Raw genomic sequence first — 144,179 nt, 5'->3', positions numbered from 1 at the left:
ATTAATATATAGAGAACGTCAGTCTCCAAGACTAGTGAATCAACACCTTTAACAGGTTAAGTTCACTTACAAACGATGTACAGAATCATTTATTTGATAGTTCAATAGCCTGTTGGTGTGTTTACCACCTAAAAGTAGATGTAGCTCAAAATTTGCCATGGAAAACAGTGTCCAAGAAGAGCAAGCAAGCTGGCCCTGGGAATTAAAATAACTACATCTTATAAAACTTCACAACCTGGGTCCAATAAGAGAGTTTTGAAATTTCTATCTTATATCAAATTGCTCTAATAAAAATTCAAAGTTGTGCATAGAAATGCCTATGGCCCATATGTCGGAAAAGTTTAGAACTCTAATGGGAGCCATGACAGAGCAGCATGTTAGTAACTCGAGAACAAAGAGAAAAGTAGCAATATGTTAATTATCTCTCCTGTGTTTTCTTGATTGTCACCCTGGATGTGGCTCCAGTAAAACATGCGTGTGCATGCTACGGATGTTCCATGATGAGTAAAAGGCAGGAAGACCGGCAATGTGTGAGAGAGAAACAAATATGGTTTATCTATAAAAATTCAGTATGTGTCCATCCAGAGATAGACAGTACCTTTTTATGTTCTAAGTGACTGATTCAGATTCATCATTTAAAGAGAGAGACAAGGGGCAGGAAAAAGAGAGCTGTCTGAAGCTGAACTGGTCTGTAGGGGAAGGCTCTTCTAGTAACAATAGTGGAATTGTTTCCAAAGTTAGCAAAAGCAGCTCAGGTAATATGCCAGGGCAAAGTCGATGTCCACAGATTTTTCCCTGGTCTTCATTTGGAAATCTTGCCCATGCTCTGAAATCTGTGACATCAGTGCTGAGGAATACAAGAAGGGCTTAAGGGTCTAGGCCCTTATTTGAAGACAATGGGCATGGTATTCTTTCCTGTGATCTGTGACTTATTGCCCAGTGAAAGGAGTAACAGTGCCAAAATAAATCTGGGCAATATTCCAGTGCCATGTATTTTGCAGATTGTCCAGAACAGTCTTTGTCTCCCAGAGGAGATTTTATTCTGTTCCTGTTTTTCCCAAAGTCATTCACTTTTGCACTCATTTTGGGCCTAGGAGGGTTCCTTTCCTTCTGTCTTTATTGCTTAGATATTTATTAGAAAGTGTAAACACACAACGGTAAATTTTCAATCCTTTTCCATCTTCCACCATCTTGGGGTGATTGTGTTACTGAAAGGTGTTAACTTTGAAACCAATTCCTTTTCAGACACTTAGGATATGTCTGCAGAGCAGCTGGGAGGGATAATTCCCAGATTTGGTAGACATACACACGCTAGCTCTGCTCAAGCTTGTGCCTAAAAATAGCATTGTGGCTGAAGCAGCACAAATGGTGGCTCAGGCTAGCTACCTGAGTGTAAATCCATCCAAGATCCTAGGTACATACTAAAACAGTTACCCTCCGCCACTGCCTGAGCTGCTGTGGCCACACTGATATTTTTAGCACACTAGCTCAAGCAGAGCTAGCGCATGTATATCTGCCAGAGCTGGGAATTACACATCTCAGCTGCTGTCTAGACTTACCTGTAAATAATGGATTTAAGGTTATCAGTTCATTTCTTCCAAGGTTAAACTTGATTCAGGATTGAAATGTTACTCTATCCTTTATGGTATTCATCACCATAGAAACAGAATACATCTAAGGTACTCCTGTTATCTCTTCACATCATACCTAGTTTAGAATCTTTCCGAGTGGATAGGAAACCTAGAGGAGAGGCCAAAACCATCTAATTTGCACTTTTATTTTTGTGGGATAATGCCTTTAGTGATTAGAGATAGCATAAATGTAAATTTGAGATATAAACCTGGTCAGTTTAACAGAGTAATTTAAACAAAGTGCTAAAAAGAGGATCACTCAACTTTTCTGATTTCCCTTCTCACCCTAAAGGGATATTAACTTCCATGACATTCTCATATTCCTTTGATAAATATTTCTTAAAATAGGCAGAACCACCAGGACTCTTTCTTTAAGGATTAGGGAAAGGCCTTTTGCAAATTCCCATTAATTGTATACCACCACGGCTAGAGGATAACCAAATGGCAAAATCTCTCTGTCAACACAGTTCTCTTACAATGACACTCAGAAAGTGTTGATCTTTACTAGAGAATAAAATGTAATATGAGGAAAAAATATCTAAATGGTGATCCATTTCCTAGATAATTCTCCCATATGTTTCTTTGCAATGGCATATGCATTTTGGGAGGCAGCCAATGTTAGAAATAGTATAACCTTTCTAAAGCAAAGTTCAGTTAGGCTTTGCTAGAATACAGTTGTGACAGCCATCTTTCACCCACTCAGATCTATGTCATTAGGAGAGTAGGGCTCAGTCTACATTACCAACTTAGGTTGGTATAAGTATATCACTCAGGGGTGTGGAAAAGCCACACCCTGAGCAACACAGTTATACCTACCTAACCCTTGATGTAGACAGCACTTTGTCAACAGGAGGACTTCTCCTATTGACATAGCTACCATCTCTCAGGGAGGCAGAGTATCTATGCTGACAGGTCTCCCATCAGTGTAGGCAGTAACTTCACTAAGTGCTATGGCAGCGCAGCTGCACCAGTACAACTGTGCTAGTGCAGAACTGTAAGTACAGAAAAGCCCTAACACAAATTTTGCCCTAGGTCATACTCTCCTGGCTTCACCCCAGCCATGGAAGCATGTTGGGGGCAGGAGGGGTTGTGACCACAGCCTGATATGCTCTGATGATCGCTTGGGCTGCCCTAAATTACAACAGGGGGCAAACTAGCCCCCAGCATCCCTGGAGATTAGGGGGAGTGTAAAGGGGCTGGAAAATCACTAGTATCCCCCAGCTTGGTACACTAGATACTGCCTCATTGCACCTGAGGATCTGGTCCCAGTTTTGTAGATTGTCACCTGTTTTTTAACCCCTTTATAATTTCAAAAGTCTCTGCTTGGTCACCTCAAGTACTCTTCTTTGCCACTGAGAACAAGTCTAACTCCATTAACCTTTCCTTATCGTGTATTCTTGGGACCAGGCATGCTCTGGATTGCTATATGCTGCATTGTTACAAAAGGACAATTATATCTCTTTCCTGTTATATGGTGACCAATATTATATAAACAAGTATTTCCAATAGGTACAAGCACTTTATGTGAATAACAGCAGGCCAGACCATCACTGTATACAAATAAAAAAATCCACCTAACGCTCTAACGACATGTTCCTTAGTTTGCTCCCTTCCACACTGCAACATGAGGCAGAACAACCCAAAAATATGCAGAAAGGGGAAGCAGTGCCTCTTTACTTTCACTCAGTCCACAGAAACTGCTTTACATGCTCTATTCTAGAAAGGTTTCAGAGTAGCAGCCGTGTTAGTCTGTATTCGCAAAAAGAAAAGGAGTACTTGTGGCACCTTAGAGACTAACAAATTTATTAGAGCATAAGCTTTCGTGAGCTACAGCTCAAAGGTTCCTATCATGTCACCACTGTAGTATCTGAGCATTTTCCAGTAGTTCATTAAGTGATGTGGCCACATCTTCCACATGTGGTTTGCTCTCTCATCCTCTTTGTCAGGGAAGAATTGTGTGTGCAGTGGAGTGTTTTGTTTGGTAGGTTTTTTATTTTTGTTGGGGGGGGGTTTATGTACATACTGCTGTGTGTTCATGTTGGAGAAGGTAAGGTCAAAGAAGTGCATCTTGCCCTTGGAGCAGAAGGTGGTGAGGTTTGTGATGTTTCCTTAGTGCCAGTGGGAGTTTGTTTCACAGTCTGGGACCTGCCCCCAAGAAAGCTTTGTCACCCACACAGAGGAGCTTTGTTCCTCTGCCATAATAAGGATAGAATTGTCGACCTATGGTCTTCATCCTAGAGCTTTTTGTGTTCTTTTAGATATCCTGGGCCCAGGTCATTGAGGGCATTGAAGACCAAGATACTGAATTTGACTCAATATTGTATGGGAAGCCAGTGGAGGACAGTCGGAAGGAATGGAGGAAAGGTGCTCACGGCAGCCTATGTTGGTGATGAGACACGCTGTAGCATTCTGTACTAGTTAGAATTTCCTAAGGGCTGATAGCTTCAGCCAAGGTATATTGTATTGCTATAGTCCAGATGGAAGGTGATAAAGACATAAATACTGGGGCCAGCTCATCCCATCCTATTGGATGATGGAGTCTCCTAGTCAACTGGAGATGGTAAAAAAACATTACTCACAGATGCTATCATGTTAGAGATTAGTGTTAGTGAGGAATTAAGGAACATTTTGGACTAAATTGTGTACCTTCAACCAAGAAAGACATCTCTGTGACTGTAAACTTTTCAAAATATTTTCTTCTGTCCATCAGCATCACCTCTTCCTTGCTCAGGTTTTGCTTCAACCAGCTCTTCCTCATCCATGAGATGATCTTGTCCAAGCTGTGGGTCATCTTGATAGCTGTATGCTCATATGTGGTGACCCTAATAGTCCATGCAATTAGAGCTCTGTGTGGGCTGGTGTAGACATAAAGACCAACTTTCTGCATTGCATTCCTTTCTGTACCACACACATTTCTACTAGAAAACCATGTTAAAGTGCTGATTGCACCAGACAATAACTGTTTTTGATTCTGCAACCCATCTCAGGCAGGGGAGTCTGTGCAGGCACAAGGGGAGAGGCAGTGTCATCTTACTGTTAGAAGGAGGGGTCCAGTGATTATTTTGGAAGGGATAGCCCTTATCCAGGAAGTTATAGGATCCAGGTCAGTTTGGACAAATTTCTTTACAGACCCCCTAGAATCTTCTGAGCTCCACCATCCCATGGCCCTTCCTCTTTCTACACAGCCATAATTTCCTGCATGTCTTCACCCTAAGATATGCTTTAAACTCCATGGAGTTTGAGGCACACATTTTATCCTATAGAAGGGATGCATATGATCCTAAGATAGGCAGAAAAGTGTCTGGTTGAGAGAAAACTAGGCAACATCATGCCCTCAGTTAGGCACCCCATTACTTGTAGGCATGGCAAACTTAAAGTGCCTAATTCCCTATAAAGTGCCGAGTGTGTAGCAGAGCCTAGACAGATAAACACTAGGATAAGTGGAGGGATCAACAAGGGCCACGTCAGTGGACCACATTCCCCAGCAGAGCAGTAGGGCAATCCATTTTCATCTGCAATCATACAGATCCAGTGAATTACTTGGCCACAGTTCACCTTGATATCCTGGGAATCAGAGCTTGGGCCAAAGTGCCAGAATCTGCATTTCACATCCTCCTCTGGCTCCCCATTCTCCATTGCATCAAATTTAAACTTTTGAGGTAACATTTTCAAAAGTGACTTGGGCACTGTTTCATTGAAAGTCAGTGAGGTTTAGGCACTTTTGAAAATATATTCGGAGTCAAAATGTTATTTAGTAAGACCTTATGTATAACTTACACACAAGCTTTAACAACAGATATTTCCTATTCCCCTGGTTTCCACTCTTCCAGTTAATGAGGAGTTAACATTTCCAGTTCATGGCCCTGTGTGAATTAGGAGTAGCTGACTTACTAAAGTTTCCTTCTATCCCAAATTAATTTATGAGTTTTCAACCATAATGACTTAGGTGATGACATTTGACTTAGTGAAAAGGAAACCCAGCAAAGGGGGGTGGGGTTAAGAAACTTCTAGAACGCTTCAAAATGTTCCAGAGGTTTGGTGACTTTTTAGAGCATCTTTTAGAAAAACTGCTTCTCTTCCACTAACCCCCTCAAAAAGAAAAAGAAATATCTGTCACAGAAGGATCGAAAGGATAAGAAACATTATCTGTGGTTAAGGCACTGGCCTGGAGAACTGCTTCCACTCTCATCTCTTTCACAGATCACTTGTGTGACTTAAGTCATTTCTCAGGGTCCCAGTTCCCCCCTCAGTAAAATTGGAATAATGATACTTTCTATCTCCCACCCTTTGTCTGCCTTCTCTATTTAAAATGCTACCTCTTCAGAGCTTGGTTGTCTCTTACTATGTGTCTGTACAGGACTGGGCACAACAAGGTCCTGTTCTCAGTTGGCACCTTTAGGTACTATTGGAATTCAAACAAATAATTTTTTAAAAAATGTTTACAAGCCTTTGAATTCTTAAACTCATTAAGTTCTAAAAGCATTTTAATTTACTGTACTTGTTCCATGTACTTCCATCACTAATCAAAATGACTTAACTGAGAATGCGTAGCAAGAAAACCTGTCTTTAAAATAACAAGAGGAGTAAATTAATGGATGACATCATGACAGGCACCTGAATTGTACTGGCTTTAGTGAGCTATGATCCTGACCACTGTACTTCAGAAGCTTAACTAAAGACCACAAACCAGATCCACAGATGATGTGAAATGAAATAGTTCAGTTAACTACAGTTGAGCTACAACAATTTACATTGAGGATCTGGCCCAACATTTCTACTCAGGATGATGTGGCTCTCTATTGTTTACACTTGCAAGTGGTTTGTAAGAAGCAGAAAAGTACATGCTTTGTATAATGACTAATCATCTTATTTACATTCATATCATACTGCCACTTGGTGAACTGGTCATCTAGCTGCCAAGGAGTCCTCGGGCAGAGTACTTTTAGAAGTAAAAATAGGAAATGAGTGAAAAAGACATTAATAAACCTTTTAAATGACTTACAATGTTTTACCCTGGAAACAGGAACTATAATGATATGAAAGGAGATTGCAGAACATGTGAAAAGGATGAGTTTGCAGAAAATGGCACCTTCCTCTTGGTTTCTGGCATTTATTGTCTACGTACACCACCAAACACAAAACATAGAATCTTGCGCTTTCACATAGTATTTAACCTGCTTTGTCAGTTCTGCCATCCTTTCCTTCATCTAGTGAATTTCCTTTGAAAAGGAATTCAAAAATATATTTGCCAACCTGATATCTCATCAGTTTACTTGAATTAATGCACAAATTCATACACACTCACTCTTCCCACTGGCTCAGCCTCTGTCCCTCATTCGCTTGTCACTTAACCTTTGTTTAAAATGTTTTGCAATTTCTGCTTGTGCTGTAGGTTTTGCTTATTAATTAACCCCAGCAGGTCTGGCATGCATGCTATATGTACTAATGCATTTGGTACTGGTATATTTCAGTGTCATATGGCAAAGGTAAAATCATATTAAGGAGAACTGCAAAGATTATATTTTAAAAGGGAAAGGACCAAAGAAAGCTATTTAGGAGCTCAGAGTTGTATCAAAATACAAGTATGAAGACTGTATCTACAAGTGTTTGGACTACTTGAAATTCAATGGGACTTATGCTTCAAAGTCACCTAGGTGTATTTGGAAATGTTACCCTAGATGTAGCACTACAGTTGTAACATGGGAAGTGTGAGATGTAAGACTCACTTTAGTGGAATGAGAGGAGCAAGGACAGGGACAAGTCAGGATTCTGAATTGCCTTCCTACAGATATTTTTTGAGAGGCTGTGATAACACCTACTGTAAATAGAGAGAATTTCAAGATTTTTCTGCCCAAGAGAGCACACCATCTCATTTACGCTGCAGTTTTCTAGTTCCCTTTTTATTATTTTTACATCCAGGCATATATATCAAATATGCCATAAATTAGAATAAAAATCTGCATCAAGTAACTCAATATGGTTTAAAATCACAATGAGTAAGGATATAATGGAAGTTAATTTACATTCTGTTACTAAAAGAATTATATGCCATTTTCAAAGGGAAATGTATTTTTTACTGAAAAAAGGATACTGTCTCTTGGATTTGGTAGTATTTATGCTTCTGAGATGATGAGACTCTGCCAATATATAATTGCATAGTATGACCATTTTTTTTCCTCATAATGCCACAACATGCTCTGCTCCTCTTCTGGAAAAATTGACTGCCTCTATATTTCATGATATTCTGGGGAATACCAAGTGAACTCTTTTATGGAGTTAGACAGAGGAGCATTGGAACACTATGTACAGGAAGTCACTGCATGACCACTGGGGATACTTAGAAATGCAAAAAACTTGCTTTTCCACATCTACTGTCGTCCTATCTAAGAAGTAATTTCCCAATAATAGAAGAAGATATATGGATAGTCTGACCTTTTCTTTTTTTTGTAGAGACCCACTGCAGCTGAGTATTTCCTGTACTGACCTGGATCCAATAACATAGAACCTAATAAATCAGTTAATAAATAATTCAGTTAACTAACATATTAAAAGATGCTTTAAAGAGTTTAAGTTTTTCCACATATCATACTCCAGCTTTTCTAAAAACAGTCATTTGAAACATTTAAAAAGTCTCCTCCTTTATTAATTTTTTATTCTTTTTCTTCCTTGAAAACTACCTATCTTGGGGCAGTCATGATCTTAAAAAGTGTTTTTCTCTTTATATGAGTAGTCTGAGACAATGAATGTGGCACACACAAGCAATCTGTAATCCCCTAGTCCTTCCCCTCGCTCTCTGAGAACAGAAGCTGAATCTTTTGTTGTGGCAGGTGTACTGCTCAAAGAACTATCCCTAGAACAAAGATTTGATCTATTTAATGAATTTAATGCTATTTAGTTATTTGGGGTTCTGTTCAGTTAAGATCTCCCCTCCCCTAGCCCCCAAACATAGAATATTGTTCTGTGAGTTGACATGAGGCTCCAAATCTTCATTCGTGGTCCATAAATTCCACTGCAGTGGCTCCATGGAACTTGGAATCTAGACTATCACTCCACTCCTTTATGTATGGAGGCTCCATCCACATATCCCAGTAATTGTTGCATTTGGAATATGCCCAACTCTTCTGACACTGCCAGATTCTCTCTCCATGATGTCGTCGCACAGAGGAAACCTACAGGCTGCTTTGAAGCTGCCTAGTCCAGGAGAATCTTTCCATTAAAAATGTGAAAAAATCAAAGAAATTCTTTGAGGGTACAATGTCATTTTCCTAATACAAAAGGAGCTCAGATAAGTAAAATCGAGATTTTTATTCTAACCCAGTGGTTCTCAAACTTTTTTTTTTCATGGACCACTTGAAAATTGCTGAAGGTCTCAGTGGACCACTTAATGATCTTTCCAAATGTTGTTTGTATGGTTAGCTAACTGTTGTAAAGCACTTTGGATAAAAGCGCTATATAAAAATAAACCCTTAAGAATAATAATCATTTTTTGTTCTACAAATAAAAGCACACAACTCATATTTTAATATCAGTAGTCTTACCTTTCTAATGCGATGGATGTGCCCTCTCTCCCCCGCTGCGGCAGTGCCCAAGCTGGGACTGGAAAGGAGGAAGGTCTCTCCGCCACCACAGCAGCCACAGAGCTGAGGCTGGGGAGGAGGGCCGTCTCTCCCTGGCAGCCACAGCCCTGGAGCTGGGGAAAGTCACCTCTTTCTCTGGTCGCCACAGCCCTGCATGTCCCAAATCCCCTCCACCCCCTCTTCTCAACCCACTGCCCCCTCCTACCTACCTCGCAAGGCCACCACCTCACCTTACGTGTGCGTCTTCTTCAGGGTCCAGGCACCTAATTAGTGGAGCCATGCCTGCGTGGACCACAGTTTGAGAACCCCTGTTCTAACCATAGTCTATCGATCTTTGCAAGCCATGAAATAGCTGGATGTTCCATGGGCGCAAGGACAGTTAATTCAGCTGGACATCAAGAAAATATTCTAGGAGCAGGAGAGACTCAACCTGAGTAATTTTCCACTAGTCTAATTCATTTTATACACAACCAAAATGATGACACATTTTATGAAAAAGTCATAACTTCATTCTTGGCCATTTTGCAACTGGCACATTTTAGGTTTTGTGTGAATCTTTTGTAAAACAGCCAATTTCACATACAAAAATCCATAAATTGAGAATTTTGAATGTCAATCTTTGTCTAAACAAACCTCTGAGTTAAAAAAAAGAAGAAGGAGAGGTCTTTGCTCCAATACAGGACTAGTTTTGAGTGAAATGGACCCATTTCTGTTACAAACAGTCCAGCTTTCAAGTACAAAACTAAGATTTCAGAATCATTTCACAAATGGAAATTCCAAACAAAATGTGAAAAACTTCAAATTTCCAGAGTTTTGACTTTTTCTGAACATTTTACACAGCCCCCTGCACTTCTCAAGCTATGCCTTCTGTCTGAGTTCGGTAATTCAGTACCTACCCACTAGCGCTAAGCACACAAGCTATAGCTAACCATAGTTTATTTGATGAGTTTAGCCATTTTTTCTAATCAAAGGTCTTCTATAAATAGATAATGATTTAAAAAATGTGCTCATTCTCATTAATTCAATGAATGCTTTGGGATGACTACATTTTGTTCCATGGATTGATCACAGACTGTTCTTTGTAAGTATTCATTGTTGACAATCTGATATTTGAGCTGAGTGACTGGTCACCAGTGATGTAGCAGTACACCAATCCCCAGTCCAGCAAAGCACTTAAACACATGCATAACTTTAAATTGTAAAGTAGTGCTATTGGCTTTCCCACGGTTACTCAGGTGCTTAAACTTAAGTATGTTCTTAGGTTCTTTGCTGGATCAGAGCTTTGCCACAAGGAGCAGATATAAAAACAGCTTCTCAGTTTTTATTCTAGAATCATCTCAACAAAAAGGTAGAGCTGTTTCAGACACCAGGCTGGAGATGGAGATGCCTTTCAACCAGATCCCGTGACCTCGAAAAGGTAGGAATTCAGTCCAGTCCCAAAGAGCACCTTTCGTTACGATGGCCTGTTCTCTACTAAAACTCCCCAGTGCAGAATCTCTGCCTGTTAGGAACTTTGTGCGGCATGCTTTAAATTCGGCAAAGCTAAGTAGCTGCAATCCTAAATTAGTCATTTTGCAATTGGCATGATCCTGCAAACTGCTACGCACATAAGTTTTCCTTATATGCAGCCAATTAAATCTTGCAAACATGTATGCATCTGAGTAGTCCTTGAATTCAGTGGGGATATGTTTGTGATTAAAGGTTTTCAGGTTCAAGCCCATGGACTCAATCCTCCTAATATATATGGAAATTTTGCCATTCAGCTCAACTAGTGGAGGTTCGGGACACAATTGGAGAAAAAATACCTTGAAAATCTGTATGTAGTTAACCTACCATTGTTCATCTGCCCTCTAAGTAGCTTTTCACATGTAACATCTAAAATTTTTGCTTTCTCAATGATAGATCTACAATCGATGTAGATTTCACTTGCCTTAAAATTATTCAAAACACACACACTAAATTTTAATTACCAAGCAACATAAGTAAGGATGGCTCAGTATTACATTTTGTTAAATCATCTAGAATGAAATTGTTCTTCCTTATTTCACTCTGAAGCCTACAGAGTATATAGATCTATAACATTATTAAGTCCCCACTTTAAAAATACTTCTCAAAGTAAATATATATTTGTTTTAAACTAGGTTTGTCCATAGAGGACTACTGAGGATCGATTGAGATAAAACTGAAATTATGCACACTAAAGGTGTCACATACAGAAAGACTTTGAATGTCTTTTTCTTTTAAGTCCGCACAAAACACATCCTCTTGCTTAATCCTGTGTGTCCAGGGAACAAAAAGCCACTTCACACAGTCTGGCTCATTTGGATAACGCAATACCAGAGGAATTATGTCTGGGGAAATGCTCTGATTTGCCGTTGTTTGAAGGTAGAACAAGTTAATAGTGTCACTGGGAAAGATAATCCGAGGAATTTTAGATGTAAACAGTGTCTTCCATGCCCCTGGCTTAATGGACATCTGATGTTACACCTTGTTATTTTTTTGTTGTTTAAAAAAAATAAAAGTCTGCACTTTATAAAGACTCTTTCAGTCATGGGCATCTTTAGGAATGGATACTGTGAGCAAAAGACTCCTCACTTCCATCAGGAAACTGAGTTTTACCAAAGAGTCGTATATTCTATGAAGTGCAGCTACTTTTTAGTAGATATTGTTAACTTACAGTATCAGCCTAATTTGACAAACTAGCCTTATTTCAATGTGTATGATGGTTTACATAGCAATGATAGCTACAGATCAGACAAGGTCCCCGCTCCAAATAGATTACAATCTAGGGCCCCAGTCCTGAATCATGTGCTTAACTTTACACACTGTAAGTAGTCTCATTGACTTCAAAACCCCACTGAAATGAATGAGCCTCTGCATGAATATAGAGTGGAGCAGAAACAGGGTCTAGATGGACCACATATACACAAGGGGTGGGAAGCAACGAAAAACATTGTTTTACCTCATTAGTTCCATGAGCTTTGTTTTGTTTGGGATTTTTTTGAAATATATTTTCCTCTGACATGTAAATGCTTCTTGGATGGAAGGACTGGGGTGTATAGGCCTTTTAGGAAAGGGTATTTTAAGGCGAGACTTGAAGATGGAGAATACAGAGGTGTGGAAGACCCATTTCCTCTAGGCATAAGGGACTACATAGGAGATTTTGACGTGAGCTTTTTAAAAAGCAGAAAAATATATTCATTGACTATGTTTTTCAGTTAATTTCTTCTGGCTGAACAATGATTCAATAGTGAGGATATGCACTTAGTCAGCTGCAGTTAGGGCCTAATTTATGCTTGTATACATCTTGACTGTTATAGTTATATCCTTGAATTGCTAATTATATGGCCTGGTAGTTTTTATTTTATTTTATTTTTGATTAGCACCAGGATAAACAGAAATTGTATTGGATTGTCTCAATATGGTAAAATGCCTCAAACAATGAGACTATGCAGAGTGAGAGTTTTAAAAACAAAGTTAGTTTACAAACAAGAAACTCTGTATACCTTACCTCCTAACCTCTGCTGGCTTTGTACATTAGCAAACAAGCAAATGTGAAGCCTTATCCAGAAAAATTATACCACAGTTGAGTTCAACATGCATGTTAACTTGATCTATTGAGACTACTGTGTATCGGTAATACAGCTTTCTAAAATAAATCATCCGGATAATCAAGGTGTAAATATGTCATCCTAGATTTCAGGTATATGCATCTATATCACACAGGGTCGATATGACCTTCTATTTGCAAATATACACCATGTAGTTAGTTTGAAAAATACTCAGGAAAGCTGTGGCCGATTAAAAGAAAAATGCAGTGAAGCCAAGAGGAGTTGTTTCAGGACTCTGAAGTATTTTCTCTCTCTCTTTGATCCCATATCTCCTCTCAGTAACAGGCTTTTCTGTACTCATGTTGATCACAGCTTCAAATTGTGCTACTCTGCTGCTGGCTTCCTCCTCCCACCTCCCATCCATACACACATACTGTGCATACCCACACCCCATGGTGTCTAGCAATGCCAGCAAATATTCAGTGGCTTGGCTTGGGCTGCCCACCCAAAAGGAGAAAAGCAATTGAAATATTCCCTGTAGACTTTTCCTTGAGCACTGAGCTCAGGAAGCTTTCTGCTCACAAAAGGCATTGCTGGCACCAGGAATCAAGCAACAGTCTTAAGAGCAGGGGCTCTACACTGTAGCCCAAACACAACTTATTATAATCCCTTGCTGCCTTCTGTGCTTATATAATACAGACCTTCTTGAGTTACAAGACACTTTGAAGATCTCACCTTCTCCCATTACTTGTCTTTTACATAAAATGTCCACAGATGTGAGTCTGCTAGTGTGTCTGAGAACTGTGGTTAATAATTTATAAACCAATACTTCCTATTGGGTATATTGTTTAAAATACTTATGTATGCCAGAGGGAGCAGGCTGTCTTGCTGCAGGAGCACCCCCTGCTGATTATTCTAAAGAGCAACCTTAATAGCAGCTTTAAAGGAAAAGATTGAGTCCAGAGATAAGGTGTCAATTAGCAGCTTCTGGAGACAAAGACTATAAGGAAGCTTCTCCTGAATGGCAGCAGCTCTCAGGAAGTGGAATGAGCCCATGTGGGTCACTCTAAGTAAGCCTGGCTGTGAAGAAATACCATCATGAGGGAAAGTACAGAACAACTAATTTATTAGAGCGTAAGCTTTCGTGAGCTACAGCTCACTTCATCGGATGCATTTGGTGGAAAAAACAGAGGAGAGATTTATATACACACACACAGAGAACATGAAACAATGGGTTTATCATACACACTGTAAGGAGAGTGATCACTTAAGATAAGCCATCACCAGCAGCAGGGGGGGAAAGGAGGAAAACCTTTCATGGTGACAAGCAAGGTAGGCTAATTCCAGCAGTTAACAAGAATATCAGAGGAACAGTGGGGGGTGGGGTGGGAGGGAGAAATACCATGGGGAAATAGGTTTCAGAGTAGCAGCCGTGTTAGTCTGTATTCGCAAAAAGAAAAGGAGTACTTGTGGCACCTTAGAGACTAACAAATTTATTAGAGCATAAGCTTTCGTGAGCTACAGCTCACGAAAGCTTATGCTCTAATAAATTTGTTAGTCTCTAAGGTGCCACAAGTACTCCTTTTCTTCATGGGGAAATAGTTTTACTTTGTGTAATGACTCATCCATTCCCAGTCTCTATTCAAGCCTAAGTTAATTGTATCCAGTTTGCAAATTAATTCCAATTCAGCAGTCTCTCGTTGGAGTCTGTTTTTGAAGCTTTTTTGTTGAAGTATAGCCACTCTAAGATCTGTGATCGAGTGACCAGAGAGATTGAAGTGTTCTCCAACTGGTTTTTGAATGTTATAATTCTTGACGTCTGATTTGTGTCCATTCATTCTTTTACGTAGAGACTGTCCAGTTTGGCCAATGTACATGGCAGAGGGGCATTGCTGGCACATGATGGCATATATCACATTGGTAGATGCGCAGGTGAACGAGCCTCTGATCTGGATGAAAGCTAGAGGCATGTAGGTAGGAATAGCGGTCAGTAGGTTTCCGATATAGGGTGGTGTTTATGTGACCATCGCTTATTAGCACCGTAGTGTCCAGGAAGTGGATCTCTTGTGTGGACTGGTCCAGGCTGAGGTTGATGGTGGGATGGAAATTGTTGAAATCATGGTGGAATTCCTCAAGAGCTTCTTTTCCATGGGTCCAGATGATGAAGATGTCATCAATGTAGCGCAAGTAGAGTAGGGGCATTAGGGGACGAGAGCTGAGGAAGCGTTGTTCTAAGTCAGCCATAAAAATGTTGGCATACTGTGGGGCCATGCGGGTACCCATCGCAGTGCCGCTGATTTGAAGGTATACATTGTCACCAAATGTGAAATAGTTATGGGTCAGGACAAAGTCACAAAGTTCAGCCACCAGGTTAGCCGTGACAGTATCGGGGATACTGTTCCTGACGGCTCGTAGTCCATCTTTGTGTGGAATGTTGGTGTAGAGGGCTTCTACATTCATAGTGGCTAGGATGGTGTTTTTAGGAAGATCACCAATGGACTGTAGTTTCCTCAGGAAATCGGTGATGTCTCGAAGATAGCTGGGAGTCCTGGTAACGAAGGGCCTGAGGAGGGAGTCTACATAGCCAGACAATCCTGCTGTCAGGGTGCCAATGCCTGAGATGATGGGGCATCCAGGATTTCCAGGTTTATGGATCTTGGGTAGCAGATAGAATACCCCAGGTCGGGGCTCCAGGGGTGTGTCTGTGTGGATTTGTTCTTGTGCTTTTTCAGGGAGTTTCTTGAGCAAATGCTGTAGTTTCTTTTGGTAACTCTCAGTGGGATCAGAGGGTAATGGCTTGTAGAAAGTGGTGTTGGAGAGCTGCCTAGTAGCAGATTGACAGAGCCAGAAGAGTACCCAGAAGTCACCTACTACAGGACAGGCCCAACAAAGAAAACAACAGAACGCCACTAGCCATCACCTTCAGCCCCCAACTAAAACCTCTCCAACGCATCATCAAGGATCTACAACCTATCCTGAAGGACGAGCCATCACTCTCACAGATCTTGGGAGACAGACCAGTCCTTGCTTACAGACAGCCCCCCAATCTGAAGCAAATACTCACCAGCAACCACACACCACACAACAGAACCACTAACCCAGGAACCTATCCTTGCAACAAAGCCCGTTGCCAACTCTGTCCACATATCTATTCAGGGGATACCATCATAGGGCCTAATCACATCAGCCACACTATCAGAGGCTCATTCACCTGCGCATCTACCAATGTGATATATGCCATCATGTGCCAGCCATGCCCCTCTGCCATTTACATTGGCCAAACTGGACAGTCTCTACGTAAAAGAATGAATGGACACAAATCAGACGTCAAGAATTATAACATTCAAAAACCAGTTGGAGAACACTTCAATCTCTCTGGTCACTCGATCACAGATCTTAGAGTGGCTATACTTCAACAAAAAAGCTTCAAAAACAGACTCCAACGAGAGACTGCTGAATTGGAATTAATTTGCAAACTGGATACAATTAACTTAGGCTTGAATAGAGACTGGGAATGGATGAGTCATTACACAAAGTAAAACTATTTCCCCATGGTATTTCTCCCTCCCACCCCACCCCCCACTGTTCCTCTGATATTCTTGTTAACTGCTGGAATTAGCCTACCTTGCTTGTCACCATGAAAGGTTTTCCTCCTTTCCCCCCCTGCTGCTGGTGATGGCTTATCTTAAGTGATCACTCTCCTTACAGTGTGTATGATAAACCCATTGTTTCATGTTCTCTGTGTGTGTGTATATAAATCTCTCCTCTGTTTTTTCCACCAAATGCATCCGATGAAGTGAGCTGTAGCTCACGAAAGCTTATGCTCTAATAAATTTGTTAGTCTCTAAGGTGCCACCAGTACTCCTTTTCTTTTTGCGAATACAGACTAACACGGCTGCTACTCTGAAACCTACAGAACAACTGGCTTTCATGGGGCAGAAGGATCATTTAAAACATCTGCTCTTTCTCTAACTAATGACTTAAAAATACAGTTCTAGACCAGGGGTGGGCAAACTTTTTGGCCCGAGGGCCACATCTGGGTATAGAAATTGTATGGCGGGCCATGAACGCTCACAAAATTGGGGTTGGGGTGTGGGAGGATGTACGTGGTCTGGGCTGGGGGTGCAGGTTCCGGGGTGGGGCCAGAAATGAGGAGTTCAGGGTATGAGAGGGGACTCCAGGCTGGGGCAGGAGGGATGGGGTATGGGGGAGTGGGTGAGGGCTCTGGCTGGGGGTGCAGGCTCTTGGGTGGGGCTAGGGATGAGGTGGTTGGGGTTTAGCAGGGTGCTCCAGGCTGGGACGAGGGGATTGGAGGGTGCGAGGAGGATCAGGGCTGGGGTAGGGGATTGGGGCATAGGGGGGTGAGGACTCCAGCTGGGGGTGCAGGCTCTGGAGTGGGGATGAGGATGAGGGGTTTGGGGTGCAGGAGGGTGCTCCAGACTGGGTCTGAGGGGTTCAGAGGGCAGGAGGTGGGTCAGGGCTGGGGTAGGGGTTGGGGATTGGGGGGGTATCTCAGGGGTGCAGGTTCTGGGTGGTGGTCAAGCAGCTCCCGGAAGCAGCGGCATGTTCCCGCTCCAACTTCTACATGGAGGTGCGGCCAGGCAGCTCTGCTATGCGCTCTCCCGTCCACGGGCACTGCCCCTGCAGCTCCCATTGGCCACGGTTCCCGGCCAATGAGAGTTGTGGGGGCAGTGTGTGGAGTGAAGCCCTCTGGGTGCCCCTATGGGTAGGAGCCAAAGGAGGGACATGCCGCTGCTTCTGGGAGCCGCATGGTGCAGCCCCCGACCCTGCTCCCCAGCTGGAGTGCCGGAGTGGGACAAGCCCCAGTGGGAGCTCAAGGGCCGGATTAAAATGGCTGGTGGGCCAGATGCGGCCTGCGGGCCATAGTTTGCCCACCCCATTCTAGACTATCAAAACTAAATAATTTTTTCCACAGCAAAGCAAAGACCTAATAGAAACATACTAATTTATAATCACGTAAAACACCGCTTAGTAAGCCACTGATAGAGCCTCGTAAGGCATCCCTACCTTTGGTTTGTGTTCCAGCAATTACTCTAAAAAGACTCATGAGCCATAGGCTAAAGGAAGTGGTCTAGACAGCTACACTCTAAGAATGTGCCATTGCATGTGATTGAGTTTGCCCTTTATTCCTAATTCACAAAGAAAAAGGAAGGTTTCAGTGGGCCACAAGGTAGGATGTGGGCAATTATATTTATGCTAGGGATGGTGACACTGTACATCTAGGAATGACATTAAGTATCAGCTAGTCAGCAGTTCAGGTAACAGGGAGCCAGTCCTGTGCTGACAGGAATATTCACTAGATAGGTCTTCTCTGTCTCTGACTGCCATCTGTAATTCTATCTTGTGGAGCTTGAACTTCTGCTAATGGTGGTGAGAAACATGGTACTGTCACTTCATGTAGGAAGGTATCAACCATATCATCAGACCAATAATTAATTTGGCATCATCAGCAATGTCTGCTCAGGAGAGACACAGGAATGGAAACAGCAGTGTTGTAGCTCAAAAATATCATGGGGGAAAGTTTTCACAATTCTTCAGTTTTACCTATGCATCAATTCTTCACTTTTATGACCATTAAAATAAACCAATTTCACTCTAAACCCATTAAAAATAATACCCATATATCTACAGGGTGACAGTTGCCTATTTTTTGAGAGAGCCCCTGAAATTAATTAATTATATACATTTCATGATTAATTCAAGAACCTAGTACACTTTTGAACCAGGCCCAAAATTCATGAGGTGCTAGAAATGCTTCAAGAATACTTTCCAAGAAACCATGCATCAGCTCCCTACTGAATCTGGTTTCTGATTCTTTCTCAGAAATGAGATTGTAAGAAAAAAATCCCAGACAACAGGTTGAATGCCTTTACTAACCAAAATTTTGTAAAGGTTATTTGCCACAGGTACTTTGACATTTAGGTTAGAGGGGCAGGTTTGAAAACTGCCCCTAGGGATGTCCACATCAGCTAAAAACCAGAGGTGAAACTGCTGAGGACAATTTAAATGACTGGTAGACAGTAGACTGGTAGATCAGTCAGAAACTTTAGATGGTCATTTCATAGTCCCTGTGTTTCATATTCTTTATAGAGGGTTGCAGGCTGACTTAGTATTGTTCTTCTTATCCTACCCAGGCACTGGCTGTCCTTTTCCCCAGCACTCCAGATCTCAGGGCAGTCATTCCTCCCTTTTTTATTGTCAGCTGGGAAAGTGCTGATACTTAATGCCAGGCTATTGTTTCCTGCTTTCCTCATCAATGTGGAGGTTACTGGTTAATGAATAATAGGGTACTGTACAATCTGGACAGTTGGTTGGATATTTTGAAGCTGCTGTGTTTGTCATACATGGAGAGGACCAGTGTAGATTCATTGACACACATATCCCAAGTTCTCACATAAGGTATTGGCTGACTATCTTCTGTTCTTTGTAATTCCAAGACTACTCTGAGGATTGCTATAATCTTTTTTAGATTATTGTCTGACAGAGTATTTATGTTGCTAACCTGCAATCTATGTAGTTGGGACAAATTCAGAGCTGATATGTACAGTGGTATAAGATAGACTCCCTTATGCTCATTTAGAATCTACTTTGGGGTGATATGATACTTACACTGAATGTAGGCCTGAATTGATTAAAGTATGTTCTATTAAACGAAGAGCTGCAGTCTATGAGAACATTGTATTTGCCATACTAAAGCAGATCAATAATCCCTTATGCGACTTTGCCAATGCTTGATGTTTCAAAAGTACCATAATGCACCTGGTAAATCATGCAGTACAATACCAAAAGGGAACACTTTTCTTCCCAAAACCAACAGGATGACCTAATCATGGTGAGTCCCTCCCCCTGAAGCTAATGGGAGATTTGGATTTTACTCCTAATTCTTATCATGGCCGGTGTAACAGCAATTGGCACTGCATGCTCCTCTTTCACAGCTAACTAAGGAAATTTTCCTTTTTCCTCTTCTCAATTACCTTTATCTTTTTCTTTTCAAATTTCTAATGTTTTCTCCTTTTAAATATGGACCTGGGGTTTACTTCTGAGGCACAGTCCTTCCTTTTGTTCTTCCTGGATTGTTCATCTATCAGTATCCCATACTCAGCTCAGTAACTAAGTGCTGCAATTTGGCCCATATACAATATGAACATAGTTGGGGTGAAGTGTGTTAAAAATGTATCACATTTCTGTTTTCTCCGGTGACTTAGAACATAACTCCAGTGACTAAGAAATAACTCTAGTAGTCATCTGGGCTTGGGTTTGTTCTCCTACTTGCACACATGCTCTGGATGCATGATGACTTACACCATGATCTTTTATGTTTTATGTTCTACAGCAGGTCAGACAAGATGATCACAATGGTCTCTTCTGGCCTTGGAATCTATGATTTTGTGTGGCTGCTTTTTTAAATCTATGGGCTGATTCTACTTATCCTACCACCTATCGGGGTGTTGCCATTGACTTTAAAAGAAACGGGGGCTCCTTCCTGAGAGGAGCTGAGCATTTGCATCTCCCATTTTTTCAGTTTGAGCTGTAGGTGCCCAGAACCTTCTGGATCAAGCGCTGTATTTGCTTCATTTCTTGGATCAGAAATTCTTACTGAACAAAAGTGATGGTTTCATTCTAGAGGTATTTGCTTTATATCCATATTATATATGGGTAATGGGTCATTGGTGCATTTTTATATGGCATGTTGAAACTGTAGTGCTTGTTACAATGAAGTGTCTACATTGTTTGAACTTCCTGACTCATTCAGTTTGTTTCTATGGAGAGGTTTATGATATGAGAAATGGTAGTCCCCTTACCTAGGAACAACAGCCAGGAAGAGGATACATTTTAAAGTTCTTTTATTTAAGAAGAGGATTAAAACACTGAGTGCCAAGATTTTTCTTTTATATCTAAATCCACTCATTTTCAATTTTTGTAGGTCAGGCTCCCCTGAGGTATGTGGTAAGGAAACTTCATTGTGAACTTGTCTTGCATTGAAAAACGAAGCAGATCTTCAAAATCCCATGAGTAAAGGGTGCACATTGTTTCTCAAGAATAAGCCCTTTGTGACTTTATTATTTTTACAATGAGATTTAATGACCCGAAACATGTGTGCACTTTTTTGAATCATTGCATTCAAAAACTAAAATTTGACTGTGAAATATATTAAGACTTGGATAGAGGAACTTATGCCATGTGTGGTATTTTTTTTCCTAGGACAATCTCCGTTTTCAAAGCTGTGTTTGGGCCATATTAAAAGGCCAAGTTCCAAAAAGACAAAAGGGGTAATATTTTTTTTAAAATAAATCCTAGCCCTAGACATCAGTGCTACAAAAGTCATCCTTACCAGATGGCTAACATAGACAAGGGAAAATAGCCAACTTGATTTCAAAGCTAAGAGTGATTTGTAAAATGAATGATAGAAACTACTTCAGATTCATTATTTTAAGCAGGAGAACTCATGTTTAGCTTATGGGTCTGGTTTGAATAAAAGTTTGTCTTTCTTGAATAAAAGTCATATGTGATTCCAGGCAGTGGCCTGGACCATTTGCTAATACTAATTGTTGTTGGTTGAAAGTAAGGTAGAATATTGTTAAAGTCTTCCCTGGCAGTAACTTGATCTGTGGAAATGTACTTTACAGGAACTGTGATGAGGTTTACAGCTGGAAGAAGCTTATGATAATATGGTCACATGACTACATCTCCCCTTTAATAATGGAATAAAAGTTTGCATGATACAATTTTTCTAGTTCGTGATGGCAAGAAATGCATATGCTCACATTTAATTTATTTTCCACATCAATCTGACAATAACGAAATCAAAACAGATACACACTTCCATGAACATTTTACAGTTCAAAAAATAATAGTTGATGATGTGGCTAGTTTGAAATAATATTAGTAAAATATACGTCAGCGATAAGGTTGGCAAGTTAGAAAATGACCAAGTGAGGCCAGATGTACTGCCTAAGATCTAATATGAAGTACCAGCATACACAAATCACAACAGCTTACCTCAGCATATTTCTACCAGAAACCTAATACTTTGTTTGTCATTAAGAAAGAAATGTAAATTCACATATACTGTATTTACTTTGATTATACAGTATAATATATTATATATATTAGCTTCTGTATTCTGGCCAAATTCAAACTGAATTATTACCTTCTGCCTACCTATATTCACTATATATCATGATTACATTCTTCTTTAACCTCTCCATAAACTACAAAGCAGTTTTTCTGTGCACTGTTAAACACTTGCCACATTCACCCCAGAGTTAACAGTATTTCAGTGATGGTAAAATGGTTGTCTGCAGACTGCAGTGTAAACTTTGTAAACCACTTTGAGATCAGGGACTATATAAATGTAAAGATTTATTACAGTGCTGCTGTTGTAGGTTTCATTACCTTTCCTATTAAAGGGTCCAGGAAGACCAAACTAGAATTGACGGTCTAATATCTCTCTTCTTATTTTGATGCTGTTCTTTCTTCTCCATCTTGCAAAATGTTCCAGAGTTTTATAAGGAAAGCTCAATCCCAGTGCCATTTGGTTGGTGTCAATACACTTAATACGTTGCTAGCTAGCTATCACCCAGCAGGAAGAAGTTCAGCCTTGAATTTCCATTTGGTAAATCACACATTTATTTTCATTGCATATCCAATCAGCATCAGAGTGTTTTGCTATAGATTTGTCATGCTAAATTAGATGGAAAGTATTCTTTAGAATATTATTTGTATTGTTTCACATCTGTTTTGTAATATTTCCTATGCTATTGTCAATGTAATTGCCCAGTCACTTCCTTACAAGATGTGTTTGGTGCCCGTCCCTGTCGTGGAAAATAGTCTGTTTATAAGTTCAAGAAGATGACATTGGGTAAATTCTATCCTTGGGAAACCATGAAAATTCCTTCTGTAGGTTTAAACACTATTCACAGAGGTACTCATTACCCAATGTAAATATTTTTTAAATAGCTTTCCACCAGCTCAAACTAAACATAGCAAAAACTGAGATTCTTTGGGAAGGAATGGAGGAAAAGAGAGATTGATTAAGCTCTTTACTTCCTTAATATCTCAGTACCCAAGTATGGTGTTGCTAGATCCAGTATTGCCTGCTGGGAGTTGTAGTGTTTGAGTTTAGAAAAAACTAGCAGGAAGCACAGTGCACGTGGTTGAATGAAACAGCTGGGTCAGGGGCTGTTGCTGCTGCAGCAGCTTCTGGAGCTCCATGATTATTGTCTAAACGAAAAAACTTGTTGGATTTGACTCTTTTGGTCTTGGCCTCCACTACTCCATAAATTGGTGATGAGGATGTCTCTCCGACCCCTGAATCTGCCTGCATCCTTTCTTCAAAGCCCAGGTGAGCCTCCAATTGCTTTGAATGTTTGGATTGGAGTGCAATTAATGACAAAGAACTTTCCTAACCATGAAAACATGCTCTCCTTATTCACTACCCTGGAGCAGAAGGGCAGTGTATATTCTACACTCTTCCCATTCTGGATGATAAATATTGTACTGCACTTGCTGAATTAAAGAATTTTTTGTGCCTAATGTAAATGAACACTGTAAATTCCACCATCGTGAATGGAAAATAGGGGAGTCAACAGATCAGTATATTGCTGCTTTAAGGGAATTGATTGTCACATGGCAGACTAAATGATTGAAGATGAGCTTGTGGAGCAAATGGTTGTGCCCCATTGTGATGGGTTACCCCAGGGGTGCCACTTGGAACTGTGGTACCACTGAGCCTGCCTGACCCACTAGCCTGGGCTCCCTTTCACACTGTGGTGCTGTGACAAGCTGCCAAGCTCTCCAAGCTTGCTCTTTCACAAGCATACACACAGATAAGGACACACCCAGCTGCAGCTTCACACACAGATGCTGAGATCAGCTCTGCATGGGAAGACTCAGCTAAGGCATCACCCAGTTGCTAAGGCATGCATCCCCCTCTGAGGTGTAAACCCAAAATTATACCATCTTATGCTGCACCCCTCTCTCAATATGGAGGGAGATATGCAACAGCTTTCTGCCCCAAGTTATAACTTTCACACGCTGGTTTTATACAAAACAAAAATAAGTTTATTAACTACAAAAGATAGATTTTAAGTGAATATAAGTGATAGTAAACAGATCAAAGCAGATTATTTTAGTAAATAAACAAAACCACAATCTGAGTTTAACACACTAGATATTAATTAGCAAATTCTCACCCTAAGTGATAAATAGGGGGAAAGTGGAAGATCCTTAAGGCACAAGTTACCTTGGCTTTCCCAGATTTCATACACAGGTTAAAAATTCCTCTATCCTAGGACCATCATTTTTCCCCTGTTCAGTCTTTGTTCCTCAGGTGTTTCCAGGTGTATTTTTGTAGGGACTGTGAGGTCCCATCATGATGTCATTGTCCTCTTTTTATATCTTCTTCCCACTTGCTGGAAAGCTCTTTTGCTGTGACCTGGGTCAAATAGTTTCCATTGTGTGGTACTATCTCTGAGAGGTTTCTATTGTACACAGTTCCTGTGGTAATCCTTGTGTGCATTTCCTCAATAACCCATTAACATTGTTTGGCCTTTTTACAGTTGTACCTGTTTTCAACCTCGCAATATGTTTCAGTAACACACACATAGCCAAACTTCATAACTTCACAAACGACTATAGCACATACAATTCAATGAGATATTACTGTCTAGCAGATCAAGACTTTTAGAATGATACCTCACAAGGCATACATTGTACAAAATATATCCTAATTACTTGACAGTGGTGAACATTGGGCTGCCGGGGTGTCACACCCGCATTAGAAAATGCCTACTACTTGAATTGGATCTGACATTACAGAAAGCCATAACCACTGTTAATCTCATTATGAGCTCTGTACACAAGTTATAATCATTTTCTGCAGTAATTCTCTTTTAGGAAGTAGTGAGAACTTTTTAGATTCCATTGCAAAATATGACAACTTCATATCTAATGCTTTCTTCATCTGTGGCCTTATGACTCCATGCCTTTGCAAGGTACCCATTACCATGGAATGTGGTCCTCATTTGTGATGTGTTCTTCTCTTGGGAAAGGCTGAGTTCCAAAGTAAGAGAGGATTCAGCATAAAAGACTCACATAGGTCCTTTGTGTCTTCACTGGTTCCCGCCTGAGACTCCTCTTATCTTTTTTCATCATGAAAACTATAGGCAATACCTCTGCCTGTTTCATGGGGATTTCCCAGGAAGAGAGATGGAATTAACATCCCAGAGTTGGACAGCTGTATATATTAATGCTGCCAGGGTAAGCATTAACTTCCTCAAGAAACCCCACAGGGTTGATGAAGGGACGCCGCCGCAGAGAACAGCCACAGCCCCTCCTGAACTGTGGAGCTTGCAAAGCACATCCAGAAGTGTTTCCACCCAGTCAGGAGAAGTTGCCACAGATATAGCATGACCTCAAGCCTTTCCTCTCACATCTGACTCCTTTTCATCCCCCTTTGAGAGAAAAGGTGGGTGAGGTAATATCTTTTATTGGACCAGCTTCGGTTGGGGAGAGAGATAAGCTTTCAAACTTACACAGACCTGAAGAAGAGCTCTGTGTGAGCTTGAAAGCTTGTCTCCCTCACCAACAGAAGTTCACCCAATAAAAGATATTACCTCACCAACCACCACAGCTACAAAAACACTTTCACCCCCATTGTTACTTAAGCAAAGTAAGGTCACATGGAGTAAGAGGGAAGGTCATCTCGTGGATCAATAACTGGTTAAAAGATAGGAAACAAAGGATAGGAATAAATGGTCAGCCTTCAGAATGGAGATTGGTAAATAGTGGTGTCACCCAGGGGTCTGTACTGGGACCAGTCTTATTCAACATATTCATAAATGATCTGGAAAAAGAGGTAAACAGTGAGGTGGAAAAATTTGCAAATGATACAAAACTATTCAAGATAGTTAAGTCCAAAACAGACTGCGAAGCGTTACAAAGGGATCTCACAAAACTGGGTGATTGGGCAATAAAAAGGCAGATGAAATTCAATGTTGATAAATGCAAAGTAAAGCACATTGGAAAACATAATCCCAACTATACATACAACATGACTGGATCTAAATTAGCTGTTACCATTCAAGCAAGAGGTCTTGGAGTCATTGTAGATAGTTCTCTGAAAACATCCACTCAATGTGCAGCAGCAGTCAAAAAATTGAACAGAATGCTGGGAATCATTAAGAAAGAGATAGATAATAGGACAGAAAATATCATATTGCTTCTATATAAATCCATCGTATGCCCACATCTTGAATACTGCATGCAGATATGGTCACCCCATCTCAAAAAAAGATATATTGGAATTGGAAAAGGTTCAGAAAAGGGCAACAAAAATGAGTAGGAGTATGGAATGGATTCCATATGAGGAGAGATTAATAAAACTGGGACTTTTCAGCCTGGAAAAGAAACGGCTAAGGGGGGAAAATGATATAAGTCTAAAAAATTGTGATTGGTGTGAAGAAAGTAAATAAGGAAGTGTTATTTACTCCTGCTCATAACACAAGAACTAAGGGTCACCAAATAAAATTAATAGTCGCAGGTTTAAAACAAACAAAAGGAAGTATTTCTTCACACAATGCACAATCAACCCGTGGAACTCTTTGCCAAAGGGTTTTGTGAAGGCCAAGATTATAATAAGGTTCAAAAAAGAACTAGATAAGTTCATGGAGGATAGGTCCATCAATGACTATTAGCTATGATGGGCAAGGATGGTGTCCCATGCCTCTGTTTGCTAGAAGCTGGGAATGGGTGACAGGGGATGAATCACTTGATGATTACCTGTTCTGTTCATTCCTTCTGAAGCATCTGGCATTGATCACTGTCAGAAGACAGGATACTGGGCTAGATGGACCTTTGGTCTGAACCAGTGTGGCTGTTTTATGTTCTCATTGCTCATATAGACAGCGGGCAAATGCTGCCTTTGGAATTCACATTATCAAAAGTTAAAATGTGCATCTCAGCCCTGCATTGGCCCCTGGGCCAACTTCTACTTTTTCATGTTTGTTAATACCTATCTCTCTTGTGATGAGAATAACCATCAGGTGAATACATACTTAACAGCAAACACTTTTAATCTCCTTTCAATGATGACTCATTAAAATAAGAGGAGTGGGGAAGAATATAAAAAACAGAGAGACATCACTTTTTCTTTCTTGTTTGAGCACTGCATTCTTGTGTAATGTAAATCTCTCCATGGATAATCATGAAATTATACACACTGAGTGGATCTCAAAGGGAGCAGAGATGGGGGGCCTCAGGGAGCTGGCTATGGCTCCCTGATTCAAAGTCACCTAGCTTTGGTGCATGGTAGAGCTGTTCCTGTGTAGTGCTAACTTTTACCACTGGCATAATGTTCTTCAAAGACTGTACAATAATGGGGAATGGGAAAAGCAGAGTTCCATTCTGCCCTATCCCTAGCACATCCCCACTTTTCCCTTACACCAAGGGATGTAGAAAGGGTGGGTGGCAGGTGGTGAAGGAGGCAACTTCACCACCTTTATGCTGGTAGAGAGTTTCTCTGCATGATGGAATTTTCTGCTGGCCACCTCCAGCCACTGTAAGGCCACTTTGCAAGCTTAGGAGGTGCAAAGTGGCCTCAGCGGAGTGGAGAAACAGACCCAATGAATCCAGTTGTCCACATCTGATGAACAGAATTTTGGGGCACAGTGAGCTAAAATTCAGAAGTGCATTGAAAATATATAGGGTGAGAGTCCCACACTCCCCATCCCTCTCTGATCCTGTATGCCAGGTAAAGGGGCCAACGCAGTATAAAGTGGCTGTAAATCGAGCTCTGGTTTAGGGGGGCTGTGACAGGATGGACTAGGTCCTGAGACCCCCTGCTGCAGGACTTGTGGCCTTGCCACATGCTGCTCCAGGAAAGGGCAGAAGAGAGGTCCTCCAAGCTGCCTAGAGCAGCTCCGTGGGAAGCCGCCAATCGGCCCCCCAGGCTAGTATATGAAGAGCTGCAGGACCCAGCTGAGAGTATTTACTTACTAGAGCTGGAGGGGAGTGGATGGTGCTCTAGGCTGGCTGCTAGGATTCCATAAGGACAAGGTCGTGAGGTAAGGGTGAAGAATGTGTGGGAGCCATGGGGAAGTGGCCCAGGGAATATAGCAACAATGTGGTTTATTTAAAGGGACGTTGTGGATGGCTGCTATCTATAGGGCCCCTGGGCTGGGACCTGGAGTAGAGGGTGGGCCCCAGCCACTGGGAAAATGGCTTGGATTTTGAGGTGCCCCGGAAAGGGGACTGAACTGTAGTGGCCCAGCTGAAGCGTTGGGGCCAGCCAGGCCCTGAAAGGGCAAAGACATTCCCCCTGGGGCACTGCTCTAGTCCGGAGCAGGGACAAGCAGAGAGGCATTATAGAGGGCACTGAGTGAGGCCCCTGTTGGACTTGTACCCTGAACGGGGTTTGTGTTGCTTTTATCTCACAGACAAGACGCTATGACTTGGCTGGAGTGCTGAGTCAGTGAAGAGGCACCGCAAACATGCAGAGACAGAGAGAGTGTGCAAGCACACGTACTCCGCCAGGGGGCGCTTGTGAGAGGTGAGTGCAACCCCTTTACAGGGGCATACTGAGAGTGTGGCTGCAGGTGTTAGAGGCAAGGCTGCAGAATGCAGCACTGTGGAGATTCTGGGCAGCACTGCTGCTCAAAGGCAACTGTGAGCCGCCTGCTGTAACTTCAGACCACTCTAGCCCCCAAAGCAGTCCAGAATCAGGAGAGCACCAACGTGGATTAAAGCCTCCTTAATTGCTTATCTCATCAATAGCAACAATATTACTCTTCAAACAGTAATTCACTGTGAATCCTGCTCAAACTTGGGCCTTTGCCAAGAATATATTTGTCTTAAATATCTAGGCAAACTTTTAAAATGATTTCACAAAATACATACAAATAGGAGGTAATGGAATTCCTCATCAGTTCTTCAGTTATAATTGGTGTGTATTTTAAGTAGAACTAAAATGTGGCCCAAAATAAGTCCGTAGATAGCTGTTATTTCTATTAAATAAAAACCCTTATAAAGTGTATGATTCAGAGTTATGTTCTCTTCCTGTACTGTAACTTGCATACAAACATCATTAAGTTGGCTCTCATCAAATTCCAACTCTCTGTTGAAGTTTTCAATTGTTGATATTCATAACTAAATCAATGAGACTAAGTCCTTGAGCTTATCCACTAAATGTGTTGGATCTGAGAGCTTTTTACAGAATTAGGTCAGCCTACCACTTATCTTAGTGCCTCCTGCAAATACCCCTGTTCGCAACACATTGAGCACACCACTGGAATTTCAGAGGCCATCATAGTATATATTAAAACCATTCTAATCTGGTGCTTTCACACTTTGCTACTCAGTAACAGCTCATACTGATTCCAGTCACCAAGTCTCCATAGCACATTAGCTTAAAAAAATCCATTTCTATTCTATCTTATCCACAACATGTGCAAATGTTACCTCATCCATCCTTGCACTGGCTCCAGAGATTAACCCAAAAACCGACACAATAAATATGTAATATAAAAAATAGTCCGTTTCCTCAAAGTTGATTTTTGTCAGTTTTGTTTGAAACTTCAGCAGAGGGTCTGACGTTGCTACCAGAAACTGTCATATTTTTAAATTCCATTTCATTTCCAAGGGCTAGAGCCAAATATGATATCATTTGTTGTAATAGCTCAACACTTATCTAAAGCGTGAGACTCTTTTTTTTTTTTAAACAGTGTTTTCATTTGTTACAACAACTCCCAGGGTAAGTAGGAAAATATATTTTCCTGGAAACCACCATGACACAGAATTTAACCTTTGGATTATGTAAACTATTATCCAGTCTCTCTAATTGAAGAGATGACACTTGAAGGAGCATATTGGGCATGAACAGGCTTCTTTTAGTGCAGGGACCTAATGTTTAAGGACAGAACTTTTATCTAGAATATTTTATCTCAAATAAAAAGCAAACTCGGGAGTAACATTTTCCTCACTCCCATGTTAATGTTGTGCATGATAGGCACATTCCTGTACTGGGAGAGAGACCCCAAAAAAAGGACAGCAACTCAGAGAGGCACAATGCTTCCCGCCAGCTCCCTGTTGTGCAGAGGGCATGCACCCTCCCTTTGGGGTGGCTAGCACAGTGGAAGGCACTCGAAGTCCAGTTGCTCTTACCTTGCATGAAGTGAGGGAAGAGGTGCAGAGGAGGAATGGGTCATGCACACATCCTTCCAGTTAGCAGCTGGCTACATTCTGGCCTATTATGGGAACATGCCATGTCCTTTTGTGGTAAAACAAAGAGTCCAGGAATGCTCTTCTCAGGAAAGAAGTGAGGGTTATAGAGGAGGCATGAGATTTGATCCAATGCCCTTTGAAGTCAATGGAATGACTTTTATTGAACTCACTGGAGTTACTCAGTTTGTAGAAATGTAATTTTGAGCATAATTTGACTCCAGTTAGTGGGACTCCTAGGGATGAAGGACACTGTCTAATGAAAAATAGCATGAATCCTTTGCTTAATTTTATAGGAAAAACTCCATTGTGTGCAATATTAATCAGAAACAACATATTTTCAGTGAAACAGTTTGTTCTTACTAATCCAGTATTATTGTTACATGTTCAATCATAGAACACACATGCTTGTAAAGGTGATTTATTGACTAACTAAGAATGAAAATCATCCTTCCCCCAGTACCACCCACCATCTGCAAGGACTAAAGTCCCTAAAAAGAAGTCCCTTGTGTAATTAAATGTCAGACTCATTGGTATAGGGTCAAAAACAGTACTGCCAGCTGGTCAAAAGGAGCAAAAGGCAAACAGGTTTTAGTTTATATGCTACAGTACTCTGTTTGTTTTCATTAAACACTCTTACTGGTTTTAAACATCTGCATTTGTTAACTTCTTTAGTTCTTTCATACTTAAAGAGTACAAACAATACCATATGTGCTCACTGCTGGTATTTCTGCTCTTCATGCTGACATTTACCTAAATGGCTAGGTTTACATTTGCCAACTCAATGGATCGGAATCACTATGAAATTTGAAATATTCAAGGTATTACACTGACCAATAAGAGAGGAAAAGTGCATGGGATGCATGAATGGCTGAGGAGAATCTTTATTAAATCTTGTGTAACACCATGTAACAACAACCAGATGTGATGTTAGTCAGCTGAAGCTAATTTTCTACATTTACATATGTCACTAGATGAGAAGCAGAATCCCACTGCTCTGTCTCTTATACTTAGATTTTTTTGTTTTGTTTTGTTACTGGAGTTAGGACAAGCAGGTGCAACAGTATGTATGTCCTATTATTTAGCACCTTAGCACTGCATGTACAATAATATGATAGCAGTATGTACAAGTACAAAGTAGTTATTGTACACCTGCTTGTCCTAACTCAAGTAACCAAAAAGAATAGAAGTAGCAAGTTCTTAGTTTGTATCTACAAAGCAAATGGCGGGGGGCGGAATCTAATTTAGATGAAATTACTACAAGGCAGGTGCACAACTGGTTGAAAGACCATACTGAAGAAGTAGCTGTCAGTAGTTCCCTGTCAGGCCAGGGGACATATTTAGAGGGTTACTGCAGGGGGTTGTCCTGGATCTCATATTAGTCAATATTTGCATAATGACTCTGATGATTGAGTGAAGAGCATGCTTATAAAATTTGCAGTTGATACCAAGCTGGGAGGGTTACAAGCGCTTTGGAGGACAGGATTAGAAGTCAAAATCACCTGGATAAACTGGAGAATTGGTCTTCAGTCAACAGGCTGAAATTCAATAAAGACAAGTGCAAAGTACTAAACTTATGAAGGAAAAAAATCAAATGCAGACCTATAAAATGGGGCATAACTGACTAGGTGGCAGTACTGCTGAAAAGGATCTTGGGGTTATAGTAGATAGCTGCAATTGTGAAAGGCTAATATCATTCTGCGGTGTATTAACAGGAGTATCCAATGTAAGACATGGGAGGTAATTGGTCCCACTCCACTCGGTGAGGCCTTATTTGGAGTACTGTGTCCAATATCGGGTGTCCTATTTTAAGACGTGCATAAATTGGAGGAAGTTCAGAGGAGAGCAATAAAAAAAGTAAAAGGTATAGAAAACCTCACCTACAAGGACTTGTGTTTGTGTTTAAAAGGCTGTTTAGTGTTGAGAAAATAAAGCTGAGGGGGACTTGATAACAGTCGTCAAATATGTTAATGACTGTTATAAAAAGGATCAATTGTTCTCCATGTCCACTGAACGTAGGACAAGAAGTAATGGTCTTGAATCTGAAGCAGGCAGGTTTAGGTTAGATAATAAGAAATATTTTCCTACTATACGGATAGTTAAGTACTCGAATAGGCTTTCAAAGGAAGTTATAGAAACCCCATCATGTTAGACAATCTCCCTTGTTCTTATTAAACACCTGTCAGGGATGGTCTTCATGTGCATTGTATTTTTAGCAGCACTTTTTCCTAATTTCACGGCTCATTATTCTTGCAAATGAAGTACCATAATGTGTTGGGGCTGAGTCACAAAACAGCTGTATTAGCATTTGTCCTGCAACTTGTGCAGTTATTTACACTAGTGTTGAATAAGTGTACAATACTACAAAATCAGAATACCCTCTGTGCTGGTGTAAATTACTCTAGAAGGTAAAAAGCAATGCTGAATTGGGCCCACAGTTGCTTTCCTGAGAAAATTAGAGACAGATTCAGGCAGTGTGTCGGGGGGGAGAAGTACTGGACACAGACACAATCCTGTGTCACTGGACACCGGGTTTAGGGAATGTTATTGATGTCAATTGTCCTAGACATCCCAAAGGAGATGGGCTGAGACAGAGGGTGAAGCATAGTCTTGGCCCTTTTGGCACCTGCTAGAGGCTGGAATCCCATGCTGAGAGGAACACACATTATACCTTTTCAAATGGTGTAGGAGATAACACCTCAAATCCACTCCTGGAAGCGTTCTACCTACCTCTGTCCCTCCAGAAACTCTGCAACATGAACAGCCTCCCTCAGAACATTATCCTTGCCACCATGGATGTCTCCTCCCTATATATCAACATCCCTCACCATGACAGCATCACTGTCTCTCAACTATCTACAAGACAATGGACAACACTCAAATATCCACCCAAAACACATTGCTAAACTCATCCTTTTCGTCCTCACCTGTAACAATTCAACATTCAACAACAAACTTTGTCCAAACTGTGAAAATAGCCTTGGGTATCAGGCGGCTCCTCAATATGCCAACCTCTTCATGACCCATCTCGAGGAAGAATTTCTGGACAAAACTATGATATTCCTAAGATACATTAATATCTTCATCCTCTGGATGGATGACTTAAACTCCCTCATAGATTTCCACCACAACTTCAGCCACTGCCACCACCACCCATCCATCAAATTCTCTCTAGAACTCTCCCATACCAACATCAGCTTCCTGGACACAATGATCAGCTTTGAGAATGGAATCTTACAGACAACTATATACAGGAAACCTGTATACAGATCCAGTAACAACACCAAGAAATCTGATTTCTACAGCAAGGCCTTCAGATACCACAAAATATGCTCTTAGGAGAAAGTTCAAGATAAACACTGTAACACACTTAAAATTGCCTTCACCAAACAAGAACTCTGTCAGAGAAAAGGTCTCATCATGGAACAGGCCACTCAAATATCCCAAGAGAACCTGTTTCAATACAGGAAAAAATCCTCCAACTGTGCACACCTAGTTGTCACCTACTACCCCACTCTGGAACCTGTACAGGGTAGCATTAAGCAATTACAACCCATACTCAATGGGGACCACATACGGAAAGATTTCTTTCCAGAACCCTCTCTTCTGGCCTTCAAACAACCCCCCAACTTTACCAAACTCGTCATTAGAAGCAAGCTCCCCACAGACCAGAACATGACAACTCAAAGTGGCACCAGATGTTGCCATAACAGATGCAAAACCTGTAGCTGCTCCACTGCTACAATGATCAGTACCCCCCATAACACACCTTGCCTATGCATGCCTGTCATAACATGTGGTGTACCTCATCCAGGGCACTCAATGCCCCAAGAACAACTGTCTGGCTCCACCCATATAATCACTATGCTCTTGAATGAATTCACACAGAAAAATATAAGAAAAAAATACACCACATCTGTGAGTGAACACTTTTGACAAAACAATCACTCCATTAGACCTCTCAATCCTCATCCTCAAGGGAAAAACCCATCAAAAGGTTAACCTGGGAGGTTAAATTTATAAATTTGCTAGGGCATATCTGTACTACAAAATTAAGTTGATGTAAAGCCACCATAGTAAGTAAAATGATGTTTCATGTCCACACTATGCTCCTTCTGTCGGTGCATCCTCACCAGGAGCAATTCCATCAACTTAATTGTGTGGGATACTGACAACTGAAGCTCCCCTGCCAGTGGCTGACAGCCTGAACTGCATGGGGCTCTCAGCTGGAGCCCTTCTGCCCCGGGCTGATGGCCAACAGGCAATGTAAGTAATGCAGTGTCTACATGGGTGATGCATCACTCTAACTACATTGAATAAAGTGCTCCACCTCTCATGGAGGTGGAGTTATTAAGTCGGTGTAGAGAGTGGGTTATATTGGTGGAAGCTACATTTTAGTGTAGACATTTACAGAATCAGGTTGATGTAAGTTGCCTTATGTCGACCTAACTCTGTAATGTAGACCAGGTGCTAGACACTAAAAATCATGGTTTTAATAAAGACACTGGATTTATGGCTTATTACAATCTGTAACTCCCAGCTCCCTTTTTTTTTTGTCCTATGACTATAGGGGTTTTAATGGGTCATTTCACCTTGAATGGTCCCTTAGAATATATGTGAACTACTTATGCTAAAAAATCTGTTCCACCTGATATTTAGCTGTGACACTCTGAGGCCTGGTCTACACTACAAGGTTAGGTTGATGTAAGGCAGCTTACATTGACCTAACTCTCTAAGCATCTACACTAAAATGTCACTCCCGCCACTGTAAGTTACCAAATACACCTACTTAATAACTCCACTTCCATCAGAGGCATAGCACTTTAGTTGATGTAGTTAGGGTGATGCAGTGTCATTGTAGATAAGGGGTGGGCAAACTTTTTGGTCTGAGGGCCACATCAAGGTTCCAAAACTGTATGGAGGGCCATGTAGTGTATTAAATTGCTCCCCATAGGAATGTGCTACTTACTTACGGCTTCCAGTCCTGGTGCTACGTAAGTAGCACATTCCTCCGGGGAGCAATTTAATACACTACACCTGACGACTCTCGGAGTCACTCTGCCCAACAGGAGCTCACCGCCCAGAGTGTTGACAGCACGGCAAACTGAGGCTACAGGGGTGGGGTTGGGGGCTAGCCTCCCCAGCCGGGAACTCAAGGGCCAGGCAGGACAGTCCCGTGGGCCAGATCTGGCCCGCGGGCCTTAGTTTGTCCATATCTGGTATAGATGCTGCTTTGCTTACATCGTCTGTTGCTGCCTTTCAGAAGCCATCCCACAATGTCCCACACTGAACTATGGGCAAGTCTACACTACAAAATTATGTTGACCTAAGTTACATCAACATACAGCCATCGCAGTAATTAAATCGCTTTTGTATGTCCACATTATGCTCTTTGTGTTAGCAGTGCACATCCTCACCAGGAGTGCTTGTACCAATTTAACTGTCAGTGTGGGGCATTATGGGATGGCTTCTGAAAGGCAGCCAGAGTCGATGTAAGCAACACAGTGTCTACATTGATGTAGCTAGGTCAACGCAGCATCAACCTTAGATCAACAATTTTGTAGTGTAGACACAACCAAAGTGCCTTTACCAGACCTGAAGAAGAGCTCTATGTAGCTCAAAAGCTTCTCTTTCATCAACAGAAGATGGTACAATAAAAGATACTATCTCACCCACCTTGTCACTGCTCCAGAAACATCCTTCCAGCTTCTGGCCTCTGTCATCAGACTGCCTCTGCCAACTGCTGCTGGAACAGTATATCTTGGCATCCCACTTAGAGTGTGTAAGGTGTTAAAAGCCACAGTACCAGAGCAGCACTTAGTTTGTACCTTCTGACTCTTCAGCAAGTGACCAGCACCAACTTAAATTCATGTACACATTGGCAAGTTGGTGTAAGTCAGTTTAAGTGAATGCGAAGGCCAGGTTGCTCAAGGTCTTTCGGCATTTAAAGATGTAGAGAGACACCTAGGCACTTCTGAATATCCCACTAGTTGTCTGTCTTCATTTTTAGGTGCTTAAATACTTTACAAATCTGGACACAAAGCTCTTCAGAGCAGGGATTTTCTTCCGATGTGTTTGTGCAACACAGTGTAATAGTAGCCAGGAGTCTGATGGGGGGAGGGACCCTTTGGGTGCTACTGCAAAACAATGATATATGGGAGTCTAGTTTACGTAGTTTTACCCATCCCACCTGAATTTGGTCCATTGTCTGTATTAAGAAATACAGAAATATTTTTTGTCTGATTGTATTCTAAGCTAGATATTGTGAAACTGGTGATATCGTCAGTCACCATTTAACTTTCCAAAGACTGTGTGTGTGTATTCATGGACCTGATTCTCATTGTAAATGTTATATACTCCCACTTTAAAGCCTTTTATATAGTCAGAGCAGTATAAAGGGACCTGAGCGTAAATGAGCATCTGGTGCATGAAATTTTCAAACCACATCACACATTAGGGGCATAAGCAGCAATAGCTTCTCATTGTAAATTGTACCTGCTATTGTAATTTATCTATCAGGATCAAACATTAGTTGGCAGCACTTTCCGCAAGATCCGGTTGCAGCATCTATATCAGCATCAAGCAAAATCAAACATGGCTTGTGAACAGAGGTTTAGTGATAGATAAATCATTTGGAGAGCTCTAGAGAAACAACTCTTCACACACACCAGTGTTATAGTACATTTCTTTATTTCTCTTCCAGCTTTTTTTTTTAATTTGATTCACAGTGTTCTGGTGACATGTGTTTTTCCTTATTCAGCCATTTGGAATACAGGTGTACAACTGTGTTTTTGATGGGGTGTTGCTATTCTGGAGTGCTCCATCCAAAACACAATCCCACACATGTAACGCAAACCGCTGAAGATGAGTCAGACATCTTCTCATTGCTGTGATAATTAGACATCTTTTCATACTAAGTTGCATGGTCTTTATTATTAGTTGCAGACGCAGAGCTTAAGCACTATTCCTGAATCTTATGAGGCTTCAGTGTTAGGTTCCCCCCGCCCCGAACTTTGAGGAAGTTGTGATTTTAAAAAAAATCCAAGCATTCTATGAACTCTAACTGTGCCAAATCAAATGTTAAGTTGCAAAGTACCCTTAGTGCTTTAAGTAATTTAAGTACACATTAAAACATGATAGATAGACAGATTATTTAACTACTGCTTTGGAATATATTAAGGAAATATCTCAGCTAAAAGAGAGAGATCATCATAATTAAGGTATTCATTTAACTGCCACTTTCAATTTTACTAATCCACACTGGCTACACAGCTAAAATTCTTGTTTCTTTGAAAATGTTTCAGTTTATTAGGGAAAACGACCACTTTCCAAAAGACTGAAACAACAAAGAACTCAACTAGGTTTTAAAGTCTTAATCTAGGTATTTTCAAGACACACACTGGGGAAAGGCAGACTTCACAGATCTTAGCATACGGTGTCTGCCAATGTTTATTTCTTGTACCTTAGGATCTAAGAGGTGATTAGTGGGAGAGATAGGGAGAGAAAGAGAAGACACAGGAGAGCAGCTGTCATATGCTTTTGAGCCCTGGCTTTATAGCCTTGTTTTAGTACTTTAACAGCAGATTTCTTGGTGGCATTTTTGGCACTATGTGGGTGGCTGCCTGACATCAAATGTTCAGCTGCTGAAAATCCCTAAGTAATGACAGGTCATCTCCCTATCATAGGAACTATTGTTAGACTTTTTGACAGACCATATCTGAGAGCCTTGTTCTACTGTTTTCTTATACTGTATTTGGTTTGCTTTTGTTTTCCATGCACAAACAGCACACATGGACTTGGAGGCTGGGTGACCTTTATGGCAACAACAAATAGAGAACAAATGCAAGGGCCTGATTCCTGGTGCCAACAAGGTTGCTTTGCCAGCTGGTATTGAGCAATCTCTGTGTGGCATAAAGCTGTCATGTGTAGGGTGACCATATTTCCCTATGCTGAATATGGCCGCCTGGTAAAAAGACTCATATTCAAGTGAGCTCAATGGCAATCAGTCGTACAAATGTTCAAATTAACATCAAGTTGACTGAGCCCCTATTGAAAAGAAATACTGTGCAGTTGGATTCTTTTTATTTACCTGATTATCTTTAAGGCTTTAGGGCTTACACAGGGAGGGGACGGGGACACACACACACACAGAAAGACATGAACTCCCATACACCTCTCTCACAAGGGGTGACCGAGTGATCCAACCCAACTGGCCCAACACTCTCTGCCCTCCCTGCCTGGCAGACCCACCTCTCTTAGTACTTGGCACAATGTCTTCATGAGGCAACACATGAGCAGGAAGCATACAAGGTCACATGCTCCCCTCCCCAGACTTATGCCAGGGTTCACACCAGAATGTGGCCAGCAGCAGCAGCCTTTTGGCACTGTGCAGCAGGGAAGGGATGGGAACTGCTTCTAGCTGTAGGGGAGGGTTGAGGGGAAGGGATTACCTGGCTTGTGTCTTTGCAGAACTCCTTTCCCTTCCAGCCCACCGCTCCTGTGTGGCTGGAAGCAGCTTGTCCCTTCCTGCCTGCACAGTGTCAAAAGGTAGCTAATACTGCCAGGCTGCTAGCCACCGACATAACCCAGCCACCTCCTGTCCCCTGGCTACAGGCAGGCAGGAAGGGTTTAAGCCCCAAGGATGCATTATGCACCAGGGCACAGAGAACCTGACTGCAGAGGCTTCAGCAAACCCAGCCAGAGAGGTGGCTCAGCAACAGTGGGTGCCTAGGGGACAGAGCAGCCCTGTGCTCCTTGGAGGCAGGACCCAGGACTGGGGGGGGAGGGGCGGCAAGTGAAGAGGGTGCACCCCTGCCCGGAGGGCTGCTGTGGAGGTGTGAACAGGCTGGAAATCGCTTTCCCTGCCACTCCTGAGCTTAGTTGAGAAGCAGAGAGGCTTCCCCATGCCAGCGCTGCATGGGGCTTTGGCACATGCAGGGCTAGGCTCTTCCTGGCCAGCGCCCCAGGTAGGAGGAACTTGGGCTTTCCCAGGGCATTAGCCCAGCCAGAGGCTGTGGGGAAAGGAAGGAGCCTGCCAGCCAGGCTGTTGATGAACTCAATGCTCCGACCAGGGGCTGGTTTTCCGCACAGCACTGGGAGGGGATATGGAGGAGCTGGGGGTCGGGCAAAGCAGGGAGATAACAGCGAGAGGGGAAGCAGGTAAAGGTCAACGGGTAGGCAGCAGAGGTTACATGTAACTGACCCTCAGAGCCAGTGCTAGCTGAAAACTGGGTAGGGCCCTGCTGGCCAAGAGCCGGCACGCACCAGGGGCTGTGCTGATGGTCCAGGAGGGGGAGTGGCCAGCCCCACGCACTGCATGTTCACCCCACAACCAGCCTTGCACACCCACCCCCGTTACTGGCCACTGGATGCCCACTAATCCCTGGTAAGTGGGCAGCTGGCGAGCAGGGAGCTGGCCAGCAGCAGGACCCACCAGTACTCATGGGGCGGGAGAGACAGCAAATAAGGACAATTTGCCCATTTTTAATAAAAAGTCAGGACACTGCCAGGAGGGCTTAAATACGGGACTGTCCCTTTTAGAAATGAGATCTCTGGTTACCCTAGTCATGGGCCTAGGAGGGTAGGGGCAGTGCAGACAGCCCTGATGCTGTTCTAACTTGCATCAGATGGCTGAACCGGCCCCTGGCAGCCCTGGGGATCAGGGAGCACAGAGCTGGACTACAGCCACCTTTAGTGCCCCCCAGCTTCCAGTTCTGTACCAAGTGCAGTTCTGCTAGACCTGAGGGACTGGGACCTAAATCTTCATGAGAGACAGGGCAAAGAATGTTCCTTATAATGTAACAGCTACCTTCAATTGATTAAAAGCTATTGCTCTACAACTGAGAGATAGGGAATCTCCCTACATTTGAGGCTGCATTGCACAAAAAACAGACTCGTAATAGCTCTCCTGCATTTACATCTGTCAGGATTCCTTCCCTACTCTGAACTCTGGGGTACAGATGTGTGGACCCGCATGAAAGACCCCCTAAGCTTATTTCTACCAGCTTAGGTTAAAACTTCCCCAAGGCACAAAGTTTTTGCCCTTGGATTAGGTAAATGCTGCCACCGCCAAGTGATTTAACAAACAATCAGGAAAAGGACCACTTGGAGTTCCTATTTCCCCAAAATATCCCCTCAGACCCTTACACCCCCTTTCTTGGGGAGGCTTGAGAATAAAGAAGATGAGCACAGACCAGCCTTGGATTTTTAAGACCCAAAAAACCCAAACAGATTCTTAAAAAACAGAACTTTATTAGAAGAACAAAAAAAGATAAGAGAACAACTCTGTAAGATCAGAATGGAAGATAATCTTACAGGCAGTCAGATTCAAAACATAGAGAATCCCTCTAGGCAAAACCTTAAGTTACAAAAAGACACAAAAACAGGAATACACATTTCCTCCAGCACAGCGAATTTTGCAAGCCAAATTAAAGAAAACCTAACACATTTTCTAGTTCGATTACTTACTAACTTTACAGGAGTTGGAAGGCTTGCATCCTTGATGTGTTCCTGGAAAAGGTATCACACAGATAGACAAAAATCTCCCCCCCCCTCCAGATTTGAAAGTATCTTGTTCCCTCTTTGGCCATTTTGGGTCAGGTGTCAGCCAGGTTACCTGAGCTTCTTAACCCTTTACAGGTAAAAGCACTTTGCCTCTGGCCAGGAGGGATTTTATAGCACTGAATACAGAAAGATGGTTACCCTTCCCTTTATATTTATGACAACATCACTTCACAGGTTTCCTGGTGTTGCACAAGAACCTCAGTAAGGCGCAGTCAGTTTGGGGAGGCATGATCCTTCCAGTTTACAGGTCTGCCCACTGCATCTATCCTAGCTAAGCCTTGCTCACTCCCTACTGTGTTTAGACTGGGAATATACCAATGTGGATCATCTTGAAGAATTGGGGCATATATTTGTAACTGTTTCATTTTGACAGGTTTCAGAGTAGCAGCCGTGTTAGTCTGTATTCGCAAAAAAGAAAAGGAGTACTTGTGGCACCTTAGAGACTAACAAATTTATTTGAGCATAAGCTTTCATGAAGTGAGCTGTAGCTCACAAAAGCTTATGCTTAAATAAATTTGTTAGTCTCTAAGGTGCCACAAGTACTCCTTTTCTTTTTTGTTTCATTTTGATTTTTCATTTACAGATTTTCTTTCCCCTCTATACTTTGCAGGCCCAATCCTGTGTCCCTTGTCCAGGAATTCAAGATTGAACCCAATAATACATACACACACAGCAGATGAAGTTATAGTGAAATTATAATGAGGCAAAAGCTTGAGTGAAAAAAGTAATCAGAATTAATTTTCTGCTCAAGTTCTTTCACACTGACTGCTTTCAGTCTTCTTGAAATACCAGTAACAAGACATTTTGTTCAGAGATACTATTTATAATAGACATGAAAGGAGGAAAACTGCAAATAGATTATTGGTAAGAAGTTAAGTCAGGCTCCTGGCATAGACACTGATGTCCTAAAAAATTATTCTAAAAATCTAGCATAACATATGGCAAAGCAAATAATGCATTAGCAAGGTGACTACCTTTAAATCTCAAAAGTTATTCTACCCAATTATAACTACACAGTAAAATGATCAAGAATCAGTTTTGTAGCTGCAGCAAGCTTTTTTCCAGAAATCTGGGGTGAAAGCCTGGCCCCGCTGAAGTCAATAGCAAAGCTCCCATTGGCTCCAGTTGTGCCAGGATTTCAACCCTGAACTCTGGTGCTCAGATCCCTCTTCTTCTACACCAAACTGTAGTACAAATGACACTATAGTCATCAAAAGTCACTGGTTAGGCACATGAGACCATTTCCTGAAGGGTGCTAAACATACTTAACTCCCACTGGCTTCAATTACAATGGTAAATATTCTACAAAGGATTATAAAGAGAATAAAAACATGAATTTTATCACTTAGAGCACCTGTAGATGGTATCTGAGGCCTTTCAAGCCCACTATGTCTAGTAGACAGTGACTGCCATTGTATCTGCATATATTTGTGTGAGGGCATAGCCCTTAATCCTCAGGACATATATGTGAAATCTGTGGTTAGGGCAAGGCCATTGGAACAAACCAAATACAGTATAATATTAACAGGTACAAATACATATTTTATGTACATCTGTATTCACCATCATTTTCTGTATCTATTCCAATGAAGGTATGTCTGGAATTAAAGGAGAGGTGCCACAATGAGGAGGTATAGCAATAGTTTGAGTGAATACTTACAAAACACCATAAAAAGTGGGCTGTGTTCCCTAAACCATGCTAGAAACGCTTAGCTGCAGTTTTTAAACATGAAGTGGTTCAGCTCTCTAATGGAGACAAATCACAACACTGTGGATGTGCTAAATTGGCTTTGAAAACATTTTTATTAGATATAAGGCTAGGATGGACAGGTCCTTCATGTCTCCTCACTTTAATGGAGCTTGCAACCTAAAAGAACTATTTGGAAAAGCAATGAAAAGAAAAGAGTTAGGTGTTCCAAGTTCTCCTAGTTTTCATACCAGCTCACCATTTTTAAATCAAACCCTGAAGACCTCCTAGTTGTACTAAACATAACACCTTGTGTTATTCAGCAAGTGGAATTAAAATATGACAAAATATTATCCCTGGTAACATTTTGTGGGGGGGGAACTACTAGGTAATCCTGAAGTAACATGATTTTTAAATGAGCTATTCTATAATTATAATGTGATTTGGACATCATCTGATTTTTTTTTATTTTGTTCCTGAAACAGTAAGTGCACTGGCCTTATTAATTTCAAGCAATTAAGTTACCAAGGCAGTGATAGATACAGAAAAACGATGTTCCCCTCAATAAGCTTTTTAAGATAAATACACATTCATGTGCTGTTTATTGTACTTTAAAAATACCCCCCCAAAAAAGTTGAGTGCAAAGAAAATTCTTCAAACTGTGTTTAGAGAGTGACCTAAGATGTGGGAAAGTTGTCTATTGCTTATGTTGTTTTTTTCACCCACTTTTGAGTGCTTTGAGGCTACATTTCCCCTGAGTTATGACAGATATTGCCACCCACCTTAGTTCTTCCTGCCTCTGCCCTTACAGAACCTCTTTGTTGTTTTATCTAATCAGATTCAGAGGCCGTGCTATAGTTGGCTCTTTCAGACTGTTCAAAGCAGTTATATTTCTTATTTCCCAGGCTTCAGAAGAACTAAAAATAACCAAGTGAAAATCTGAAATGCAAACCAAGTATTTCTGCCAGCATTAGGAGATGTCAGGATTAACCAAAGATTGTATAGATCTGACTAATTTTGGTATTAACATATTTAATTTTTACTCATTATTACTTGTGATCCTTCTGCTCTACGTGGTTAATATCTTTTCTAATTCACATACATGCATTCACATACACAAAAACATTTACCACAATACTTTTTCTCTAACATTCTTCATACAAAGGAGAAAATTATTTATAGCTGAGGCTCATGGTGAAAAGGAAACGTTTAAAAATGTGTAACAGAGGAATCATCTTGGACAATGAGACTCTATGATCCCAGTCTGCACTGATTCTGCCTGCAAGTTGCTGAGCATTCTAATTGAGAAACAAAGAGCTGCAATGTGAGGTGATACAAGTGAGATGATGAGCCAGATCCGCGTTAGCCTTTCTTGACTCCAAAGGGGCCACTCCTGCAAGGAAACCAGGATTTGGCCAAGGTTTGCCAAAGCTGAGAACTCTTAACAGCGAGATCTTGCTCCACTAATTGGAGTTACCAGTAGACCAAGCTTGTAGGCATGGGAGCCTGAACCCAGTGGACAATGAACCAGTGGAGGTTCAGAGTACTCAGCGCCTTGTGGGATTGGCTCCTAAAAGTTGTAGCTCAGTCCATGGGACATTAGTATGAGTCACAGTCTAGACCAGCTATTTTAAATCCCCAGCATAATCTTAAATACCATGCAGAATTGAATTTTTAACCAGGGCAATGATTGAACAAGGGAGAAGAGAGGTAGTGAGGGAATGGGAGAGATGCTAAATTTAATGGAGCTACAAAATTTATACTACCTAAGAATCTGGCCCTTGGTGTCTTGGGTTTTGAAGACTCTGGCTTATCATTTATTATTTGTAGGTCACTAGAAGGGCTACAGTGAAACAAAAATGCGAACTTTCTTTTAAAAAATGTGTCATTGCATTTTTAAGCTGAAAACAATTATATCTAGTTTTAAGATGTCACAAATAAATTATTGCTATTTAACTGTTAGTTGATTTTTCTCATCTTATAACATTTCTTCCATACAGCTACAACAAATTGTTTTCTATACAACTTGTACGGCAAGCTCTTTCTTTTTCTGATGCATACACTATGGTACTTTTGCTGCACAATCATGTAAGGAAGTGTTATTACAGTGGGCATGAACAGAGAATAAGTTTAAAGAAAGTTCTTAATTCACCACTGTTTGTTTACTTTTCATCCAGTATGAAATTGTTAACCTTTTAAAAAAAACACAACAAAGAATATAGCTAAATATTTATTATCATAATCTCCTATTTCACATATTTGCAAGTTCAGTACTGAAATCCTATCTAATCTGATGTGTCGGCCAAAGTAGATGCAGCAGACTTTTTTTTTTATTTGAACTTTTTTCCACACAAAATTAAAAGTATGGATATTTTATACTTTTTATAGTCAATAGTTTGACACTGTTATAATATATGAAGCCATACACTTCAGCTATCTTGAGGAAAAGGTATATGTATAAAAAAAGAAGCCATCACTGAACTACATGGGTGAAATACTGACTTTGATTAAATCAATAGGAGCTTTGCTATCAGTGGGGGCAGAATTTCATCCTATTAATTGGTACTCACTCCTGCCAAGGTGTATATCACAGTGGATAGAGAACTCTATTTTCTTAGAACCCTCAGACATGTTTTGTTGGCAGTAGCTGATCTTCATGGCTACCCCTGCTCTCTGTTAAATACTGCAAATACGTGCCCTCGAATGTGGCTGCAACTGGTTGCTGTTAGAAGGAAATGAAAATCCTTTACATGGTAAGTGGGAACATTAGTATTCACACCATTTAAACACCTAAGCCAGGGCATACCTTTTCTCTCATCTCCATCATCATGTGGGCTCAGGTTTCCACACTACATGGGAGCCTCTCTGAACAGGTATTAAGCAAACAGGGAAGTTAACATCATTGCTTCAACTTGCAACACTGTTCAGCAGCCTGTAGCACTGTAGGCTTATGTAGTTTGCTAATGCTACTGAAATAACTCTCAGTCAATGAATGATGTCACGTTCATCACTATGGGCCTGATCCCACTGAACTCAATAGCAAAACTCACATTGGCTTAAATTGGAACAGGCTCAAACCGTGTATTTGTTAGAGGGCAATCTCTTAATTAATTTGTTTTATCTTCAGATGCTCTGTCTCACATTATACTTTCTTATATAAGGAGGGAAAAGAGCAAATGCTGCACACTGATATTTCTGCCAGCTTTATGAAGGGATGTTAAATTTGTGGTTGTGTTAAGAGTTAATGTATTAACTCTTAAGGCCATATACTGTCCTAGCTTGACTTGCACATTTCCCATGATTGTCAATAGCACTTGTGCATGTAGATGAAATGCTATAAATGTCCCTACATGTGCAACTTGGTATGCAGTATTAGTGCTCTTTGAAGAAAACTGCCTTACAAAAATCTTTTGGTTTCAAGGGTTTTCAGCAAAGAGGACCAGAATGCATGTGTGTGAATAATGTGTATTTATATTCGTAAGTGACCTTTGTTATATTTTACCATTTACTATATACTAGCATAAAAATTCCTAAAGCAACGTGACTCTCACAACAAACACAATTGACAGCCCTTAGGCTGGACAGCATATGCAAGCACAGACTGCTATTGTTCTGAAGCTATTTGAAAGTCAGTGGTCAAGGAGACAGGGGTCATTAATTTCTCTGCATATTTTAAACATTTGCAGATATGTGCTAAAATGTATTTAAAACAAAGTAACCACACTTTGAAGCAGAAATGTTGGAAAAGTTTTAGAAAGGGATTGTGTGTGAATGCAAGAAGGGGTTGCTTGTTCTTGTCACTACTGGCACCAAGAAAAGTACTCTTTTATTTTTTGCTAAATATTAGCAGAGTAATTTTTAAGTGATATGTCTCTCATATCTTTTGACTAACAGCTCTTTGGTTAGAAGTGGCCATCACGTTAGTCCCAGAAGCTGACTTGAATGGCAGCAACGAGGGTCTCAGCAGAGAGCTGAAATGGCAACTGAATGAAAAACTGTACACTAAATTCCATTTTGGCTGAGTATTCCATCCACAGGCTCCAGCACAGCTTCTGGAATAAAGGAACAAAAAGAACAGTAAACTTTCTGTACTTAGAAGAACTGCCAACAATGGAATGAAAAACAAAGCTAAAGTCCTGTATCTCTGTTCCTGCTGCTCAGTTCCAGCCTCCGGCTTCAGGCAGCCTAGATAACAAGATTTGCCAAAGGACCACCAACTCTGACCCTGCTGAAACAAGGAGAGATAGATGGAGCGGCTTTTAGAGGTGACATCAGAGCATCTGTGCCAAAACCCATCTATTCACAATTCTCAGATGCCGTCTCTGAACACTGCCTGCTTTTTATTCATTTGCCAATAGTCCTCCTGCAGTGCCTGCCCTCCCTTACACCTATACTTAGCAGCGGGATGTTTCAGACAGTAAGTCTCAGAAAGCCCAACCAAATTTTCTGTGACCTCAGGCAGCTCTGCTGGTTCCCAGCCATGATCTTTTTGGGTCAGTATAAGCCCTGTAGAGTTTCTCAGTGAGGTACTACAGTCCTCTTTAAGTGAACAGTGTGGAAGTTGGTAGGCTAAATATCTGAACCTTTTTCATGTATTTTACAAATGCCATTTAGTACTTTAGATTTTTTTTTAAACAAATTTTGTCTAAGATAAGGGATAATTGCCAGAAGCCCAGTAGTGCATTTATGAGCTACACTATAATGATACAAATAGCTATGTGCATGATGGACATCTTCAACCAAAACCAGATTTCAGTTTCCTGCTGAGGACCACATTCACCCCAGCAGTACAGGGAGCACTGCCCTCAGCTGGGGGAACAGATTTCATATTCCCATGCAGGACGGTCGTAGAAAACCTGATTATTTTGTCATTATGCAGGACTCAAGTCATTTCAGCAACATTTGAGGGGGAGAGGCAAAGGTGTATCAGCATATAGAACATATGTGATTACAGCTGCAAAGTTGTGGGGGGAGTGGAGCATGCAGACCTATGAAAAGTCTGGGTGTTGGGGTGAGGAACCAAAGTCTAGAGGGGGCAACTTCACCCTCTTATGACACCCCTGGTTCAAGTTTCAGTAGCAGTAACAGACACTGAAAAATACCAAACTGTTACATTTTCAAACGATTTTAAATTCGCACTTTAAGAGACTCAAGTTATATTATTGCTCAGGTATAACAACTGTATCCTCCCGTTAAAGGGGCCGTTTTAGCAGCAAAGGAAAAAGCCCATTTTGTTGCGGTTGGGTTTGTGTCTGACACGTCGCGACCCATCCTTAGCCCCTTTCCCTTTGCGGGGGAGGGAAGCGGCCTGGCGCCGGTAGCGAGCCCAAGCCGCTCCCCGGCGCTGTGGGTGCCGTAGCCCCGCTGCACCGGCCGGGACGCCAGCGAACACCTGTGGAGCAAGCGGCTCGGATTAACTGTGGGGCGGGGCCGGGCCGAGCCCCGCTGCCTTCGCACGGGCCGCCCCTCCCACGCGCGAGCGCCGCGGCGGCCGACGGCTGTAGCCGGGGCGGGGCGGGGCAGCTCCGCACGGCCCGTCGCTGTGCTCCTCGCGCCGCCCTCCCTTCTGCTTCCCTGCTCCGCCCGCCCGCCCGCCGCGCTCCTCCCGACGGTTCCCCCTCTCTGCGGCAGGGGGCGCTGTTCCCCTTCCCCCCTCGCTCAATCCTTCCACTCCGCCCGGCGGGCATCGGCACGCACAGGTCACATGACGCCCTCGGGGCTACTGCACGACATGGAGAGAGGGGGATTGGATCGCGTGACCACCTAGGCTCGCGGCAGCCCCCCACGGTCAGACCGGTTAACGGAGGAGGGGGAAACTAGAGGTGCCGATGCCGCCACTGGGCTCCAGGGTGGGGCAGAGCCCAGTTTGCCTCGGTAGCAATGGTAGCCGCGGGACCCGCTTCCTCACGTGATCCTCTGCGAGCGTGTGGGGAGACGTCATGTGACCGCTGCCGCTGAGCCTGGCCGTTGGTCGCGGGAACTACGGTGGCCGACCGGAGCTCGGTCTGTTACCTAGGTAACCTAGCTCCGGCGCCTGAGACAAAGCTGCCGGTTTTCAAGGGAAGCGGCTGCCGGCGGTTCGGCCCGGGACAGGTAGGTGGCCGGCCGGAGGCGGCACCCTCTGGGCGCCCAGCAAGAGAGCTCCAGCTGCTACTGACAGACTTGCCCGCGCGGCTCTTGCGGGAGCCCTGGGCGGGGGCCGGGGTCGCTCCGGCGTGCACCTGCCCTGGGAAGCCAGGAGACCTGCTGCCTGAAACGCCGCTGCCCTGCCGTGGCCCAGGGGTAGAGAGGCGCCCGCTTGCCCACAGGGCGACCTCCAGGAGGGGCTTGCGGCTAAGCCCGCCTTTCCTGATGCTCTGGGCCTAGTGCCTTCTGGGCACGCTGAGGGCCCGGGCATCTGTTCACCGGGAGATTGGGCGTTTCTTCCGCTGAGCTCTGCCTCTTGCGTCCTGTTGGAATGGTGTATAAAGGCTGCAGATCAACCCACCTTGCTAGGTGGGAACCTTTTAAAAAGCGAAAGAAATAAAGGGACACTGACACTCCCCTCCCCCAGCATAAGACTATATTTCATGCGTTAGAAAAGAGAACTCTCCCCACTTGTGCCGTCCATTAACGGCCCTCCTGATCACTTTAAACTGCATAGATTTTAAACATCCCATTCACCTGTTACCATTGCTGCTGTTTACTTCCTGCCCTTTATTCAGCTGAGGCATTGGAAATAGACTGTGCAGTTCGTGGCTTTCAAATCTTAGTTCACTGATGGCGAGTTTGGATTTCTGGAAAGTGTGAATTAAAACACAGAACAGTATAAAATACAAGTTATGCAAATGTTTCTATTAGGTCTTATAAAATATAAAACCGGACTCTATCTGTTTGAAGAGTAGGAGTACTTGTGGCACCTTAGAGACTAACAAATTTATTAGAGCATAAGCTTTCGTGAGCTACAGCTCACTTCATCCAATGAAGTCCACTTCATCCAATGAAGTGAGCTGTAGCTCACGAAAGCTTATGCTCTAATAAATTTGTTAGTCTCTAAGGTGCCACAAGTACTCCTTTTCTTTTTGCGAATACAGACTAACACAGCTGCTACTCTGAAACCTGTTGGAAGAGTGTGACTCCTTTGGTGATATTTTTGGATTAATAGTAACATAACCACGTGCCAAGGCAGTGAAAAAACAACAACAACCACCAACAAAAAGGTCCTGCTTTGAGCAGGGGTTTGGACTAGATGACCTCCTGAGGTCTCTTCCAACCTTGGTATTCTATGATTCTATGATCACAGCTTCAAATCCCAATGGAGTTAAGTCAGTTTTCCATCATTCCTGGGAAGATAAATTTGAGTTCCAGGAAGTGTAGTGTGTGTCTTTTAATATGAGCTATTGGAAATATTATGGCATTTGCCATGAGAAAAAGGCTTTTAATAATCCTCTAGCCAAAGTTTCCCCTTCCTGGAATGATGCAGTGTGCTGCCAGGCAACCACCCCTCCATTCCAGAAATGGCTGCATTTTGTGATATTGTGTGCGTATATATTGTTTGCAAAGCGCTTTGGGATCCTTCTACATTAAAGACACAAATATAAAGTTATTTTTTATTAAGAGTGAAACTTGCCTAAAGTCTTTTAAGGAAGCATGTGCTTGATTTTAGTTAATAACTGGCATTACCTGTGGGCAAACGGATGTTAACTGATTTAAAAAAAAAACTTTTTGAAAAATAAAACATCAGATGAAATTTTATAAGATGCAATGTAAATATTTTATAAGAAATCTATGTGTATAGATGTATGTAATGCACAGGAAACCACGGTAAAATGTAAGAAGAAGATCAGGATTCCTTTTTTCTTAGCAACCTTGCAAATAAATATTCTCCACTTGTTTAAGCAGTTGGCATAGGTAGTAACATTAAAATGTCACAGCTCACAAGACTCTTTGTTGTAAAAATATAAAATCATACTGGATTTTGTGTGTCATGAGAGGTAACATTGTTAATCCTCTTTTTCCAAGTGCTTACATAAGGATATCTTATTTAATTCAAAGACTGGGCAGTCTTTGCAGTAATTTTCCTTAGTACTGCTAAAGTGTTGGGTAGTCTTTGGATGAAGTAAGAGTTAAAGCAGGAAACAGTTATCAGAACTCGCCTGCCAAAATCAGTTTACTAGTTAGGTAACAGTTCTATGTTTGGAAAAGGATCTATACTTGAAAAAGTTCATATTTTAATAGTAAAACCTTATCTGCAAACCCTTAATCTATTTTGAATTTATTATATCACTTCTCGTTCTGAAGGATTTCAGAGTACTTCAAAACTATATATGGCACCACTGTAAAACAGCCACTTCGAGTCTGCAGGGTGATATCTAAAAGCTGCATACTGTTGAGAAGCTGGAGAATATTTGCTCTCAAAAACCAGCACAAATCCTCCCTTTACAAAAAGCACTATTGTCTTTTCTGTGTGAATGCAGAGCAGACAGAACTTCTGTCTTTAAGAGCTAACCTGAAAGACTTCCATGGATTAAATAATTATTTATTTGTTATGCTCTAGGAGCGTGCTCAGTGCTGGACAGACTCTAGAGAGAGTCTCCCTGCCCCAGAGGGTTCACAATTTTGGAAAACAAACAGTCAGCAATTACAATACATCCAGCACTGTGTAAGTATATATGATATAGATGCAAACTGGTGTTTATGGTGGTTTTCTCCCTTTTGTTATAAATGAAACATTTCCTTCCTGATGATGTTGGTGGAAGAGCTGCATTTTGAAAAGGAAAATGAAGGATGAGAAGAAGTTCCTATTTATCAACCTCACAAGGTTTAAGGGCTAAATCAGTCCTGTGGTATTTTAAGTGTATGGTTCTAGGGAATCTAGGCAATGCAGGTGTGGTGCCTGGACCCTTGTTTGCAGTAAATACAGTATTTATTTGGAAATGTGGTATAATTTAGTCTTGGTAGACAACTTTTAATGTTTCCTGCATGAAAAGCTAGTAGGACATCATGAGATTATTTATGATTTCAAAAGTACTGCTTCATTTACTGCATTATTTTTAATTTTAGTATTTTCCAGTAATTAAACTGTTTTGGAAGTTAAGAGTGCTGACTATGGCTCATCGATTTTCCAAAGCCGAGCTAGATGAGCAGTTTGAACAGTTTCTGAAGGAGGTATGTTTACATTTTAATATTAAATTGATTACATATCTTTTTTTATCCCATTAAAATGTGGAAACACTGATAATTGGGTGTGATAGAGCAGGAGAGACATGACACATCTATATTATAGTGAATAATTCTCTTTGGTAGTGATTGCACAAAGACTTACAGACCAGCTTAACTTAAAACATGCAAGTAGTGCCAGTGAAGTCAATGGGATATTTTTGTGCTTAATTTTAAGCCCGTGTGCATGATTTTGGTGGACTGGGGCCTTAGAAAGCTCATTTGCTACATGATTTTATGATATGATTAATTGTGATTACATTATTCAAGTTATTAAATTTGAGAGCCACACTCGGCGCTAGTAGCAGATGTTTAAAATTGATCTGCTTGACTTAAAATACATGGAATGAGACCAATAGCAACTTTTCCATATGTGTATAAAATTGCAATTTGCATTTAAAACTACTTTCATCAAGTATTTTTCCTATATTATTTTTAAATATATAAAATTCATTGCTATAAAATAAACATAACAAAAGGGGAGTCAACTGTAGTGGTTTGAAAGTTTTAGGCTGAAGGATTTTATCACTGATGATGCCCAGTGTTTAGCAAAGTGTCACATCTAGCCAAAAGTATCCAGATTTTCCAGACTTCTGGTTCTGACAAATCAAAACACCATAAATTTCCAGTGCTGCATTTCTTTCACTGGAGTTATATTATGTAGTCTATTACTTTCCCAGCATATGAATGAAAACAAGTTGACTTAGGGTCAGTCCAGATAAGATGGAAATGATGCTCGTTAGTAGTGGGGAAACATCTGGAGGATTTGGCAGGGGTTGTGTGCTCTGTTTGTTGAGGTATGCCTGTCTATTGTCAAAGCAATTCATAATTTCTCAGTATTTTACTAGATCCATCACTGCTTCTGGTTAGCAGCTCTGAGTGTTCTTTGGCTAGCCAAGCAATTGTGGTCTCTTCTTTCTGATGCAGACCTTGCTATAGTTTCCATTCATTTTTCTCTTTTACTTCACTACCATTGTATGTGTTGAGCAGTCATGAAGGACACTTGGAGCTTTGACTAATGGAAAATGTTTTTTCTGCCTTTTAAACAGGGAAGAATGTGAGCTCATTATACTAGTGCTCTCCAGTGGCTTCCTGTTTGTTTCTGAGTATAGTTCAATCTTTTGTTAAACCTAATTAAGGCCTTGAATGGTCTGGATGTGGTTACCTTAGAGATTGTCTGTCTGCATTTTTCCCATTGCCTTTTGGTAATTGAGATCTACTGTGGTGCAATTAGAGTTGATCTCTTAGGCTCTGTTGGCTGGATTCAGGGATTGTGACTTTTGAACTACCTCTGTGGTTTATTGAAATTTGAGAGCATGATGTGAGCCACACTTACTTAGTCAGGCTCTTTTCAGACTAGGGGTGCTAACTTGGGGCATATGTGATATAAGACAGTGGGCACCAAGTTAAATTATGTATAATATGTTAATATTTTAAATGTTTGTGTAAATAATTAAACTACATGGCAGAGTTGCACTAGTCAGGAGGCTCCTTCTTCTTGGTTGCTCTGAAGCTTTTGATTTTCAGAGGCTGGTTTCTATCCCTGCCTGAAGTATGCAGCTAGGGGGAATCCCTAAAGCCTTAGGGATTGAACAGTATTGAATAGAGAGATTGGGAAACCAAAATGTCATTTATGAATTTAAGGTATTCCATCAGCTATAAAGGCCAAATTCTGCTGTTTCTGACAACAATGTGAATAAATAGTTACTACATTGATGTTTTTAATAGTGTTGTGTTCTGTTATGGAGATGGTGGGGGGAGGAAGCAAACATCATTCTGGGATGTATTAGTAGAAGTGTTGTAAGCAAGACATGAGAAGTAATTCTTCCACTCTACTCCGCGTTATCTAGGCCTCCGTTTGGAGTATTGTGTCCAGTTCTGGGCACCACATTTCAGAAAAGATGTGGACATATTGAAGAAAGTCTAGAGAAGAGCAACACAAATTATTAAAAGGTCTGGAAAACATGACCTATGAGGGAGGATTGAAAACATTGGGTTTAGTCTGGAGAAGAGAAGATTGAGAGAGGATATGATAACAGTTTTCAAGTACATAAAAGATTGTTACAAGGAGGAGGGAGAAAAATTGTTCTCATTAACCTCTGAGGATAGGACAAGAAACAACGGGCTTAAATTGCAGCAAAGGCAGTTTAGGTTGCACGTTAGAAAAAACTTCCTGTCAGAGTAGTTAAGCACTGGAATAAATTGTCTAAGGAAGTTGTGGAATCTCCATCATTAGAGATCTTTAAGAGCAAGTTGGACAAACACCTGTCATGGATGGTCTAGGTAATACTTAGCCCTGCCTTGAGTGCCTTCCAGTCCTACGATTCTGTGTTTTACTGAAGAAGTGTGGTGGTTTGGTTTTGCTTTTTCAGAAGCTGATGGTTGCAGCTGGAGTTAAGGCTGCCTGTTTTGTTGGGAGTCAGAGGCATATATGCTGAGTGAAAGAATGTGGAGAAGGCAAAATCATAATTGCAAGGGTTGTATGAGCACTAAATTTGTTTCAGAGTGTTAGCTATTTTATGCTGCATCAGCAAAAACAACGAGGAGTCCTTGTGGCACCTTAGAGACTAACAAATTTATTTGGCCGCATAAGCTTTCATGTGCAAGAACCCACTTCGTCAGATGCATTGAGTGGAAAATACAGTCGCAGGTATAAATACACAGCACATGAAAAGATGGGAGTTGCCTTACCAAGTGGGAGGTCAGTCTAATGAGACAATTCAATTAACAGTAGGATACCAAGGGAGGAAAAATCACTTTTGTAGTGATAATGAGAGTGGCCCATTTCAAACAGTTGACAAGAAGGTGTGAGAAACAGTAGGGGAAATTAGTATGGGGGAAATTAGGTTTTGTAATGACTCAATCACTCCTGGTCTTTATTCAGGCCTAATTTGATGGTGTCCAGTTTGCAAATTAATTCCAGTTCTACAGTTTCACTTTGGAGTCTGATTTTGAAGTTTTTTTATTGAAGAATTGCCACATTTAGGGGTGTGATTTCCTGGCTTTTTTATTATCGTGTTGCATGCCCTTGAGTAGTTTTAACTGGCTATCAGTGAAGTGTTTTGGGGAGAATTTTCAAAATTTTAAAGAAATTTTATCAATTGTAGTTATTCAAATGGATTGCCACCAATGGTTATATATGTATTCTTTTGCATATATTATCACTTTCCCTATACAGTCCAGTTCCCCATGCAGGTTCCTCTGCACAGTTCTATTCATTCTCCATGTCCTACTAAAGAAACTTGTTTTCACCCCCGTACCCTCCTATAAACAGGCTCAGTTGCCTGTTAGAGCTCCACGTCCAAGTCCTGCCTCCTTCCATGCCCCCACAGTTTTCCTTCTCAACATGCTTCCTTCATCTGTCACGTCCCTAGTTCCTGTCAAGCCTCTCCCTGCACATTGAGAAAACTGACTTGAGCTATATCAGTGATCCTTTCTGAGATTTCTGTGTGTCATGCAATATGGAGAGTGTTCCCATGCTCAGCACTCCAGTTGCTTTGCTTAAGGCTTCATGACATCTGCAAGTGGAGCTCTAAAGAGCCATAGCTTCACTTTTGCTGCTCTACAGTGATAATCATGGGCAGCTGAAAAGAGATTATTCACTTAATTGGAGAACCTGCAGAGTGACCTGGTTGAAAGACTAATCCTATATATTGAGGGAATCCTGATCCTTTTAGAAGATTGTGTGTATAAAATGATGTGTATAATACAAGCTTGTGCTAAGAAAAATAATTTAAAAAAACTAATGTAAAAATTTCAAGAAAATGGTACTTTGATATATATCATTAAATGACTGGAATACTCTTGCTCTGTGAAGTGTTAAATGCCAAGAATCTGATCCTGCAGGCACTTCTGCACTTGCTTAATTTTACTGCCGTGTGTAGTCCCATTGACAATGGACTGCTTCATGGTAGTAAGTTAAGCAAGTGCTTAAATGATTGCAGGATTGGTGTCCAAGTCCCTAAAGAATTGGTCTGACTTTATGCATGTTTTTAAAATTAATCTTTTTTTAGCTGTCTGCTAACTAATTAATAAGTACCATTATTGTTTAGTGGGAAATAAAATAATTGACTCTGCTTGACGACTCTATCTTCTCAAAAAGAAAAGGAATACTTGTGGCACCTTAGAGACTAACAAATTTATTTGAGCATAAGCTTTCGTGAGTTACAGCTCATATCCGATGAAGTGAGCTGTAGCTCACGAAAGCTTATGCTCAAATAAATTTGTTAGTCTCTAAGGTGCCACAAGTATTCAGTTTCTTTTTGCGAATACAGACTAACACTGCTGCTATTCTGAAATCTATCTTCTCAGTGTTTTTGAGAGGCAACTTTAAGTTTATTTAGCCATCAAAACTAGTATTGAGAATTCACTGTTCAGAAAAAAAGGTTGTGGGGTTTGTTTTTTGTTTTGTTTTGTTTTTATAAAAATAAGCATTTTCAGTAAGTCTTAGTGATCAGACAAATGTCATTATTGGGGAAAATGTATTAATTTTTGTGTAAGAGTTTTCTATTCCAGGTGTTACTTTATTATTTGCAGTTGACAAGATGGCTGGACATAGAAAGTTTCCAGATCTGAATTACAACATCTGGGGGTTTCAGTTTCTTCAGTTATGATACTCCAAGGAGTATCAGCATCATGCATGTCCTTGCTGAGTAAAGGATACAGTTAGTCATAAAAGAAATGGCAAGTGATAAAAGAACTTGCATCAAGCACCTGTCGATAACTCCCAGCTAGCGAAAGGCACTCAGTCCTTGTGGGACAGCGATAGTATAATACCTGTGTTGTGACTAGAATAAGGAAATTATTTTGACTTTGTTAAGGGCATATATTAAGAATGTGTTTTATTCTGTCCTGTTGAGCAATTCAGCCAAAAGAGTTTATTATATGTGCTGTCATTTTTTAGCTTTATAATTTACAAATTTTTATTAAATTGCTTAGTATTTGAGATGCAGGGCTTTCAGTACAGTACTTAAAGATGCTCTCTCTGAGGCTGTTGAAAATATGATAGACTTTTATTTTTGTAAAACTTAATTTTTAAAAAAATTGTTCAGAAATGATGGTGGGTTTGGAGCTGTTGGTTAGAATACTGTAATATTATCTTTGTGGAACTGTTCTTTTTGTTAGCAGTTGCTAAAGGATTGTTCATTTTAGACCATTCATGTTTGATTTATGGATATTCTCAGCTCATTTAGATCTTAATATATGGGTGGCTCTTTATGGGAAATGTAATGATTATAATAATGCTAACTGCTCCTTGGCTTCATACTGATTAAGTACACAAAACTCGGTTGATTCCAGTATCAAGGCTGTACTGTTAAAATGACCACAAATGTAGAAATATAAATATAAAAATTAAGATTTTTATAATGGTATTAACTTCTTGGTTTATTTAACAATATAAGCAATAATATGCAATGTTAACCTGCACAGTTAGGAGATAAAAATAGGAATAGAATATACAGCAATGTCCGCCACAGCTGGGGGAACCCCCGCCTCTTGCATTTCTGATCTTTGCTGACTCTTACAACTGTACAAACTTAACATTGCTTTAACTCTTTTTTTGCATTTAGCTTAAGTTTATTTTAATAAATTTTAAAAAAAACGTTATTGGCTTAGGTCATCATATGAGACTATGAAGTAGCACATAAAATCTATACTACCCTGAATCAACTGATTGGAAGTGTATTGTGGAACTACTTGAGGGTGGCAGTGATGAAAGAAATTCATGCAAATGAGGTTCTGGTGGGGACAGGGATATGTGAGGCTTCCTATACCTCCTTCCCCTTTTCTCTTTCCCCACTCAGCATCTGAAAAGTTCACTGTGGCCCTATTTCTACTATAACTCCCCCAGAACTGTCCTGGGAGTTGGAGGGAAGGAGCAGAAGTTGGCTCTGTGTGCATGGGTCAGGTCTCTACTTCAACACAGCCTTGTGACCTGGTAGACTGGCTGTGGATCTTTCCTCTCCCCACTCCTTCCCAGTTATCTCAGTTAGCAGGAGTTTAGAACTTTGCTCCAGTGGTCTGACTAGCTCTGAGTTGGACCTACCAGTCCGAATCCCTATGGCTAACTGTAAGTTGTGCATTGACACAAACTTGATAGTCAGGGTGGAACAGCTCAGGCATATTGTCTACCTGATTTAATTCCCAAGAGCCTGGAAAGCACAAAGTGGAGTTCTGAATTCTGCCCATTATCAGAGAGGCGAGAAAGGCTTCATGGTTATTTCGGGGGGGGAGGAGCTGGGGAATGACTTATCTTTGGGACTTTAATAATGCTGCTCAGGGTACAAAGTCAGGCCAAACTATACATCATCTTCTGTGCTCTGGACGGACGTGATCAGGATTTGGCCCAAGTTTTTTATTTAAAATAATTACTATACATAGGTTCTTACACTGTCACTAAAATAAAAATCTGATTACATTATTAAATTGAAAATGTATGTTGCTGATCAGATAATTTTTCCAGAACCAACTGTTGTCAATTAAACATCAGTGCTAAAAATATAGTACACAGTATTACTCCATATCCTAGAACATTTATTGTTTTCTTGTACAACTTTATGCTACAAATATGAAAAGCCAAAAAGGGTGGACTGTGTGGGATCAAGGGAGGCTCCTGGACAACTCTACCAAAAGATCATGGATTAATTTTCAGTCATGTTGAAAACACAATGGAAATGTTTTCATGTGCCCTTTTTATAATAGTCTGATCCTCAATTAAAAATATAATCTAAATCCAGAAAAAATGTTAAAGTAATTAAATATGTAAGTACCCAGAGGAGAGTAAGGTTATAAGTAACAGCCATCATGGATTTGTCAAACACAAATCATGCCAAAACAACCTAATTTCCTTCTTTGACAGAGTTACTGGCCTAGTGAATATGGAGGAGGGTATAGACACGATGTATCTTGAGTTTTTTAAAAAGGCTTTTGACACAGTCCCACATAACATTCTTATTAAGGAAACTGGGAAAATATGGTCTGGATGAAATTACTATAAGGTGGGTGCACAACTGGTTGAAAGACTGTATTCAGAGTAGTTATCAATAGTTTGCTGTCAAACAGGGAGGGACCAGGCATGTATCTAATGGGGCCTGGCAGGGCTCTGTCCGTGGTCCAGTACTAGTCAGTATTTTCATGAATGACTTGGATAATGGAAAGGAGAGCGTGCTCATAAAATTGCTTATGACCCCAAGCTGGGGGTGGGGGTTTCTAGCACTTTGGAGGACAGGATTAGAATTCAAAATGACCTTGACAAACTGAAGAATTGGTCTGAATTCAACAAAAGGGAATTCAATAGAGGGAAGTGCAAAGAACTCCACTTAGGAAGAAAAAAAAATCAAATGCACAACTACAAAATGGGGAATAACTGGCTAGGTGGCAATACTACTGAAAAGCATCTGGGGGTTATAGTGGATCAAAAATTGAATGAGTCAACAGTGTGATGCAATTGTGGAAAGGGCTAATATCATTCTGGGGTGTATTAATGGGACTATTGTGTGTAAAAACACAGGAGGGTAATTGTCCTGCTCTACTCTTGGAATGGTGAGACCTCAGCAGCAGTACTATGTCCAGTTTTGGGTGCCAAACTTTAAGAAAGATGTGGTGAATCAGAGAGAATCCAGAGGAGAGCATAAAAAATGATAAAAGGTTTAGAAAACCTGTGACCTGTAAGGAAAGATTTAAAAAAAAAATTGGGTATGTTTAGTCTTGAGAAAAGAAGACTGAGGGATGATCTGATAAGTCTTCAAATATGTTAAGAGCTGTTTTATAGAAGACAGTGATCAGTTGTTCTCTGTGTCCACTGAAGGTAGGACAAGAAGTAATGGGTTTAATTTATAGCAAGGGAGATTTAGGTTAGAAAGTTTTTCCTCATTCCTATGAGGATAATTAAGCTAAACTATCCCTATCATTGGACAATTTTAAGAACAGGTTAGACAGACACCTGTCAGAGGGATGGTCTAGGTACACAGGGTACTGCCTCACCACAAGGGGCTAGACTAGATGACATCTCGAGGTCCCATCTAGTCCTACATTTCTGTCATTCTAATGATTCTACACAGAACTATTTTTAATTCTGTGGACTTCTGATTCAGTCTCTTTCAGATGATTCATTTGGAAATTCAAAGAAAAAATCCACCATTCTTGAGACACTGAAACAGACAGGAAAAAGACAGTCCAGGAAAAAGGAATTGAAGAAGAAAAATCCTGTGCCATGGTGGATATCAGAGGATGATTCTGATGATGGTGGTAAATACTGTGCCTTTCTGTATAACTTCTGTTCTTTTTGCCACAGTGTGTCAGCAAGATTTTTCTTTTTTTCATATTTTTTTTGCATCCTGAGGAAAATTGGTAATGTGAGTGTAGTTATTGTATTACACTAATAACAAGTAATGTTTGCAGAATACAAAATGAAAAGAATTCATTAAACTTTTTTTATTCAAATCTTCATTGGGAAAAAAAATTCAAGGTAGTAAGCTATGAGTATTATACTGTGTTTACTTTTATGGTTAACTAAAGTTAATAAAATATTAAGATACCTTTTTATCAGATGAATAAATTCTGAATCACAAAAAGATAATTTATTAGAAAATATAGTGTACAAATATTAATAGGGTCACAAAGTGTCATTAGTAAAGCATAATTTCTTACTCTGTATCTGTAGATCTCCATTTTAAAAAATGGAGAGAGGGAAAAACATAAACAATTTTGAAACGATAAGAGATCTGTATTAATGATTATACTTGCAGCTATTCATATGGTGGGGTGGGGAAAGTGCAGGAGAAAATCCACAACAAAAGCAAAAACATGCTACCATTCTCCCATCCTCAATCAGATGGAGGTTTTTCACAGATCTGTAGTGTATTGGTAAAACCTGTGGACTTGGCGGGTCGCATGATCTCTTGTGCAGTAACTACCTTGATCGCATCCTCCTACAAGAAAATATATATTGGTTGCAAACCTCCACTGAGGAACCACCTGACTCAGGCTGGTTCCCCAGTGACCTCTAACTATCTAGGGAGCCAGCTTTCACAGGGTGATTGCCACTCACTTTTTCACAGGGAATGGTGTCTCTTATTTCCATGATCCATGCAGAAATATAAGGGTGACCTCAGCAGAAAGTTCTGGAAGTATCCCCTGGAAGTTACGTAAACACCACTGATCATCTCAGGCTTAAAGAATGACTCTCTCCCATTGATCTGTGGTCATAGTCCAGACCCAAATATTACATATTCACTTAATCCACAAATACAACAAGCAGAACTCAGCAATTGTCTGGCTGTTGTCTGATGAGCTCCATGAGTTGCTCATCTTGGTCTCTGACTTTTCACAGGTTCTACTGAAAAAATCCTATCTCAGATGTTTCCCAATAGCTTTTCAAAAGCTCTGAGAGAGAACTTTCTTGCTGAGCAAGGAGTGCAAGCTGAGCATTCCACAAGGCCACTCCTTTTGCAAAAATGGCTTTGAAAGGGTGTTAGCTCCAGGGATTTAAGGTAATTTCTCAAGGGATTATGAAAGTTTGACCTCTTCTCTTACAATTCCTTTTGGGGTCCTTGAGGTAACCCACAAAGCCTTTTGAAATTTTTCTGAAGCACTATTGGGAGCTGCATGGGGAACTGTGGGATAGGTACTCGGAGAACAGTGCAACCAACTGATGTTGAACAGCACAAGTCAGCAGTTAGTATGGACATTCTGAGCCATTTCTGCTTAAACCAATACTATCACACTGGTTCAGCTAAGAACAGTTCAGTTGTCTAGAGTAGATGCAATCTTATAGTCCAGGTTGCAGGACAGGCAGTTGAGAAAAAAATCTTTATAAACCGAGCAGATTTGATGCAATAAACCTGGAGACCCACAAAACAATTTTAGGGTCACTTTTAAGAGTAGAACTTCGCTTAAAAGCTGGAAAATAGTAGGTAATCTAGGCCAATTTTGCCAATACAGAATCTTCCATACATAGTGTGCTGGATTCTGGCTCACACTTTGGCCCCCTTGTTCTAATCCTGCATTGTAAAGAGACCATAAAGCTGCTGTAACTGGGCAGCTGGGCATTACCCTGGCATAGGGAACTTTCTGGATGGCGTAAAGCAGTGCATCTGTGTCTCTGTGATCCCTCTCTGAGCACAGGGCCATGTTTAGAGAAGTAGGCGCTATAAGACAGCAGAACTTAAAGGCTGAGGGTGCTCTAGTTTGCACTGGAGGCTGAACTGGCCCCATTATCTGTGGGAATCAGGGAGCACAGAGGTGACCTACAGCCATCTTTCTTCCCTCCCCATTCTTGGGTCCTTTGTCAAGTGTAGTTCAGCAAGATCCAAGGATCCAGGCCTATGTTCTCAAATAGATTCTCCAGTACGTTGTCATATTATGCAACTGAGCAGTGGCTGAACAATGCTGCAACGGATAATTTGAACGAGTGACCTAGTTTCTTATCTTCTGTTGTTTTGCAAGTCAAATGTACGCTTATTAACGTGCAGCATAAGGAACAAAGTAATGGTTAGCATTGCTGAAAAATAAATGATATTGCTTCAAAGGTAACAAATGGGGGAATTAACTTTGAATTTAACTTGTGAGGTCTAAACTTAATGTTCCATGAAATTCTTCAGATCTTTGTGTTCCCTTAGGCCTGGTCTTGCAATTCATTTGCAGACAGCACTCTTGTTAAAGTCTATAGGAGGTACTTGCATGAGATCTGCAGCATTAAGCTTATAGTGCTTTAGGCACTCTGCTAATTGCATTATGTCATTCGAACGTGATTGACAAAATACTTTTGACAATGTGAAGCAAACAAACTTCTATGCAAATCTTTCTGTCATCTATCATGTAGTGTAAATCTCTAGTATGTCTCTTCCTAGCCCTCTCATCATAGAAAGGCCCTGACATTGAGTTGAGCATCGAATAATAAGCAATTCAATTGGTTTTCTATATTAATTAATAAACTAGAAGATACAGTGGTTTCTACTGACTGCTGTTCAGTTGGCTGAAAAGAAAATAATGGAAATAAAACTCGTAGTGTCTGTATATTTTACATTTGATCTCATCTTCCTTTGGCTTTATACTAAGGTTGAATTGATTTGTGGAGTATGTTTCCAGCTGTTGACTTTCTTGTTTGGTAGATTAAGAAACTGCCTTTATTCCTATGGGCTGTTTTTCCCCCCTCTTGGATGTATTTGATCCTCATTGATCACGTAACCCTTCTAGTTCTTATCACCATATTAGTGATAAAACAAAGAGCATGATAAGAATTCTTGTCTAGTCTGTGTCCAGCTTGCTTGTCTATTCTTGCTGTCTGTCTTGTTTCTCAAGATCCTCAGATAAGATTTGTCAAACTGGAGAAAGAAGAAAGTAATTGAAAAGAATGCTGAAATAGCTGGAGATTTCACACATTGTCAATAGTTTAGGAGTCCACAATAAGTGAAATGTTTGTGGTTCTCTGAGTAATGTTTGATGGCTCCTCAGTTCTACAGGAAATTTCCCTTCTATTACATGTCTAGCTTTGTAAATGAGTGTGCTGTTCTGTGTTTGATCAACCTCATACTCGTATGATGAACTGTAAAGCATCTCAGTCTGGGAGATGAAAGCACTAAAAACGGAAGACATTTCTCAAGCTACAGTGGCAAGTTTGGGGGCATGGGAAATGAGGTATTTTTTTCTTTTTTTAATAATAAAAGAAAAGGAAGTTGTAAAGAGATGTCTCGTTTCTGAGCTGATATAATGAAAGGGATACTGTCATCTCTTTTAGCCTGGGAATCAAGGTCTGCTTCAATTTCCAGTGTTGCCACTGATTCACTGTTGACCAGAATCAAGGCCCAATAAAGTTAACAGAGAGTCTCCCATTGTCTTCACTAGGCTTTAAATAAATTCCTATGAGATTTTAGGTGAGTTGTAGATGTGCAACTCTTGTAATTAAGATATTGAAATATCAAGGCTATTACCACCTTTTTATCACTGCTTTTCACTGTTATGTTGCTTCAACAGGTCCAGATGCTTTCTTTGAAAATTGGTATTGCAAAACTTGCTTTATCGTTGGCATAGCTACATTAGTATTTGTTATCTTCAGACAGTCTGACATCCCCTTTCATTCATGCTAGAATAAAACTTTTGTATAAGATACATTGTAAGTAACAGCTGAATCCGTTAAAAAGAGAAAATAGTATATTTATAAATCTCCACAAGCAACAATTACTGCGGCTGCTGTACTGTAACTTTATATTTTTGGTAGCAGCTATAAAATTGATAGAGTCCAACCTGCAAGAAATAATCCAGGTTTTTTTTTTTGTAACTTAAATTCTCATGACTTATTTTTCTCTTTACTCCCTGTTATACCTAAATATTCATGAATGTTGTGTGTGAGCTTAGTCGTTTCTGTAAAACCTTTTTCCAGTGCATCTTGCAACAAGACATTGGCTAAATACAATATACTGGAAAAATTTCATAAGGCCAAGAAAGATGAAGAAGGAAATGCCGCTTCTGACATTCCAGACAGTTGTGAGGGTAACATACTTACTCTAGTTCCTATCTCGTAGGTGACTTTAAAAAAAAAATCAAAAATCGTTTGTTTGTTTGAAAAATTCTTGTCCAGTTAGAAAATAAAATTAAAATAAAATAAAATAAATGCAACCCTTTTTGGATATGGCCTACTGCCAAAAACAGGTAAAGTTTTTAAAAGCTGTAATTCAGCATGAAAATAGCCCTTGTTGAGAAGTAGTTCATTGCATTGTTCCAAAGAAAATTGATCTTGATTTGGCCATGTTCTGAGGCTCTGAAAATTACATACAGAGCATGTGAAATCCTCTTTTCTTATTGGTTGTTTAAGTTTATTAAACTCCTGTCCTGCATTGAGAATCAAGTAGGCAGGTCCCCATTTCAATGGGGGTTCCCTGTGGCTCTCAATGCATTCACAAATCTTGTGTCAAACCCCCCGCCCCCAAATCATGAAAGTTTAAAAAATAACTAATTGAGGTCTTCTTTTTTTCTCCTTCATTTTAAGCCTTTAGGGTTCATGTTTTTTCCCTACAATATGTTTTTTCCCTACAACCATGATGGATAGAAACATTATTTTTAAATTAAATCTTGTAGTTTCATGTAATTACATGACTCCAGGGGCTGGGGGTTTAAAAAAATGCCAAATATTGTGAGTTTTGCAGAATATTTGCAAGAGTTGGCAATGGCAAGATCAGGACCTAAGTGATCACCTAAAACTGAACTGCACTTGCTTGAATAGCTCAGTTCAACAACAAGCAAATAACAAGTTCCTTAGGTTCTGGTCCAGCAAAGCACTTAAACAAGTCCCATTGAAGTCACTGGGACCACTCATATGTTTAATGCAGGATCTTTGCTCACAGGGTGAGTCCAGACTGGCCTGGATGTACTCTGAACATTGTGGGAAACCCAAGATCTGCTAAATAGGGTCCGTCTCTAGTACCAGCAGTAGAATCCCCCATGGTCTAAAGGAATGTGTATGAGGCTAGGAGTTTCTGTCAACATCCTTCCATCTGACTTGGTAATACTTATTTAGTGAGGCCTCACCTTTCTGGGAGCAGAAACAACAACTGGGATCAGATCCCTGAATTCTGTTGTTGTAGATCCATATCTTGTCAACTGGATTACAGTGCCTTTTAGACAAATTGCTCCAGAAATCAAGATATTCATGCCTACCCTTTTGAACAGCACTGAGAATTATAGATGGAAAAAAATCCATATGGGAGCAAATTGTGTCTTTACCTTATCTGAAAAATATGGCTATTAAGATTCAGGGGTTGTGTAAATAGGAGCCACTGTGGCCTTTTTAGGCATTGACCTCAGATAGAAAAGACTTGAGTTCTAGTACTTGCCCTGACATTTACTTGCTACATCACTTAACTACTCTGTGTTTCATTTACCTTATCTGGAAAATAGGACTATTTGCCCAGACTTCCCATTTGCAGGTGGCAAAGTGTGTTATAACCAGCAGGAAATGTTCAGCATCCCACAGCTCCCATTTAAGTGGTCAGATTTTCAAGAGTTGAGCTATATTGCTCTCCAGTGGGAGCTGCTGCATCCTAAACACTTGTGAAAATCTGGTCTTGTTTGCATACATAATTAATTTTAACTTTGCTGTGAACTGACTTGTCCCAAGAATATTTCCATACTGCTCTGGAAAGCTTTCCAAAGTATTTTTAGGAAGCCCTTTCCTCTTCTGCTACTGTAATACAAATATATAATAGTGAAGAGCATCATGGGCTAGTATAGGTACTTAAAATGTTATTACAAAATTAGGTTTCAGTCGTGCAATCAAATCAGCGCAGGTGGACCGCATCCACTTCAGTGGGATTCTTTGCAGAAGCAGAGATAATATATACCCTTGCATATCCGAATGCAAGGTAAGGACTTCTACTTTTAAAAAGGGTGTCCTTATTGACTGTGTCATAAAAACATTTCACTGTAAATATACTATTGCTTTTTAATACAGTTAAATATCCAGCATCTGGAAATGTGTTGTTTTGTCTGTACATGTCCAGTTTGAAATAGACAGATGACTTTCAAATCAGTTAGCAAGGGGGGGGAGGGAGGGAAATCTGTACGCTTAAATCCATTGACATTAATAGAAAGATTCCTGTTGACTTCAGTGGGTTTGGAACCAGGCCATACATTTTGAGCAAGTTTTTTAGGAAGTTTAACAATGTAAAGGGAGTACATCTAATATTTAGGATTTATTAAGACAGTTTGAGGATAAGTCACTGGAAAAAACAAATTAGTTTCACTTTTACAAGAGAGACATGGTAAAACAGAAATAATGAAATATGTACACAGGTGATACAAGTTTATAGGGCCAGATTCTCTTCCCTGACTTTTCTCTCAGTACCAAGGAGATGGCCCTATCTCTGCTTTTGAGGTTTCCTCCAATGCAGGGAATTTTTGAAGAGGGTAGAGCGGGCATAGCCAGTTTTTACACACTTTCTTCCACAGTCACTGTCAGAGTGCATTGGAGGTAAAGAGGAATATGGTAAGGGCAAGGAGAAATTTGGTTAGAGCATGCTGTGGTCTGGCTATTCCAAGCTGGTGAGTTGTTCCCAGCTGGCACAGCTCAGAGAGCTGTGTTTGTGGCCTGGCTGGGTAGAGAATTAGTGTAGCTATACACAGCAAAGTGGGCCTAAAAGTGTACTTTGTTGAGAAACACCTTGTTAGACACAGCAATAAGTAGGGTTGCCAACCCTCCCGATTTGGCTGGGAGTCTCCTGGAATTAGGCTCGATCTCTCGGAGGATACCGAAGCCAATCTGGGAGATTTTAGGCTGATAAAAGTCCGATGGCACAGTGGGGCTAAGGCAGGCTCCCTACCTGCCCTGGCTCCACGCCACTCCTGGAAGCAGCTGGCATGTCCAGCAGCGGCTCCTAGGTGGAGGCGTGGCCAGAAGTTGCTGCACGCTGCCCCTGCCTCAAGCATTGACTCCACAGCTCCCATTGGCCGGGAATGGGAACCATGGTCAATGGGAGCTGTGGGGGCGGTGCCTGCATGCGGGGACAGCATGCACAGTGGCCTGGCCGTTCCTGAACCTAGGAGCTGCTGCTGGACATGCTGCCACTTCCAGGAGCAACCCAGGATAAGCCCTGCTCAGCCGGAGCCTGCACCCCGAACCTGCTCCTGAACCCCATCCCCCTGCCCCATCCCTGATCCCCCTCCCATACCCAAGCTCCCTCCCAGAACCTGCACCCCTGTCCTAGGCTGAGCCCGGAGCACCCTCCCACACTCCGAACCCCTCAGCCCCAGCCCAGAGCCCACACCGCAACCCCCTGTATCAGCCTGATGAAAGTGAGTGAGGGTGTGAGAGAGCAAGCAACGGAGGGAGGGGGGCTGAAGTGAGCAGGGCTGAAGTGAGCAGGGCCTTGGGAAGAGGGTGGGGCAGGAGTGTTTGGGTTTGTGCTATTAGGCAGTTGGCAACCCTAGCAATAAGTTATTAGTCAGAGCTGTATTTGTCTCCAAAGGAAAAATGTATGAGAATAAGTGGCTTAAAGAGAAGAGAATTCCTATAAAAATCTGTCAAACATACTGGACTGCTGGGACAATGACATTAATGCAAACATATAACAAAGAAATATTTTAAGATACAAACGTGTGAGGAAGAGGAAGTATGATATAGTATAGTACTTTAAAATTAGTATGTGATCATTTAATTAAAGGCTATTGTAATACATACAATGCACAGGTTCATCCTTAACTTTCTTCTTTCCTGACTTTTGAATACTTACATGCAACCTGAATGTTCTTTTATTGTAGTTTTTTAATTAAATGAAATTTGTTTTTTTTTAAATATTGTAAGTTGCTGCTGAAGCAATGGGTGCTATTTAAATATATATATAAAATAAAATAAATACAAAGCTACATTTTCTCTGGGCTGCCAACTATATTTACCACTAAATATTAATCTCTTTATAACACTTCTGGATATAACTGGCTTCCATGAATGCTTTTGTGAAGAGGTTACAAAATAGGCTCTATGTATTTCATGACATATGATGCAGAATCTCAGGCTGGTGTTAAAAACGTGACTGTGAAAATAAAAAAATTGTAAAGCAGAGAGTAGCTAAGCTAAACAAGACATGCAAAGGGCTGAGTCACAGAACTTAATAGGAGCTAAGGAACACAAACAAGTTGAACGTCTTTGCTACTGTGATAAAGTATATAAACTTCACTCATTCTAAAAAGTGAAGACTTAACTTAACAAGACTTAACCATGCAGTACAAATTGTCATTTGTAATTAATCTCTATTGTGTACAAATTTTTTTTTTTTAAGGAATGCTACGGACAAATGGAAGCTTTCTCAAGTCTCAGAAGGATTCCCACCCTATTGTAGATGTGAATGAGGAGGCTCACACAGGAAAAATGCAGCTCCAAAAAAGTGATGGCGTTTCTATATCCTTAAGTAGAGACAGCCTGGAACCTGATGGTAAGAAATAACAGAGAGAGGAACCATTTAATCAGATTATTAGCAAATTGCTGGTAAAGTTATTACAAATGAAGAATATATTTTTCTAAAAATAAACACACTAAGTGGTGAGAATTGGTGAAACTGTTACCTTAAAACATTGTTCTTGGCCCTGATCCTGCAACTAACTCTGCATAGGGGTCCATCTGCATGGAATCAGTTGCAGGATCCTGTACACTATTTAGTATTTCTTTAATACCATTAGCACTGTATGTGGCTGTCTTTTATTATAATTAAACTTCTGTGATTATTCCATGTAGTGAGATTGTATTATTGTAATTAGATTGTGATATGCTTTTAAATTTAGATTCAGTTGTGGCTTCTGGACCTAATCAAAGTATTTTGGGAGCTGGATTGGATACTTTGGAAGAACAAGAAGAAAAAGAGAGATTCTTTGCTAACCTTGAAAAAGGAGCTTCATCTACCATTGGTTATTCAAGATTAAACAAAGACCTGGACTCAAATGATTCTATATTACTAACAACATTTGCCTGGTAATGTGTGGGGACCCTACGCTGAAATTACTCCATTACTTTTAATAAATATATATATTATGATGAAGCTCAGAAGCCCAAATCACAATTGGGCATCATTGTACTAGGTACTGTGTGAGTAACGATATGGTTGTTACTCGGAAACTTTATAACTGAAGGGTATATCTACTCTTAAAGCTGAGGTTGTGATTCCCAGCTTGAGGAGACGTATGCTAGCTGCGATCAAGCTAGCATGGTAAAAAGTGTGGTAATGGCTGCTTGACTGGTGGGTGAGGCTAGTCATCCAACTACATGCTGTGGTCTCAATGTGTATGTAATCAGGATGTTACCCTCCTGCCAGTCATGCTGCTGCCATCATGCTTTACTTTTAGTGTCCTAGTCCAATAAGAGCTTGTCTCCTCAAGATGGGAATCGCACACTCGGCTCAAAGTGCAACCTAGGGCAGACACAAATGAGATTAGCAAAAGGAGAGAATGAGGGGAGGGAGGATAGTCATAGTGATAGTGCGCATGGTTATACAGATCTGTGCACAACTTGATAGTTACAAGATATTTAATTTTTTTTTCTTAACTATAACATGTAAATAAAGATATTGGTAATCCATACTAACTTTGCACTTAGCCATTGTCTTTTGACATATTCCTATAGAAATGACTTTAGAAAGTCAGTGAGGCTTTAGTGAGGCTTGGGGAGGGATTTGAAGTAGTGACTTCATAGACTAGACCAGGGAGGTCATTCCATGTGTAAGAGGCTGTGTGAAAGCTGTGGGAGAAGTAGGCAAACGGGCAGTCAAAGCTGGCATACTTGGGTTTATTTAGAGATTGGAAAAGAAATTTCTTAAGATATAAGAGCAGATAAGGAGGGAGAAGGAGAGTTCTGAAAAGCTTTAAAAGTGAGGACAGCAACCTGACTTTGGAGTAGAAAAGGGGGAGCCAAGAGAGGAACTCAAAGGGTGGAGTGCATGCCAAAGTCAGAACAAGAAGCAAAAATAATGATAGGCATGTTTGTTTTGAGGGGGCTATGTGGGTTTGAAGGAGGCCAGAGAGGAGGCTGTTTCAGCTACAAGAGGGAAGAGGTTTGGGGATGAGAGTTCTAGCTGTGTGGACAGCTATAACAACACTTACACAAGTAGAATGTAAAATAGAGTATCAATGATAAGTTCAAAAAATGTGCACATATTATTACAATTACCAGTATGAAGCAGGAAGCTTTTATGAAGAACAGATTTTAAAAAAAAATCTAAACTGGTGCTCATAAATGACAAGGGAGACGGTAACTTTTTTTTTTCTGCCCCCAGCAATGAACAAAATGTAGAACAAGTGGAAGATGAATCTAAGCACAAAGAGAAATGTGGTAATAGTCTTATCTTCACACATAATACACGTAAAATTTCTTGTTTAATTTGTGGAGTCTCTTCTTTTGGGCATTATTTTATACTCAACAGTGTAAACTAAGAATAGAGAGGTTTCAGAGTAGCAGCCGTGTTAGTCTGTATTCGCAAAAAAAAAAGGAGTACTTGTGGCACCTTTCTCTAAGGTGCTACAAGTACTACATTTTTTAAGAATAGAGAATTTTATAAAACTGCTGAATAATTAACAAAAGGTGAAGTTCTAATTATAGAAGTGCTAATTATAGAAGGTACTGAAGTCATCAGAAAAATGCATGTTGGAATATCAGAGTAGAGCAAGATCTCCACAATTCCAATGGACCATGCTTTGAAGACCTCGAAAGGAAAAAGTACAATTTAAAACTCTCTTGTTTGTCCCCATTCCATATTTCTTTGAGAAAGTGAGCCAGAAAATTTGAGGCTTCTCTCCTTTTGCATATTCCAAATAGACAAGATAGCATAGCAACATCATTGAAAGAGTAGTGGGGGTATTATGGGAACCAGGTGTTCTTTCATCTGGCTTTTTTCCGCATCAATATTCATCCCAATACGTGCAACCTGTTTTTATTTGAATGTCAAGGTGATTTTCTTTTTGATTGTACTAATAAGGGTTTGGGATCTGCCTTTTTATAACTTTACAAGCCCTCTGTCAGGTGATTCCCAGATCAGCCGCCTCAGGTGATCAGAACCTCCCAGGTAGCTTAGTTTCCAAGCGACATCTCCCCTGACAAACCAGTTCTGCTGGGCAAGAGCTTGCCTATTGTCTAGGATGTTTAGAGGCAGATCACAGTTTAAGGACGCTCTGTTGTCAGCCCTGTATCACTCCCACTTGAAATTTCAGTCCAACATGGAAGTAAAAGAACAAAAGAGAAGGAAAAGGGCTACACAATCAAAATGAAGTTAGCAGTTTGGTAAAGACACATACAGAAAGTTCATAATCTCGCACCAAATTAATAAATTGTAGATTCCCCAAATTGACACACTGCCCTTCTTAGCCCTTGTCTACTTTTCCCTTTCACCGTGCTGCTGCTCCTCCCTCTCCCCTTACTTATAGCTCTTTCTTGGTTTATCCATTTCATTCCATCCCAGCCTCTTAATCTATTGTACTAAAAGGGCAAATTCCTTTTTTGAGATGGAACAAATTAATTGTTTAGCTGAACTGTCCAGAAATCCATTCTGGAAAGTTTGAATTTAATAAACATAATAATTGAATTTAATAAACATAATAAGCTTTAATAAGCTTATTAAATTTAAGTAAAATGTGTATTTGCAAACCTTAAATAACTAAATGAAATATTCTTTCTTTAAAATGTATGGGTGCACTGTCAGCTCAAGGGTTATAATAGAAATGTTAAAACAAATTTTGTAGTTTTACAAAGATAAAAGAATAGAAATTCTTATAGTAACAGTTTAGTTCCTATGTAGTTATTATAGTGTGTATATAGACATAATTATAGTCTTATAATTTCTTATAGTGAAACTCGTATAGTAACAATTGTACTACATAAGCAGAAACCAAAGTATACATTTTGAATCATCAAATGTCAAACAAAAATATCATTGGGAACAGTGAAAAATCCTGTTTGTAGCAATTACACTATGTACTCATTTGAATTTGGAGGGACTATACCTGGCTTATTCTTCATGCTAACTTTTGTTACAAAATAAGCTCTGTGAGCAACACAGTATTTGTTGTTAGCAAAATATTTTCCTGACGCTGCCTGTATCCTTACTTAAAAAAAAAAAATCATCTTTATTCCCTGCTTAATTATACTTCAGGCAATTATAGTGAAGATTTTGAAGATGAGACTGAGTCTAATTATCCTTCTAAAAATGAAGATAATGAAGTTGAGCAAACTGTCAGATCAGAAGCTGATTTAAAAATTCAAGGACAGGTATAATATTCAAATATTTAAAATGTTGAATTTTGTGGTATTAGACATTTTCTGCTATGCTTATCTGCTTTAAAGATGATCATAATTCTGACAGACCAAACTGCTAGTTTTAAAACACTTCTTAAAAATCTATTATTTTAAACTGTCTGAGCTTTTAAACTACTTTTTTGAGTTAGAGATCTACAAGTACACAAATATACATGTAAATGAACACAAGTAGCTATTGTTTTTTTTAATGTACTTGTATTATATACAAGGAAGAATAGAGGTATTTGGTGTGGTATTTTTCCATGAAGAATGTACTCTTTCTGGTGGTTTGATCTTGACATATCTACGGTACTTGCTTATTTGCATTTTGAGTCAACGATCACAGATGGTAAGTGCAGTACTTAAAAGCACTGCACGGCGCTTCAGAATGACAGGGAGCTTTTCTCTCTTTTTTTGTGGGGAGGCCTGGGGCGGGGAGTGGGGCTGAAAAAGCTATTGAGCTCTTCGGGGAAAAGGAAAGCCTCTGACCCATAGAACTTTAAAATGAAAAGGCAATCAAACTTTTCCTTTCCATCCCTTCTCCCAAACAGTGCATACATCTGTTGGCTAGAGACCTGCTGGATGACTTGTGAAGGGGTGATCAGGACTATCTCTGTATCATCAATTATGAACCCAGTGGATCTAGCCACCTGGAATTCTGTCACTATAGGGGAATGCTGGAGTGGCATGGAGAAAGTAAAGTAGCTCTATACCCGCCCCCAGCTGCCTTTGGCATAGAAGGCAGGCCGGAGTGGCTGCATGCTCTAGCTATTTCTGAGTGTTGCAACAGCTTTTTTGGGATCACTTGGCATAGGTTAGAGCAGTTCTGAGAATGCTCTAACTTTCACCAGAAGCCAAACCATCCCAGGATCACCCTCAAAATCCAGGGGCCAAAAATGTGGTGTATAGTCACGTTTTCCTACCCTTTGGGTCTAAGGATTGGGGCCAGTGTGTTTTATGTAAGCAAAACAATGAGACCAAGAGATAAGCCTTCAATGCAAAATTAAAGAAAATAAGTCTTTTGTAAGGATATTTTGTGTGGTATCCATGTACTGTACCACATCTATAGGAAATGAGATAAACGTATTTTCAGATACTTCTGGTCCCTTAAGACTGAAACAAAACACTGGTCCATAAAATGATTCTTTTTTCTGAGCAAAGTTCTTTTAAAAATTCAATGCAACATAGTCGAGGTAAATTTTATTTAGTAGGGCGTACCATGTATGTGATTACAGCTTATCTACATTACATTCTGTTCTCTAGAACAGCTCACATTCATCCCCAGTTGATGACCCTCAAATTTTTGTAGCTTGTTTTCAAAACAAGTATTAGTTGAAATGCTAGTGCTAATAAATTCAAAACCACAAACAGCACCTCCGCCCATGTTCATACCACTTTAAGGCTTCAAATGTGAAGGCAAAGCAGTTAAGAAATGCAAAATGAATGCTGTAATAAGGACACTAACTTGGTATTTTCTGATTTTCTTGTGTTGTAATAACAGCAATAATAGCATTTTGCTAATGTAATTTTTAGCATCTAGTTCCACCTCACCCTTAATGGGGAAGCAGAGTAAAAGAATGGGGAAGATGTATGGTCCCAGTTCAACTATTGGTATCATAACTTCATAGTGCTCCAAGCAGTTGCACAACTTAAACTCGTACTATAAATATTGAACTGCACATGAACTAAAGCAAACTTTTTTAATCTCTTTAAATATAAACTTTTGTTTTTTTTCAAATTCACAAAGTAACTATCCTTCACTGTTTCAATTGTTTTAGGATGAACAGACTGGCATGCTGGCTAAAGGTAAAAATTTAAATTTGCAGTAGTGTGAAAATATTTGTAAAACATATAGCAAGTAAATCTGTTTTATTTATGAATGTGAATTTACTATTCCCTAATCATGGACTGAAGTAGTTAAGAATGATCCATATGTCTTAATTTTTAAATAAGCCTCAACACAGTCTATAATTTTGCACCAAAAATTCAATTTTCACATTTTCACACCTGCAAGCTTAGGGCACTGCAGTCCTTGCAGGTGGAGCTCATAGAACTGGGGCCTTAGTAGCCATGTTTCAGAATCATGCCCAAAGTGCTGAAATGTAGAGGGTGATCCAGTGGATATAGTGTACTTAGATTTTCAGAAGGCTTTTGACAAGGTCCCTGACCAAAGGCTTTTAAGCAAGGTAAGCTATCATGGGTTAAGAGCAAGGGTCCTCTCATGAATCCGTAACTGGTTAAAACGTAGGAAACAAAGGATAGGAATAAATGGTCAGCCTTCAGAATGGAGGTTGGTAAATAGTGATGTCCCCCTGGGGTCTGTACTCGTACCAGTACTATTCAACATAAACATAAATGATCTGGAAAAAGGGGTAAACAGTGAGGTAGCAAAATTTGCAGATGATAGAAAACTACTCAAGATAGTTAAGTCCCAGGCAGACTGCGAAGCACTATAAAAGGATCTCACAAAACTGAGTGACTGGGCAACAAAATGGCAGATGAAATGTTGATAAATGCAAAGTGTTGATAAATGCAAAGTAATGCACGTTGGAAAACATAATCCCAACTATACATATAAAATGATGGGGTCTAAATTAGTTGTTACCATTCAAAGAGATCTTGGAGTCAGTGTGTATAGTTCTCCGAAAACATCCACTCAATGTGCAGTGGCAGTCAATGATTCTCAACATTCTGTTCAATTTTTTAAGACAGAGATAGATAATAAGACAGAAAATATCATATTGCCTCTATAAAAATCCATGATACGCCCACATCTTGAATATTGCTTGCAGATGTGGTTGCCCCATAACAAAAAAAGATATATTGGAATTGGAAAAGGTTCGGAAAAGGTCAACAAAAATGAGTAGGAGTATGGAATGGCTGCCATATGAGGAGAGATTAATAAAACTGGGACTTTTTAGCTTGGAAAAGAGACAACTAAGGGGAGATATGGTAGAGGTCTATAAAATCATGACTGGTGTGGAGAAAGTAAATGTGTTATTTACTCCTCATAACACATGAACTAGGGGTCACCAAATGATATTAATAGGCAGCAGATTTAAAACAAACAAAAGGAAGTATTTTTTCACACAAGGCACAGTAAACTTGTGGAGCTCCTTGTCAGAGAATGTTGTGAAGGCCGAGATTATATCAGGGTTCAAAAAAGAACTAGATAAGTTCATGGAGGATAGGTCCATCAATGGCTATTAGCCCGGATGGGCAGGGGTGGTGTCCCTAGGCTTTGTTTGCCAGAAGCTGGGAATGGGTGACAGGGATGGACCACTTGATGATTACATGTTCTGTTCATTCCCTCTAGGGCACCTGGCATTGTCCACTGTCGGAAGACAGGATACTGGGCTAGATGGACCTTTAGTCTGACCCAGTATGGCTGTGCTTATGTTCTAAAAACAGGACTTCATTAATGAAGCCCCAGCTTCCTTCTCCAAGCCCAACTGATACTTGGCGGGGTGGGAGCAATTAAGCATCTTTGAACCTAAAGTTAGGGACCAAAGCGCAAAAGATACCAGCTTAAGCTGCACCTCTCCTCCTGATTGTAACCCCTTGATAGTTTGAAATAATATTTTTGGCCCTGTGCTGGAAGGTTGGACATGAGTGTTTTACATGCTTTTTGTGACCTACTTGTTGAATGCCAAAGCCACCAACCCAACAAACTTGGGTTGAGTTTTTTCAGAGCCAGCTAGAGATCCAGTCTTGTTTATTGCAGTGGGAGTTACAACTAAATCCCCTAGTTGTCTTTGAAAATCTTAACCTTATTGTCTAGCACTCTGACCTCCAATCATAACACACTCACTCCTGAGAAAAGGGTATTTTATTACTGGTTACTTCTGTAGCGTTCCCCTTCACCAGAGTGAAGAAGAGAATCTGCAGCCTGCTTACCTACCTTCTGGGAGTGAGGTGATCATGAGGTGCACAAGTAGTCTTTCAGAAATTAACAGAATGTTTTTCCTATTCTTACTTTTTCCTATTCTCACAAAAAGGTGGGTTTAAATAATTCAGAAATTGCTAAACGGGTTTTATTTTGGCAATTAAAAATAAAATAAAACAGTGCTGATTTTTGGAGAGTCCTTTAGAATAATCTTATTATAGTGAGGCAAGATTTGATGTGTCTGCAAAACATGTCAGGTCTAACAAATTTAATTCTTTAGCCAGTTCATAAGTGCGGAGGAATGTTGTTGCTGCGGCAACACTATCAAGGTTGCTAAGCTGTTACAGCTGCTCAGTGCTTCTGTTCTTGGAGCTTCGGTGTTACCAGCATGAGCAGAAAGCTCAGCCTGCTAATTCAACGGACCTCGATGTTACTCATAGAGACCACAGGCAAGATTCAGTGACTAAAGCACTCAGCCAGGTTTATTGCCCTCTAGGCACGTCCTAACGACTCTCACAACTTGCACAAGTACATTAACACACGAGTGTCCCATGTCAAGGAGTGGCTCAGACAGCAGCGGGAATTTCTGTTGTCCCCTCAGCCACACAAAGGATTAAGGCGAGGTACCCTGACATTTATAGACTGAGACAAACAAGACAAGGATGAGGGATAGCTCAGTGGTTTGAGCATTGGCCTACTAAATCCAGGGTTGTGAGTTCAATCCTTCAAGGAGCTGTTCGGATCTGGAGCAAAGATTGGGGATTGGTCCTGCTTTGAGCAGGGGGTTGGACTAGATGACCTCCTGAGGTCCCTTCCAACCCCGATAATCTATGATTCTAACTGGGATAAACAACTTACATACCACCTTATGTGTTTCATGACATCTGTTTTTTACCTCCCGTTGTACCTTACTCCAGATGTCTTGGACAAAACACCCCTATTAATTATTCTGTCAAACTATTTTATCTTGTGCTAGGTTGGGATGTATTTGTATTAACTTCCTGAAATATATTTACAATATATAGTTACTTGAGAACTCTGGGTGGTTTTGTGCCATCCTCTCCGGTCAGGAATGTGCTTACTTGGTTAGGCAATATCTAGTGTATTAATTATTTTTCCAAGGCCAAGCCTACTGTGGTTCACAGCCTTTAGTTCACACTTAGTCATGCGTAGAGTTCGAGCAAGGCCTACAACAGTAACAAAATACCTGCTGGTGGATTAACAAAATATTAACTACTCTGACAGTCTGTTTTATGTTCAAGTATGCTAATCCTGAATTTGAAGGGATGAATGGTAAAGGCCTATTAATAACAAAACCAAGTGAGGGCTTAATTCATGAGGGTTAACTAAAGGGCTTACTCATGAGTCTGTCTGTGCAGTGTAGTATAAGGATGTGTACACCCATTTGACTACTTGTGTTGCTTGTCACATGGTGGGGAAATAGCTATTTCTGAGCCACTACTTCCTCTCCCATGCAGGTGGGTAGGCAGGAAAGGGGTGTGGATTGAGCCTTAGCACCTCTTGTCTAGTGTGCCAGCCAGCACAACTGAGCTGGTTTGGAGCAGAGTAGGCAGGGAAGCTGCACTGGGAAAAGAGCTGGAGCAGCTTGCTTCCCACAAGGAGCAAGAGGGAAGCAGAGATTGAATTGTGACTGTGTCACAGTTCAAGGCCTGCTCTGCTGCTGGTGGGAGTGCAACTAGGAATTGTCCCGTACGCATGACGGATTGCAAGGTGCCAATCTATTCCTAACTGATTAAAATTGTATTCTGCATCCACTGGGCCAGGGTGGAGAGGGTGTAATATCACATCAGTGTTCTCTAAAGTCCCAGGTTTATCTTTCTGTATCCTTTTAGTTGTGTTGCTTGATTCACAAGACTCCATCATGGAAACCCAAAAGGTCGTTGAACAGCAAGATGCAGGAGTGACTGAACATCAGACATCTGAAGTCACTAAGGATGAAATAAATGGAACTGGTAAGGCTGCTTTGTCTTTTTTGTTTGTTTTGTTTTAATTTAGACTGTATTTTAGCTGGAGACCTGATGGCTCCAGAGGACTGGATAGAGGAAATAAGGAAAGTCTATGTTGCCTATGCAAATCAAGCCTTGGTTGGTAATGACCAAAATCTTGAGGAAAGAAAAGCTTTTTGTTTTCAGGCTTAAATTTTTTTTCATAAAGGTCTTTTCTAGACAACTGATATTTAAGTTTTAAATATTTTCTTTTATTCTTTCTTGATCACTGCAAGCTGCGCTCTCTCACGCACGCACGCACACTCTCTCTCTCACAAACACACACACACACACACACACACACACACTTTAGCAATTGAATTTCATTTGGAATTCAGAAATAGACGTTCACAGCATCTAAAATTTTAATTGTACTCAAAACTCTAATGGGAGAGAGAAGTCAAAACAATGAGAAAATATATAACTCCATGAAGACTTACAATACACTTATTTCATCATAGCCATACTGTATTTAATCTAACAAAATATACTTCTCATTTGTGAGTTTTAGTAGTGAAAATATTTATAAAAATAGAAACACCTATAATTGCAGAGAAAAGACTGTAGAGAAGAGCAAGTATTATTTAATAAACACTTCCATAGTTAAAATGAAGTTTGCTGTTTTCAGCAATAGTTGCTCCCTGTAAATTTTGAAATTGAGTTGAGAGAAGGTAAGTAAATTGTTGTATTTCTTTTCTTTTTCTCATTACTTTGTCACAATGCTGTTATATTTATCTGTTAATAGATCATGCTAGTAACTGAAACTTATGCTTCCAATGTGTTGAGTTTACTTATTGTTTCTCTAATGAATTTCCCTGCGTCTTGATTTTTAATTTCCAGCAGGTATTTCCTATGGACAAACTAACAGTGATATTGAAGCATTACAGCAGGCCTATTGTCATATTGATCAGTCTCTAGGAGACACAGATGAGCAAAGAATTAATCTTAGTACGATGGAAAATGCAGAGTGCCCAGTCCAAGATGCTTCACAAAACAACGAAGACTGTGCAAAAAACATCTCAACTACTGAATCAGGTAGATACTGTACATGGAAGCAGAGTTGTGATTTCCCATCTATTGCCTTTCCCTAGTTGACAATACTACATTATGGAAATGATACATTCAAACTCTATGGATAGAACTAGTACAGAGAGCAGCTATTTGCCATTTCATTTAGGTTAAAAAGAGCTGTGGTTTCTGGTAACGTGGATTGTATTGCTCATGCTCAACTAATCTTGAGTATATTATCTTTTTATAATTCCTTTCTTGTTCGAATTATTTAAAATCAGTGTATGTTTTGGTTAGGTTCAAGTTACACATGAGAAGTGTGTTCAAGTTACTTAAAAGAATTATTTCAAACAAAAGAGCTAAAACTTAAAGCAGACAGTTCTTATTTATACATTTAATATTGACTCCAGTATTCACTATTGCATAAAACAAATCTCTTTTTAAAAATTGAAAAAACAAAACTGTAATGTATCACATACACAAGTAAAATATATAAGCCTAGGGATAAAATTTTTCAGAAGAGCCTGAGTCCCATTTTCAAGAGAGTCTTAGGCCTTGTCTACACTATGAAATTAGGTCGATTTTAAAGAAGTCTATTTTTAGAAACCGATTTTACACAGTTAATTGAGTATGTCCACACTAAGCGCATTAAATCGGCGGAGCACGTCCTCACTACCATGGCTAGCATCGACTTACAAAGCGGTGCACTGTGGGTAGCTATCCCACAGTCCCGCAGTCTCCGCTGCCCGTTGGAATTCTGGGTTAAGCTCTCAATGCCTGATGAGGCAAAAACATTGTCGTGGGTGGTTTTGGATACATGTCATGAGGTCCCTCTCCCTCCGTGAATGCAACAGCAAACAATCGTTTCGCTCCTTTTTTTCCTGGGTTACCCGTGCAGACGCCATACCACAGCAAGCATGGAGCCCGCTCAGCTCACCATCACCATACGTCTCCTGGGTGCTGTTGGCAGATGCGGTACTGCATTGCTATACAGCAGCAGCTCCTTGCCTTGGCGCCAGATGTTGCAGTCGGACTGATAGCTATCGTACGTCTGCCGGGTACTCCTGGCAGACCTCGGTGAGGTCGATCAGGGTTGCTTGGACAGACATGGCTATCCTCCTCTTAGAGCACCAAATGGGAGCCAGAGACTCCAGATCATTCTCTTCAAGTTTCGTCTCATGGAGATTCAGTCGGGCCTGGAATATCATGTGAGCTGGAGGCTTGTGCCTCAGGCTGCTCTCCGAGCCGACAGCACCGCACGGTCACACCTACCCCAGCCTACCCCTTGCTCCCATGGCTCATGAAGCCTGGACATTAGTAAGGAGCAGTTCAATCATAGGCTGAGCAAGTGCTGAATGGTGGTAGAATGTGCCTTTGGACGTTTAAAAGCTCGCTGGTGCTGTTTGCTGACTAGGTCAGACCTCAGTGTAACGAACATTTCCATTGTTATTGCTGCTTGCTGTGTGCTCCATAATACCTGTGAGAGTAAGGGGGAGACGTTTATAGTGGGGTGGGAGGTTGAAGCGAATTGCCTGGTTTCCGATTTTGAGCAGCCAGACACCAGGGTGATTAGAAGAGCACAGCAAGGCACGCTGCGCATCAGAGAGGCTTTGAAAACCAGTTTCATGACTGGCCAGGCTTTGGTGTGACAGTTGTATGTGTTCCTCCTTGATGCAAACCTGCCTCCTTTGTTGATTTTAATTCCCTGTAAGCCAACCACCCTCCCCCCTTCGAAATAAAGTAACTATTATTTTGAAACCATGCATTCTTTCTTCCTTTAAAAAAAAAAAAAAGAGATAACGGACAAGGTAGCCCGAGTGGGGTGGGGAAGGAGGGAAGGACAAAGCCACATGGCTTATTGTAGCCTTCTGTTGCTTGGGCCATCCTCTGGAGTGGAGTGGCTGGGTGCCCAAAGCCTCCACCCCGCTGCGTTCTTGGGCATATAGGTGAGGAGGCTATGGAACATGGGGAGGAGGGGAGGCAGTTGTACATGGATGCAGCGGGGTCTGTGCTCTTGTTGGCTTTCCTGCAGCTCCAGCAGACACTTCATTATGTCTGTTTGGTCCCCCGTTAGCCTCAGCATCACATCCTTCCTCCACTCTTCACACTCGCTTAATTCTTTCCTGGCCTCTACCACTGAATGCCTTTATGCATTAAGCTGTGCCCTATCAGTACGGGAGGACTGCATGAGCTCGGAAAACATGTAATCGTGAGTGGGGTTTTTTTGCCTTCTAATCTGCAATAACCTCAGGGACGGAGATGATAGGGGACTGCATGGTCACCTGTCTTGCTGAGTTCGCCACGCTGACCAAACAGGAAATGAAATTCAAAAGTTCCTGGGGCTTTTCCTGTGTACCTGGCTAGTGCATCAGAGTTCAAAGTGCTGTACAGAGCTGTCACAATGGAGCACTCTGGGATAGCTCCTGGAGGCCAAAACTGTAGATTTGCATCTGCACTACCACAAATTCGACCCAGCAAGGTCAATTTTAGCGCTACTCCCCTCATCGAGGAGGAGTACAGAAGTTGATTTTAAGAGCCCTTTAGGTTGACTGAATGGGGTTGGTTGTGTGGACTCAGTCATTTTTAAATTGACCTAACGTGGCTAAATTTGACCTACCCCCGTAGTGTAGACCAGGCCTTAGGCTCCTAAGTAGAGCTGTCTGGGAAACCTAATTTCAGTTCTGTGAAAACTTTAGAGTTTTCAGAATTTTTTTAATCGTGACTCAGGACAAAAAGTTGTTTTCCAGAATTTTCACAGAACTGAAATCCTGCAACATTTCATTTTGGAAAGACCAAAACCTGGTGTTTCTGAAACAAAATATGCTCCCAGGATTCCTGGGTGCTTCTTTGGCAGACTGCAGGGAAGCTGGGGGCCAGTGAGGCTTGGCAGTTGCAGAGTGAAATTGATGTGATTCTTACCAGTTTCACAGCTGTCCATCACTGAATAACAGCTGTGAAACTGACCAGACCTTTTAACTTGACAAAAGTCTGGTCAGCTTCAGGGCTGCTATTCACTGAAGGGCAGCTATGGATCTAACAAAAATCATGTCAATTTCAGTCTGTGGTTTCCAGGGTCCCTGGCTTCATTGCAGCCCATATGGTGAACTGCCCGGACCTGGGAAGCCTTAGGTCCTTTCTGATATACTTGGTGGGTTGAAGCTGGAACCCTGGGAGTGACAGCTCTGAGGCTCCTGGCTGAGCTGGGTCTACCAGGGTCCAAGTTCCACTTTATTCTGCCCGCAAGCCCCATCTGCTGAGAATCCAGGGATGAGATGACAGGGAACCTTCCTGGGTTCTATCAGAAATTCGTCAAATTCAAACTGCTGCCTTGAAATATTTTGATTTCCATGTATCAAAAAATTATGACAAAAAATATTTTGTTGGAATTTTTCTGACCAGCTTTTCTCCTAAGTGCCTAAGTCTGTCTTACTGACTTTCAGTGAGACTTGAGCTTCTAATGACAGGTTTCAGAGTAGCAGCCGTGTTAGTCTGTATTCGCAAAAAGAAAAGGAGTACTTGTGGCACCTTAGAGACTAACAAATTTATTAGAGCATAAGCTTTCGTGAGCTACAGCTCACTTCATCGGATGCATTTGGTGGAAAAAACAGAGGAGAGATTTATATACACACACACAGAGAACATGAAACAATGGGTTTATCATACACACTGTAAGGAGAGTGATCACTTAAGATAAGCCATCACCCACAGCAGGGGGGGGAAAGGAGGAAAACCTTCCATGGTGACAAGCAAGGTAGGCTAATTCCAGCAGTTAACAAGAATATCAGAGGAACAGTGGGGGGTGGGGTGGGGGGGAGAAATACCATGGGGAAATAGTTTTACTTTGTGTAATGACTCATCCGTTCCCAGTCTCTATTCAAGCCTAAGTTAATTGTATCCAGTTTGCAAATTAATTCCAATTCAGCAGTCTCTCGTTGGAGTCTGTTTTTGAAGCTTTTTTGTTGAAGTATAGCCACTCTTAGGTCTGTGATCGAGTGACCAGAGAGATTGAAGTGTTCTCCAACTGGTTTTTGAAGGTTATAATTCTTGACGTCTGATTTGTGTCCATTCATTCTTTTACATAGAGACTGTCCAGTTTGGCCAATGTACATGGCAGAGGGGCATTGCTGGCACATGATGGCATATATCACATTGGTAGATGCGCAGGTGAACGAGCCTCTGATAGTGTGGCTGATGTGATTAGGCCCTATGATGGTATCCCCTGAATAGATATGTGGACAGAGTTGGCAACGGGCTTTGTTGCAAGGATAGGTTCCTGGGTTAGTGGTTCTGTTGTGTGGTGTGTGGTTGCTGGTGAGTATTTGCTTCAGATTGGGGGGCTGTCTGTAAGCAAGGACTGGTCTATCTCCCAAGATCTGAGAGAGCGATGGCTCGTCCTTCAGGATAGGTTGTAGATCCTTGATGATGCGTTGGAGAGGTTTTAGTTGGGGGCTGAAGGTGATGGCTAGTGGCGTTCTGTTGTTTTCTTTGTTGGGCCTGTCCTGTAGTAGGTGACTTCTGGGTACTCTTCTGGCTCTGTCAGTCTGTTTCTTCACTTCAACAGGTGGGTATTGTAGTTGTAGGAATGCATGATAGAGATCTTGTAGGTGTTTGTCTCTGTCTGAGGGGTTGGAGCAAATGCGGTTATATCGTAGCGCTTGGCTGTAGACAATGGATCGAGTGGTATGATCTGGATGAAAGCTAGAGGCATGTAGGTAGGAATAGCGGTCAGTAGGTTTCCGATATAGGGTGGTGTTTATGTGACCATCGCTTATTAGCACCGTAGTGTCCAGGAAGTGGATCTCTTGTGTGGACTGGTCCAGGCTGAGGTTGATGGTGGGATGGAAATTGTTGAAATCATGGTGGAATTCCTCAAGAGCTTCTTTTCCATGGGTCCAGATGATGAAGATGTCATCAATGTAGCGCAAGTAGAGTAGGGGCATTAGGGGACGAGAGCTGAGGAAGCGTTGTTCTAAGTCAGCCATAAAAATGTTGGCATACTGTGGGGCCATGCGGGTACCCATCGCAGTGCCGCTGATTTGAAGGTATACATTGTCACCAAATGTGAAATAGTTATGGGTCAGGACAAAGTCACAAAGTTCTGCCACCAGGTTAGCCGTGACAGTATCGGGGATACTGTTCCTGACGGCTTGCTCCACATCTTTGTGTGGAATGTTGGTGTAGAGGGCTTCTACATCCATAGTGGCTAGGATGGTGTTTTTAGGAAGATCACCAATGGACTGTAGTTTCCTCAGGAAATCGGTGGTGTCTCGAAGATAGCTGGGAGTGCTGGTAACGAAGGGCCTGAGGAGGGAGTCTACATAGCCAGACAATCCTGCTGTCAGGGTGCCAATGCCTGAGATGATGGGGCGTCCAGGATTTCCAGATTTATGGATCTTGGGTAGCAGATAGAATACCCCAGGTCGGGGCTCCAGGGGTGTTTCATGTTCTCTGTGTGTGTGTATATAAATCTCTCCTCTGTTTTTTCCACCAAATGCATCCGATGAAGTGAGCTGTAGCTCACGAAAGCTTATGCTCTAATAAATTTGTTAGTCTCTAAGGTGCCACAAGTACTCCTTTTTCTTTTTGAGCTTCTAAGTGCTTTTAGAAAATGAGACTTAAGCTCCTGAATCACTTAGGCGCTTTTGAAAATTTGACTCTAGATCTTCTCCCTGAAATCCAACCAGGGAGTGGATCTTCAGCATGTGAATCTCTACACCCACAAGATGAGGGATCAGCCACATCAGTGGCACTATCTCTTCTCTTCTACTCAAACTCTTAGAGTGCTACACCAGATCATGATCTACAGTGGTAGAGAGGGGGAAGACTACATAGGTAATAGGAATGAGAAGGCAGGTTGCACATTCCCAGCAAGGATAATATAGTCTGATACAGTTATGTTTCCATTAAGCACCCTTCTAGTATCCTAAAGGCATCCAGGGCGAACGGAGTTCTCCAGTAGCATTGTATTGCCAAGGAAGAGCTGGTGGGGGCCAGAGCTGATGCAGAGGCAAAGGATCTCCATGTGGATAGCCTCCTGCAGATCCCAGGGGATCTGTCATGTTCTGCGACAGCTCTGATTACCGTACCCAACACAGGTTCAGACCTGAATGGGACAATATAGGGAAATTGACAGGAGCCAATCTTTGCAAAGACCTCCTTCCCCAACAGCTCTCTCCCATGGGTTTTACCACAGGTGGGTAGGATCTGGCCTACAAAGATTCATACTACATAAATTTCTATTTTAAGAAAAGATTTTAATTTGCTTTGTATTTGTAACGCCTTTTTTAAAGATTAGAAACAAGATCTTTTCTATCCACTTTTTCTGTGTGACAAACATTAACAGGTTAAATTCTGCTCTTAGTTACACCAAAGAATTGAGGAGAGTTATTCCTAATTTACACCATTTTTCGAGATGATCTAATATGTCTTTTCCATCTCTATTTTCTCTGTGTGATTTCTTTTCACTACCTCAGAAGCACTAGAGATTTTGGAGAATTACACACTACTGTTTGTCAGAGTTTAGCTCAGTATCTCTCGTTTGCTTTTTAATGGGGTTCAAGTTAACATAGCTTTCATTTATTACTGGTATTATTCTTATCAATGTGTTCAATACAGCACTTAAAACATTGTTAGTGATTAAAGTTAAAAATGCCAATAAATATTTTATGCAATAATCAGGCAGAATTATTACCAATTATAATTATAACCTAAATTATAACCTGTGCCTAACTTAAAATAGCTGAATAACACCTGAGAGATTGTATGTAATTTCTGGACATTGAGGGTGCTTGTAAAAACAAGACACACACAAAAAAAACCCTCAAAATTAATGATTCTGACACTTTTGTGTTAGAAGTTACTTTTATGGTTGAGACAAGTATTTGGTTTTTTGCTTGTTTTTTTGTTTTGTTTTTTGCAACATCAGTGTATTATTTTATATGGTAGATATCTTGGAATCTATTTGATGCCAAGTTAAATCAGTAAGGGGCACATTTCAGAAAGATGCATGATATTTTTGCCAAATACTAAGTTATAGCATTTGATAAAATATGTTTTCTAAATCTATCACCCACTCAGAATTGTAATAATTTTTTTAAAATAACTAGTTTATTACTCTGTATTAAATATTATACTTAAAATTAATAATGTATTCCACTCCTTAGATTTGCTCACTGTAGAGGAATTAATGAAACCCATTAGAGCAGATTCATCTCATGCGAGAGGCTTTGATCTGGAGCTTGTAAGGTATTTGTTTTAGAAAATGCATGTTTTAACATCTTAATGTCATGAATTATTTGTGAAAATCATCTTTCTGAATAATTAGGGTCATTTTGGAGCTAGGAATCTAGATTTTTATTATGCTAGATAATTTAGTACTACTGTGTGTAGTTTGTGCTGATCTGTAAAGTGAATATGTATTCTGAGTTGGTCTGGCCACTTTTGAAAATAAGATCTATTTCCAGTAGACTTACTCCGTTAATAAACAGAGTTTAGAAGTATTGCAAGTAGCTATTTCGAAAATGAATGATCTTTTGACCTGGCAATGGAAATAACATTGCATTTGTGTGTCAATTTTAGAAAAAAAAATTGTAGGCAAATTGCAAGTCTTGTTAAATGCATTGTCTTTTTCTTTTTTAGTCCGGTGAAACTAACAGACAGCAGAGCAGCTGAATTTGTCAGCCATTTGCCATTTAAAGAACACAAAAATGATGCAGTTCTGGAGAAGCAAAGTTTAGATTTTTTGTTTGATAAACATAGTGAAGAAGAAGAGAGTGTTTTTCTCCAGGCAACTGCAAATGAAAGTAGTAAAGATAGTCATCAAAAAGGGGCTGATAAAGAAGACCAGATTGATAAAGAGCAGCTTGATCTTTTGAGACAAAAAATGCAAGATTCTGCATTGTTGCATCAGGACAGCAAAATTAATAAGGTAAGCCATATTTAGCTATCTTTTATCTGTTTAAAAATAATTTTAAATCACATTTTGAAGATTGTTTTTACAAACATATTTGCTAGAAATGTCTGTCCATAATTTGGGGATTCCCAAGAAAACGTTATTGCTATCTACTGATTAGGGTCATGACTCCAAAGCTGAATGCCAGTTTCCAAGATGACCTAATAGGTCTTTTTCATCTCTACCCAGTTGTCCATTCCGCCTAATGGGCAGTTTTCCCTACTCGGTGTGATGTCTTCTTTTCACTACCTTAAAAGCACTGGAGATTTTTATAGAATTACACATTTTTCATTTGTTTGGGTTTGGATTATTCATTTTCAGCTCCATCAGGAATTTTATTCCTGTTTATTTAAGTATAACTCTTGTAACTGGCCCAATATTCTGTTACTAGAATTATATTTAAATAAACAGGAATAAAACTGAAGTTACCTTCAGATTTTATTATAGTCTAATGTGGTTGTTAAAAACTATACTTATTCTACACAGGCACATCAGTCCAGCACCTGGAGGAACAAGGGATTGGATTCATTTAATAAGCAAATAATGCACAAGAGCATTAGAAGTACAGCTCCTTTACATAAGAAGAAATCTCCCATTGGACCTCATATGTTGGTTAGGAGTTCTGGATATGGTAAATCCACTTCACCCTTAAAACAACTTTCCACAATTAGTGAAAAGAGAGCATCAAAAGAAGCTCTCAAAAAGCCAAGTTTGAAAGCCAAATCACCTCCAGATAAAGCAAGGCAAAAAGGTAAACTGATAGTTTTATACACATAATTTTATCTTAAATGAAGAGTTCAGAAGTTAATTTTTGTTTAATCCAGAGAGCTTTTGGTTTTGATGTTACACGCACAAAATAGTGTTCAATTTTATGTGATGTACTTTTTCCACTTCTTAAAGATGAGTCTTATAGCAGTGTTAATTTTTCCTGAAAGAATAAATCCGTGTGAGATTCCCAGGATTCCTGCATGTTCCTGAGGGGTGGGCCTAGATTGCAATTAGATTGTATGATATTTACTGCATTGAACAAATTGATGCATTTTGATATCACGGACTCATGGATATTATAGTCAGTCCAAAAGTGAAATAAGAAAAATAAATGTAATCAGCTTGAATAGACCTACCAGAACTCATTGTAGAACTGTAATCTTTCTTTTGTAGCATATTTTACATGTGGATTTCAAACCTTCCTTTACTGGGCTAGTCAAATCTTCTGTCAATTTTGACGACATGAAAACTTCTAAGGAAAGTGCCTGCTGTCTTCAAAAACCATTGTTTTTTCATTGACTTTTTCTTTTTTTTTTTTTTTTTGGTATAAAAAGGGTCTAACACATTTTCAATTTCCTTATGAAAATTCAAAATTTTCCATAGGGAGGAAAAAACATTTTTTGACCAGCCTTTTACTCTAGTCATATGTAATTATTCAAAGCCCATGCTCCAGCACTACATTTATTTAACTATTGCTGACCACCTGAATAGAAAATAATTTTGCCTTCAAAAACACATGTACGTCTGTTATTCTTACTAGAGTAGAAACTATAAGTATTCTCTGCAACTAAAAAAATCTCCATTTCTGTTAAAATCCCTTTGGATGGTTCAGCTTGTTGAAGTGATATTGTAACCTCTTTCAGTGTGGCCTGTCCTGTTCTTTATATGCATTTTATCTTTATCCTCAGTTGTGCATTTTGGCACTTGTTAGAAAATACAAAGAAACAATTGCTTTTATTTCCCATTTATTTCCAGAATTAGTTTTTTCCTTAATGCCCATTAATGTGACATTGAGGTTGCCCACTAAGAAAAAACCTCTCCAGAATTCTCTGCTTCCAAGTGGCTTGTACAGCGGAGAGTGAACTACAAATAAAGACAGAATTTCAGGATTTGGTTCATTTGAACTTTGTAAAATTCCTGATCAGTTTTGGCATCTTGTGGGCAATGTTTGTTAGTTCTGAGGCACTACAGGCATCCACTCTGTGGATGCTCTCACATTCTCGGCACATTCGATAGCATCTAATGTGGTCTCCAGGAAGCATATGGAGCACACTGTAGGGTAAAACAGCTCATGTCTGTGGTTCCCTTATTTTGAGAGGCCAACAGTTTAGGGAGCTTCTGGATAAAATGATGACAGAGGTGGTTGGTAAGGAAAGGTATATTTATCTGCCTTAAAATTCCCAGGAAAAATACCTCAGGTAGTCCTAGAAGCAAACAACTATTTCACAACCAACAGTAGCAGAGCTAAAACCTGAAAGAGACCAGCTCTTCAGAAGAGCAAAAGGCATCTGATTTGCAATATGGTCACTTACCAATATATTTTCCTGCACTATAGGTAGAAACTCCTGTCATCAGCTCAGGCTTTTTTTTTTTTTTTTTTTTTTTTGGCAGGAGTGTATGTAGTCTCTAGTATTTTAGTAGTTACAGAAAACCCCCACGTTCTAGGCTACTGAGCTATAAATTGTTGAATTTATACCCTAGGATGAATTTCACTGTTTGTCCCAATGTCAAGTTAGAAAGGCAAGGTAGGTGAAATGATATCTTTTATTGGACCAACTTCTGTTGGTGAGAGAGACAAGCTTTTGAGCCCACACAGAGATGTAATGAAAGAGAGTTCCTCACTCAGCTTGTGTCTCTAATATCCGGGGACCAACATGGCTACACCAGCACTGCATACACCAATGTCATTTTGGCTGTTACGAATAGATGCTGAGTTTCTCAATTAAACTGTGCGTGTGTGGGGGGGGCGGTTGTTTTGCTACAGGGTCTATTTCTAAGATTGGTGTCATTTCTGCTGTGACTGGTATTATGTAGTATCTTCACATATATGTGGGTGGCTTGGTTCTTTTTAAAGAAGGTTCACAAAACATCCGATGAAGTGAGCTGTAGCTCATGAAAGCTTATGCTCAAATAAATTTGTTAGTCTCTAAGGTGCCACAAGTACTCCTTTTCTTTTTGCGAATACAGACTAACACGGCTGCTACTCTGAAACTTGAGCTAGCTTATTTATTGTCCAATTAATGGATAATTATCCTGATCTTTTGGTCTGCAGGGCATTCTGGTTATTACGTTATACTACTCATTGTTCTTTAAGTATAAATAAAAATTTTATAAAGGAAATGATGGCTACTCCATCTCCAGTAACATTGCACATAATTTGTTGTGGATGCTCTTGAATTAACTGAAAATCTTAACTATGGAGTGCTTGAATTGTGAGCCAGAAGCCTGAGGCTTAGCACTGGTGGATCATATGAATATACTTAACTTTCTGAGAGCATATACATACACTATGTGTTGTTAACTAGTAGAAAATAAATGTTTTCTTTGGTTTTATAGCCTGGAAGCACAGTGCCTTCACAGTCTGTCACTCACTGAATTTTGTTCTGTTCTGCTTTTTCCTCTCAAAATGAAGAAACATTATTTACTACTAGGATAATAAGATCTGCAATAAATGAATCGGCTTCTAAAAAGGTCAGCAATATGGTTACGTCTGGCCAGTCAGTGATTAATGCCCTTGGACCGCAGATTAAGGAAATGGATTCTTGTTTGCAGACTCAAAAAGTAAGTGTAGTATTTTAAGTTATTACTGTCAAAACTGGAACACCCGTGATGAAGAATTTGCATACCAGTTTTGTTAAAGCTTTTTGTAACACCTTTTATAACAGGATCAATAAATGCTGAAACTTGGCATTAAGAGTTTGCTTTAATCAGATGTTGATGTTCTTCTAAAAGATATTGCTAAAGTCCTATTGCCACTTTAGGTTCCCAGATCAGTCTGTTTTGGTAGTTTTATGTCAATGTTGTTGTGAAAATGTTATATATTATCTAATTTCTAAACATTAATATTTCAGTACCAGACGGTTTTAATTTAAATAAAACTATTATACTTAGCATGTAAGTTAGTACCTGTATTTGTCTGTCTAGGTATTAGTACTGCATATTGTGCTTGAGCATATAATAGTATGTCAACAGAAAAATGACTTGGCTAACAACATGGCAAAGAGTTTTTCTCCTCTTTTATTCAGGCAGGCAGTGGTCAGCTAATAAGAAAGCAAGATTTATTTATTTATTTTTTGTCTTACAGGAAATTTTATGCATTTATTGGTATTTAGCCCTGCATTCTTCCTGCTTTTCTGTAAGCAAGACATGGAGGAATGCAGCTCAGGTAGCTGTGGGTGGTCGCTGCCATTTTTTTTGAACCTTCTATTCAGCAACCTTTTCAAGATGAATAAAGGCTCATAAAAGAGCCCAAAGGAAATCTTGAAAGCAAAGAAAAGAGCGTAGGATGTTGCACTACCTGTCAGAGTGCTGCTCTTCCTTCTTCCCTGGCACCTCTATGCATACTGGGAGGATGAGGCAGCTTCCAATGAGTGTATGGGAAGCTAGACTTAGAGCCACAACAAACAAATATTTTTAAAATATTGGCAAAAATAAATTTAAAGTGCATTTATTTTCTGAAAAGTGACTAAAAATGTCATTGTGGGGCTTCATGTTTTCATCTTGGTGATTTCCATATTAACTGTGTTCAGTTTACAAGTAAACTTTCTATTTTTTTTATATTATAAACTGCCAGTACTGCAGTTTTGCATGCGTTCTGAAATTTGTGTTCACCCCTCCTTGGGAATAACCGTCAATTCAAGTGATTGCACATATCCATTCCACACTAAGTATAGGCACACCCAGTGAACTGGAAAGAGAGATTTTTTCACATAGCAGTACCGATGAGGGCTGCTTGGGTGCCTTGCATCTATTTTGTAATCCCAGCCAAGAGTATATAGGGTGGAGACACTCTGATTCCCCTTTAGTTCTTTCTCACTGCCTGTGTCCTGGGACTTGATCCTAGTATTACTTCTGATGGCCCACCTTTATGAGTCACTGGCTGCATTCTCCTGATTACATCACTTTCAGTCAAAATGGCTTTCCTTGTGGCTACCATGTTGGCCAGGAGGATGGGGAATCTGCAGGCCCTCAGAGTAGGGCCTCCTACTTTGTCCTTAATTTAAAAAATAAAAAAAGTCACTACCAGGCCTCACCCCAAGTTTTTTAAAGATGATCTTGGACTTTCACCTCAACCAAACAATTTATTTACCAATTTTCTTCACTGAGCCACATAGTCACAAGATGAATAGAGGCTCCGCACTTTAGGCATGCATAGAGCCCTTGCCTGCTGCTTCAACAGAACTAAGCCATTCTGTGCGTCCCTCAGCTGTTTGTCTCCTTTGCAGACAGAATTAAGGAGCTGGCAGTTTCCTTGAAAAGAATTTCAAATTAGAGCACATCATGCATATCAGTGTATTATGAGATTGCTGAGACCACTGCTCCTTCAAAGATTTCTGCATGTTCCCCAGGAGTTCAAGCGACTACAACAGCATTTTGTGAAAATATCCCAATTTCTGACACATGCACATTCCTTTACCAAATATTATGCTATTGCTGCAGCTTCTAGGGATGATACCAGCTTTGGAAAGGAAGTTCTACAGTCCCTTTTCAGATAGAATCCGAGCTCTGCCTCTATTTCAAACTGCTTGGGAGTCACCTAACGTGGAATGGACATGTGCAAACACCTGAAGGAAAAACAGTGATTTATCTGTTCTGTTTTTTCGAGATGTCCATTCCACACCCCATCCTCCTTCCCCTCTGAAGCAGAGTCTAGCTTGTTATGGATTCAAATGCAAAGGAACTGAAAAGGGCCAGAGTGGCTCCAAGTTCTATATCCTGGGCCAGGAGTACATGCAGGCACAGGCACTACCTCAATGGATACCACTAGGGAAAAAAATCCCTGGCTTCAGTGCACTTGGCACACATGCCTCACATGGAATGGATATGTGCAATCACTTGAAGAGCAACAGTTACAGGTCAGGTAAGTAATACTTCTTTTTTTTTTAATCCTACCCTACTGAAATATATTAAAAAGTTCTAATTATCCATCATCCGTTCATGTTTAACTCCTGCTGAAGTTGGTGGGAACTGCAGGTATGCAGCTAATAGAAAAATCTGGCCCTAGAGCTACTACAACTCAAAAGTGCCTTAACAGCTTTGTTCACCTTGAAATATTAATTTTGTTATTGGGTTTTAGCCATTCTGAAGTATGAGTCGGACTAGAATCGAACTGATTCGCTCTTAGCAGTATTAGCTCTTTAGTGCTAAGGAGAGTAAAAGTAGTTAGAAATTCATTTTTATCTCTAAAGTAAGGTTATAGGATTTGTCACGCATACAAGGAAAAGCTCTTTGAAATTGATGCCATTTTTTACCAGAACCATAGTATAAATATTATTTTTAAATGACATTTTAACATGACTTGCTTAAAAAAAACCCCAAAACCTAAAGACAATAATTTTATAATTTTATTGTATATTTTACCTGTGAAGATCCTTCCCAATTCTTTTTTCTCCTTCACCCTGATATCAGCTGGCATTGGGCACTTAATCTTGCTTAACTGTATTAACTCTCTTTATATCTTCAGAGTGCTCAGTGAAATAGTTCACAGAAAGATGATGTCGTATTGGCTAACCTTAAATCTTGAATACATCGTATTGAAATGAAATGGAAATGAAAATGAATGATCAATGAGCTCAATGCAGTGTTTCTCTGGTAATTTTTCTTCACCAGGATTCCTCACTTTTCCCTGTCAAAAACAGTGAGAGAGAGCTTTATTTGCTAAAAAGACTCAAGGAAGCAGAGGAAAAGTTGAAAGCAGCACATGATTTAATTCAGCAGCTAAAAGACTCATTTTCACAGAAAGAGAAGGAAATGGAGAATAAGGTGGTAGAAATGAAAATGCAACATGATAAAGAGCTTTTACGGCTGAGTCAAGAAAACTATGTGCTTCAGACAAAGGTATTGTACCACCTCCACCACAGACAAAGGGAAAGACTTGCTTCTCAAAACAACACTCAGTATTTCTTAGTTCAGTCATTCCTGCTCTGAACCAATTAACAGGAAATAAATGGGGTGGGGGGGTGCAGGGTGTACACTCACGCTATTGCTGTTCCATCTGAAATCAATCATAAAGTTTGTTTGTTTTTCCAGAGGGTAAACTGAGTTATGCTCTTCACTCATTCCTTGTGGCTTCCATGTTGGCCAGGAGGTTGGGGGAACTGCAGGACTTACGTGTAGGAGGCCCTACTCTGTTTTTTATTTTGTTTTTATTTTGTTTTTTAAATAAGGACAAAGTTTCTACCAGGTCTCACCCCAAGTTTTTTAAAGATGGTCTTGGACTTTCACCTCAACCAATTTACTTACCAATTTTCTTCACTAAGCCACATAGTTACAAGATGAGTGGAGGCTACTACTTAGAAGCTTTGCTACTTAGGGGTTGTCTGTTTAATTCCTCTCTGGATACGTGTATGCTGCATGCTTCTTTTGGCAGCATGTAGAGTACATATCTGCATAGCCCCCCTAGCGTGGGTATAAATAACAGTGTAGCTGGTGAGGCCTGGCTTAGACAACTAAAGACACCTGAGGAGTGTGTGTATGTATGTGATACATACTCTACCCACTCTACTTGCCTGAGCTATGTCTTCCTGTCTACACTGTTGTTTTTAACTCCTCCAGTAGGGAAGAATTCTGACCATGAGGAGATAGCAGGGAAAAGCTGTGCAAGCTGTCTGCTGCTGGAGTCATTCCCTGCTGCAAGGAAAAGCTCTGACAGCGGAGAGGCAGGTGGGAAAGGCTTTGCCTTTCCCCCTGCTAGAGCCTTTCCTTGCCTCAGGAAAAGACTCTGGCAATGGGGAAAGGCTAGGGCTGGGGGGTGGGGAAGGGGGAGGGAGTGGGGAAAGGTTCAGCCTTTGCCTCTCCACTCCCTCCCCCACAGCAAAACTATTGCTGACTGCAGTGAAAGGCTCTGGCAGCAGGAAGCTGCTGAAGCCTTACCCCACTACCCCTCTCCTGCCAGGGCATTTCACTGATATCTATGGCTACATGCTGCAGTGTGGATGCAGTGTGCTTTTAACTGCATCATATGGCGGCATGTAGTATACATATAGCTGCCACCAGTGATGTACAGTGTATACGTATCCTGTGTTACACATTCCAGGGCAGCATTCAGATTATAAATCCTTATGCTATAATTATAAATAAATGTTTAATATAATGTCAGTTTCTGGTAAAATAAAAGCAGAATTATATACATTTTCTGATTGTTTTTTCTGCAAAACTATGCTTAAGGCTTGGCTTTCAGGGAAAGTTACCACCAGAACTTTACCAATTCAAGTATATTGCTACAGTTATACCACATGAACACTCTTAATAAGAGTGTCCACATGGGGAGTTAGTGGTATAGTTCTGCTGGTAAGTTTCCCCATTTAGACAAGCCCTTATACTGAACAGGGCCTGTTGTGCATATTACTACAATCTTGCATGTGCTTCACTTTCTCAGATAATGCTTCTATGATACCAGTATTTTTGAAGGCTCAGAGTACTGTTTCCAAAAAGAAAAGGAGTACGTGTGGCACCTTAGAGACTAACAAATTTATTAGAGCATAAGCTTTCGTGAGCTACAGCTCACTTCATCGGATGCATTTGGTGGAAAAAGCAGAGGAGAGATCAATGCATCCGATGAAGTGAGCTGTAGCTCACGAAAGCTTATGCTCTAATAAATTTGTTAGTCTCTAAGGTGCCACACGTACTCCTTTTCTTTTTGCGAATACAGACTAACACGGCTGCTACTCTGAGTACTGTTTCCGTGTGTGTGTGTGTGTGTGTGTGTGTGTGTGTGTGTGTGTGTTTTAATAAAAAGGAAAATAGATGCCATCTAACTTAGTGCAAAGCTTTCTCCAGAGAACTTTGTCTAACAATTGTTTTATTGACATTTTGTGTGCTTTGTATATTTTGATAGGTAAATAGTTTGGAAGAGCTGAGCAAAGAAAATAAATGGCTTCATCTTGGGGCAACAGAGGCTGTCACTGAAGAAAAGTTAAAGCAAATCCAAAAGGAAATTCAAGATCAAGAAAACCTTCTTCACGGTTATCAGCAGGTAGAGTAATATTTTAATGTGGTGGTGTGAACTCTGGTTAGCTGTAAAAACAAAAAGATCAGATAAACTATTTGTTGTTTTTGTAACATTAGGGTGGGATTTTCTAAAGCACATAAGGAAGTTAGGCTCCCATCTGCCATGGTCATTGTATCCATAGTTGAGGTTAAGTGCTTCTGCGCTTCTCCACATACAAGATGCATCTGTATTTAACTTAAAAACACTTAGTTGAATTGTTACCAAATAAAATTTTCTGGGGTTTTCTTCTTCAAAATTTCAAAAGTTGCCTTACTTGGGCCTTTTGTAAATGGAAAACCTATGAATTATTAAACTCATTCTTTTGAGAATGAAACTTTCCTAGTTGAAATCCTTGACTAGTTGCTGCTATTCTACTTAAGGGAGATATCTTTTTCTAAAAAGCCGTAGAGGTTTAGCTCTGAAGGGCATGAATAAATTACACACATTTCAAAAAAGCTTATATCTCTCTAGTTTTGAGTAAGCTCTTCCCAATTATATAGTGTTACCTGGCATTAAAAGAATACGACCTGTGAGCTGAAAACTTTAACAAATAAAATGCAGTTTGGCCAATAAAGAATAAATATTTCTGTCCACAAATCATATGGGAAAACTAGTGTTTTCCCAAGAAAAACTAGGCTTGTGGAGGTAAGCTTGGCTCTGTTAGCATGCATCTGCAGCATCTGTCCATCTTCTCAGCCCAGAGGTACAACTTGTGTCTTTGACTGCACTGGTAGAAAAGGAGAAAATTTAGAGAACAAAGTTTGAAACTTTTGTTCTGGGATTGGGTATGACTCAGTACTAGGGCTGTTAAGCGGTTAAAAAAATTAATCATGATTAATCACTCTGTTAAACAGTAATAGAATACCATTTATTTAATATTTTTGGAAGTTTTCTACGTTTTCAAATATATTGATTTCAATTACAACACAGAATACAAAATATACAGTGCTCACTTTATATTTATTTTTGATTACAAATATTGTAATCTGTAAAAAACAAAAGAAATAGTATTTTTCAATTCACCTCATACAAGTACTATAGTGTAATCTCTTTATCATGAAAGTGCAGCTTACAAACGTAGATTTTATTTGTTTTGTTTTTGAGCGCAGTTATGTAACAAAAATGTAAAATTTTAGACCCTACAAGTCCACTCAGTCCTACTTGTTGTTCAGACAATTGTTCAGACATACAAGTTAGTTTACATTTGTAAGAGATTATGCTGCCTGCTTCTTGTTTATAATGTCACCTGAAAGTGAGAAGACTTTCGCATGACACTGTTGTAGCTGGCGTCGTAAGATATTTATTTGCCAGATGCGTTAAAGATTCCTATGTCCCTTCATGCTTCAACCACCATTCCAGAGGACATGCATCCATGCTGATGACGGGTTCTGTTTGGTAATGATCCAGAGCAGTGCGGACCAGCGCATGTTCATTTTCATCATCTGAGTCAGATGCCACCAGCAGAAGGTTGATTTTCTTTTTTGGTGGTTTGGGTTCTGTAGTTTCCACATCAGTGTGTTGCTCTTTTAGGACTTCTGAAAGCATGCTCTACACTTTATTCCTCTCAGATTTTGGAAGGCACTTCAGATTCTTAAACCTTGGGTCAAGTGCTGTAGCTGTCTTTAGAAATCTCACATTGGTACCTTCTTTGCTTTTTGTCAAATCTGTAGTGAAAGTGTTCTTAAAACGAATAGCATATGCTGGGTCATTATCCAAGACTGCTATAAAAAGAAGTATTTGGCAGAATGTGGGTAAAACAGAGCAGGAGACGTGCAATTCTCTCCGAAGGAGTTCAATTACAAATGTAATTAACTCATTATTTTTTAATGAGTATTATCAGCATGGACGCTCAATACAATCCAAGGTAAATGTGTACTAAATTTAGTTTAGCATGCTGTATAAAAAAGTATTTGATATTCAGACGTGCTCAAAAAACAAATTATTATAAACATCGAAGTCTCATCCAACATAAATGTTTGCCTATGTGTGAGTATTCAATGATTACAATTATATGACCTATTGTCTATTATTTTTTATAAATTATTGTCATTTATACTTAGTCTGTTCTATGAATGAGGTAATAGAGTATTTGCTATGAAATCTAAGTATTAAGAATGTGATAGAAGCAAAGTACACCTGTAAATTACAGTAACAATGCTATTGAGCCAGATAAAATTATTATTAATAAATGAATGTGGGTTAAGTTTATCTTTTTTGTCTTAGGAAAATGAAAGGTTATACAAGCAAATGAAAGAACTCCAGATACAAAACAAGAAAAATGAGGAAAGGATGTTTAAGGAAAATCAACATTTAACATCTGAATTAGCGTCCTTAAAGTGAGTATGTTTAAACTTCTAGCCTTAAAGACACACAAATTCAGAGTTAGTTTGAGGGCTTGTGTGTTAGTCTGCACTAGTGAGATATACATTTGTCTTCACTAGTATTTTGTGCACTAACTGGCCCATGTGGACCTTGCAGTTGTGCACTTAAAATTCCCTACTGTGCATTAACATAATACTGTCTGAAACGGGACAACATTAACATGCACGAGGGAACTTTTAGTGCACACCAGGGTCCACACAGGCCAGTTAGTCTGCCTTAGCTTATCATACACTAACTCACCTTGTAGACAAGCCTTCAGTAAGCAGAACCATAAGAACAGAACTAGCAAGCCTGTCGGATATCCTATTGTTTGTTTTGTTTTGTCATAGATGGTGATAGGTGACTGGTGAACTCCTATTCCATTGAAATTGGGAGGGGTGAAAGAAGTGTCCAGATTTAGTTCTTAGCCTTCCCTTTTCTCTTAGAGACCTATTGGAGTAAATAGGGCTTGTAGCTTAGATGGTTGTATTCTAAATCTCAAGATTGAATGTTTGTTCATACACAGAATAGGCCACAAAATTAAATGAAGGCCTGGGCGAGAGCATGCCTTTTGGTAGTATAATTTTATTTGCCATGTTAAAATGTTTGGTTATCCTTATTCGTAAGTATTCTCATAAGATGAAATTCGCCAAGCAGCTCAGGTCACGGAAGACCCCAGTACAGAGGAATCACCATGCTGAGGGGTGAGTGACTGAGCAGTAGTTATATAGGGGGAATCTCCCACTCTGTAAAACTGGGATCTGTGTCTGTAACAGCATAGAGGGTCAGCAATCGTGCAAATCCAGTATTTACAAATCTTTGTATAGGAGCTCACAGCTGAGCTTAATTCGTGGGGAGTAGATTCTATACCCAGACTTGCATGTGGTTTTCCTAAGCAAAGGTTGCTTATTTGGAGTTTATGGGTCTATCTACACTGCCAAAAAAACCCACGTCAGCGAGTCTTGGAGTCCAGGTCTACAGACATGGGTTCATGCTGCAGCGCTACCAATAACTGTGTAGACATTCATGCTTCAGTTGGAGCTCAGGCTCTGAAACTTGGGAGGAGGGGTGGATTTCAGAACCTGAGCTCCAACCCAGGTGGGAACATCTATATGGCTTTTAGTATGAACCCAAGTCTGTAGACCCGGGCTCTGAGACTCACTACTGCAGTGGTGTTTTGTTTTTTTTTTAATTGCAGTGTAGACATAGTGGCTTGTGCAGGAAAGGGGGTAGATATCACCTTTACTGATTTTGATCATATAATGACTTGTCATCTTTTGTTTTATCTAAAATCTTTGCAATTATCATTGTGACTGGTGCCTGGGATGGGCCACACTGAGAATGCCACATTCAGGGCAGACTGCAAGAAATAGGCCAGACAGTCCCCCCAAAACTGGTAGTTTACTCTATAGTTAGATTCACCAAGCCAGTAACAAAAGAACTTCTGCAGTATCGCACCTAATTATCCAGAAGCCAAACATAGTCCCCTTTAGGCATTCCAGCCCTTGACTCCCATCCAGTCAATCCAATCTAATATAGTGAGAGGTTATTGAAACCCCATTTCACTGTATGTGAAGTTCTTCTTAATCCCAATGGATGAGACATATTCCAGGTCAGTATGAATCTCAGATCTTACCCAAATATCACACTGTCGCCAATCCTTAGTAAACTAACTAAAGGCTTATTAATAAAAGAAAAGAAGAGAGTTATAAATAGTTAATAAATCATACACAAACAAATGATTGCCAAGTCCTTATCAGGTTTGCAGCAGTGATGGAATAAACTGCTGGCATGTAAAGTCTCTCTGGTAACTCCCAAAAGATTGGAAGGTCCTCGGTTCATAGTTCAAAATGTTCCTTTTAGTTGTAAATCCACAGGCCAGAGAATTAAAGCAGGAAAGAGGCAACACAGAGATGTATCAGAGATCTTTTATTTTTTTTGCCATGTGCATGGAAGTCCCAAACAAAGCTCACAGCACCTGTATGTGGAAAGTTACTGGTCCAAGATTCAGCCCAGGATCATATGAGCATATCACATGCCCTTAACCTTTTTTACTTAAACGCTGGGTGGTGGCCATTGACTCCTTGCCATCTGAGGCATCCTCCAGAAGAGCCATCTGGACAGGATGAGTTTCTTCAATGGTCATTGTATGAGTTGAGTGTCCTTGCTAGGCCATCAACACACAGCTGTCTAGCCCTAATGTAAATTCGTTCTGAGGGGTGTCACCCAGGAATACAACACATGTGTAAGACATAAGTACATAGCCAATCTTCATAACTTCAGATACAATAATGATACATGCATGTAAACAAGATAATCATACTTAGCAAATCTTAACTTTTCCATTGACATCTGACAACAGTGATACAAACGGTCATCTTTCTTATATACAGCATCACAATCATCAAGTTAGCATTTATGAAGATGGATGGATTGGTATCTGATATCCCAGGAGTAATTTTGGGCTTTGTTTTACTTATGTATTTCAGTGCTTATTCTTTTTTTAATGATTTAAAAGAAATATTTGACAGAATTTGTAGAGATGATCCTTTCATAGGGAAACCACTGAATGTGTTAATGAAGCAGAAAGCTACATAAGATCACCAAACTGCATAATGTTCTCTTTTGTCATTGTTACATTAGAGAACAAATGGATAAAAATAACTTCCTGTCACAGTTAGAGCGGGATTCTAAACCAACAAGAAACCAGAGTTTCACAGAACTGATTTCAGAACTTCGAGTAGCACAGGTAAGTGGATTTTGTGTTCCAGAATTGTTTATCTGTTTAAATATTAATCTCTCTATGTAAAATAAATATATCCATTGATACCATAGATTTATTGTGTAAAGTAAAATTGGAAATTTTGTAGCATATTTCCTTATGCTAAAATGATGTACCATTTTATAATCTTTATTAAAAACCTGTCTTGCTTTAATACTTGAAAATAACATAAATGAAGAATCAATTGAACGCACAAAACTAGCCTCCAAAGATGCCTTTAGCCATTATCATCTCTGTGGGTGCTTCAGTGGTTATGCTGAAAAGTTCTATGAGAATGATGGCAGCCAGCAAGGTAGTATGCAGACATTTATAGGTGCACATTTTGTTGAGACACCAATAAAGAATGCATGCTAGTCTCAGGCAAGTTTAGTGCAGTGTTTAAGGAGTGTTTTTCAGTTAGGTTCTAGATGATAGCTGGAGGGCGGGTGCCTTTGCCAGTTCAGAATTTTGAACTGTTTCTGTATTCTGTAAGGGAAGAGTTTGCTCGTGTGATAGACAGCCAAAGATGTTATTCCTGAGAAGATAAATTTACAGATACAGGATACTCTCTGGATTTTCCAAAACCCTATTATTTGAACCTTTGCTTTATCCCTTCCTTGTCCAACAATAGAGCAAAGAGACCTCTGGCCAAAAGGGAGGCCATCCTTCTACTAAATAACTCCTGCACCAGTGCAGGAAGCCCTCTGTAGTCCTGCTGTAATGGGAGTGGGGCCCATGACAGCAGAGCTGCAGAGGGCTCCCTGCACAGCCAAAGCCTGTGGTCCTGACAGGACAGAGCCTAGTTCCAGCTGGGGTTCCCTGCTGTGCTCTCTCAAGACCACTATGCCTCTCTTCTCCCCCGCATGGGGCATCCTGTGCCTGCAATAATCAAGAAGGAGCAGCACAGGGAGCCCTCTGCAGCTCTGCCCTCATGGGAGGGAGTGAGCAAGGCTCCCTGCTCTCTCGATTATCCAAACTCCCCATTATCCGAATACCATCCATGTCCCCCATGCTATTCGTATAATCGACAGTATATGAGGGCAGATCTCCCATTTTAAATATGCAGAAGCTGAGGCAGGAAGATTGTCACTTTCTCAAAGCAAAGGAGGGAACAAGTCTCTCTGTTGGGTGGTCAGAGTGTGAGGCCACATCGCACTCAAAGGGAAAGACCTGGCATCTTGGAAGAAAACCAGTAGGTTGTAGAAAGAACCATATCCAGCCAGCAAATGTTCATAGATCTCAGAAGGAGGCATGTGGATTTCTGAGAAGCCAGCCTTCTCATTCATTTCCCTTTGGACTTGGGAAAGCAGGAGATCTAGAAGCAAATTGTTGTTTTGAAGGGTCTCCAAGAAGGCATAGCTGGAGTAGGCTAAAGGTTAGTACTCACTGATGCAAATGAACTAGACTGAAGTTTGGGAATGGGTTTATGTTCTTGATATATGTAAACTCATATTTTTTGCCATTGTGCCTAGACTAAAGTTTTTTCTTTAACTGTGGTCTACTTACACACTGAATCTGGATTGTTTGGCTTCTAAGACTGATCTAATAAGAGTCTGTTATGTTATAAGAGACCTCAGATTCAGCCTCTATTGTGTGACTAACTTCATATAGTCCTTCCTGCACTGTATCGTAGAAAGGATACTATCCAACATAGACAATCACATTGGCTGCTAAGGGACCAGTGCAGCAGCTGTGATTCATCTTATGATGGAGAAACACTAGTTACATTTTCTACAAAAAAAAAGTATGTTCTGCTGGTTTATTTTTCTTTACATGTTTTCTGTGAAAATTAAGAAGGAAGAAGCCAAATTGCAGGAAGAGATAAAACGGCTTAAGCAAGACAAACAAGCTCTTGAAGTAGATTTGGGACAAATGAGGAGAGAGAGAGATTTGGCAAAAGCCCAAATTGATTCTAATTCAGGTAAAGTACTCATTTGTGGAGGCTCTTATTCCAGTTAATAATTGGATAATTGCTCTTTACCTGTGTTTCACTAAATAAATGTATAACACTTAATTATTTGTAATACTTATTACAAATACAGGGCTTAAATAAATGTGATATAAATGTTTTTGAAATGCCCTTATATTTAAAAACTTAATTTGAGTCGCACCTTTAAATTTTAGTAAAGAAAAACTAGTGGCAAAGTGCCTGAAATGTATCTGAGAATGATGCAATATCTGACTGATAGCTTTGTTGCAGATTTCTAAGAGGACTATATTAAATCAAGTATTTTTGCCTTTTAGGTGAAAAATCTTATGAGATAAAGATTATAGAAGAATCATACAAACAGGAAATCAGTCTTTTGAAAAAGAGACTTCAATGGTATGCAGAAAATCAGGAGCTTTTGGATAGAGATGCAATTCGTCTTAAAGATGCAAAAGAAGAAATTGAGAAACTGAAACTACAGGTGATCACAACAGTTCAATGTTTATTTTTGTGAATTAGTATTTATAGAAATAGTGTCCATAGAATACAACTTGGTTCTTCAGTATGTTATCTATCATATTATAAGTGCAGTATTGGAATACATCAAAATCTTTTATTTAAATACTGAGGGCCTGATATGCAGAATGTACATTTATTATGTGTGAAATGGAGGATTTAGATGTATGAGAGCTTAAAACTGTTTTTATTTGCATTTGACACTTCAATGGCATTTCTGGAAATAATTCTAAATTGATAGTTCTTTAGGCCATGCAAATCTATTGACTAGGACTACCAGATAGGAGTTACGTTATTATATTAACATTTGAAAAACATACCATACTGTAGTGGTTAAAGTAGTGTTACCCAAAGTGCATGGCATGCATGCCTCAGAGGCTGAAGCTGTAGGGGACATGGACAGGCTTCTCAATCATTCTCCAGAGTCAGAGGAAGCTTTGTTTTCTTGAAAGAAAAGTAAGTCTCTAACTGTAATGGTTGAAAAGAAAACCTTTCAAAACATGAAACAAGTAAAACCAACGCAGAGAGCCTGAAACAGTATCTGTGTGAGTGTGAACTGCCCCATTTATATCAATGGATGCTAATTCAGATATCAGTGATACTATTTCCCTGCTCATGAATGCATGTAGAAAACAGAGTAAGTATTTTATTATAAATATCCCAAAGTGGGGGAGGAGGTTGCAAATTAAGATATATGTAGGCCTTTAACAACACATGGTAGGTGGGGAGGAGCTGTCACTATTGGTTTCATTTTCCTGAAAGTAGGCTCATTTTCAAACATTTGGGAAACACTGTAAGATTGCTCTCATTTGGATGAACAGTTTTGTGCATCAAAAGTTAAACATTACACTGAAGCATTATTATTATCCATGTTTTTAAAATAACATCCACCATTGATGCAGTAGATAATGGGAATGTGTGTTCATTTAACGGTCCAATATCTCTCTAGCAATGCATTGCAATATTAATATTAGGTGGAAGCTACAGATATTAGACTTGAACCTTGATGGCCAAATTTTCTCCTGTGACAGAGCTTTTCTTGGTGATGGAGAGAAAGGGGCGCATCAGGGAACTGGTTCTGACTCCCTGAACCTCAGAGACAGCCCACCTTAGACATAATTTAGAGCTGCTGCTGGGCATCTCTAAATTGCATCACTGAATGCAAAGCTGTGAATGCTTAAATTGTGCCCTTAACTGATCATACGTCAGTGGAAGACATCATAGCTTAGCTCTACCATACCACTTTCCCATTCCACCCACCTCCCATGTCAAAAGAGTGGGGGGGAAGAGGCTCAGGGCACAGACCTGGCAAAGATTTGCTCCCAGGGAGTTCCCTTCATAAGGGAATTCTCTGCTAGATCTCTGCAGCTTGGTTACAGTTCCGTTACCCCTATCTAGCACAAAGAGGCCATAGCCCAGCATGAGAATATAACTCAGAGACTTCTATCAGACAAACTATACTGATAACTAGGATAGACTTCTGCACTAGTCCTGTTCAAATATGGAGCTCTTTCATTATAGTTAATTTGAAATAATTAGGATATTTTAAATATTTTTTAATAATTTTAAAATATTTTCAACTGTGCTAATGAAGTGAACCTGTTGCATATACTTTTTGTAATGTACCACTGAATATGTTGGATAGGTTGATAATCTCAGAACTGAAGCTGGGAATCAGTCTGTGCAACAGAAGAAACGTTTAAAGGACAGAACAGCAGATGCAAAAAAAATTCAAGATCTTGAGCGACAAGTATGTAATAACGTTACTTTTCTCAATGTTTCATAGCTTTTGAAAAATACAGTAATGCTAACTGCTGCTGAGAGATCTTGGCAGAAATATCAAGATTAAACTTTGCGGTATTGGAAAAGTCTCATGATTAAAGTAAACATTTTTTGTCCTCATGGAACTGTCTTATCTTGACATTACAAATATTAATTAATTTATGAGAAATTGTTCTCATGCTGGGACAACCCTAAAAGTGATAGTATTTCAAGCAGCAACTTACTTTATCAGTACACTTCTGAATTCTTATTTCCATGTCTAAAGACTTTGTTTGAATATTTTCTTCCCCTCACACCTAGGATGAATGTTCTGGGGCCTACAGTGAAGTAATAATGGCGTTAGTCTGTTGCTTGGAGAGTGATTTGGATATCATATGACTAACATTGAGATCACGGTAGAATCAAATTAGTTGGCAAATAGGATGGGAGGGAAAAGGAAAAAGAGCCCAGAAAGCCATGAATATTTTGTTTTATATCGCCCTGAAATTTTAAAGTATCAAAAATGGAGGGAGCATTGAAGTAGTGTCCTTCTCTATCTAAAATAATCTGAGTATAAGAATAACCCCTTTAAATCAAAGGACATCTTAGAAAAAGATTGTTTAAATCAAACTACTAAACCCACACTGCAGTTAATGAGTCCTGTCTGACTATTTCAAAATCGAAAATAAATCCCTGTTCTTGCATTGGGGTTGTGGTGCGTGCCTGCTTGCGCATGTACCTCTGTATCTTCTTAAACATTCCAATAAAAGCCCTTGTGTCCTCTTTACAAATCTTCCCCCAGCAAATTGCCACCTTCATCTTTTTTAAATGAATGGTAATAAAGTAAGAAATAAGAGATTTTTAATTCAGAATCCAAGAAACTGCTTTTTGATATGGTCAATGTCTGACTGTTGATCACAGAAGTGTAATTATATTTTTTTAATAGATTCATAGATACTAAGGTCAGAAGGGACCATTCTGATCATCTAGTCTGACCTCCTGCACAGTGCAGGCCACAGAATCTCACCCACCCACTCCTATGAAAAACCTCACCCATGTCTGAGCTATTGAAGTCCTTAAATCATGGTTTAAAGACTTCAAGGAGCAGAGAAGCCTCCCTCAAGTCACCCATGCTACAGAGGAAGGTGAAAAACCTCCAGGGCCTCTCCAATCTGCCCTGGAGGAAAATTCCTTCCCGACCCCAAATATGGCAATCAGCTAAACCCTGAGCATATGGGCAAGAATCACCAGCCACATACTACAGAAAATTCTTTCCTGGGTAACTCAGATCCCATCCATCTAATATCCCATCTCAGGGGATTTGGCCTATTTACCCTGAATATTTAAAGATCAATTACTTACCAAAATCCCATTATCCCATCATACCATCTCCTCCATAAACTTATCAAGTAGAATCTTAAAACCAGATAGATCTTTTGCCCCCACTGCTTCCTTTGGGAGGCTATTCCAAAACTTCACTCCTCTGATGGTTAAAAACCTTCGTCTGATTTCAAGTCTAAACTTCCTGGTGGCCAGTTTATACCCATTTGTTCTTGTGTCCACATTGGTGCTGAGCTTAAATAATTCCTCTCCCTCTCCTGTATTTATCCCTCTGATATATTTATAGAGAGCAATCATATCTCCCCTCAACCTTCTTTTAGTTAGGCTAAACAAGCCAAGCTCCTTAAGTCTCCTTTCATAAGACAAGTTTTCCATTCCTCGGATCATCCTAGTAGCCCTTCTCTGTACCTGCTCCAGCTTGAATTCATCCTTTTTAAACATGGGAGACCAGAACTGCACACAGTATTCTAGGTAAGGTCTCACCAGTGCCTTGTATAACGGTACTAAAACCTCCTTATCCCTACTGGAAATGCCTCTCCTGATGCATCCCAAAACCGCATTAGCTTTTTTCACAGCCATATCACATTGGCAGCTCATAGTCATCCTATGATCAACCAATACTCCAAGGTCCTTCTCCTCTTCCATTACTTCTAATTGATGCGTCCCCAATTTATAACTAAAATTCTTGTTATTAATCCCTAAATGCATAACCTTACACTTCTCACTATTAAATTTCATCCTATTACTATTACTCCAGTTTACAAGGTCATCCAGATCCTCCTGTATAATATTCCGATCCTTCTCCGAATTGGCAATACCTCCCAGCTTTGTATCGTCTGCAGACTTTATTAGCACACTCCCACTTTTTGTGCCAAGGTCAGTAATAAAAAGATTAAATAAGATTGGTCCCAAAACTGATCCCTGAGGAACTCCACTGGTAACCTCCTTCCAACCTGACAGTTCTCCTTTCAGTAGGACCCGTTGCAGTCTCCCCTTTAACCAATTCCTTATCCACCTTTTGATGTTCATATTGATCCCCATCTTCTCCAATTTAACTAATAATTCCCCATGTGGCACGGTATCAAATGCCTTACTGAAATCTAGGTAAATTAGATCCACTGCATTTCCTTTATCTAAAAAATCTGTTACCTTTTCAAAAAAGGAGATTAGGTTGGTTTGGCACGATCTACCTTTTGTAAAACCATGTTGTATTATGTCCCATTTACCATTGACTTCAATGTCCTTAACTAATTTCTCCTTCAAAATTTTTTCCAGGACCTTGCATACTACAGGTGTCAAACTAACTGGCCTGTAGTTACCCGGATCACTTTTTTTTCCTTTCTTAAAAATAGGAACTATATTAGCAATTCTCCAATCATTCGGTACTACTCCTGAGTTTACAGATTCATTAAAAATTCTTGCTAATGGGCTTGCAATTTCAGGTGCCAATTCCTTTAATATTCTTGGATGAAGATTATCTGGGCCCCCCAATTTAGTCCCATTAAGCTGTTTCAGTTTCGCTTCTACCTCAGATATGGTAATATCTACCTCTATATCCTCATTCCCATTTGTCATGCTACCATTATCCCTAAGATCCTCTTTAGCCTTATTAAAGACTGAGGCAAAGTATTTGTTTAGATATTGGGCCATGCCTAGATTATCTTTAACCTCCACTCCATCCTCAGTGTTAAGCGGCCCCACTTCTTCTTTCTTAGTTTTCTTCTTTTTTATATGGCTATAGAACCTTTTACTATTGGTTTTAATTCCCTTTGCAAGGTCCAACTCTACTCGACTTTTAGCCCGTCTCATTTTATCCCTACATGTTCTGACCTCAATTAGGTAGCTTTCCTTGCTGATCCCTCCCATCTTCCACTCCCTGTATGCTTTCTGCTTCTTCTTAATCACCTCTCTAAGATGCTTACTCATCCAGCTTGGTCTACAACTCCTTCCTATGAATTTTTTCCCCTTTCTTGGGATACAGGCTTCCGATAGCTTCTGCAGCTTTGATTTAAAGTAATCCCAGGCCTCCTCTACCTTTACATCCATAAATTCTTCAGTACAATCCACTTCCCTAACTAATTTCCTTAATTTTTGAAAGTCAGCCCTTTTGAAATCAAAAACCTTAGTTGCAGATTTATTTTTGTTAATCCTCCCATTTAGTTTGAACTGAATTAGCTCATGATCACTTGAGCCAAGATTGTCCCCTACAACCATTTCTTCTATGAGGTCCTCGCTACTCACCAAAATTAAATCTAAAATGGCATCTCCTCTAGTCGGTTCAGCAACTACTTGATGAAGGAATCCATCAGCTATCGCATCTAGGAAAATCTGAGCCCTATTATTATTACTAGCACTGGTCCTCCAGTCTATATCTGGGAAGTTAGTCTCCCATGATCACGCAGTTTCCATTAGTATTTACTTTATTAAAGACATTAAAAAGGGCTCTATCCATATCCAAATTAGATCCCGGAGGTCTATAGCACACCCCAAGCACTATCGTAGGAGAGGCTTTACTCGTTTTCTTCCCCAATGTAATTTTTGCCCACACGGACTCTGTCTTATCCATTGCATCGCTTCTTATTTCTTTACATTCTACCTCATCATTGATATACAATGCTACTCCACCACCTTTACCTTTATTTCTGTCTTTCCTAAACAGCACATACCCTTCAATACCTGTAGTCCAGTCATGACTACTATTCCACCATGTTTCTGTTATCCCTAGAATATCTGGTTTCATTTCCTGCACCAGTAGCTCTAGTTCCTCCATTTTGTTACCTAGGCTCCTCGCATTGGTGTATAAACATCTTAATTTTTGCTGTTTGGCCTCGCTCACATTTTGTACCCTATTAGGCACAGTCATTCTACAGCCAGTATAGCCTATTAGACTAGTATCCACACCGCCCTCGCTCCTTATATACATTCTCCTACCCATGGCTGTATCCTTTCTTACTTCATCTTCTTCCCTCTCAATGCTAAAATCTGGCGTGGAGATTTCCTGGACGTCTCCCATCCATCTCCCCCTAATTCCTAGTTTAAAGCTCTCTTTATCAGTTGTGCCAGCCTCGATCCTAGAAGTCTATTTCCTTCCCTACTCAGATGAAGTCCATCCCGAGAGAACTGTCCTCTGTCCGTGAATGCCTCCCAGTGGCCATACATCCCAAAGCCCTTCTTTTAGCACCACTGCCTAAGCCATCTGTTGACAGTCATAATCTTGTCAGACCTTTGTTGCCCTTCTCTAGGAACAGGAAGGATCCCGCTAAAGATCACCTGAGCCTCAATTTCCTTAAGCGTCTTCCCCAGCCTAGCATAGTCTCCCTTAATACTTTCCAGCGAGAATCTAGCCGTATCATTTGTTCCCACATGAAGGATAATTAGGGGATTCTTTCCCGCTCCCTTTAGGATCCTTTTCAACCTCAGGTCTACATCCCGTATCTTAGCACCCGGAAGACAGCACACCCTTCTATTCTCTGGATCAGCTCTAGTTACAGGCCTGTCTATTCTTCTCAATAAAGAGTCACCTATCACATAGACCTGCCTTTTGCTGGTGACAGTGCTATTCTCCAGTCTCTCCCCTGTTCCCTCTGGGTGCAAGTTCTTTCCATTCCTATTTTCCCTTATTATTTTCTTCAACCCATCCTGTATCCTCCTGGGGCTCCTATTTGGTGTAGTCTCCCTTGACTCTTCTGCTTTTCCTATAGGACTAGCCTCTCTTCTCTTCTTCCTTACCCTTCCACCTTCAACAAGTACCTGCTGAGCCCCTTCTTCATTTTCCAACTCTGCAAACCTGTTCCTAAGCTCTATTTCTCCTTCACTAGCCCGTCTTTTCCTCTGCCTGGTTCTTTGAGTCACATGTTTCTACTGACCACTTTCCTCACCCAGTCTCCCCTCAAAATTCCCCAGCCCTGCTTCCATCTGTGAGTCTGAGCTTTTCCCTTCAGATACCTCATATCTTTGCTCCATCATCTGCTCAAACCCCTAAATAAAAATTTATCCTATGGCATTTTTCTCTAGATATAAATGTTAAGGGTTGAAAGTACACTGGTGGTAATGCCTTCACATAAATAACTCTGTGAAATGTTTTCCTTCAAATGCTTCTCTGTATACATTCCACTGATTGTGTACGTGCAACCAGTGCCCTGTAGTGCCTGCTGGTGGCCACTCTTTGTACCTTGTGGGTCCTCATGCTAACCAAAGGCATAAATGGCAGGGCCAAGCCCAACTTTGGCAATTCCTTCTCTGGCTACAATTTGGAATTTGCAGTGTTCATGTTACCTCTTCTTATGTAAATAGTTAATTATAGATAGTTAGGTACTTAGTAGTTAATCATTAATGTTAGAGATTTTGTAGTGTTTCCTTTCTTCCCTTTAGAAGGAAACTTGGTTGTTTGTTTTTGCTTCAGGGTTAGTGGCTTATCCTGGTACCAAGACTATCTCTTCACTGCAGAGTTAACTTAGGCCATGTCTACACTACCACTTCTGTTGGTATAACTTATGTTGCTCAGGGGCATGAAAAAATGCCCCCCTCCCCCCAGTGATATAAGTTACACTGACAGAAGCGCTGGTGTGGACAGCGCTATGTCGGTGGGAGAAGCTCTCCCACCAACGCAGCTACCACTGCTCGTGGAGGTGGTTTTATTATGTCAACAGGAGAGCTCTCTCCCGCCAGCTACACAAGTGATCTTACAGTAGCACAGCTGCATTGGTACAGCTGTGCCGCTGTAAGCTCGCTAATGCAGACATGCCTTTAGGTTCTTTCTTCGGTGTTATCCCTTTCTGTCCACACACAAAATACATTTACCTGCATTTGGTGGTGCTTTAAACCCAGTCGGTCTGGTCTAGATAGGGGAATAGGCTAGAAGTGGCTCTCAACCTTTTCAGACTACTGTATTTCTTTCAGAAATCTGATTTATGTTGCATACCCCAAGTTTCACTTAACTTAAAAACTAATTGCTTACAAAATCAGACATAAAAATACAAAAGTGTCACAATACAATATTACTGAAAAATGGATTATTCTCACTTTTACCATATAATTATAAAAGAAATCAATTGGAATATAAATATTGTACTTGCATTTCAGTGTATAGTATATCGTGCAGTATAAACTAGTCATTGACTGTATGAAATTTTAGTTTGTACTGTCTTAAGAGCGGCCATACTTGGTGAGACCAATGGTCCATCTTGTCTCCTGTCTTCTTGGCCGTTGCCAATGCCAGGTGCTTCCGACTTAGCTAGTTCTTTTTATGTAGCCTGTTCTAAACTAGGCAAATGTCGAGATGAGTTGATGTACCTACTGGAAGACCTTTGTGTGCCCCCAGGGGTACGTGTACCCCTGATTGAGAACCACTGAGCTAGAGCTTGGGTGCTGCTTTCACTTTGTAGTGAGCACACCAGCTAGATCACTTGAGTGCTGATACTCCTCTAGTGCCTTCTCAGAATCCCCCCTTTGTGCCCAGAGAATAGACAAGTTCTCCCGCAATTCACTGAGAGAGAATCTGAGTGTAGCTCAGTTTACTGAAGTACAGAGAACTAAGAAATATGCCTCCAGAAGTCAGAGCAATTTACCTGAGTGAGTGAAGCACCAGTGAGGACACAGTAATTCAGATATGGCTTTAGTGTGGCTGTTCACAGCCAGGCTGGGCTAACTTAGGTGCTCATCCGAGGTGCTGATGACCCAAGTAAACTTTTTAGTGATGACAATGCCCTGTGACTGAACATACATCTCCAGGCTTTAATAATTGTTCTTTTTGTAAAGCCAAACTTTCTCTTAATGATTCAGTTGCTTGCATACCAAATACTGGCTGTGTTTGGGTGAGGGGCACATTAGAAAGAGAGGGATGTGCCTTCTATAAATCAGTTTCTAGGACGGGGTGGGCGAACTTTTTGGCCCTAGGGCCACATCAGGGTTGCAAAACAGTATGGAGGGCTGAGTGGAGAAGGCTGTGCCTCCCACTTCCCGCCCCCTGACTGCCCCCATCAAAACTCCCGACCCATCCAACCCCCCCTGCTCCTTATCCCCTGACTGCCCCCTCCTGGGACCCCCTGCCCCTAACCGCCCCCCTGGGACCCTACCCCGTTTCCAACCCCCCTGCTCACTGTCCCGCCTCCTATCCACACCCCCGCCTCCTGACATGCCACCCGGGACCCCCGACCCATCCAATCCCCCTCCACTCTTTGTCCCCTGACCGCCCCCTCCGTGGACCCCCATCCCTAACTGCTCCTCACCCCCATCCAACCCTCCCCGCTTCCTGTCTTCCCCCCGGGATCCCTCGACCCCTCTGGGACACCACCGTTTATCAACCCCCCCCCACTCTCTGTCTCCTGACTGCCTCCGCCCCATCCAGCCATCCCCTGACTGCCCCCAGGACTTCCTGCCCCTTATCCTATCCTCCCTGCTCCCTTACCACACCATTCAGAACAGCAGGACAGGCTTATTGGAAAGCTGTGCTGCCCACACATGGCATGGCTGCGGGGGAGGGAGGACAGCGCGGGAGGTGCTGGGGACTAACCTCCCTGTCTGAGAGCTCAGGGACCGGGCAGGATAGGCCCGCGGACCATAGTTTGCCCACCTCTGTTCTAGGAGAACCCAGAAAGCTAGGGAGCTTTGTTGGAAAATATTCCTTTTGGAGAGTATAATGCATCCCTCTTCAGATCCTGGGATGCCTGTGGCATAAACCTCTGAGCACTCATCATCTAAAAGTGCTCCACATGTGGACCTGAAGTTCCTACTCCTGAAGATCCATTGTCCTTGCCTGGTAAAATCTCGGGACAGAGAGAGGAAAGAGCCCAGAGGGGGATGAGTTCTAAGTCAAGCCATAAATCTTCTCAAGCCTCAGACAGAGTAGCCCAAGGCCCAAAATGGGTATGCTGTCCCAACCTCTCAGCACCAAGGACCCCAGTACCATTGTCTACCCTAGTACCAATGTTATCTACTCATCTGTCTTCGGTATCACTCTATTCCATACCAAAGTCCTGTGTGATGTCAAAAGACCTACTGGTCTCTTTGGTATCGGACACGCCTCTATTAGCCTTCATGAAGGAGCTTAACCCCAAGTACCAACCACTGCTCCTATACCAGAACCAAGTATATCAACACTTTATCCAGAGCAGAGTTTGAGGGCAGTCCAGGCACACCTGATGGCACAGTTTCTTCTCTCCAGAAGGACGATTCATTTTTGTCAGACTCTGAGGGAGGTAGGGAAGTTTCACTTTCTCTAGGGGTCTAAATATTCATGTTAGTAAACATCCAAGGAGGACTTGAGGGCAGAGTCTTATTACAATAGAAGTAGAAGTTCAAAGTCATGGGTTTCGCATTCATTCATTAATGAATGTTTCTTGGAGCCACTAGTCCTGGAATCCCCAAAGGGAGAGGCAATCCTTGTTTTAGTCTGAAGTGGTACACTGGATCTGGTCCAAGAGGTGAATCTAGCTGAACTGCACTGTAATAGCAACCATAATGTAATTAAATTTAACATCATTGTAAGGTAGAGAAAACCAAAGAAACCCACCACAGTAGCATTTTAACTTAAAAAAGTCCACAAAAATGAGGAAGCTAGTTAAATGGAAACTAAAAGGCACAGTCACAAGATTGAAATGCCTGCAAGCAGCATGGAAACTTCTTAAAAACAACAGAGGCTCAAACTAAATGTATTCCTCAAATTTAAAAAAACAGTAAGAGGACCAAAAAATGCCACCATGGCTAAACAGAGTAAAAGAGGCAGTTTGATACAAAAAGACATCCTTTAAAAGTTGGAAGTCAAATCCAATATTGCACAGTTCCATCATCTTCCTCTCACCCTTCTCCTAACCAGATACTGCTTGTTAATCACCCTCAGTGGAATACAATAGGTATCATCACTCAAAGAAGAACAGGAGGAGGCTACATACCTGTAATTGAAGTTTCTTCAGGATATGTGGTCCCTATCTGTATTGCAGTCCCACCCTTCTTCCCCTTTACTGCGGATCTATTTGATTTGTGGTGGTGAATCACACCATACCCCACCCTTACTTGCCTCACATGAAACTATGACATGGAGCAAGGGCGCATGCGTGGACTAACCGACACTACTACTTTCAAAATGTCCAACTCCAGACACATGGCACGTGTATAACCTTCAGTGGAATTCAGATAGGGAGCACACATCTCAAAGAACGCCAGTCACATATAGGAAACCCCCTCTTAGAAACCATTAGACAAGGGATAGATAAAAAGACAGAAAATATATAATATAAAATCCATGGTATGCCCACTAGTTGAATACTACTTGCAGTTCTGGTAGCCCCATCAAAAAAGATATATTAGAACTGGAAAAAGTACAAAGAAGGGCAACAAAAATGGTATGGAATAGCCTCCATACAAAGAGAGATTTAAAAGACTGGTACTGTTCAGTTTAGAAAAAAGATGACAAAAGGGGGATATGATTGAGGTTTATAAAATCATGAGTAATGTGGAGAAAGTGAATAAGGAAGTGTTGTTTACCTCCTCACATAATACAAGAACCAGGTGGACGCTCAATGAAATTAATAGGCATCAGGTTGAAAACAAATATAAGGAAGTACTTCTTCACACAATGCAAAGTCAGCCTGTGTGATTCATTACCAAGGGATGTTGTGAAGGCCAAATGTATTACTGGGTTCAAAAAAGAATTAGATAAGTTCATGGAGGATAGGGCCATCAATAGCTATTAGCGAACATGGTTAGGGATGCAACTCCATGCTCTGAGTGCACCTAAACTGGGACTGGATGACAGGGGATGGATCACTGAATAATTGTACCTTTCTGTTCATTCCCTCTGAAGCATCTGGCACTGGCCATTGTTGGAAGATACTCGGGCAAAAGGGACCATGGATCTGTTCTACTATGACCATTCTTATGTTCTTATTGACGGTGAAAACCACAATATTTATTTATCAAATCTCTATTTAACGAGTTATATTTTTTTGACAGATTAAAGAAATGGAAACAATTCTAAAAAGAAGGCATCCAAATTCTTTGCCTGCTTTGATATATGCTGCTGCTGCAGCATCTGAGGGAGGTGGTGACATTTCGGCTAAATCCAATACAATTGATTTCCTGGAAAGAAGAATAAAAAAGTTAGAAACAGAACTTGAGGGTAAAGATGATGAAGCTAAAAAAAGTCTACGTGCTATGGAACAACAGTTTCAAAAAATAAAGGTAACTTTAACTTAAGGCTATCAGCATCAGGCCCTTAAGTTGAGTGGCAGTTTATTCCACAGGTAGTGAAAAGAGGTTCTACTGAATGTAAGGGTATCTGTCTCTAAGTATTAGCATTGCAAATTGAAGGAAAAGATAACATTTGGGGAATATTTTGGGGCCAGAAATTTCAAAGCTTTGTGCATTTAAAATATAGTCATGTAAAAGCATTTTGAAACTGACAGAGGAGGAATTAAACTTGCAGGAGAGATTGCTTGGGTCTTCTTAAAAAATCTTTCATAAATAGAGGAAGGATACTTGTGTCCTACAGGATACAGAGAGGAGGTGCACACATACTGAGCTGCACACACAAGCGAAGTAAGTGTGCGGGCAGCAGTGACACAGTCCACTTACAAATTGCAGTCTCTTCTGCATGTTGAGTCAGAATCCGTGCCCCCACCTTTTTCTTCATGGATGTCCAGGACAGAGAATTGTTAAGTTGGGGGTTCATGGCCTGGGGATTCTTGCAGAAACTGTCCTGGGCCCTGATTTGCAGCATGAAAAGTAGGTGTTAGGTTGCCATTGCCCAGGAAAACTTATACTTCTGCCAGGATCTTGGCACCATTTCTGAAATCCTGTGTTGGGAAGTCTTGCTGGTATGGCAGTGGGCTCTGTTCCACAAGACCTGTTTTGGTCGCTGCTTACCTAGCAGGAAAGGAGAACATGGAAAGACTGAATCAGCTGGAGATAGACCCCTTTTGAGTAAACCTTAGCACTCACCTGAATGAGAAATTACCAGTCTTCTGCTTGTGACACCGGGAGAAGAAAATGTGTTGCTAAGGTTTGCCTTCTCCATCCAATTGAGAGCTTCCTTGTGTATCTATCTACTAGTACCTCTGAAACAGAATGTCCTGACAGAGCTCAGGAGAGACAAGGGTTTAATGATCTTGATTACCCCATACACACCCAGATGGCAAGGATCATCTTTTTGTTCTGTTTGTACGTTCTTGTCCATTATATGGGTCCCTAAGGATATGGCTGTGGGCAGTCCCATCACAAACTATTAAATATTTACAACGTGGAAACTAGCAACAGTTAAAATGCTATGTTTAACAAAAATATTAAATGCTCTGAATTTCTTAGTGAGCCAACGTGTTCTTAAGGTTAAACTGAGAATGGAATGTTAATTTGTCTGTTCAGACTGATAGCTGAATAGAATAATCCAGCACAATAATACAACGGGAAATGCTCATTTTCCTAATAATTGGCTTTCATTATTTATTCTCTTTCTAACTGTTATAAGGTGCCCATTTATCCTTACTAAAAATAGTTCCTTAGTTTGCTGATATACTGTGCTTTTTTGTTGCAGGTAGTCTTAATGAGTTATTACATTCATGAGGCTGCTTTCTGAACTACTTAATTTATAGTGTTGTAAATATTACTGGTTTTGTTGTATATAATGTGTTAAACATTTACTTAAGGTGCTTAATCCCTTAATTTATACAAAAAAGAGGGAGTAATAGATATGCAACTCTGTAAATTGCTGTTTTTCCCAGCTTCAGTATGAGCAAAGACTTGTAGAGCTTGAAGAACTCCTTGCCTATAAATTGATGAATGAACCACAAAAACTGCATAACAGCAAAGCCAGTTTTACAGCAATTGAGCAAGAACTTCGTAGTGTAAAGGAGAACCATCAGATCACAGTAAAAAATCTTCAAACAGAAGTTGAAAATCTTAAAAATCAGAACTCCCAGTTAGAACTCAAAAAATGTGAAAGAGATGATGAAGACTTACAATCAATAGAATACCAAGTGGAACAAGCTCATGCTAAAGCGAGGTTGGTAAGACTAAATCAAGAATTAATCACCAAAAGCAGAGAGATACAGGACCTAACAAAAACTGTGGAGAGACTTCAAAAAGAGAGGAGGATGATGTTGTCAAATCATAACTCAAGTGACAAAACTGACAATAAGGAAAAGTCTACAGAAATTTTGAAAAAGGATATTTTAGCAACAAGTAAAAGGAATGTCAGTACCAGTGAACCCTTCCCAGACACTCTTGATGATAAAATATACCAGCCACATAACTTTGCCGATTCCCATATTTCAGAAGTTCTGCAAGAAAATGCAAGGTTAAAAGATGAGCTAGAAAGACTGTCTCTAGAAATGAGCCAGCAGAGAGTGAAGTCTCAGGCAGCACTGGCTTATTCTGAAAGTAACATACGAAGGTAAAACAGTCATCTATGCATTTATTAAAACATTGGAGTCTTGGTGGGAGATCAGTAATGATACAGTGCCTTTTGACAAATAGATCACATGTATGAATCCAGCTCACATTAGTAATGACCTAAAAGCTGCTACCTTCTCATGCTACCGTCTAACTTAGTTGGTGTTTTCTCTACACGTATTCATAGTCAAGTGTACACGTGTCACAAAAATTGCCACCTAAATTGGCACTAATTGGCATCTTTCTGGTCATAGATGACTGGATAAAATTGATGCTTTTGAATGGATGAGAATGTGAGGCAAAGTGTGCTTCCCTCATGGGAGTCCTTACCCTCATTTAGGAACAATACGATGAGAAGAGGACTTAGGTCTTCTATGTAGCATAGCACTGCTATTAAGCCCTCAGGCAGGTCCAGATGAGTGCTTTTTAATAAATCTAGAATTTGTTATGGCTTTGAGTAAGAACAAGGTTATTTAATATAAATTGTTGCAGCATGGATGCCTTTGTCTTTTCATCTAATAGTGTAATACTAATATTTATGCCCCAAATCTTCAAAATTAGACACATGCATAATTTCATATACAGTTACCAAAATTGTGGGTGCAGTTGGAGTAAATGCACACACATGGTGTTTGCATATACAATCTTCGTAACTTCTAAGAAATGAAGCGTGTGCAATTTTGAAGTTATGGGGCCTATAATTTAATTATTTTAAATGTATAAGCATATATAATTTTGTTGCTACAATTTTGGGGAACAGCTATATTTATAGCTTTCTTTTACAGGACAAAGGAAGATACAGCAGAATACATTGCAGCTCTAAGAGCATCCCATCAGAGAGAAGTAGAGAAAATTCTTTGTCAGCATGCAGTGGAACATTCTGCTTCTAAAGTAGCTGAACTAAATAGCAAAATTTCAAGACAAGAAGTAAAATAAAACAGTTATACACCTATTGTCCTAATGAATGTTAAGAGTTATTAACTATGACTTTAACAGAAAATGGTCAAAATCTGTGATGATTTAGAAATTAAATATTTTTAAAATAAGTCCCATTTCTGAAAGAATATGACATTCTCAACAAATATATGTATATTACTTAATAAAAATGTAGAGAATATACAGGGCATAAAGATATGATATGATGGAAATATTTTAAATTCAAATCCAGTACACAACCAATTAACTGCATAACTATTGGCTTTTGTACAATACAATTACTATTAATATTAAGATTCAAGAAATGCTTTCATATATTTTAATTCTAAGATTCAAGAATTGATTTTATGTATTACTTTGAAGGTTTTAAAATCTGTCAGTGTTAATGAGAAATATTTAAAATATTTCCTTAGATCTTAATAAGACATCTACAAGAACAAGTTAATGAGCTGCACAGAGATCAAGAGGCCCTTGCAGTTTCACAAACGCGAGAGGAAATCTTGCAAAAAGAGGTAAATGAAAGGTTTGTTGTGATTTTTTTTCAATTTTGAGCTATCTGATTATAAAAGCAGGAAATCTTTTGTTTTATTTTTAAAAGATTTTTATTATTTCCAATAATATAAAATGAAAGCGGCCTGCAAAAATCCAAGCTTGTGTCCACTTTACCTTACCTTAGTCCATCCCGTGTTTTGCTGCACATTGGGTTACCCACATTTGCCATCCTTGCCTGTCAACTGCCCTTCTCTCCAAATCTTCCCATTTCATGTGGAGGTGCTTGGTGTCATTCAGAACTGTTCATTTCCATGTTGTTTGTGGATTTCCTCTCTTTCTTCTTGCGTTTTCTGGCTTTCATTCAAGGGCGGTATTTGGTAAGCGTTCTTTTTCCATTCTCAGCACACATCCCAGCTACTGTCATCTTTTGTAGATTATTTGTGAGAGGGTGCCTTGTTCAGTAATTTTTCTGACTTCTTCATTTATCTTCCTATCTCTATATGTTATTCCCAATATTCTTCTCAGTCTTCTCAGACTTCTCATCTTCTTTGTGATGAAAGGTATCCAGCTTTTGCGCTTCTTTCTTGGTAAGTTGCCATGTCTCACTGCTGTATGTTGTGATGGCGATGACAATTGCTTTGTACATGTTCAGTTTGGTCTTGAGGGAGATGTTTTTGAGTTGCCAGATGTTTTTGAGTCTTCCAAATGCAGCGTTTGCCTTCCTGATTCTTCTTCTTCTTTCCTTGGAACTAGTACCATCTTGGCTGATGGTATTTCCAAGATATGTAACATTGTCCACTTTCTCTAGATGCTCTTTTTCAATTTTGATTTCTGTCCCTATAGTCCCCATTAACATGACTTTACATTTCTTTGCATTGTATTTCAAACCCATCTTCTTCATTACTTTGTTTACTTGGTTTGTGCATTTTTGTAGTCCATTGGCATCTTCATTGATAAGAGCGATGTAGTCAGCAAAGTCTAGATCATATAGCCTTGAATTGTTCCATTTTAGGCCATATGTACCACGGTCGCATTGTTTTAACACATAGTTGAGGACGAGCATAAACAAAAAAAGGAGACAGGACATACCCCTGCCTTACACCGGTCTTGATGCTGAATAGCTTAGTCAATCCATTTTCCATTTTAATGCAGCATTTTGAGTTGGCATAGAATGCCTGCATAATGTTAATTTTGTTGGAATTCCATATTGTTCCACAATTTTCCACATTGTTTCTCTGTTTAGCAAATGCCTTTTAAAAGTCCACAGAATTGATGGCAAGACTGCCTTGGAATTCAGTTGTGTTCTCAGTAATCAATCTCAGGGTGAAAATAGCATCTGTGCACGATCTCCCTTGTCTAAATCCAAATTGTTGTTCATGTACGATGGTATCCATCTTTCCTTTCATTCTGTTCAGGAGGACTGCTGCTAATACTTTTCCTGTGACAGATAGACGTGTTACTCCCTCCAGTTTGAACAATTGTTTAGATTACCTTTCTTTGGTAACTTGATTATGCTACCGAGGGTCCACTCTTCTGGCACTTTCTCCTCTGTCCATATTTTGTTGCACAGCGAACAGATGACTGATTCCACGTCCACTTTAGGTCTTGGTAAATTAAGTTGGTTAGAATTAAGTTTAATAATTGCTCTGTATCTTTGTGAATTTTAATTGGTTGGGATAGGATAGGTATTTATGTGAGCAAAGAAGCAGAACATGCCACAGAAAAATTAACTTACATAATGCTTGTCCATTTCACTTTGGTCTCTAGTACTTGATTCTGTGAAATCATGATTAGAAGTGACTGATGTGTGTGAAAACTGCTCCATTGTGATGATTCAGATGCAATTAATTTTTTAAGAGGCTGGTGGTTTGTTGTTTTTTAACTAAGTGGGAAGAGAAATTTACTGGACAGTCAGATAATATACATTTTTAATAGACTCCTTCCCATATAAAGATACTATAATTTGTTGTTTTTAATAGAGATTAAAATTTGACTATCTCAGAGATTTTACAGAAAACTCTATTAGGTCACCTAGTACAGTGCTTCCCAAAGTGTGAGCCAGGGCTCCTTTGGGGAACCACAAAGAATTCATGGGGAAGCCACAAATGTTTGGGAAAAGATTTTAATTGATATGCCTGCTTTTTTTTTTCTAATTAAGAGATTATTAAACTAGGCCTAAAAATTACCTGCATCTTATCTATGGGCCTGTGTCTTATGTAGCTGCTGCTGCCAGATTGTGAGCCTCTTTGCCCTCCATTCCTGCTGGGGAAAGTGTTCATCAGGAAGCCTCTCGGCTATAAAGGCCCTGCTGGAGCAGAAGGCAAAGACAGTCTTCCACTGCTGTCAGCAACTTCATCAGCACATATGGATGGGGGGAAAGGGGCTGAGGGATAGACGGGCATCTTATCTTCCTCATGGAATGATTTTTACCAAGTTCTAAGCCTACATGTAGCAAACGTTTGGCTGAAGATCGTGGTTTTAATAAAGTTAAACAGAAATGGATGAAAAGTAGACAATACAATAATTACATGATGTTTTGGTTTTTGTGTCTCAGTATTACTGTGGAAAGTCCACAGTCACAATGTGATGTCTGTTTGCATACATTAATGAATGAAAGTGTGAGGCCAGGGAAACTACAAAGACATTTAGCACCCAAACACCCAGAATTTGTAAATGAGAGCTGCACCTTGTTTTCCTTCAGAAACCAACAGAATTGAAGTGGCAAACAAAAAGTCATGTCTAAAGAAGCAACTATTCTTCTTCGAGTGCTTGTTCATGTCCATTCCACATTAGGTGTGTACGTGCTGTGTGCACGAGCATCGGAAACTTTTTTCCCCTTTGCGGCTCCCGGCAGGGGGCCCCCTGAGTGACGCCACTGCACTGTACATATATACCCCTGCCACCTGACCCCCTCCAGTTCCTTCTTACCGTCCATGGCGGCATTGGAACAGAATTAGATAGCTGTTATCAGTTAGTTAGCATACCTTTGTTGTGGACATTTAAGTGATTAGGTGCTTGGAGGCTTCCAGCACCCGCCCCAGGCCACAGGGCGTGCCGCAGGCCCACGGGTTTAAGGCTTGTGCCATGTGCCGCAAGCCTATGCCAGTTAGTGACCCCCACGACTCGTATCTACATTGCCTGGGGGAAGAGCATCAAACTGAGCGGTGTAAGATTTGCAAGGCGTTCAAGCCAAGAACAAAGAAAGAAAGACTTTCGTTTGCAGTGGTTGTTGATGGAAGCTGCATTGCAGCCACCAGGCCCGGAGCGCCCAACGTCAGCTCCAGCTTCCTCGGTGCGTAGTGCCCCGGAGCAGTCGAGAGACCCGGCACTGGCTAAACACCAAAAGCTGTCTGCCCCAGAGCACCAGACTAGGCCCCGGCACTGCTCATCCTCCCAGGTGCGGCCCACAATGCAGCAAAAGGAAGGCGCAGACATTCCCCGCATAAGAGGCTGGCGCCTTCCAAGGCCCCGAGCACTGATAAGAGCAGGAAGGCTGCTATACCAGCGCTGGCACCAGTGGCTTCAGCACCACAAGTCCCATTGAGCCCAGGCCTAAGTGAGCTCAGTGTGGAGGATGAGCTCGAGGACATAATGGATCAGCCCTCCATGCCTGGCACCTTTGAGGCAGTGAAGGACCTCATTGAGCTGTCGGCAACGAGCCTCCTCCCGTATAGGGAGAATCCTCCGGCACCCATGCCACAGGTGCAGTCAAGGGGTAAGCCGGCAATAGTGTGCCGTTCGAAGACACCGTCCCAGCATCGCTCCCAGAGTTGGTCCCGATCGAGCTCCGCATCTGCAGACTCTCAGTTACCTGCAGCTCAGAAGGAAGTCGCAGTAGTGGGAGTGGGTCAGTGCGAGGAAGTAATGGAAGGGGCACAACGCTCTCCAGCACCACTTAGAGACCAGCACTGGGAGGAGTTGAGACTGCCCTCACCGGAGGACTCCCGCAGACCCCTGTCCTGGGAACGCTGGCCCTGGTCCAGATCCCCTTCCCGGTCCTGGGGATATCGGTACCAGTACCTCTCCCATTCCGTTAGGAGCCGCTCGTTGGTCTCCCGCCGGCACAGATCGTTGGCACCGCCATGGCCTTTGCGGTCGGCGTCGCTGCAGTCCAGCACCGACTTTGGCTGTTACAGTTACTCGCACCATGCTCCAGACAGCAGGGACTTTCAGACGGGTTGGCACCCCCAATGGAGGCCGCCAGGTCATTGGCCCTTCTGGACTCCTTGGGCCTTTCAACAGCGCCAAGGGGCCCCGTCTAGGCTGAGCTACTTGGTGCAGCGGTCCCAGTCCCCATACTGACTCCTGAAGCCCCACGCAGAGAGTGGAATTCATAGGGACAGTCCTGGACGCGGTGCAGGCCAGGGCAAGTCTTACAGTATCCGATTCCGGGCTATCCAGCATGCTGTGACCTCCCTGCGCCAGTTTCCAATGACAACGATCAGGTGCGGCTGCTGGGCCACATGGCAGCATGCATGCTCGTGGTCAGGCATGCCAGACTGAGATTCAGGACTTCGCAGGCATGGCTCGCTCGGGTGTACCGCCCAGGCAAGGACCCCCTGGACTTGGTAGTGACAGCCCCAAGGGACGTGCTGGACTCCCTGCTGTGATGGCAGTCCTAGCCTGTGGTTTTCAAAGGCATCCCCTTTGCCACCCCACAACCGGACCTGACACTGGTGTTGGACGCGTCAGACCACGGATGGTGGGCTCACCTCATGATGCAGTGGTTGTGGTCCGGAGCAGAGCGGTCGCTCCATATCAACATGAAGGAGCTCAGGATGGTTCATCTAGCTGGCCAGACCTTTCACGCCACTCTGAGTGGTCACAGCATGACAATTCTGACAGACAACACTACTACCATGTTTTATATAAACAAGCAGGGCGGGGCCCGTTCCTTGCCGCTCTGTCGTGAGGCTCTCCTCCTCTGGGACTTTTGTATAGCCCACGCCATTCATCTTGAGGCGTCATATCTCCCAGGGGTGCGAAATGAGCTGGCAGACTACTTCAGCAGGTAATACCACATACACGAGTGGATGCTCAGAACAGACGTCGTGGTTTTGCTCTTCTGCGGGTGGGGGTTTCCCCAAGTACACCTGTTTTTCACCAGGGTCAATGCCCAGTGCCCACAGTTCTGCTAGTTCCAGGGCCACAGCCCGGGCCCAGTCACAGATGCGTTTGCAATCCCATGGGGAGGGGGCTTGATGTATGCCTTTCCCCCGCTCCCCTTGGTACACAAGGTCCTGCTCAAGGTACGCAGGGACAGGACGGCGGTGGTCCTCATTGCCCCGGCGTGGCCCTCCCAGTGCTGGTACACAACGCTCCTAGAGCTGTTGTTGGAGGCCCCGGTAGTCCTGCCTCTACATCGGGACCTCGTCACGCAGAACAGCGGGCGGCTTCTCCACTCCGACCTGCAATCACTACACCTGACGGTGTGGAAGCTCTGTGACTAAACGCCTTGGAGAGCCAGTGCTCCCTTCCTGTGCAGCATATTCTGCTTGGCAGTAGGAAGCCCTCTGCCAGGGCCACCTATATGGCCAAGTGGAAAAGGTTCTCATGTTGATGTGAGCCCTGACAGGTGCAGCCATGCCAGACCCCAGTGCAAGGCATCCTAGAGTACCTCCTGCACCTCAAGCAGCAGAGACTGGCCCCGTCCTCACTCAGTGCACCTGGTGGCCATTTCCGCCTTCCATCCAGGATTTTCAGGGGAGCTTGGTGTTTTCCCACCCAGTGGTGGGACGGTTCCTTAAACCGATTGGAGAGGATATTTCTGTACTCGCCCCCCCAGTCCCTCATGGGAACCTTAACTTGGTCCTCTCTATGCTCATGGGACCCCTTTCGAGCCCCTCACTACCTGCTCTCTCCTGCACCTTTCCTGGAAGGTGGCATTTCTGGTGGCTATTACCTCAGCCAGAAGGATGTCTGAGGGCTGAGGGCTCTCACCTCTGAGCCACCGTATACAGTGTTTCGCAAGGATAAGGTGCAGCTCCAACCATATCCCAAGTTCCTCCCTAAGGTAGTCTCGCAATTCCATTTGGGCCAGGACATTTGTCTGCCGGTGTTTTTTCCAAAACCCCATACAGACCCGAGTCACCACAGCCTACACAGCCTGGATGTCCGTCGAGTGCTGGCGTTCTATTTGGAGCGCACTAACCCCTTTCATAAATCAGCGCAGCTGTTCGTGGCCATAGCTGAGAGTATGAAAGGTCTCTCGGTGTCGGCGCAGCGGATCTCGTCTTGGATTACAAGCTGCATCCGGGCGTGCTATGAGCTCGCAGGTGTTTCGGCCCCGGCAGTCACGGCCCACTCGACCATGGCGCAAGCAACTTCCATGGCTTTCCTGGCACAGGTCCAGATCCAGGAGATCTGCAGAGCAGCCACCTGGTCCTCGGTGCACATCTTCACGACCCACTACACGGTAAACCAGCAGGCCAGAGAGGACGCGGCAGTTGGCAGAGCGGTCCTCCAGTCAGTTGTTCCATTACTCCTACCCTCCACCAGAGGTAAGCTAGTGATTCACCTAATGTAAATCAATGTAAACAAGCACTCAAAGAAGAAAAAATGGTTGGTTACTTCTCGTAACTGTTGTTCTTCGAGATGTGGTGTTCACGTCCATTCCACCACCCACCCTCTTACCCCTCTGTCGGGGTAGCCAGGAAGAAGGAACCGGAAGGGGTCAGGCAGCAGGGCACAGTGGCGCCACTCAGGGGGCCCCCCGATGGGAGCCGCTAAAGGGAGAAGTTTCTGATGCTTGTGCACGCGGTGCGCACACACATAATGTGGAATGGACATGAACAACACATCTCGAAGAACAACAGTTACGATAAGGTAAGTAACCGTTTTTTCCTCAAAAAGCCTTAGAAACATCTTATGTTGTGGCCATGCAAATTGCAAAATGCAAACAATCTCACATGATTGGCAAGATCCTTCTACTTCCAGAAGGTCATAAGTGGGATACGTACATTGATGAGGCAGCAGCCATGACAGGATAGAATAGTGTGGTTGCAACATGAGTTAAGAAAGTGGTACCAGCAGACATTTGGACAAGCTGTATGATTCATCGCTATGCTTTGGTATTGAAGATGTTGCAACCTGAAGTACACAAGGCCCTCAATGTTTTTAAAATTGTTAATTTTATAAAATTCTGGGTAGTGAACACACATGGTCTTAGTACAATGTGTGAAATGATGGGCTCTGACTACTCTCAGCTTTTGTTTCACAGTGAAGACCGGGGGTTGTCATGTATGAAAGTTTTACAATGCATCTTTAAATTGCAAAACAAAATCAGAATTTTCATCCTCTGGAAAACAGACCTTGCAGATTGTGTGAGTAATATGGACTTCTTGATTATATTAGCTTATGTGGTAGGCATATTTGGCAAATTTAATGCACTGAACTTAAAGTGTAAGGTAGGAAGACAAATGAACTAGATACGAAAGAGAAAATCAGGGAATTCATGAAGAAGCTTTGTCTTTGGAAATGTCACACAGAAAAGAGAGTTACTGAGTTGTTTCTAGTGTTATCAGATTTCTTAAGAGCAGAGTGAAAGTGATCAAAATACTATCAAAGATCATTTGTCTGGATTGAATTCCTCTTTTGATTAATATGTTCCTGAAGTTGAACATGGATCTCTAGTCATAGATTGTATTTGAAACTTGTTCTGTAAGGGAGCCATGGTACTAAAATGATTGTGACGCGTGAGTCTGGTACATCTCACTGCCAATGTAGGAATAAATCTTCCTTCTGAATCTCTATCTGTTCCTCTATCCACAGGGTAAATATGAGCACATTAAAACCTTTAGACCTTTTCTGTTTTCAGACATTCAATTATCATACCTCTGCTTCAATTCCTTAACTTATAATATCCGGTTTAGGTGGCTATTTTTTTCTGATCAGTTACTTCCCAGTTATATTGTAAATATTGCTTTTGACTACATTTGTTTTGTTGTTCTGTAGGGATCATCTATCCCACACTTAAATGTTGTCTGTCTTTTTTTTTATACCATCTATTTGTAAAACTGTCCTCCATCATGATGATGATTTAATTTTCTGTCTTTTTTTTCTGTTGAAGGCTTTGCTGAGGATAGTACATTCGAACAATGTTGCTAATGCTGTGTCACTCGAACACTAAAATCATAAATACCATTTATTTTAGCAATACTTCAATTTTTTCCATTATAAGGTTTTAAATGTTTGAAATTTTAGTAAACTTATCCATTGTCCTCGCTGATAATTCTTTCACACCTTCTATAACGGTATGTGCTCAAGCAAGAGGAGTTCTTGTGCTTTATCACAACTTTAAAATGTCCCTCTAGTGATGCTTAATCTTCATCTTCTATGAATCTTAAAGTTCAGCCCTACTCCGAAAAATGCCTATGTAAAAAATAGCATCTTCTTACTTAAACGATCTGTTTCTAGTGTGTCCTTTTATCCCTGGTGGTGATGTGTAAGAAAGAAAGACTACTACATAAACTACAGATTCCAGGTTGAGTTTGAAGGGCTGGCAGTTAGAAAAAACATAATTGTATTTGTAAAGTGAACAATTTGCATTAGAAATCGTTGTGAGACTGACTTTTCAAGGTAAAACTTCACTTGCCTTTTTTGTTCAATTTATGTAATAACTATTAATGTTACTGTAAAATAACTTTTAACCATTTTGTGCCTAGAATCCAAATTTAGTTAAAATAAAACCAATGGAGATTGCAAATATGATTAGTCATTACAGGGGAATCACTATTAGCAGTCTTAAATGGGATGGGGTTGAGCTTCATCTATTTAAACTACCAGAGCCTTAAATGAAGATATGGACATTTTGGGAGAGCCACAAGTAATTCAGGTATTTTGAATGCTAATCTGCCTCTGAATTGCTGTGCGGAGCCATGCTGCATGAACTACACCAATCTGTTAGATAACAGATTCCTAGCTTCACTAGAAGACAACTTAGATTTAAAAATTTGAGACTTTAACCAAAAGATATTTGGATCTGCTTCTACATGGTACTACATGAGGATGTGAACATATTGATATTTGGAACTGGTCACCTCCGGCTATTTTGAATTCAGAGTAATAAAGAATGGGGATGAGTGGGGACTCTCAGAATGCAGCAATACTGGGTATTAGATTTCAGGAAAGCAACACTGAGAAATTAAGGACTCTAGAAAGTTCTGATGGAACCTTTTTGAAATCCACAAGTGTAGACAGCGGCTGGAGGAACAAAGATGCATCAAACTGCAGTACCACTTAAAAACACAAGGAACAGAAAGTAACCTATATAGCAGGCTTAGCCAAACCATGGCTCGTGAGCTGCATGCGGCTCTTTTACAGTTAAAGTGCAGCTCGCGGAGCCCCTCAACCTCTCCCCATTCTCCACCTACCAGACTAGTCGAGGGGGAAGAGCTCAGGGCTTGTGCCCTGTGGCAGGGTAGTAGGACTAGGAGTTTCTAGCCAACAGGGTAGGGGGGCCCCGGGGCTTCAGTCCCATGGGGTGCACTTGCCAGGGTTCGGGGCTTTAGCTGGAAGCCCCAAGCTCCAGCGGGCATCTCCCACAAGGCTGAAGCCCAGGGCCCCGGCATGCACACCCTGCAGGGCTGAAGTCCTGAGACCCCCTTCCCCGCAGGGCAGAAACCCCTAACCCCAAACCCGGCCACAGGGCTGAAGCCCCGAGCTCCAGCAGGTACCCACCCCCACCTATCGAATTTCTGAAGATTGTCCTATATGGCTCAGAGGGTCAGTCAGTAACTTCTTGAGAAAATCCCTAAACCATTCATTTCCCTCCAAAACGAAGTTTTAATTCAGTGATTAGGTAATTTTCAGATTATTACTTTAAAGTTGTAACATTAGACAAGAGGAGATGTTAGCCCTGTGTTATATACTCCAGCACTACCTTTTCTAACATTGTTTGTCTCTATGCAAATTCTTTTTTTTAAAGTAATATGTAGTCTGTATCTGAAAACTGTTGTGAAAAGTTATTTCTTGGTACATTATTTTTTTTATGTAAAAGATGAGAGAAGGGCTTTAGTTTACAATTATACAATTGTTTCCTTTACAGTAACTCCTCACTTAACGTTGTAGTTATGTTCCTGAAAAATGCGACTTTATGCAAACCAATGTTAAGCAAATCCAGTTTCCCCATAAGAATTAATGTAAATAGGGCGGGGGTTAGGTTCCAGGGAAATTTTTTTCACCAGACAAAAGACATCATATACATATACAGTATAAGTTTTAAACAATTTTAAACAAACTGTTTAATATTGTATACAGCAATGAGTGATTGTGAAGCTTGATTGAGGTGGTGGAGTAAGAGGGTGGAATATTTCCCAGGGAATGATGAACTAGCACTTGACTGAGCCGTCAAGGATTAATCTGCTGTTGCATCTGATGAAGTGGGTTCTAGCCCACAAAAGCTTATGCCCAAATAAATTTGTTAGTCTCTAAGGTGCCACAAGGACTCCTTGTTGTTTTTGCTGCTGTTAATGTAGCCTCACACTCTACAAGGCAGCATGGACTGAGGCAGGAGGGAGGAAACACAATAGATGCAGGGCAGTAGCTGCAAACACTTCCCTGCAAAAACTGAACATGATGATGAACCCACGCTATCCAGCTAGAGCGCACCACTCCCTCCTCCTGACAGCGATGCACAGGTGCTGACTTTCCAAAGTGCTGGGGGGTGCATGCATGAGAGAGAGAGAGATGCATTGCCCCTTTACCTATGCTGACCCCCCTTTCAAGTACGTTGCCCTTTTAAGCAGATCAGACAGGAAGCAACAGCTTCCTGCAAGCTCCCTGTTCTGTCCCGGAGCCCTGTGACTGTCCTCTCCTGCTGGGGTGGGCGGGGGGCAGGAGCAGGGGGACATCCTGACATCAGCACCCCTCTTCCACCCTCCCCCCCCCAGCAAGCAGGAAGCTCCCAGGAGCAGCTCCAAGGCAGAGGGTAGGGCAGGAGCAGCATGGTAGTAGGAGGAGGGCCACCTGAACTGCTGCTGGGCAGCTGCGGAGCCACATACCTTACAGGGAATTTAGGGGAGCTGATGGGGGTGAGGGGGCTGCGGCCCCCTTCCCCCTCAGTTCTAATCCCCGGGGGAGGGGCTGCTCTTCCAGAGAATCCTGCAAGCAGTGAACAAAGCAGGCAGCTGCCAAACAACGTTAGAAGAGAGCATTGCACGACTGTAAACAAGCATGTTCCCTAATTGATCAGCAATGAAAAAACGTTAATCGGGATAGCATTAAGTGAGAAGTTACTGTATTTGTGGATTAATTAATATCTCAATGTGCTTTGAGTAAAAAATAATTTGGACTGAGAAAATTTGGACTGGTTAATATATATATTAGGAATAATTATACATTGGCTTGGAGAAATGGACAAGTAGATCATTTTAATCTCTAATTTCTCTGATTGTGTGATTAAATTAAAAATATAAGCCAACACTTACAAATATGAGGTTCTAAAGCTACACATCCAAATCCCTGTGTTGATTTCCGAGGTGCTGTGAGCCTGCAACTTCCTCTAAGCATCTTGGAAAATCAGGCCACTTATATTTAAGAGCCTAAACAGGGATTTAAGCATCCAGATTAAAAATGTTTTCCTATACATGCATTTACTTTTGTTTGCCATAATTTCTAGTGTGGTGGTCTACATATAAGTGGTAGCAAAACATACTGAATTCAGGTGGCAGGCTCAGAAAGTCCTTGACTGAAAGGATCCAACATGGTCCCTGCTCTGCAAACTGTTACCCATGAGTAGTCATCCCATTGTATAGGTAAGGGTTTGTAGGATCAGGCCCTTTGAGGTTCTTGGTGAGCAGAAGCTGCATGAGCTGGAGAGTAAGTGGTGCCTTCCAGCCCTTTTCTTGGCAAACGTATGAATTTGCATTGAGAGTTTGAAGGAAAACGACTGCTAGCCATCCTCCACTGGACTTCAGAAAAGCAGACTTTGACTCCGTCAGGGAACTGATGGGCAGGATCCCCTGGGAGGCTAATGTGTGGGGAAAGCAGTTCAGGAGAGCTGGCTGTATTGTAAAGAAGCCTTATTGAGGGCGCAGGAACAAACCATGCCGATGTACAGAAAGAATAGCAAATATGGCAGGCAACCCGCTTGGCTTAACAGAGAAATCTTCAGTGAGCTTAAACACAAAAAGGAAACTTGCAAGAAGTGGAAACTTGGACAGATGACTAGGGAGGAGTATAAAAATATTGCTCAAGCATGCAGGGGTGTAATCAGGAAGGCCAAAGCACAACTGGAGAGGCAGCTAGCAAGGGATGTGAAGGGTAACAAGAAGGGTTTCTACAGGTATGTTAGCAACAAGGTGGTGGTCAGGGAAAGTGTGAGACCCTTACTGAATTGGGGAGGCAACCTAGTGATAGATGATGTGGAAAAAGCTGAAGTACTCAATACTTTTTTTGCCTCAGTCTTCATAGACAAGGTCAGCTCCCAGACTGCTGCACTGGGCAGCACAGTATGGGGATGAGGTGAGCAGTCCTCAGTGGTGAAAGAACAAGTTAAGGACTATTCAGAAAAGCTGGACATGCACAAGTCTATGGGGCCAGATGAAATGCATCTGAGGGTGCTGAGGGAATTGGTTCATGTGATTGCAGAACCATTGGTCATTATCTTTGAAAACTCGTGGCAATTGGGAGGTCCCAGACAATTGGAAAAAAGCAAATATAGTGCCCATTGTTAAAAAAGGGAAGAAGGAGACTGGAGAACTACAGACTCGCCTCAGTCCCCTGAAAAATCATGGAGCAGGTCCTCAAGGAATCCATTTTGAAGCACTTGGAGGAGAGGAAGGTGATCAGGATCAGTCAACATGGATTCACCAAGGGCACCATGCCTGACCAACCTGATTGTCTTTTATGATGAGATAACTGGCTCTGTGGATGTGGGGAAAGCAGTGGACGTGATATACCTTGACTTTAGCAAAACTTTTCATAGTCTCCCACAGTATTCTTGCCACAAGTTAAAAAAGTATGGATTGGATGAATGGACTATAAGGTGGATAGAAAGCTGGCTAGATCATCAGGCTCCACGGGTAGTGATCAATGACTTGATGTCTAGTTGGCAGCCGGTATCAAGCAGAGTGCCCCAGGGGTCGGTCCTGGGGCCAGGTTTGCTCAACATCTTAATTATCTGGATGATGGGATGGATTGCACCCTCAGCTAGTTCACAGATGACACTAAGCTGTGGAGAGAGGCAGATACGCTGGCGGGTAGGGATAGGGTCCAGCATGACCTAAACAAACTGGAGGATTGGGCCAAAAGAAATCTGATGAGATTCAACAAGGACGAGAGCAGACTCCTGCACTTAGGATAGAAGAATCCCATTCACTGCCACAGGCTGGGGACCGACTGGCTAAGCAGCAGTTCTGCAGAAAAGGACCTGGGGATTACAATAGACGAGAAGCTGGATATGAGTTAACAGTGTGCCCTTGTTGCCAAAAAGGCTAACGGCATTCCGGGCTTCATTAGTAGGAGCATCGCCAGCAGATCAAGGGAAGTGATTATCCCCTTCTTTTTGGTTCTGGTAAGGCCATATCTGGAGTATTCGCAAAAAGAAAAGGAGTACTTGTGGCACCTTAGAGACTACCTTCAAATCAGCGGCACTGCGATGGGTACCCGCATGGCCCCACAGTATGCCAACATTTTTATGGCTGACTTAGAACAACGCTTCCTCAGCTCTCGTCCCCTAATGCCCCTACTCTACTTGCGCTACATTGATGACATCTTCATCATCTGGACCCATGGAAAAAAGAAGCCCTTGAGGAATTCCACCATGATTTCAACAATTTCCATCCCACCATCAACCTCAGCCTGGACCAGTCCACACAAGAGATCCACTTCCTAGACACTACGGTGCTAATACACAATGGTCACATAAACACCACCCTATATCGGAAACCTACTGACCGCTATTCCTACCTACATGCCTCTAGTTTTCATCCAGATCATACCACACAATCCATTGTCTATAGCCAAGCTCTACGATATAACCGCATTTGCTCCAACCCCTCAGACAGAGACAAACACCTACAAGATCTCTATCATGCATTCCTACAACTACAATACCCACCTGCTGAAGTGAAGAAACAGACTGACAGAGCCAGAAGAGTACCCAGAAGTCACCTACTACAGGACAGGCCCAACAAAGAAAAGAACAGAACGCCCCTAGCCATCACCTTCAGCCCCCAACTAAAACCTCTCCAACGCATCATCAAGGATCTACAACCTATCCTGAAGGACGACCCATCACTCTCACAGATCTTGGGAGACAGGCCAGTCCTTGCTTACAGACAGCCCCCCAATCTGAAGCAAATACTCACCAGCAACCACACACCACACAACAGAACCACTAACCCAGGAACCTATCCTTGCAACAAAGCCCGTTGCCAACTCTGTCCACATATCTATTCAGGGGACGCCATCATAGGGCCTAATCAAATCAGCCACACTATCAGAGGCTCATTCACCAGCGCATCTACCAATGTGATATATGCCATCATGTGCCAGCAATGCCCCTCTGCCATGTACATTGGCCAAACTGGACAGTCTCTACGTAAAAGAATAAATGGACACAAATCAGACGTCAAGAATTATAACATTCAAAAACCAATTGGAGAACACTTCAGTCTCTCTGGTCACTCGATTACAGACCTGAGGGTGGCTATCCTTCAACAAAAAAGCTTCAAAAACAGACTCCAACGAGAGACTGCTGAATTGGAATTAATTTGCAAACTGGATACAATTAACTTAGGCTTGAATAGAGACTGGGAATGGATGAGTCATTACACAAAGTAAAACTATTTCCCTATGTTATTTCTCACCCCCACCCCACCCCCCACTGTTCCTCAGATGTTCTTGTTAACTGCTGGAAATAGCCTAACTTGCTTGTCACCATGAAAGGTTTCCTCCCTCCCTCCCCTCCCCGCTGCTGGTGATGGCTCATCTTAAGTGATCACTCTCCTTACAGTGTGTATGATAAAACCCATTGTTTCATGTTCTCTGTGTGTGTATATCAATCTCCTCTCTGTATTTTCCACCAAATGCATCTGATGAAGTGAGCTATAGCTCACGAAAGCTTATGCTCAAATAAATGTTAGTCTCTAAGGTGCCACAAGTACTCCTTTTCTTTTTGCGAATACAGACTAACATGGCTGCTACTCTGAAATCTGGAGTATTGAGTCCAGTTTTGGGACCCCCACTACAGAGAGGATGTGGACAAATTGTAAAGAGTCCAGCAGAGGGCAGCAAAAATGATTAGGGGGCTGGGCACATGACTTATGAGGAGAGGCTGAGGGAACTGGGCTTATTTAGTCTGCAGAAGAGAAGAGTGGGGGGGGGATTTGATACCAGCCTTCAACTACCTGTAGGGGGGTTCCAAAGAGGATGGAGCTCAGCTGTTCTTAGTGGTGGCAGATTACAGAACAAGAAGCAATATGGGTCAAGTTGCAGTGGGGGAGGTCTAGGTTGGATATTAGGAAAAACTATTTCACTAGGAGGGTGGTGAAGCACTGGAATGGATTACCTAGGGAGGTAGTGGAATTTCCATCCTTAGAGGTTTTTAAGGCCTGGCTTGACAAAGCTCTGGCTGGGATGATTTAGTTGGGGTTGGTCCTGCTTTGAGTAGGGGGTTGGACTAGATGATCCCCGAGGTCTCTTCCAACCCTAATTTTCTATGATTTTATGATTCCATTAGAGATTAGGCTTCTGCAACATAGAGGAAAATAATAAGAGGCAAGAACCTGCGGGCTCTAAAATAAGCTTGGATTATAATGGTGAGCTAACATTTAAAATACTGTGAAAAGAAACGTAAATGCATTTTGATGGGAAATCCTGTGTTTATACAACACTTAGTAAAGTTGACACTACTTCATTACAAATAACAAATTCCTCAAATTTTAGATGGCAAAACTGTTGGAAGAACTGAGAGAGGCTAAAGAGAGGCAAAGTCCTGAGATGAAACACTTCCTGTGTCTAGAAAGGAAAATCAAGTATATGGAGATCAGACATGCACAAAGAGAACAAGAACTTCAGCAGGTAAAATAGAGCATCTCTGTACTTATCTCCTATGTATTTTGACAGCATTTGTACAAATTATTGCAGACCATACTGCAGGGATCAAATATATTTTGACCGATGACCAAAGTCATGCTTTTTTGTGCCCACTGGTGCATAAAAAATGTGCATGCAATCTTGGACCCAGTTATTTACAGGGGCAATTAAAGTAACTTGTACATTGGATCTCAAATAAGATACTTAGAAATCCAAAGTAACAGCAGTTGTAGATGCCAAATTGCCATATATGGGCACAAACAGGAACACTAGGTTTAGAAAATGAGGACCGGTGTGTTTTATAGACTAGGCTGGATTTAATATTGAATGAGATCACAAATAGAGCTCAACAACTTAAGATGTTTGCTCAATTTCTAAACATTACACAAACAGAAAAAACTTGCAAAATATTTCTCATATGCTCCTTGTACTTTCACAAAAAATGCCCATAGACTTTCTTTACTATCTTTATCCCAAATCCACAAAAAGCTAATTAACAATACTAGACAAGTATATAATCCAGTGGTTGTTCGGTGAGTTGGATCTTTTTTCTTATCTTTTACTCTACAAACAAAAAAAATTCTCGTAATAAATATTGAGTCAGATTGTTTATTTCAATGGAGTTACACCAAAAAAGAATTTGGCCCTATGGCCTAGATAGCAAGGCAGTAAGGAACTGCCAATGAAGTCAAAGCATAAACCCTTCCAGACCACTTGTATCTGAATTAAGGTTTCTTTTTAAAACCTAACATACAGCCATATATAATTTCAACTAGGTAAAATAATTTCTCAGTGATTCCTGTACCTCATTTTATAGGAGGATATAGCCTCTATGTTCTTAGTAATCTGCATAAGGATCATTTTATATCCAAAGAATTACTTCTACTTTATTCTATGTAGGTTCTTTTATGTCCCTCATCACTTTAGCATCTTAGTGCTTTTCAGTAGTGCATTAAGCAGTGTGATTAGTATCTGTCACATGTGGTTCATTCTTTCTCTCATGCTCTCCCAGGAAGAGGATTATATGTGCAATTAAGTGGTTTCATTTGGGGAATATTGTTTTGGTAAATGGAGATGGCAAAGTTGAAGTGTACCTTGAACTTGGAGAAGAAAGTGGTGAGGTTTATAATGGGTTCTAGTTCCTCTGGGCATTGTTCCATAGTCTTGGATTGGCCACCAAGAAAGCCCTGTCTGCTGCTAGCTTTACCCTAATGGTAGAAAGTCCCATTGTGCCAGAGAAAGGGTGGAACTGTTCACTTAGATTCTTTTAAAGAATAAAGTTGTTATATCCTATCAAATGCATAAGACCTGATGGTGGAGCAATTTATTTCTTCATTAGCATCAATGATTGCTCTATTTCTATTCTTGTGCTGTCAGTTTTTAAAAGTCAAAACAGCAAGTTAACATAACACATTTGTTTTCTTCTTCCCCTCTCTCATGCGCCCACCCACTCACCTCTACAACCTCAGGTACTGAGTAACTTCCTTTTTTTTCCAACTCTAGAAAGTTCCTCAATTCAGGCACAAGTGGGCAGGTGTGATTTATGCTTTGACTTGATTGGCAGTTCCTTACTGCCTTGCTGTCTGGACCATAGGGCCAGTCTTTATTCGTGTAACATTATTGAAATAAACAATCTGAGCCAATATTTACTGTGAGGATTTTTTTGTACAGTAAAAGAGGAGCAACACTATAAGAAACACCAATCACTGTTAAGTAATTTTCCTTTTGCTGAGTTGTTGTGGGATTTATTTTGTGTCCGTTTTTTGCTTATTTCCAAACTTGCAAATTTAATCATCTGCAATGGGACTCCTAGCAATCAGTAAAAAATAAATACATAAACTAAAAAAGGGACATTCTAATGTATTGAATGTTAAGAAGCATCAGCGTCCTGGTCCATGACTAGGGCTCTTAGTTATGTCTATATGATAAGCATCAGCTCACAACAAGAAGTCTCAGAGCCTGGGTCTGCGGAGTGGGCTCACGCTACAGCGCTAAAAATGCTGTGCATATGTTTGGGTTTCTGAAACCCAGCCCCCATTCTTGGCCTTCAGAACCTGAGGAGTCTGAACATCTTACCGTAGTATGAGCTCCATGAGCCTGAATCTGTAGATCTGGACTCTGAGACTCATTGCCGTGGACGGCTGCTTACCGTGTAGATTTACCCTTCAGCACTACGGTAATACACATGAATAATAAAAATGACTGGCAATTTATATCTTGTTAATGCAGAGGATTGAAATTATGTCTTTGCTTTATACAGCACATTCCAAAATAAAATACTCTGTCTGGAATAGCCATTACATTTTCAGAATGGCATATGGATTTTTATTTCCTCTGACACTAACATGTTCAAATTAGCATGTTGGAATTTGGTGAGATTAGGAGTGAAAACTCATTCAGACCCATATCCGCAACAGCCTCAGGGCAATGTCACTATAGACTATTTTTGGTGCATTTATAGAGTTCATTACACAGTTTTTAAAAGTATAGCAATAGCACTGGGCCTGATGTATTCAAAAGTGTTAAATATTTGTCATAAAGTCTTAAGTGTTCAAACTTTTAATTGGGAGCTTTGGAAAAAATAAATTAATCTCCTGTGAAGCTTCTTTAATTTGAACTGGGTATTAACCCCCCTTCCTCTCCCCACTAATGTCTAAAGGAATTTATTGCTACTATCAAAAGTACATTTTCCAGTGTTCAGAACAAATATTTCCATATAATAATTAGCAGTGGGCTTTGGGATTTAACATCAGAAACTTAATTAAAAATACAATAGCATGTATTTTTGCAAAGGGACTGTCTCAACTAAGGAACAGTGTTCAGTGAACTGATGACTGGAAATCAATATACTTCTTGTTAACTAACTTCTCGTTTACAGATAGTGCAGCAAACACGACATGTTGCTGACGTGCAGCAAACCCAGGAAGTTGAGAAGTGGAAAAAACTTGCCCAACTAAAGAATCAAGAGCTGGAGAAGTTTCAAGTGGAATTAGATTCAATATTAGATGTTTTACGGGAATTGCAGAAACAAGGGGTTGTTATTCCAGTACCTGTTTCAGGTGGATTAAGTTTACCAGAAAGATATTGGACGACGTGACTGGGTAAGAACTGATCAGAGAAATAGAATTTTAACCTAGACAGCTGTGAATATAAAACAATCACTGGTGTAATCCTTGCAAGTTCAGATACTTTCCATAAATTCATATGAAATTTCACTCCTCTAAAGGCAGGTTTTTACTGAACAATTGATTGATCATATTGTGTCTCATAATTTCTTAATAATTTGTCTTGTATGTGAAATAATCCTGAACAAAAAATTACGAATTTTGAGCCAGATGATTTTTTTTCCCCCCATAAACTGAATTGCTGTGAAGAAATCTGCATTTCATATTCTTCCAACACCCTGTGGAACATTACTGAATATTTTTGACAGAAGATGTACAGGTCTGTTTCATATAGCGTAACTGATTGCTTAGTTGTATTCCCCTGTGTCAGATCTTCTATGAAAATCTTGAATAACATGGTCTATTTTATACAGAAATTGCTAACCCAGTAATATCAACGTTATTTATAATTAGAGCACAAAATCCTGTTTACATCTTTCCAGCACTTCTCTCTTCTAATCTTTTCACCCAGTACTCTTTTCTTTCTTTCTTCCCTCCCCTTTTTGGCCCCTAAACTTCTCCAAATGCTTGGAGGACTAGAGCAGATTGTTTCTATGACAATAATGACCCCAGACTTAAGTCTGGTCTACAGTTAAAATTTAGAAGGACGCAGGGGGTGTGGAAAAAATTCACCCCCCTGTGTGCCATAGTTATGAGACAACCTAATCACTAGTCTAGATGCAGCTAGGTCGATAGAAGAATTCTTTGGTCAACCTAGCTACTGCAGTTAGGAGAGGAACATTACCTACATCAACAGAAAACTCCTTCTATTGGTATAGGAAGCATCTATGCTATGGCGTAGTTGCAGCAGTGCCACTGTAGTACTAGTAGTATAGACATAACCTTAGAAAAGCATTTTCTTTCAGTTTTTGAGATTTCTTACAAAGCCATGCCATTCATGCTAATGCTCTATTTAATATAATTGGTGGTATTTGCTGACTGAATGATGCTAAGAGTTAAGTCAAAGCTGAAGTAACTTAGTTTACGGGTCTAGAGCAGCACATATATAGCTATAGATCATTGGCTTTTTAGAGGATCCATGAAAGAAGATATGTTTTCATAAGTAAATTATATGGCCACACGAGTGAGTGTGCAAGATTTAAATAAAAAGTAGTTATATACCAATTTGTATCTTGTAAGTTCCTGTTAAAATGCACTTGAGTGCCCATAATTGATTTGCAGTGCAATATTTGTTTATAGTTATGCTATATATTTTATACATACATGTAAAAATACACCCACTGTATGTAAGGGCTAGCCTGCATGAACAGTTGGACCACAGCAGGCTGGGGCGTGAAGTTCCCGGGCACTAGCCTGTCATGGTCTGACTATCCATGTTGTCCCTGCTGGTGTATTAACAGTTCGTTAGAATGCTTTGATCTGGTCCTTTTTGAAATGCAACTAGCTCAAAGCCCTCTAACAGACTGCTAACGTGTACAGCAGGGTCCACAAGAACAGCTAGTGTGAGGTATATTCACACCCCATTTGGCTGCAGTCTAATTGTTCATGTGGACATTCCCTAAGTGTTTGTACATGATGTCTGTATGTAAAACGAATGATAAGGTTGGGATTAAGGCAATAATTATTTTGGTCATCTCATTCAGATGTTTTCCAAAACTCCATAAAAGCTTAATTTTCATTAAAAAGGATGATTTTGTCCAAGAATAAACTGGAAGCATTAATATATAGTCATAAATTATGTAAATAGGACTATAAATATTTGTATATAAAATGTCAATCATTAGTAAATATGTTGTATTTTCATCATGTACAAGCTCTTGTGATTTGTTTGCAAATGCAAAAGTAAAAAAAAAAATTAAAAAAATCCATCATTTCTTTGAGTAGTGTCCCTGTTGGTGCTCCATTGTAGGTGTGCTCACATCCCTGCGCTGCTGATTGGAGAACTTCAGTAGCAGTGCCCTTTAGGCCCACACATGCACTGTCTCTCCTCATGCTGCGCCACAAGGCTAGTCAACGTGTGCCCCCTCAGTTCCTTCTCAACCACCTTTGGCTAGAGACAGAGCCATTAGCAGTCCACTAAGACTATTGTTCTGTTGTTTTACATACTTATAGTTAACCTCCTAGTTATAGTATTAGTTGTAGGGTTTCTTCGTCGTCTTTCTTATTTTACCCTTTAAGAAAAAGAGATTTTATATTCTTCCTGCTTTTTTTTCTCCTCAACGGGGTATGCCCAGTTTGCCTTGTTTCAAGAAGTGCCACCACCTGTAAAGAGGCGCTCTTGGTTGCAGATAAACACTCCCAGTGCATTTGCTGCCTCAGGGAAGGCCAAATATAGCAGAAGTGTGGTCTTTGCCAACAACTCCGGCAAAGATTCCATAAAGACAGAGCTCTGTCAGAAGAAGCCCCAATCTGGCCCCAGTTGCCTGGTAGACATGAGGCTTCAGAACCTTCTACATCCAAGGGATGTGGGTTGAAAAAACAGGCTGTGGACCCCTCTCACAGATCACTTAAAAGGAGACTGGGAATTCCCCCTAGTGAACCCTGAGAGCCATCTTGCTCAGTATCTCGCTGGCTCCGAGACCATCTCAGTCTGGCAACCATGCCTCACGAAGACCAACGGATACTGGTACCACTGACAGGCTCACGGACCCGATGGGCATGGGCACGGAATCATTGGTACCGAAGGACAAGTGTAAACACTCTAAAAAGTCCATACAAGTCCACTTCACCAGCTACAGCTCGCCTGGTACCTGAAAGACAGCTGTAGACCAAGGTCTCCGTGTCTCCCCCCTGCCATCCCCCAACCCTGGCACCACCACTGACACTGGGACAGTTGGTACCAGTGGAATCCTGCCATTCCAGAGACCTCTGCATGCTGGTGCACCCGAGTTCCCATCTCTCAGTACCGAGACATCTGCATTGAGCTTCTACCAGTCACGGGAAGTATTTCCGCTGTCATGCCATGCTATGTCCCTTCCCTCTGCTCTCTAGCGAGGGTTCAGACAGTGAGCCAGAAGAGGTAGTGTCACAATATTCCTCCCAAGCTCCATATGGTGCTCACTACCAACGGAACCCAAGGATATACCCACAGATGGCCCCTCCACTACCATCAACTTGGTACGGCCACCCATAGGTGCCACCACCATCCTCTCTGCCATCCCAATGGCCATATTGGGATCCTTGTGTGGTGCACCGACAGCATGCCTCTCAAGCTTCAAGCCTCATTCAAGAACCTTCCAAGCACACCCCCTCAGCCACTGCATCCAGAATTTTGGAACCGCTTCAAGAGATAGAGGAACAGGAAGCCGGTACTGAGGAGGAAATGACATAGAGGATCATATCCTCCTCTTCTTTGGACAAAGCCATCATGTCTCCCCTACCGTCTTTGGCAGACAACTTTTGTCTTTTCCAGGAGCTGGCAAAAAGGGTTGCAGACATCCTCCAGATACTACTGAAGGAAGTCAAGGATGTCCACCATCAGCTCCTTGACATCCTCCACTCTTCGTCGTCCTCAATTATTGCTCTTCTGATTATTGAGGCCATTTTGGACCCGGCAAAGACTGTGGCAAACCGTGGCATCAGTGGAGCCAACCTGCAAGTGAGTGGACAAAAAATACTATATCCCTGCCAAGGAATCTGAATTCCTGTTTTCCCTCTCAATTCCATCGTGGGGGATGCCATCAATTCTCTTGGCCGACAACACCAGTCAAGGGCTGCTCTCTACGATCGGGATTGGAAGAGCCTTTATAATTTCGGCAGAAAAACACACTCTGCCACTCTACAGTTCCATATCACCAACTACCAAGCCCTCACAGCAAAATACGACTAGATAAATTACTCTAAACTGAATGACTTTCTGGAAAAGTTGCCAGAGGCACATCACAAGTCCTTTAAGGCCATTATCCAAGAGCATTAATTAGTAGCAAAGACATTGCTGCAATCTGCCTTCAACATGGCCTACATGGCGGTTAGGTCCATCACCATAGCCATGTGATGCGATGAGCTTCATGGCTTCATTTGTTGGGTTTCCCAAAAGAAGTGCAGTCTACTGTTGAGGACTTTCCCTTTGAGGGCACAAAGCTCTTGTTGAGAAGATTGTCACCTCCCTTGAAGTCAGGATTATACCCAAGTTTTCTTAGGCCTTGTTTACGCAAGTTACGCTGACAATCAAAAACCAGTATAATTACATTGTTTGTGCATGTTCACACAAGGCTCCTTCTGTCGGCAGAGCACGTCCACAGTTGGTGCTATAGAATCAACAGAAAGCAGTGCACTATGGGTAGCTATCTCACTGTGCTAGTCACCACCTTGTGCAGCTAGGACTTTTGTGGGAAGGCAGAGTGGATCACAGTGCATCATGGATGCGGGCTCAATATCACATGATGCAGTTTTTCCATCTCATCATTCTATGGGCTTCCGACTGCATTTCAAGCATTTTTCAACAACCCTGTTTACTGTTTACTGTGCACCCACCATCTGTGTCTGAAAGGATGGATCCTGCACTGCTCTCTACTGTTGTAGTCAGTGTTATGAACACATCTGGTCATGCAATATATTATGAGCACCCAATCTGAACAGGAATCAGAGTTGCCTGATCTGCTGTGTGCCATGGAAAGAAAACACCAGATTACTTTTGGATTCAGAGAGCAGCTGAACATGGTGGACCATCACTTTTGGGCTCGGGGAAAAAAGTACTGAGTGGCGGGATCACATAATTATGCATGTCTGGAATGGTGAGCAGTGGCTGCAAAACTTTTGGATGCGAAAAGTCACCTTCCTAGAACTGTGTGCGGAGCTTGCCCCAGTACTGCGTCACAAGGACAACAAAAGGAGAGCTGCACATGGTGATCACTGAGTGTAAACTAGTAATTCCAGACTGCCACCAGTAAGTAGCGAATCGGTGTGGAGTCGGGAAGTCCATTGTTGCAGCTGCATTAATGCAAGTGTGAAGAGCCATTAATCGTATGCTGCTACGAAGGTCTGTGACTCTTAGCAATATGCATGAAATACTGGATAGCTTTACAATGGTATTCCCTAACTGTGGTGGGGCAATAGATGGCACGCATATCCCAATTTTGGCCCTGAACCATCTTGTGATGGAGTGCATCAGTAGAAAGGGGTATTTCTCTATGGTATTATAGGTGCTTGTGGATCACTGTGGCAGTTTCAGTAACATCAATGTGGGGTGGTTTGGGAAGGTGCATGACACATGCATCTTCATGAACGCTGGCCTGTATAGAAAGCTGCAAACAAGGACTTTCTTTCCAGATCAGAAGATTCCAATGGGGAATGTTGAAATGCCCATAGTGATCCTAGAATAGGGTCTTACTCCCATGGCTCATTAAGCCTTACACAGGAAACCCGGACAGCAGAAAAGTGCTTCCACAATAGGCTGCGCAGGTGCTGAATGACCATAAAATGTACCTTTGGCAGATTAAAAGCGCGCTGGCACAGCCTTTATGGCAGATTAGACCTACATGAGGAAAATATTTCCATAGTCAT

General features: G+C 41.0%; 1 protein-coding gene across 13 annotated transcripts; it reads left to right on the top strand.

Annotated features, from left to right (window-relative positions):
• The first annotated feature begins 47,747 nt into the window (after nucleotides 1-47,747).
• CEP162 (centrosomal protein 162) lies at nucleotides 47,748-140,485 on the top strand. 13 transcript variants are annotated; one of them, XM_038394857.2, is made up of 28 exons: nucleotides 47,748-48,340; nucleotides 50,784-50,888; nucleotides 51,290-51,394; nucleotides 59,539-59,692; nucleotides 68,215-68,367; nucleotides 68,714-68,900; nucleotides 70,198-70,253; nucleotides 72,067-72,182; nucleotides 73,988-74,015; nucleotides 77,949-78,068; nucleotides 78,942-79,136; nucleotides 86,273-86,354; nucleotides 86,748-87,036; nucleotides 87,547-87,811; nucleotides 90,461-90,609; nucleotides 93,658-93,885; nucleotides 95,885-96,022; nucleotides 98,261-98,373; nucleotides 101,042-101,147; nucleotides 102,954-103,080; nucleotides 103,404-103,567; nucleotides 105,248-105,352; nucleotides 115,654-115,881; nucleotides 117,417-118,087; nucleotides 118,872-119,013; nucleotides 119,436-119,534; nucleotides 135,403-135,537; nucleotides 138,431-140,485. In XM_038394857.2, exons 3-28 carry the CDS (start codon nucleotides 51,335-51,337, stop codon nucleotides 138,647-138,649), a joined length of 4,329 nt encoding a protein of 1,442 aa, XP_038250785.1. In that variant the 5' UTR covers nucleotides 47,748-48,340; nucleotides 50,784-50,888; nucleotides 51,290-51,334; the 3' UTR covers nucleotides 138,650-140,485. The 13 variants fall into 13 exon arrangements, 11 of the variants coding, with proteins under 11 accessions (XP_038250785.1, XP_043366551.1, XP_043366550.1 ...); XM_038394858.2 differs by having other exon boundaries at nucleotides 47,935-48,340; nucleotides 78,945-79,136; XR_006279852.1 differs by lacking the exon at nucleotides 50,784-50,888 and having other exon boundaries at nucleotides 47,921-48,344; nucleotides 118,872-118,977; nucleotides 119,436-119,545; nucleotides 138,431-138,567.
• Nucleotides 140,486-144,179: the final 3,694 nt, after the last annotated feature.

Source organism: Dermochelys coriacea, chromosome 3 (genome assembly GCF_009764565.3).
Source record: "Dermochelys coriacea isolate rDerCor1 chromosome 3, rDerCor1.pri.v4, whole genome shotgun sequence".
Taxonomy (NCBI): domain Eukaryota; kingdom Metazoa; phylum Chordata; order Testudines; family Dermochelyidae; genus Dermochelys; species Dermochelys coriacea.
This window is presented reverse-complemented; position numbering and strand designations above follow the sequence as displayed.

Coding starts and splice junctions, on each gene's coding strand:
- CEP162 (XM_038394857.2), top strand. CDS start 51,335: ATGGCTCATCGATTTTCCAAAGCCGAGCTAGATGAGCAGTTTGAACAG. Junction 115,882..117,416: donor AACAGTTTCAAAAAATAAAG/GTAACTTTAACT, acceptor TGTTTTTCCCAG/CTTCAGTATGAGCAAAGACT. Junction 118,088..118,871: donor TCTGAAAGTAACATACGAAG/GTAAAACAGTCA, acceptor TTTCTTTTACAG/GACAAAGGAAGATACAGCAG.